General features: G+C 42.5%; 1 protein-coding gene across 3 annotated transcripts; it reads left to right on the forward strand.

Moving 5' to 3' along the window:
- Window positions 1-23,112: 23,112 nt before the first annotated feature.
- PPP1R14C (protein phosphatase 1 regulatory inhibitor subunit 14C) lies at window positions 23,113-97,030 on the forward strand. 3 transcript variants are annotated; one of them, XM_073335223.1, is made up of 4 exons: window positions 23,113-23,579; window positions 82,284-82,367; window positions 83,684-83,716; window positions 95,691-97,030. In XM_073335223.1, exons 1-4 carry the CDS (start codon window positions 23,310-23,312, stop codon window positions 95,763-95,765), a joined length of 462 nt encoding a protein of 153 aa, XP_073191324.1. In that variant the 5' UTR covers window positions 23,113-23,309; the 3' UTR covers window positions 95,766-97,030. The 3 variants fall into 3 exon arrangements, with proteins under 3 accessions (XP_073191324.1, XP_073191323.1, XP_073191325.1); XM_073335222.1 differs by lacking the exon at window positions 95,691-97,030 and adding an exon at window positions 91,667-91,771; XM_073335224.1 differs by lacking the exon at window positions 83,684-83,716.
- The last annotated feature ends 47,149 nt before the right edge of the window (window positions 97,031-144,179 follow it).

Raw genomic sequence — 144,179 nt, forward strand, 5'->3', positions numbered from 1 at the left:
AATATGTCAGTCAACTCACTGCATTTCAAACTGATAGAGAATTGATTAATTAAAAATGAAGCAGCCACACAAAAAACACTGAAGAGACACCACTGTGCTTAACTCTAATATTTTAGATGGTTAAACCTAACTAAATAAGAATAGACAAGGATAGGCCTTGATACTGCACTGGATGCAAAGACCTGCCCTTGTGGAGCATAATACTGGATTGGGACCATAGATACTGTGGCGTGTGTGCTATACAGATGACTACTATTAAATAAATATACAGAAAACAGTGTAGTACCCTTTAAAAAGAAATACCTGCCATTGTTTTAATATCTTGCTAATTGTCAGAGGTTCTGGTGTGCTTCATTCACAGCTGCCATTGTCCTAGATTTCCCAGCAGGAAGTCTAGATTGCTGACAATGCTTCTCTCTTCTTTCTCGATCAAAAAGATGAAGAAAGGAGCTATAAAGAGCTGTCACTTCTGCTCTCTTGATGTCCCACCAAATCGTGCCATACTGGAAGTAGGAGGCCTGGCAGGCAGTCCTTGAGACGGGCAGGCAGATCTTAGTCCATTTTTCTTTTTGCTCTTGGGCCATCTGTACTCCTTCCAGGCACATGCAGCAGCAGCAGCAGCATAGTTACTGTCCCTACTGTCATAAATGTAAAGGGAAGGGTAAACCCCTTTAAAATCCCTCCTGGCCAGAGGAAAAATCCTCTCACCTGTAAAGGGTTAAGAAGCTAAAGGTAACCTCGCTGGCACCTGACCAAAATGACCAACGAGGAGACAAGATACTTTCAAAAGCTGGGAGGAGGGAGAGAAACAAAGGGTCTGTGTCTGTCTGTGTGCTGCTTTGCCGGGGATAGAACAGGAATGGAGTCTTAGAACTTTTAGTAAGTAATCTAGCTAGGTATGTGTTAGATTATGATTTCTTTAAATGGCTGAGAAAAGAATTGTGCTGAATAGAATGACTATTTCTGTCTGTGTATCTTTTTTGTAACTTAAGGTTTTGCCTAGAGGGATTCTCTATGTTTTGAATCTAATTACCCTGTAAGGTACCTACCATCCTGATTTTACAGGGGTGATTCCTTTACTCCTATTTACTTCTATTTCTATTAAAAGTCTTCTTGTAAGAAAACTGAATCCTTTTTCATTGTTCTCAGATCCAAGGGTTTGGGTCTGTGGTCACCTACGTAAATTGGTGAGGATTTTTACCAAACCTTTCCCAGGAAGTGGGGTGCAAGGGTTGGGAGGATTTTGGGGGGAAAGACACGTCCAAACTAGGTTTCCCAGTAAACCCAGTTAGAGTTTGTTGGTGGCCGTGGTTATTCCAAGGACAAAGAATAAAATTAATTTGTACCTTGGGGAAGTTTTAACCTAAGCTGGTAAAAGTAAGCTTAGGAGGTTTTCATGCAGGTCCCCACATCTGTACCCTAGAGTTCAGCGTGGGGGAGGAACCTTGAAACCTACTGAGTTGCCATTGGCTAGCTGCCCACCAGCTGGGTGCTTGTGCCCCGGTGCAGTGTGTAAAAGCTGAATTTCAGCTTGAGCTGCCTGGAGCTTTAGTAACATACTCTGCTTGCAGCATAAGGAGCTGGAGATGAGAATAGCCTGTGCAAAGCCAGGGGCTTTCCTCGGTAGTCAGGCTATGACCCTTTTTTGCCACATACTCAATCACATTAGTGGATAAAGGCTGTGTGGCAGCTACATGGTGGGAGCTAACAGAGTATTTGGGATAGTGGAGAAAAATGTAATGGCTATTCAAGGCTTCACTAGATAGTCAACTCAAACCTGTATTTCTGAATATTCACTGATTTCCTTCTGCTCCCTGCCCCCCCCCCCTCCTTAAGTACGATTGGATTCATAGTCAGTGGAGTTGAAATATTGATGCACGTTCAAGATTTCAGCTTCCTGAAATCCAGCTGATTTCAGCACCCAGCAACTATAAGAGAAGATATTACACATAATTCATTATAAAAAAGGAAAAGCCCCATTTCAGCAAAACACTTAACCACTCGCTTAAGGGCTTTTCTGAACTGGGGCGTGAAGTCTGCGGCTCAATCCTTGTAATTATTGGGGACTCTCCGCACGGCTTGCTCATTGCTCCACCTGCTGGATGCTTGAGCACCTCTGTGCACATGACTACTTCCAAATATCTCACCACTAGAACAAGGGGAATCATTTATAACAAGTTTTAGAGTTTCAGAGGAGCAGCCGCGTGAGTCTGTATCCGCAAAAAGAACAGGAGGACGTGTGGCCCCTTAGAGACTAACCCATTTATTTGAGCATGAGCTTTCGGGAGCGACAGCTCACTTCATCGGATGCATACCGTGGAAAGTGTAGAAGATCTTTTACACTTTTTTTCTGTTTGCAAACAGATCACACCTTTTTCAAATGTATTAGTTCTTTAAAATTATTTTGTAGTTTCTTCAAACTATTTTTTTTTTTGCTTAGATGAATATCTTTGGAAGAATTTCTTGTGAATATTTGATAGTCAAGCTTTGAAATTCACATTGTGTTGGTTTGTTATATAAGATGCATGGTTTTGTTTAATTTCCCTGATGGGTTGACTTATATAACAAACCAACACAGTATGCATCTAGAATAGATTATTGCAATCAAATATACAATGTGAAATTCACTGTCAGTGAATATTTGAGCATCTAAGCTTAAAGGGACAGCCTCTTTTGTGTGCTGGCCCCCTGCACCATCTCCTATGCAGGGTTGGTGGAGCAGGCAGGCAGGTGGAAGTGGGGCATGGTGGGCGAACAGTCAGAAGGAGCTGTGCAGTGTTTATCCCAGATGGCACATGGCTCCTTGGAGACCACTGACAGCTGGCATAGATCTGCTCCAACCTATGCAATGGTGTAGATATGAGCTGAGGAATGGCTCCCTGATGTGTTCTCCATTCTACTGTGCTGAACACAAACATGGCACAGCAGAGACTAGGGGCTGAAATGTGTGTTTTGAGAGTGTTTGTGCTCGTAAAGCCTGACCACTCAAATATCTGCAGAAAGAAATCACGACGGGGTGTGAACACAGCCACTTTTGAATTATTTTTCAAATTTGGATAAGTATTCATGGATTTTTTCACCCTGGTTAGCTCAGCTTCCCCCATTCCTCCCCACCTCTGGTTATACTCACTACGAGCATAAATTCCTTCATGAGATTTTAACATTCTATAACACAAGATCAGAACGTGTTAGCAATCCCAAGGACAATGCTTGCGGCAGCATCTTCTTTTGTTGTGACACATTCCCTTACTTTATGACCAGAAAATAACTTCCCAGGGCTTGAAGCAAAGGAGGGGTGACAAACTCACACTTGAATCAACAATCTATCATTTTAGCTACAGAAATTGTCAACACCGAAATTGCCAGACCTATAGTCATAGAAAACATTCAGCGTAAAAGTCATACAGCCTAGTATAGTTACCTAATTAAAACCCTGCTGCTGAATAAAACAATGACATGTATCCTTCTCCAGAGCAGCTCACCAGGGCCGGATTAACTCTCCTGTGGGCGCGAGGCTATTAAATTTTGTGGGGCCCCTGTATACAAGTCTTTTTCCTGGGAGGGAGTTTGGTGCAGGAGGGGGATTCTGACTTGTGGTAGGGGGTTGGGGTGGAGTAGGGGGTGCGAGGTGTAGGCTGGGTCGGGAGGTGCTTACCACAGGTGGCTCCAGACCGGTGGCCCCATAGGGCTCAGGCAGGCTGCCTGCCTGCCTGTCATAGTCCCATGCTGCTCCCGGAAGCGGCTGACTGCTAGCACATCTCTGTGGTCCCTGGGGGAAAGGGGAACAGCGTGTCTCCGTGTGCTGCCCATGCCTGCAAGTGCCGCCCCCATAGCTCCCATTGGCCAATTTCCAGCCAATGGGAGCTGTGAGAATGGTGCTGGGGGTGGGGGCAGCACACGGAGCCGCCTTCCCCCCCTCCAGGGGCTGCAGAGACGTGCCAGCAGCCAGCTGCTTCCGGGAGCGGCGTGGAGTCACAGCATGCAGGCAGTCTGCCTGAGTGCACCTTTTAGGTGGCCCAGAGATCGCTCACTGCCTGTGATTTATTTTTGCTGGGGTCCCCTTGAGCTGGAGCCCTGGGCTGCAGGCCCTAAAGCTCCTGCCTTAATCCAGCCCTGTAGCTCACCACTACAAGAAAATCTCCTGGGAATAATGGGGAAAAACTTTGGAATCATTGCTTTTCCCATTCAGAAGATAAAATGAAAGAGGAACAATGCTGTTTATTTATTTATTTATTTATTGCAGTAGCACCAAATTTTCAGGCAGAGCTCACACCCCAGTTTGCTAAACCCTGTACAAACACACAGAAAGATATGGGCCTTGAGCACTGAGTAGCTCAAGAGATTCAGAGAAGGTGTGGGAAGGTAGGCTAAATCTCCTGGCATGGGCAGAATCGGTGTGACATAGAGACAGCATATGTCCATCTTTGCTTCCCCCGAGACTGTGTCTTCTGGGAAATGCAGCACAGAATCTAGCCCAGTACCTTTAACAATTTAGTTCAAAATTTAGTTCAAAATTATTTCAATATATATATCTTTAATTTGTACCTTCTTTTGTTAGCAATCCTTCAGGATTCTTCTTAAATTGCTCTAAATTTGGGGTGTAAGTTGCATAACATGCCACTTAACTAATTCCCTATTTAATACAATGTACATTTCTCTCTATATTTTAAGCAGCTCCTTAAGTACTAAGGGAAAAAAAAGATTGATCAGTTATAACATTAGATCTTTATAGCCTGTGTTTATCATTGTTCAGATTAAAACGTCAAAGCGTAATAATAAGAAAGTAATGTAGCATTTGCAATTTAAGACCCAGATACTGCAAGCTGTCCCTCATGGACACAGGCCCATTGAAGTCTTCCATGAAAAGCAGTTTGTAGGATTGGGACCAAGGAAAGCAAGCATAAAAGAAAGCACAAATCTCGTGGGCCATATTGTATTGTACTGCTGCTCCTTAGTTACGGTAGGGTATTTTTAAATGATTTTTTAAAATATTTTAAAAATATTTTCAAAGTGATGTCAAGGGCAGCTAGAGCGTAAGAGTAGGGGCCATTTTTTTAGCATTTGTGAAATAAAAGGAAGTAATAGTTAAATAGGAAGGCCAGAGAACTACAACAAAACAATCAGGAATAAGAAGGATACTTTCAGAAATCATCTCAAAACCACTGACCATGCAGCAGTCAAGAAATGGCTTCAACAACATCACATAACAGAGGTTCTAACCTTGATGCAGTATAACCATTATGAACAAGGTTAAAAGTAGGTATGGCAGAATTTAATTTTTTAAATAATTTTGATGGATAATATCAATATTCATTTTAAAGAATTTTTTATTTTTATCTATTTACATTTTCACAGTTGTGCAAAATTATGGGTTAAACATTTTTTCCCATTTGTAAATTTTCATAGTGGCAAGAAATTATTGGAGGGAGTGATGGGGTGGACTAGGTCTGGAGGCCTCCTGCTGGAGGCCTTGTGGCCCTGCCTCACCCCACCCCAGAAAAGAGCAGAGAAGAAGATCTCCAGGTAGCCTAGAGTGGCTGCAGGGGAGCAGCCAATCAGAAGGGCTGCTGGAGTGACCAATCAGGGGCCAGAAGGGCCATATAAAAGGAAGCAGCAGAGCCAGAGCAGTCAGTTGCTGCCTGGAGTTCAAAGAGGGAGACCTGGGTGCCTGGAAGAGCAGCAGAACTGCAGACAACTCACTGCAGGCAGGACTGAGCCCAGAACCTAGCCAGATCAGGTGAGGGTACCAAGATGGGGCCCTGCTGATCTGGTTGAAGACTGAGCCCTGGTGAGGGCTGCTGAAAGGACACCAACTGAGTGTACTGAGAAGGGCCCCAGTTGGGCTGTTAAAGAAGGCAGTGCCTCTGGGGAGAAAGCCTTGATGTTACAGCCCCATAGGAGAGCCATGAGCAAGAACTAGAGACTGTATACGCCGAAGGGGGGGGGACAGTGTATATGACTCATCTGGAAGGCTGAGTCATGGAAGACCTGCCAAAAGAACTATCAGCTAGGGGGGCGCTTTTGAGAGGTGGGTGTCACCCCATTGTAAAAACAGAGAGAAAAGCAGGCTCCCACCCAACCAGAAAGGGGGTGCTTGTAAGAGGTGGGTGCCGCCCTGTTCAAAACTGAGTGATTGCAGGCATGTATCAGCCAGAGACGGGGTACTTGTGAGAGGTGGGTGCTGATGGTGTTACAGGGGGTCAGATGATTATTTAATGACAATAGACATTGAGATTCAAAAAGTTAAAGCTTTATAACCATCAAAACACAAATTGCCAACAGCAGATGCCAAAATATACAGAGTAAATAGCCTTAAATCAAACTCAAGTCTTAAGCAGCATTTTTTAGTTTTCCTACCTGTACATTTCAGTTATCAATGGAAATATTTTTTCATCACTTTGTGTATACAGTGAAAGATGTTTACCAATAAAATTCTAATCCTTCCAAGCTTAGTTAAAAGTGTGACTGAGCAATCATTTAATAAACATTTGTGTATTTTTAAAAGCACATTAATCCAATAATAAAACACCCTTTCCCACCCCCCACTTCAATGTGATGTATTTTTTTGTTTCTAAATTAAGTCAAGACAAGATGGATCACCTCAGAGCAGGTCATCATCACAACAGTGCATCATAGACCTAAACTGGGAGGTGTTAAGATGCCAGAGCAGATGCATCACTGTCAAAGGCAATGGAAATTCCCATAGAGAGGTGGAAGGAGAAAAAACACAGCAAAGACAGAGCCCCTACTTCTAGTCAATCACGCTGTGGTGGTGAAATTGCTAGGCATTCAGAGCATGCGACAGCAGGGAGAAAGAGATGTGTCATTGTTAATAGAGACACTAATGGAAAAACATTTAGACTGACATTGCAGATAATGCAGAGGACTCTGCTATCAGGAATGATGTTTAATAATGAAGGTACTGGTAAGAAAACTGGAAACAAACAGCTTAGAGGGAGTATTAGGAGACAGGCTTATTTAAGACCTCCTGTTATTTTTTATTTTCTTCAACATAAAAAAAAGTGAAGTCATGTCACGTTAATCTATGAACCTAGAAAACTCAAAGTCCATGACAGATTTACAAGGGTTAGAAAAGGATCTGTTGAATAAATACACTGCTAAATAATCAGCTGATTACTGCTAAATGACTACTTAGTGGTGTAATTGATGATGCCGTTAATATCCTGTCTGATATAATAGGTATTTTACAAACAGTCTGATGCACTGAAACAGATGGAGCAAAATGTGGCACAATACTAATTCAGAACTAATATCTCCATTTCTGATGAGTCACTGCTGAGGATGCTTTGCTTATTTTATTTTAAAATGAAGCTTCCAAATGTAATCCACCTAGATGTTTTTGCTGATTTCCTCTGCAGTGATCCAGGAATGTGCTTCTCTTAGCAGACATGTCAGGCTAGAGGTGAAGCCATCAGCCAGGCATGTCTTATTGATTTTTAAAGCATTATTTTCACTTCTAAAACACTGTGGGCCCAATTCCAGCAAGCCTAATGGACACCCCCCCCCACCTCCCGCTCCTTAGAAAAATTGCACCCAGCCGTGAGAGTCGGGAAGAGGAGTTGAATGCACCTATTCTGACTGCTCTTAAAATCTGGAGAGAGGCTGCATTGTAGTTTTTCCAAGAATGAAGCTACACTGAATTTTTCCTAGAGTGTGACAAGATGGACTAGCTGTTGAGGGGACATGGTCTTTGTATTTATGTGTGTATGCTTCAGTGCATAGCTTTGCAAGGCAGATTATTCCAGGTATAATCTACATGAGCGAAACTATACATAGCCTACTGATAGTCAAATTCAAAGCAGTCTACAAAGGGATTTCACAAAACTGGGTGACTGGGCAACAAAATGGCAGATAAAATTCAATGTTGATAAATACAAATTGTATTGGAAAACATAATCCCAGCTATACATATAAAATGATGGGGTCTAAATTAGCTGTTACCACTCAAGAGAGAGATCTTGGAGTCATTGTGGATAGTTCTCTGAAAACATTCACTCAATGTGCAGTGGCAGTCAAAAAAGCGGACAGAATGTTGGGAATCATTAAGAAAGGGATAGATAATAAGGCAGAAAATATCGTATTGCCTCTATTTAAATCCATGATATGCCCACATCTTGAGTATTGTGTGCAGATGTGATCACCCTACACAAAAAAGATATATTGGAATTGGTAAAGGTTCAGAAAAGGGCAACACAAATGATTAGGGGTATGAAACAGCTTCCATATGAGAAAAGATTAATAAAATTGGGACTTTTCAGCTTGGAAAAGAGATGACTAAGGGGGAATATGATTGAGGTCTTTAAAATCATGACTGGTGAGGAGAAAGTAAATAAGGAAGTGTTATTTACTCCTCCTAATAACACACGAAAAAGGAGTCACCTAATGAAATGAATAGGCAGCAGGTTTAAAAGAAACAAAAGGAAGTACTTGTTCACACAACACGCAATCAACCTGTGGAACTCAGAGGATGTTGTGAAAGCATATACCTTATAACAGGGTTCAAAAAAGAATTAGATCACTTCATGAAGGATAGGTCCATCAATGGCTATTTGCAGGAATGGTGTCCCTAGCCCATTCCCAGCTTCTGGCAAACAGAGGCAACAGGGGATGAATCATTTGATGATTACCTGCTCTGTTCATTCCCTCTGGTGCACCTGGCTTTGGCCACTGTCGGAAGACAGGATATTAGGCTAGATGGACCTTTGGTCGGAGACAGTATGGAGGTTTTTATGTGATGCTGGTGACAGTGTAAGAGTACATAATTCTGCTACTTTTGTTGCAGAAATGTAACATGTGCCTGATTGGAAAAGCCATTTCACATAGTCCCAGAATCTGGTTCATTCTTTTCCACAGATTCTATCTCTGTATTTTATTTCATCGTCACCTTAAGTTTTTTAGAAAACTGCATTAGAACTAGCCTACTCATCAAAAAGCAAGTCATTTAACAGGTGTGCCTCCTCAAATGCAATTTCCTCTCATTTTTCTTAGATTCATTAATTTATTCCTCCTGTTCTAAACATAACCTATGGCAGATTGCAATCTTTTTCCATTTACAGCATACCAGGAATATTTTACATGCAATATTTTAAAGGTGCATTGATAATGTTCTATACCACAATTTATTAGACATCTAAATCTGTTTTTTTTTTCTATTTAGACTGGACCTTTGGCATTTATGTCCAATCTAATGAATTTTTGAGCATCATTCTGGAGGAGTCTGGGCTGGTGGAATAGCTGTCACTACAAATGCCTAGATGGACAGACAGATGATTAGATTAATATTAGACAGTTCCTGAATTTACAAACTAGTGTATTCACATTTAATTCTAAAATGTTGTAAACATGCTCTGAGGCCATGCCATTTCATATTGCATAGCACCTGCATATTGAAGGAATTAATTTTTTCCCCCATAACTCACCTTATTATGTAGTGGTGCATGAATGAATATACAGGTGCAATCTACAGGACAGAAGGAAACTGAGCTACGTTACAAAATTCATGCATAGATTGCTGATGTTGCTCTATCTAAAACTAATATATTGATTAGGCCTCGTGAATAGGAAACTGCTCTAACTGATTCCTGTGATATGGCTCCAATAGTTGCTTGAAAGAGAGATCATAACCATGATGTTGTTTTTACCACTACAGGCAACATATAAGGGCTTCTATTACTATGATTTTCTGAATCCCACTTGAGGACACAATTCTATGAAGTGCTGATCATCCAAACTCCCAAGGGTGCTTAGAACCATCTAGGCCCCAAAAGAGAGAATACCTTTAAAGTCTCCAAGAGTTATAAAAAAAATGGGACTAGCTTCTATGCAGTTTTTGAACTGGATGACATTTTTTTCTCCTCTCCTTACATTTTAAAATGTAAACATAAGATAACATTTGTAGGTAAAGGATCTCACATCGTGCTCAAACTATGTAATATAAAGCTTGATAAATGGAAGCAAATTCCCATGTACAGTGATCTCACAGAATAACTAATTCATGTATTTAAGAAAACTCAGTTTAAATGTGAACATATCATTCTGTACACTGCATTATTTTGGAAAACTGACTTAATATTTCAATGGCAAGGGATAAAACTCTAAGCCAGACTTTTCACCGAAGATTATTACAAGACAATTGAATTTTTATGCATTCCAGAATGATCTTTTATGTAACAACACGGTCTATACAACTGTGTATTCTACTTGTCGTCTTAACGCATACTATACACTTTTTGGGACAGGAAGTGTCTCTTATTATAGGTTTGTAGAGAGAGAATAGTAAGCCCCATTCCTGGCATCTTTATGCTATTGCAGTACAAATAAACACATAATATCATTTTATACCTGAACATACATCTATTTTTATGAGTTTTCATTTATGTGGAGCAAGTATACTGTGAGGAGAAGTAGTTTGGCCACGCATGCAACCTTATGAGGTCACACCAGAGCTGGCTGATTGTTATGCATATAAATAGATTATTCAGTTAAGTCATATATACATAAATAGGGTTTATGTAATCTCCTTATTTAAGGATATGCTGCTAAATAGTACAATTGATAAAAGTAGATTGTTTGCTTGTTTCATTTTGTTGAATTCCTTTCTTTAATTCTTGAATACTGTATGTTCTCCATTGACTGGAACTGGTTTGGAACAGCAACTTGAAATGTGGCAGAGGGATTTGTCTAAGATTAGAACAGTGCCTTTCAGAATTCCTGTAAAAATCCACCCAGATTTGTCTAAATTATGATCCTCTGAACAATCACCCTTTGCATATGAGCTGTAGAACTTGTTCTACTCTTGCTCCTTAATTTTCTGAATGCTCCATCTGCACTGCAAATGCTCCCAATCTTTGTTGAATTGTTTGTACCAGCCATTCATCTAGTTTGCTTGCTTGCAGTTCTCCCCATCAAAATAACTTTCAGCAGGAAGGACCCGGCACTATGTTGGGACCCAGGCGATCATGAGTTCTAGTGTAATAGCTTTCACTGCTTTGACATTAATCATTCTGTGCTCTTCACAACCCTAGTTATCTAGACAAGACCCCCATAGTAGGTAGACAAGTATCACTCCCACATTTTAAAGGTAAGGTAAATGAGGATCTGTGAGATAGAATAAGATTACTTTTCATATCTAGGAATAGAACCCAGGTCCCATCTACTCAGCCATACTACCTTTCAAAATGATTTCACCAAGTTACATGCTTGACTATGCTCTGTAAACTGGGGATAATTCTGCATGCCTATCTTCACAAAGTACTTTGATGCATTCAGAGGAATGACCATTCTGTAAATGCAAAGGATAATTAACAAATAGAACACCCAAGAATCCTAATTCTCAGCTATCTGCCCCACTTGACAACACTTCTTACTTAGGGTATGTCTACACTACGAAATCAGGTCGAATTTATAGAAGTCGGTTTTTTAGAAATCGGTTTTATATATTCCAGTGTGTGTCCCCCCACAGAAAATGCTCTAAGTGCATTAAGTGCAGCAACTCGGCGGAGTGCTTCCACAGTACCGAGGCTAGTGTCGACTTCCAGAGTGTTGCACTGTGGGTGGCTATCCCACAGTTCCCGCAGTCTCCGCTGCCCATTGGAATTCTGGGTTGAGATCCCAATGCCTGATGGGGCTAAAACATTGTCGCGGGTGGTTCTGGGTACATGTCGTCAGGCCCCCCTTCCCTCCCTCCCTCCGTGAAAGCAAGGGCAGACAATCGTTTCGTGCCTTTTTTCCTGAGTTACCTGTGCAGATGCCATACCACGGCAAGCATGGAGCCTGCTCAGGTAACCGTCACAGTATGTTTCCTGGGTGCTGGCAGACACGGTACTGCATTGCTACACAGTAGCAGCAACCCATTGCCTTCTGGCAGCAGACGGTGCAAAATGACTGGTAGCCGTCATCGTCATGTCTGAGGTGCTCCTGGCCGCGTTGGCCGGGAGCGCCTGGACAGACATGGGCGCAGGGACTAAGTTTGGAGTGATTTGACCAGGTCATTCTCTTTAGTCCTGCAGTCAGTCCTATTGAACTGTCTTATGGTGAGCAGGCAGGCAATACGGATTGCTAGCAGTCGTACTGTACCATCTTCTGTCAGGCAGGCAAGAGATGGGGATGGCTAGCAGTCGTATTGCACTGTCTTCTGCTGAGCAGCCACGAGATGTGGATGGCTTGCAGTCCTTCTGCACCGTCTGCTGCCAGCCAAAGATGTAAAAGATAGATGGAGTGGATCAAAACAAGAAATAGACCAGATTTGTTTTGTACTCATTTGCTTCCCCCACTCCCTTGCCTAGGGGACTCATTCCTCTAGGTCACACTGCAGTCACTCACAGAGAAGGTGCAGCGAGGTAAATCTAGCCATGTATCAATCAGAGGCCAGACTAACCTCATTGTTCCAATAAGAACAATAACTTAGGTGCACCATTTCTTATTGGAACCCTCCGTGAAGTCCTGCCTGAAATACTCCTTGATGTAAAGCCACCCCCTTTGTTGATTTTAGCTCCCTGAAGCCAACCCTATAAGCCATGTCATCAGTCGCCCCTCCCTCCGTCAGAGCAACGGCAGACAATCGTTCCGCGCCTTTTTTCTGTGCGGACGCCATACCAAGGCAAGCATGGAGGCCGCTCAGCTCACTTTGGCAATTAGGAGCACATTAAACACCACTATCCAGCAGTATATGCAGCACCAGAACCTGGCAAAGCGATACCGGGCGAGGAGGCGACGTCAGCGCAGTCACGTGTGTGATCAGGACATGGACACAGATTTCTCTGAAAGCATGGGCCCTGCCAATGCATGCATCATGGTGCTAATGGGGCAGGTTCATGCTGTGGAACGCCGATTCCGGGCTCGGGAAACAAGCACAGACCGGTGGGACCGCATAGTGTTGCAGGTCTGGGATGATTCCCAGTGGCTGCGAAACTTTCGCATGCGTAGGGGCACTTTCATGGAACTTTGTGACTTGCTTTCCCCTGCCCTGAAGCGCATGAATATCAAGATGAGAGCAACCCTCACAGTTGAGAAGCGAGTGGCGATAGCCCTGTGGAAGCTTGCAACGGCAGACAGCTACCGGTCAGTTGGGAATCAATTTGGAGTGGGCAAATCTACTGTTGGAGCTGCTGTGATGCAAGTAGCCCACGCAATCAAAGATCTGCTGATATCAAGGGTAGTGACCCTGGGAAATGTGCAGGTCATAGTGGATGGCTTTGCTGCAATGGGATTCCCTAACTGTGGTGGGGCCATAGATGGAACCCATATCCCTATCTTGGCACCGGAGCACCAAGCTGGCGAGTACATAAACTGCAAGGGGTACTTTTCAATAGTGCTGCAAGCTCTGGTGGATCACAAGGGACGTTTCACCAACATCAACGTGGGATGGCCGGGAAAGGTACATGACACTCGCATCTTCAGGAACTCTGGTCTGTTTCAAAAGCTGCAGGAAGGGACTTTATTCCCAGACCAGAAAATAACTGTTGGGGACGTTGAAATGCCTATATGTATCCTTGGGGACCCAGCCTACCCCTTAATGCCATGGCTCATGAAGCCGTACACAGGCAGCCTGGACAGTAGTCAGGAGCTGTTCAACTACAGGCTGAGCAAGTGCAGAATGTGCATTTGGACGTTTAAAGGCGCGCTGGCGCAGTTTACTGACTCGCTTAGACCTCAGCGAAATCAATATTCCCACTGTTATTACTGCTCGCTGTGTGCTCCACAATATCTGTGAGAGTAAGGGGGAGATGTTTATGGCAGGGTGGGAGGTTGAGGCAAATCGCCTGGCTGCTGGTTACATGCAGCCAGACACCAGGGCGGTTAGAAGAGCACAGGAGGGCGCGATGCGCATCAGAGAAGCTTTGAAAACCAGTTTCATGACTGGCCAGGCTACGGTGTGAAAGTTCTCTTTTTTTTCTCCTTCATGAAACCCCCTGCCCCTTGGTTCACTCTACTTCCCTGCAAGCTAACCACCCTCCCCTCTTCCCTTTAATCATTGCTTGCAGAGGCAATAAAGACATTGTTGCTTCACATTCATGCATTCTTTATTCATTTATTACACAAATAGGGGGATGACTACCAAGGTAGCCCAGGAGGGGTGGTGGAGGAGGGAAGGAAAATGCCACACGACACTTTAAAAGTTGACAACTTTAAAATTTATTGAATGCCAGCCTTCTTTTTTTTGGGCAATCCTCTGTGGCGGAGTGGCTGGTTGGCCGGTGGCCCCCCCACCGCGTTCTTGGGCGTCTGGGTGTGGAGGCTATGGAACTTGGGGAGGAGGGCGGTTGGTTACATAGGGGCTGTAGTGGCAGTCTGTGCTCCAGCTGCCTTTGCTGCAGCTCAACCATACACTGGAGCATACTGGTTTGGTCCTCCAGCAGCCTCAGCATTGAATCTTGCCTCCTCTCATCACGCTGCCGCCACATTTGAGCTTCAGCCCTGTCTTCAGCCCGCCACTTACTCTCTTCAGCCCTCCACCTCTCCTCCCGATCATTTTGTGCTTTCCTGCACTCTGACATTATTTGCCTCCACACATTCATCTGTGCTCTGTCAGTGTGGGAGGACAGCATGAACTCAGAGAACATTTCATCACGAGTGCGTTTTTTTTCTTTTTAATCTTCACTAGCCTCTGGGAAGGAGAAGATCCTGTGATCATTGAAACACATGCAGCTGGTGGAGGAAAAAAAAAGGGACAGCGGTATTTAAAAAGACACATTTTATAAAACAGTGGCTACACTATTTCAGGGTAAACCTTGCTGTTAACATTACATACATAGCACATGTGCTTTCGTTACAAGGTTGCATTTTGCCTCCCCCTACCGCGTGGCTACCCCCTCAACCCTTCCCCCTCCCCGTGGCTAACAGCGGGGAACATTTCTGTTCAGCCACAGGTAAGCAGCCCAGCAGGAACGGGCTCCTCTGAGTGTCCCCTGAAGAAAAGCACCCTATTTTAACCAGGTGACCATGAATGATATCTCACTCTCCTGAGGATAACACAGAGAGATAAAGAACGGATGTTGTTTGAACGCCAGCAAACATACACTGCAATGCTTTGTTGTACAATGATTCCCGAGTATGTGTTACTGGCCTGGAGTGGTAAAGTGTCCTACCATGGAGGACGCAATAAGGCTGCCCTCCCCAGAAACCTTTTGCAAAGGCTTTGGGAGTACATCCAGGAGAGCCGCGAATGCCAGGGCAAAGTAATCCTTTCACATGCTTGCTTTTAAACCATGTATAGTATTTTAAAAGGTACACTCACCGGAGGTCCCTTCTCCGCCTGCCGGGTCCAGGAAGCAGCCTTGGGTGGGTTCGGGGGGTACTGGCTCCAGGTCCAGGGTGAGAAACTGTTCCTGGCTGTCGGGAAAACCGGTTTCTCCGCTTGCTTGCTGTGAGCTACCTACAACCTCATCATCATCATCATCTTCGTCCCCAAAACCTGCTTCCGTGTTGCCTCCATCTCCATTGAAGGAGTCAAACAACACGGCTGGGGTAGTTGTGGCTGAACCCCCTAAAATGGCATGCAGCTCATCATAGAAGCGGCATGTTTGGGGCTCTGACCCGGAGTGGCCGTTCGCCTCTCTGGTTTTCTGGTAGGCTTGCCTCAGCTCCTTAAGTTTCATGCAGCACTGCTTCGGGTCCCTGTTATGGCCTCTGGCCTTCATGCCCTGGGAGATTTTGACAAAGGTTTTGGCATTTCGAAAACTGGAACGGAGTTCTGATAGCACGGATTCCTCTCCCCATACAGCGATCAGATCCCGTACCTCCCGTTCAGTCCATGCTGGAGCTCTTTTGCGATTCTGGGACTCCATCATGGTCACCTCTGCTGATGAGCTCTGCATGGTCACCTGCAGCATGCCACGCTGGCCAAACAGGAAATTAGATTAAAAAGTTCGTGGTTCTTTTCCTGTCTACCTGGCCAGTGCAACTGAGTTGAGAGTGCTGTCCAGAGCGGTCACAATGGAGCACTCTGGGATAGCTCCCAGTGGCCAATACCGTTGAATTGTGTTCACAGTACCCCAAATTCGACCCGGCAAGGCCGATTTAAGCGCTAATCCACTTGTCAGGGGTGGAGTAAGGAAATCGATTTTAAGAGCCCTTTAAGTCGAAATAAAGGGCTTCATCATGTGGACGGGTGCAGGTTTACATTGATTTAACGCTGCTAAATTCGACCTAGTCCTAGAGAAAAGAACAGACTCCAGGTCTCTTGAGTCTCAGAATGCCACTGCTCTTTAGCAACCACTTGTTTAACCCACTGACCAAGTGTAAGTGTGTTGCATCCCTCCCTGCAGTCTGGATAACAGCTTACTAGTGTTACCAATTATTGCTTTAACTCAAGTGGTACAAGTTAGAGCTGTAGGTTCTAGGGTCAAACCCTACTGATGACTCATTAGGACAACTTTGATTTTGGCATATTTTAACTTTTTTTTGTTAGTTTGTTCTTTGGGATGGAATAATAAAAACATTTTCCATATGTCAAAATTAATGCTTCACCTTCCACACTGCATCAAAAGGTTCACACTTCTATTTAAACATAACTGGGCTCAGGGTCACAACAGAAATCAATCAATGTGATTTTTTCAGTCTATCACTGCAGGTTTTCTTTTTTCAAACCTTTTACATTATTGATCCCCTAGCTTTCCACCAAGCCCCTTCATAAAAAGGAAGCACATCCACATCTTTATTAGTGAAAAGCAACAGGCTGTATGGTAACGTGTACAAATAATCATATACATACCCAGAACCGTCAGCTATAAGGTTCACTTGTGCCCACTGCAGAGGCAATATGGCCCTGCCCTGTGCCAGAGGAGATCTGGGAGGAATTTTGGCCACAGAATTCCTGCTGCTACAACTTTTCAGCTGGCAGCAAACTCTCTCCCCTCCATCATGTGGGGTCAGCTCTTTGGCTGGTGCACAGTGAGAAACAGAACCATGACCCCACCTGTTCCTTGCCATGTTTGGGGTGGCTTGCACCCCTTAGTGTCCAAATAAGCATCAGTTCCTGTACTTTGGGGAGCACTGGAATTGCTAGCGTAAGCATACCCAGGCTCTGTGGAAGTCTCTCTGTGTGTATTTATTTGCACCCCCTTCCCCTTTCACACTGATAAAGCATCTGGGCACAGCCTGGCTTGTATTGTTTGTAAATGTCTAGCATTCTTCTACTGAGGTGCAATAGCCTCTCACATTTCAATAAGGAGTCTCTTAAAATAAATGTACTACATAAAACTGATAGGCTAATACTATTAATATAGCACTGTTAGTTTATTAGTAGTGGTACGACTACCATACAACTCCATTAAGCTGACATTAGAGATAAAAGATACTGAAAATTCAGGGTGCCACATCCTGCTAATCTCACATCGGCTCTCTCTCCTGACTTTGGCGTGGTCCAGATAGTGGTATGCAACATTGCTTGAAGGGAAGGTGGAGAAAGCCCTGTGTTAAATCTGTACAAAGGTTCCTGTCTAGCTGAATTACTGTAGTACTCCATGAGGGTGCAGCAGTGATGCAGAATGGGATATTGTAGAGAGAGCTGGGTAAGAGAGGAAAAGGGCAGAGGACTGAACAGAGGAGACAGGATAAAAAAGGGGAAATGATAGGAGTATTGAGGCATGAAAAGTAGGAGGTAAATAGAGGAACCAGACAACATGAACTAGGGGGAAGACTATAGTAAAGGTAGAGACACTGGTCTGGATCCTCAGGTGCATGGTTAGGGACTTTGCTCAGCACACTTGAGGAGAAGCATTGCAGAAGCACTGGTTTCCTCCTTTGATCCATGGGGCTGGATTGGCCTCTGGCCCAACTTAAAGCAACTAGAAGGCTGCATCTTTTTTTCAACATATTTCTGGGGCAAGCTCCAGCAAACTTTACTTCATCTCTACTCACTCCCACTTACTTTTCGGATTTACAACCTGCAGAAAATTCAGCCATTTCCATCAGTATGTCTCCATTCAATTTCTCATTTTTCAGCTTAATCTGAATCACCTGGTATGAAACTGGCAGATCTTATTGGGGGGGGAAATTGGCTCTAACTCTTCAGGCTGCCTTTTTTTATTGACGTTTCCTCCTAGAAGGTCAATTTACATGCATCATTGATTCTAGACAGGGTTCAGAGCCTGACCACCTGCTGCCAGAAAGAGCATAGTATTCTGAGGGTATCACATACTGGCTATCCTTTGGTGCTATTGGATCAATAACCATTTTTAGATTAAACATATTTTTGTGGGTGTAACATAACCGCTGGAATATATTGTCTATGAAGCCTTGCTTTATAGTGCCTGAATTTATTCTTCTAGCCAGGTTTGAAATCTGGACTGGTAGTGGGGAGATGTGGAAGATTTCTTCCTTCCCACATACAGGTTTCTGTCTTTATCAATTAAATTTATCAGTGGTTTTGGAAAGCCTCTTTAAGGAAATCTGTGTAGCTTCTTTCTCTAAAAAGTGGTTGTTATTCATATCTGACTCCATAAACTCTGTGTATGCAGTAGCATTGATCATTTCCAGGATATTAACAGTTGTTCTAAAAGTTTTTCCTCAAGTTTGACTTTCAAGCAACTTGATCTTTTTCTCAACTGAAGCAAAATTGTAATCAAAATTCTTGGCAGTAGTTTTTGTCTTGGTTTCCTGAGAATACATTTTCTTTAAATACAGAATGAAAAACCAACTGTGCATGTTTCAGAGTAACAGCCGTGTTAGTCTGTCTTCGCAAAAATAAAAGGAGTACTTGTGGCACCTTAGAGACTAACCAATTTATTTGAGCATGAGCTTTCGTGAGCTACAGCTCACTTCATCGGATGCATACCGTGGAAACTGCAGAAGACATTATATACACACAGAGACCATGAAACAATACCTCCTCCCACCCCACTGTCCTGCTGGTAATAGCTTATCTAAAGTGATCATCAAGTTGGGCCATTTCCAGCACAAATCCAGGTTTTCTCACCCTCTGCCCCCCCCCCCACAAACTCACTCTCCTGCTGGTAATAGCCCATCCAAAGTGACCACTCTCTTCACAATGTGTGTGATAATCAAACTGCCTTCTGAGCATGCTGCTCTCAGCTCTACCAGTTCCCCTTCCACCAATCACTGTACATTATCTTAAAAATGAAATATTTTTTATTGTCTTTGAAGGATGGCCCTGAGGAAATGAGTTCTCATCTTCCACTTTTAGAGTGTTTTTGAAGTGTTTATTTTGAACAGCAGGTAGTCTCTTCTTTGGTGCCTGTGCTGATTATGATGTCTGTTAGTACAATTTCTAAAAGGTATTTAAATTACATTTTTTTGGAGTATCACACTTAGACTAGATAAGAACACAAACCTCTTGCACACCTGATATTTGCTACAGTGGGGAACAAAAATCTAAGGCTGATTGTTTTGAGCCTTAGGCCCCATGTGTGGGGACATATGTGGAATGTCTTAGTGCTCTATTGGCTTTGGAAAGTTTCCTACTATGGAATTTGACATGGGTCTTTGTGCTCAATGCCCCTAAGGGAGAGGGGGACTAAAAGACAGAGGGTCAGATCCTCAGCGTAGCTCACAGTAGAGGCTCTGGCCCAGAATACTTTCCCCTCTCCCTGAGTAGCCTAGATTTTTCTCAGAAAACTACTGAACTGTATCAAATTCTAGTAATTGAGGTCAGAATCTGTCTAGAAGGATTTGATAAAGACTTGAAAATCTCTCTGCTCTCAGGAGAGAAATTTGAAAGCATACAGTTGAGAAACTCTGGACCAGACTTTTCAGATGACATACAAAGCTTAAAACCCAAATTACAAGCATCTCAAAACACAAACATTCAAAAGGCAGCCACTCCCCTCCTTAAACCCTCATCGTTTTCTTTTCTGGTTTTCATAACTGTAAGAAGCAGTTGCTGACAGTGACCCTTTCTTACTCTCCAGGCCTATATTTCCAAAAGCTAAAAATCATTCTAGAGCTGGAGCCTGATAGATTGGTGTCTACATTTGTCGGGATAGAAGTAGTGAAGCACACCAAATGGGAGGGAGGGAATGGTGGCAGTCTTTCAAACTCCTCTCATAAACACAGAACCTGGATGTTTTTGCTAAAATGATCAGTAGCAAAATAGTTAATCAGGTTAATATTGAAAATGTGTCATTGTCATAAATATAAAGGGAAGGGTAACCACTTTTAAATCCCTCCTGGCCAGAGGCAAAACCCTTTCACCTGTAAAGGGTTAAGAAGCTAAGATAACCTCACTGGCACCTGACCAAAATGACCAATGAGGAGACAAGATACTTTCAAAGCTGCGGGGGGGAAACAAAGGGTCTGTCTGTCTGTCTGTATGTATGATGCTTTTGCTGGGAACAGATCAGGAATGCAGCTTAGAACTCCTGTAAAAAGTTAGTAAGTAATCTAGCTAGAAATGCGTTAGATGTCTTTTGTTTAATGGATGGTAAAATAACTGTGCTGAATGGAATGTATATTCCTGTTTTTTTGTCTTTTTGTAACTTAAGGTTTTGCCTAGAGGGATTCTCTATGTTTTGAATCTGATTACCCTGTAAGGTATTTACCATCCTGATTTTACAGAGGTGATTCTTTTACCTTTTCTTTAATTAAAACTCTTCTTTTAAGAACCTGATTGTTTTTTCATTGTTCTTAAGATCCAAGGGTTGGGTCTGTGTTCACCTGTACAAATTGGTGAGGATTTTTATCAAGCCGTCCCTAGGAAAGGGGGTATAGGGTTTGGGTGGGAAGACGTCTCCAAGTGGGCTCTTTCCCTGTTCTTTGTTTAACATGCTTGGTGGTGGTAGCATAGGGTTCAAGGACAAAGCAAAGTTTGTACCTTGAGGAAGTTTTTAACCAAAGCTGGTCAGAATACGCTTAGGGGGTCTTTCATGCAGGTCCCCACATCTGTACCCTAGAGTTCAGAGTGGGGAAGGAACCTTGACAGTCCTACTGATGGTGATACCCCTTCCTACTCTGCCCACAAGCCAAGTTCCAACTGTGATTTCATTAATGTCAATATGAGTTGCAGATGCTCAGCACCTCTAAAAATCTTAAGGTGCCTAAAATATGGATTTAGTTGCTTTGCTTTTATGCAACTAGATTTGGAAATTTTGATTTCTTTTTTAAAATGAAAGTTTAAGCCTTGTCTACACTGGGATTATGCATATGACTGATATAAATCATGTCTACACTAGAGCAACAAGCCTGGTACAGTTACACTTGTGGCTGAAAATCTAGGGTTGATAATAAACTGACGGAGCCACCAGACCATTGCTAGTACAGTGTACCACCATGTACATTACTGGCTTTATCTAGATGCTGGACTATGGATAAACAAACTCTTTTTTTACTACATCTTTGCTAACTGTGACTTGGAGGTCCCCATTGAAGTTTTTGAATTATGCTAGCTGGTTACTGGTGGTCATAACCAGGTTTCTGTGTATGGGAAATGAAATCTGTGGCTGTCAAACCTGGTTTTTATAATACAGCAAAAGAACCTCCTGCAGTGGATGTTGCAAGGGGACCTTCCTAGTTATAAACTAATATAATAAATCAAAACACTAATCCCAAGAGGTTTCAGAGTAGCAGCCATGTTAGTCTGTATTCGCAAAAAGAAAAGGAGTACTGGTGGCACCTTAGAGACTAACAAATTTATTTGAGCATAAGCTTTCGTGAGCTACAGCTCACTTCATCAGATGCATCCCAAAAGGTTTGCAGTGTTGTTGTCCTAAACAGCATCTTTCAGATAAAATGTTTTAATTTGCTAATTATCAGAAACATTGGTGTAAGTTTGAAATATTTGCTGTGTATTTGATTTCACTACAATGGAAATATTCAGCCTCCCTACAAAGAAGATGATTATGAATAACATTTTCATGCTCCAGTATCTGGACATGTCACATTAATAAATGCAGTTTGTGTTTCACAGCAGAAATACCTTTAAAAAAAGTATAGAGGGAAAAATACTGTCTTGTGTAAAGATGGTTGATTGCTGACTTCATACTTTACTAGATGAAAATGAAAAGCTAAATGAAAAATTCAGAGGAGCACAATCTGTCTGGAAAAGATTTGGATTTCAATGGTATGATTATCTAGATTGCAAAAGTGCTGCATGCAGTCACTTGTAAATTTATGTTGCAGATTTGTGATATGATGCATGTATGCATGAACCAGAGTAAAAAATATTTGTTTTACTGCCAAGTCTGCAAACATTTGTGAGCAATCCAGGTATACTGACCACCCAAGATAATTGTCTTGAAAATGTGTGTGTGTGTGTGAGGAAGGAGGAGAGAGAGAGAGAAATATCTATGCTTTTGCTATACAGCATAATTACTTGAAAAGGACTGTGTGTTTGTGTGAGAGAGATACCAGGCAACTGCTGGAAAAGGCCTGTATATGTGTGATATTTATGCTTTTGTCTCTGAAAAGGTGCCTGTGTGTGAGAGAGAACAAGGGAGAGAGCACTTGCCAGGCCTGTTTTATTATCGCAGGTAATTTTATTTTACAGAGGATGTAGAAACCTTCAGAGCTGCATGGTGAGTGTGCCGTTATAACCGCCAGCACAGATGGACACTGGTAACCATACATCCCAGCAGTAACCATACTGGCCACCTCCTCGGGCTGGAAATCGCCCAACCTGGCTTTCTCTGAGCTAGGGCTGTCAGCTCGTCCAGGGGCATAGTTTGAAGAAGAAAATCACCCCCATTAAAGAAAAAATAGCCACAAGCCCAAGCCCGGCAGTCCCCCCTGAGGCTATACTCTCCTTGGTTTAGCCAAGTAGGACCCAAAGAGCGCACGAGGGGCGAGAGCTGGCAACATCCTGGAGGAGAAAACTGCCCTGGGGCCAGCTGGCGAGCCCCACGCACTCCCCGGGAGCCTTCCCCTTCTTTCCCGCGGGGCTGCTCCAGGGGCAGCGACTGGCCCAGGGGCGCACAGCGTGCGGCCCTTGGGGGCCAAGGCAAAGCCAGGGGCCCGCAGGGAGCCGTTGTTGGGCAGAGCAGGAGGGGCGCGGCGAGGTTTGGGAGAGCGGCCTGGCCCAGCGCCAGACGAGCAGGGCGGGGGAGCTCCCGAGGCGTGGGGCGGGCTCGGCGCCGCGCTCCTTGGCTGTACCTTTAAGGCGCTGTCCCCGCCTTCTCCCCCCGGGTCGGGGGCCCTAAGCACAGCCCTCCGCCCCTCCCCCCGCCGGGGTGTGCGCGCCCGGGCAGCCGTCACGCCGCAGGTGCGGAGCGGAGCTGCAGGAGCAGAGGCGGCGGCGGCTGCACCGGCCGGGAGGGAGCCAGCCAGCCAGCCAGCCCCTTGCCGCGGCCAGAGCCCGAGCCGGGCCAGCGATCTCCCTAGGGGCGGCAGCGCGGAGCATGTCTGTGGCGACAGGGGGCAGCGAGCCGGCTGCCGCCGCTGGGGCAGGCGGCGGGAGCCGGGTTTTCTTCCAGAGCCCCCGCGGCGGCGGCGGCGGCTCCTCCCGGGAGGACTCGGTCTCCGCCGCGGCGGTGCAGGTTCAGCAGCAGCAGCAGCGGCGCCACCAGCAAGGCAAAGTGACGGTGAAGTACGATCGGAAGGAGCTTCGGAAACGGCTGGTGCTGGAGGAGTGGATCGTGGAGCAGCTGGGGCAGCTGTACGGCTGCGAGGTACCGCACCTGCCCGGGGGCCACGGGGGCGCGGCTGGGGAAGGCGCGAGGCTGCCCGCGTGCAGTGCCCGGGGAGAGCCCCCGGCGTGTGGGCCATCGCCCGCCGCACCCCGCTGGCCGCGGGAGGCCGGCACTCGCCGAGGGGTGTGAACGGAGCGGGGCTCCCCCTCTCTGGGCTGTGTGTGTGTGAGATCTGCCTGTGCTGCCCGTGCCTCCGCCCCCCAGAACTCTACCTGGAGACACGGGGGGGTTAAACTTTTTGCGCCTGGCTATGGTTTGATTAATTGGAAACGTTGTTTGTTTGTTTTTTAAACCCACCTCTAAATGACATTCCCAACTCTGCTGTCCCCGCCCCCCTTTCCTCCCTCTCATTTTTTATGTTCGTAAAGCTGAAGCAAGATGCATGTCTCTCTGTTAAGCCGTTTAATTAATTTCGTCGCAAGGCTGCAAGGGAATAGTCCCTGCAGAGGCGCCCAGGGCTTTTTTGCAACTGCGGGGGTTGTAGGATGCCTGTGTGAGTGTTTAAAACACATGTTTAGTGGACATGTGTAGAGCAAAGGGGCTGAAGTCTGGTTAGTATTGATTTTGAGCAGCCCTGATTTCTGTGAAGGTGATCATTTCTTTTTTTCTGTTCCCTTTCGCCGGCCATCCCCCAGAGAGGGGTGGGGAAAAACAAGCCTTCTGTTCAACTGCTATTGATAATCATATACCTGGCATGCAGTAAGCTGGCCTTGATCCTCCTGCCGCTAAACCTGTCTCTTGCTGCATAAAGGGGTTATAAGTACAAATTGACTTAAGGGGTTTAAAAACGACGTAATTGTGGGCTGGCTTCAGTTACTTAGGCTACCTCCTGTCTTAGGGTTGTGTGCAGTGTTGCTGGAGACATGTTGGTTCCTAGGGTATTAGAGAGACAAGGTGGGTGAGGTTGGTGAGAGAGGCATGCTTTAGACCAGGGATAGGCAAACTATGGCCCACAGGCCACATTATCGGGCCCTGGGCTCCCACTGGGGAGCGGGGTCTGGGGCTTGCCTCGCTCCAGGTGGGGAGCAGGCTTGAAGGCCACTCCAAGCATGCGTTCTGCAGCTCCCAGAAGCAGCGGCATGTACTTCCCCCCCAGCCTATGTTTAGAGGCAGCCAGACGGCTCTGTGCACTGCTCGAGCTGCAAGGGCAGCACCTGTGGACGGGGCAGCGCACAGAGCCATCTGGCTGTGCCTCTGCATAGGAGCCAGAGAGGGAACATGCCACTGCTTCCAGGAGCCGCTTAAGGTAAGCACCACCTGGAGACTGCCTCCCTTCCATTCTCCAACCCCCTGCCCCAGCCTTGATCCCCCTCCCACCCTCTGAACTCTTCAGTCCTAGCCCAGAGCTGCTCCCCAGCCCGGAACCCCCTCCTACACCCTGAACTCCTCTTTTCTGGGCCTACCCCAGATCCTGCACTCCCAGCCAGAGCCCTCACCCCAATTTTGTGAGCATTCATGGCCTGCCATACAATTTCCATACCCAGATGTGGCCATTGGGCCAAAAAGTTTGCCCACCCCTGCTTTAGAGCTTTTATAGAGCTCTTGAAGAAAAGTTTTTGTCTTGGTGGATTCAATAAAGGTATTACCTCACCCACCTTGTCTTGTCTTACATGTGTGTCTGAATGGAATACTGTCATCCTATGAAGTAACATTATATAGAGCAGCAAGTTTGTTATGTTTACAGTTTACATAGTATGCTGCTGAATGACTATAATATAACGGATGCTTAGCTGTATGTTAAAACATGTTTTTAAAATTTAGGATGGTATCCAAACCCATTCCTTCTTTTAACCAAGTAATTGCATGAGGGAAAGCTAGCAGAAACATAAGAAAGCTTCTCTCTGACAAGCATAACTTGAGTGACTTTTTGTGGGGGCAGTGTTCTTTAAAGAGGATATTTTCTCTTTAGGCTACAGTATGAATATGTTAGGTCTCTTGTATGTATGGGCCTATTAAATGAGACTCTGGTCTAGTCTGTTTTGTATTCGGCAGCCTTCTAGTAGAAAGAATAGCAATGGTTGGATATTGACTGCTGCCTTTAGCATTGTTCACTTTACTGGAGACTAATTGGTTGTAGCTTGGGAACAAAAGGGAAGCATTCCAGAGGCTCATCATGTTAGTGAATAACATATTACACGCATTCTTCAGAATAAATGGAGAAACAAGTGCTTGATTCCTACTACATTAAACATAGATTAAGTGCTTATTTAATAACGTTCTTTACCTTACATATTTCCTCACTTTTCTGTATTCACAGAAATAAAGTGAATATATTAAATTGGGGAATATATAGAGGCTGTGCTAATATGGTAAAATATATAGTGTACATATACTGTAGGATACAACAGTCTTGTCAGAACATTATAGCAGCAATTCTGAAGATTGCATTTATGTGCTGATGTTATGCTCAGTTCTGGACAATATTTTAAAAATAAGCCCTTGCCCCAGAGAACTTGCCACTAAATAAAACTAGTAAATATGTGTGATGATAAAGGCAGTAGGATGAGAGAGTTCAGCATACTGATCTTGCATTATTACCTTGAAGCAGTTGATAACAAAAGCTTGTGGCACAGCAAAACTGGTAATAGGTCCTGTGTTAGGAACAAAACACTTCCTTTTGCAATGGGAGGGTTTCTGTTGAAGACTATGCAGGACAACATATACTGTGAGTGATTCCTTAGTTAAAATGTCTTTTGGTAAAGCATAGGTAAAATAAAAATCCTCCAAAAAACCAAAACCAAACCCCGCCTCAAAAAGCAACCCCCCACATCCTCCGGGTTATAGTTCAGCATTTACAAGGTCTCAAAGTTAGACACTTCTCAGCTGAAGTTCCATCGTTGCCCTTCCTTTCCTGTATACCATGTCAACTTCTGCCTAGGGATCACGTCAGAACAAAAGCTGAAGAAGAGGTGAAATCCTGGGTCGACTGAAGCCAATATTAATTTTGCCAATGGCTTCAGTGGAGACAGGGTTTCACCCCAGGGTCAGGAGTGCCTGTCAAGAAAGAAGGAAAAGCCTGAAGTGCTGATGTCTAAATTAGATGTGAGGTTTGAATAACCAGGATGTGGGCATCTGACACACATGTATCTTCAAAATCAGCACAGCTATATTTTAAAACTAGTTTCTTACTATAGCTGTCTTAGATTGCTCCCCTCATTAAGAAATGTGTGTAACAAGTTCAAAGGTGTTAACTAATCTGACACATGGACTTGCATCATCAACTGAGGGAAGGGGATAGGTGGGAATTTAGTGAAAACCAAACAAACCATTGTAACTTTAACTTCTCAGACAGATTTCAGAGTAGCATCCCTGTTAGTCTGTATCCTCTAAGGTGCCACAAGTACTCCTGTTTTTTTGCAACTAACCAATTTATTTGAGCATAAGCTTTTGTGAGCTACAGCTCACTTCATCGGGTGCATGCAGTGGAAAATACAGTGGGGAGATTTTATATACACAGAGAACATGAAACAATGGGTGTTACCATACAGACGGTAATGAGTGATCAGGTAAGGTGAGCTATTATCAGCAGGAGAGCAGGGGCGGGGGGATGACATGACACACACCTTTTGTAGTGATGATCAAGGTGGGCCATTTCCAGCAGTTGACAAGAACGTGTGAGGAACAGTGGCGGGGGGAGGGGAATAAACATGGGGAAATAGATTTACTTTGTGTAATGACACATCCACTCCCAGTCTTTATTCAAGCCTAATGTAATGATGTCCAGTTTGCAAATTAATTGTGGAAAAGCAGCATCACTTGCCCCATAACCTCAGCCGTGCAGAACACAATGACATCCACAGCCTCAGAAACAACTCTGACATAGTCAAAAAGGCTGACAAAGGAGGTGCTGTCGTCCTCATGAATAAGTCAGAATATGAACAAGAGGCTGCTAGGCAGCTCTCCAACACTACATTCTACAAGCCATTACCCTCTGATCCCACTGATGGTTACCAAAAGAAACTACACCATCTGCTCAACAAACTCCCTGAAAAAGCACAAGAACAAATCCGCACAGATACACCCCTAGAACCTTGAGCAGGGGTATTCTATCTGCTACACAAGATCGATACACCTGGAAATCCTGGACACCCCATCATCTTAGGCATTGACACCCTAACAGCAGGATTGTCTGGCTATGTAGACTTCCCCCTCAGGCCCTACGCTACCAGCACTCCCAGCTATCTTCGAGACACCACTGACTTCCTGAGGAAACTACAATCCATCTGTGATCTTCCTGAAAACACCATCCTAGCCATTATGGATGTAGAAGACCTCTACACCAACATTCCACACAAAGATGGGCTACAAGTCGTCAGGAACAGTGTCCCTGATAATGTCACGGCAAACCTGGTGGCTGAACTTTGTGACTTTGTCCTCACCCATAACTATTTCACATTTGGGGACAATGTATACCTTCAAATCAGCGGCACTGCTATGGGTACCCGCATGGCCCCACAGTATGCCAACATTTTTATGGCTGACTTAGAACAACGCTTCCTCAGCTCTCATCCTCTAATGCCCCTACTCTTCTTGCGCTATATTGATGACATCTTCATCATCTGGACCCATGGAAAAGATTCCCTTGAGGAATTCTACCATCGCACCATCAACCTCCGCCTGGACCAGTCCACACGAGATCCACTTCCTGGACACTACGATGCTAATAAGCTATGGTCACATAAACACCACCCTATACCAGAAACCTACTGACCGCTATACTTACCTACATGCCTCCAGCTTTCATCCAGACCACACCACATGATCCATTCTCTACAGCCAAGCTCTACGATACAACCGCATTTGCTCCAATCGCTCAGACAGAGACAAACATCTACAAGATCTCTTTCAAGCGTTCTTACAACTACAGTACCCACCTGCTGAAGTGAAGAAACAGATTGACAGCCAGAAGAGTACCCAGAAGTCACCTACTACAGGACAGGCCCAACAAAGAAAATAACAGAACACCACTAGCCGTCACCTTCAGCCCCCAACTAAAACCTCTCCAATGCATCATCAAGGATCTACAACCTATCCTGAAGGATGACCCATCGTTCTCACAGATCTTGGGAGACAGGCCAGTCCTTGCTTACAGACAGCCCCCCAACCTGAAGCAAATACTCACCAGCAACCACACAACAGAACCACTAATCCAGGAACCTATCCTTGCAACAAAGCTCCTTGCCAACTGTGTCCACATATCTATTCAGGGGACACCATCATAGGGCCTAATCACATCAGCCACGCTATCAGAGGCTCGTTCACCTGCACATCTGCCAATAGGATATATGCCATCATGTGCCAGCAATGCCCCTCTGCCATGTACATTGGCCAAACCGGACAGTCTTGACGTAAAAGAATAAATGGACACAAATCAGACGTCAAGAATTATAACATTCAGAAACCAGTCGGAGAACACTTCATTCCCTCTGGTCACTCGATTACAGACCTAAAAGTGGCAATTCTTCAACAAAAAAACTTCAAAAACAGACTCTAATGAGACACTGCTGAATTGGAATTAATTTGCAAACTGGACACCATTACATTAGGCTTGAATAAAGACTGGGAGTAGATGTTTCATTACACAAAGTAAAACTATTTCCCCATGTTTATCCCCCCCCACCCCGAACTGTTCCTTTAAACGTTCTTGTTAACTGCTGGAAATGGCTCACCTTGATTATCACTACAAAAGGCTTTTTTTTTCCCCCCTCTCCTGCTGGTAATAGCTCACCTTATCATAGAATTATAGAATATCAGGGTTGGAAGGGATCTCAGGAGGTCATCTAGTCCAACCCCCTGCTCAAAGCAGGACCAATCCCCAATTAAATCATCCCAGCCAGGGCTTTGTCAAGCCTGACCTTAAAAACTTCTAAGGAAGGAGATTCTACCACCTCCCTAGGTAACGCATTCCAGTGTTTCACCATCCTCCTAGTGAAAAAGTTTTTCCTAATATCCAACCTAAACCTCCCCCACTGCAACTTGAGACCATTACTCCTTGTCCTGTCCTCTTCTACCACTGAGAATAGTCTAGAACCATCCTCTCTGGAACCACCTCTCAGGTAGTTGAAAGCAGCTATCAAATCCCCCCTCATTCTTCTCTTCTGCAGACTAAACAATCCCAGTTTCCTCAGCCTCTCCTCATAAGTCATGTGTTCCAGACCCCTAATCATTTCTGTTGCCCTTCGCTGGACTCTCTCCAGTTTATTCACATCCTTCTTGTAGTGTGGGGCCCAAAACTGGACACAGTACTCCAGATGAGGCCTCACCAATGTCGAATAGAGGGGAACGATCACGTCCCTCGATCTGCTCGCTATGCCCCTACTTATACATCCCAAAATGCCATTGGCCCTCTTGGCAACAAGGGCACACTGCTGACTCATATCCAGCTTCTCGTCCACTGTCACCCCTAGGTCCTTTTCCGCAGAACTGCTGCCTAGCCATTCGGTCCCTAGTCTGTAGCAGTGCATTGGGTTCTTCCGTCCTAAGTGCAGGACCCTGCACTTATCCTTATTGAACCTCATCAGACTTCTTTTGGCCCAATCCTCCAATTTGTCTATGTCCCTCTGTATCCTATCCCTGCCCTCCAGCGTATCTACCAGTCCTCCTAGTTTAGTATCATCAGCAAATTTGCTGAGAGTGCAATCCACACCATCCTCCAGATCATTTATGAAGATATTGAACAAAACCGGCCCCAGGACCGACCCCTGGGGCACTCCACTTGACACCGGCTGCCAACTAGACATGGAACCATTGATCGCTACTTGTTGAGCCCGACAATCTAGCCAACGTTCAACCCACCTTATAGTGCATTCATCCAGCCCATACTTCTTTAACTTTCTGACAAGTATACTGTGGGAGATGGTGTCAAAAGCTTTGCTAAAGTCAAGAAACAATACATCCACTGCTTTCCCTTCATCCACAGAACCAGTAATCTCATCATAGAAGGTGATTAGATTAGTCAGGCATGACCTTCCCTTGGTGAATCCATGCTGACTGTTCCTGATCACCTTACCTGATCATTTTTGTTACAGTGTATATGGTAACACCCACTGTTTCATGTTCTCTGTGTATATAAAATCTCCCCACTGTATGTTCCACTGCATGCATCCAATGAAGTGAGCTGTAGCTCACAAAAGCTTATGCTCAAATAAATTTGTTCGTCTCTAAGATGCCACAAGTACTCCTTTTCTTTTTCCTCAGACAGATTATCTTCCCAGCCCCAGATGGTGGAAAAAAGCGTTCACCTTTGGTCTGAGAGGAGCAGGGGATCTCTTATAGAAAACTTTAACAGTTAAATGGAAAGATAAATGTATAACTACTTTGCTCTTGAAGTTTCTTGTTCTTTAGCAAACTCTCATGACTGGCTCATTTCAGATCTGTTGAATTTAGTTAAGTTTTTGAAGAAAACGGTGTTAAACTTAGATTAGAAATACTAATTTAGGTTAATGTCTTGTTTCCCCCAGCTCTTGCTAGACATGTTACCTTATGGTTAGGGCCCTACCAAAATTCAAGGTCCATTTTGGTCAATTTCACGATCATAGGATTTTTAAAAATGTAAATTTCATGATTTCAGCTATTTAAATATGAAATTTCATGGTGCTGTACTTGTAGGGATCCTGACCCAAAAAGGAGTTTGGGAGGGGGAGTGTCGCAGTGGGGGACCAGATTTCACGGTCCGTGACTTGTTTTTCATAGCTGTGAATTTGGTAGGGCTCTACTTATGGTACTGTGTAGTGTCATGGTATGTCTACACAGCAAGTAGACACTAATGGCTGGCCCATGCCAGCTGACTCAGGCTTGCGGGGGTTGGGCTGCAGGGCTGTTTGATTGCTGTGTAGACTTCTGGGCTCTGGCTGGAGCCCGTGCTCTAAGACCCTCCCACCTTGCAGGGTCCTAGAGCCTGGGCTCCAGCAATGAAACAGCCCTGCAAGCCTGAGCTGGCTGGCACGGGCCAGCTGCAGATGTGAAGACATACCTTCAGAGTTGATGGCAGTAGTCAAAGGGCTAAACAATTACTAGGCTGTCACCATTCAAAATAATATTCAATATCTATAGTCTGGTGGCAAGTGTGATGAATAATGTAAGATTTTTTGCTTAAATTATTTTTAGGTTTGGCTGTAGCTCCTGTATTGAAACTTAATCACACTATTGCTAACTGTGAGTGAAAGCTGGTTGGGAGGAATTGGTCAGCTTAGCTTCTATGAAAGATCTAGCACAATTTCATAATATGGTGATGCTCGGATTCTGAAATAATTTTAATCCTCCAGAATGTCTCACTAGCTGTGGAATGGATAATTCTGGAATAGCAAGTCCATGGTTATGTTTCCTCTCTAGTCTGTTGAGGGACTCAGCATTTCCATTTTTCACTGATGGTGGAAATGAGTAATTACCATCCATTCTTGGGAAAAGCAGAAGTAGGGAGGTGAGGGGTACTTTGTAGCTTAGTGCAGAGAATGTGTGCAAAATAAATCTTGGACTCTAATATTGTGACTGGGTAAATTTGCTGTCCGCCCACTGATCTCCATTTAAATAGCTTCTTTCTAATGAATTACAGTAAGACTCATTGGTAAACAAATACTTCAAAAACCAGAAGTGTCCCTTTATTTGAAGCCTGAAATGTGGTCCTGTGTCTTGCTGTCAGTGCTTGAGAGAACACAGGGTATAGGAGGAGTTGAGAACAGGATTTTTAAAAGAAGTTTGTGACTTTGAAAACCTCTCAATTTTTTTATTAAACTGAAACCTTAAGTTAAACTGGATAATGAAAAGCTTTCTTTAGAACATCAATTTTTCTTCAGAGACGTCTTGCCACGATTACAACATACAAAACTTGAGTTGCCTTTAGGAAGACGAATCATATGTAAACAATCATTTAGAGTTGTTTATGTTGGGGATGAGGGATGGCTTGTAAAGGGCTGGCTATTTTGAAAGCAAACTTTGCAGGGCCAAAGAATTTAGAGTAGGATTGAGGTTGAAGAATTTCAAGTAAAGGTGCTCTGAAACAAGGTCCAGTGGAATCCAAGGTGATCCAACCCACTCACCAATTTAGTTGTGCCGGGTTCTCAGGATGACTGGCCTTAAAAACTCAAATATGAACCCAGCTCAAACTCCTGTTCACGTGACCTCTGGCACTTACGTGAATTACTCTAGATCAGGGGTTCTTATTATTTGTCATAATGAGCCTCCCTAAGCTTAAAAAACCTCTCAAAACAATTGCACCTCATCATAGTTTACTAAGACAACGCAAAGAATGAAAACATAAGAACGGCCATACTTGGTCAGACCAAAGGTCCATCTAGCCTAGTATCCTGTCTTCGGACAGTGGCCAATGCCAGGTTCCCCAGAGGGAATGAACAGAACAGGTAATCAAGTGATCCATCCCGTCACCCATTCCCAGCTTCTGGCAAACAGGGGCTAGGGACACCATCCCTGTGCATCCTGGCTAATAGCCATTGATGAACCTATCCTCCATGAATTTATCTAGTTCTTTTTTGAACCCTGTTGTAGTCCTATGCTTTGCAAGAATAAGAGTATTCCTAAAATATAATCCTATGCTTTGCAAGAGTAGAAGGGCTTTGATCAATGTAGTTATAATAAGCGTATAAGTGTCAAAGGTACTAATTTTAGTTCATAAAGCACCTTTCATGTTCTCTCACAGATCTGCTCAAAAAGAGTACAAATCACAGCAGCTAAAATAAAACTGCACAAACATTTTAGGAAATCATAATGTCAAACCTCTTTGTGCCAAGTGGCTGAGGGCACACAGTTTTACAGGTATCTCCTGAGTCGAGCATATGCAGCATAATGCACTAAAAAGGGGCATGTAAGGTCTCTACTGAGAGCCAGTAGCCCACTGGTGGTCATAATCATTGCAAAATGTATCTATGGAATATATTTAAGAAGGTAAAAATCTGTACTAGCAATTAGGTTCCTTGAAATTAAAGCAGGTCACCTGGAGGTGACATGCCTCGGACAGGTTCTGGTCAGGCAGGAGGTAGTAGACGCTTATCTCTCTGATTGGTTTTTGTGTATTGTGTGTCTCCCAATGTAAGTCTACCTGCATTGGGGGCTGCCAGCTCATCAAGATTGTCAAATCGACAAGTTATCACAAAATCTACAGGAAAGAACACACAGCAGGAGAGTGTCCAGTTTATGAATAAAAATCAAGACTGTTTTGATACATCTGGGGTTGCAAAGAGAGTGAGAGCATTCTACATTGCGGAGACAAGCTGACAGTATGGCTTGTCTCATGAAAAAGGGATCGCAGCCTTCCAGGCGAGAAAATGCTGGTGAACAATATTTACATTAGATATGATAATCTTATTAAATCTAGACTCTGGAATGCATGTTATAAAATTAAACCATATGTAACCATTTGTTTCCAATATTTCTATTTGCTATTGCCTGAATCGTTATACTGTTTTAAACAAACTTTTACTTTTTTTTTTTTTTTTTACTATAAACATACCCAAGTGCCGTATGTTAAATGGAATGGTGCTCTGAGGTGGAACTGGCAAGTTGGCTGTACTGCCTCTTTGGAAGCAGTGAATGCTGCGAGTGTCCAGTGAATCGGGGGGGCTGGACACAACGGGGATGCATGGAGGGCTCAGGTGCTGGAGTGTTCCTGTTGCTAACCTGCAGCTGCATGGGGGTGACAGAATCTGTGGGCAGGGAGTCAAGAGTTTAGTACTCAAGGTTGCCATCACTTTGCGCTCCACATAGGTCTGGCATAGCAAGAAGTCTGTGGGGGTGCTGATCTAGTAGCTGGAGTGGCCTCTGCCATGAGTGCCATCATTGTCCTTGGGGCTGGTGGAGCTGGGGGTGAAGTAGAGCTGTCACTGGCTGAGACCAGCTGGTTACTTGTTGGCTGTATGGACACTATGTAGGAGGCAGCGTGTCACCATGGGCAGGGACTGCATGGGGCCCTGCCTCCCCCTGGGACCCAACCCAACCAGCTACAGAGACCCCACATCTGCAGTGACTCTTCCCCGGCATGAGTGGCCAAGCTCCAGAAACAGGGAGGAAAGTGACACCAAGAGCCTTTACAGAACTTACTTTGGGGTTGGAGTGATGCTCTAGGAGCACTAAATCCCTGGCCAAAAGACAGGAAACTAGTGCCCATCCTGGCGCACACTCCTTCCTCCTTAGGGAGAAGGGCACCCCATTGTTTGAATGCCTCTGCTCTAAATTATCCAGAACTACATACATATTTACTAATGAATCAGTAAAGTGAAAATGTAGTGCTTAAGTCATATTAGCTTTTAGTAGCACAAGATTTAGTGGCCCTCACTGGACTAATACTGTATAAATTCATTCTGGTCAGTTTCTTCAACCTCTGCAATGTCTGTCTTTCTTTTTTTTTTTTTAAAAAAGCTTTAAATCTTTTTGTAGGAGTATCTTTCTCCACAAGTCTGGCACCTTTAAAACCCCTGACCAAATTTGTAGGTGATGAATAAGGTTTTGTAACTGACGCTGCCTTAGAATCACCTGCAAATGAATAAAAGAATCAAAATTGGTGTAACTTATACCATCTGGCAGGTGGCCATGTAAGTTACACCAGTGAGGATTTCCATATGCATAGTTTGCCTTTGCCTTATGTTCACCACCAGATTTAAAATTTTACACATAGTCTCTGGGACAATTTCAGAGATGATCAGGTCAGTTCTATAAGTAATTTTCTGTGCTGTGGTATTTTCTCCCAGCAGGTATATCTGTAATAAGTAGGGCCCTACCAAATTCACGGCCATGAAATCACAGACTGTTAAATCAGGTCTTTTGTGTGCTTTTACCTTTTTGTGTGCTTTTATCTGTGCTATACAGATTTCACAGGGGAGACCAGGGTTTCTCACACTGGGGATCCTGATCCAAAAGGGAGTTGCAGGGTGGTCACAAGGTTATTTTAGGGGGGTCGCACTATTGCCATCCTTCCTTCTGCACTGCCTTCAGAGCTAGGCGGCCAGACAATGGAGGCTGTTGGCCAGGTGCCCAGCTCTGAAGGCAGTGCTCTGCTGGCATCAGCATAGACGTAAGGGTGCAATACTATACCATGCCACCATTACTTTTGTGCTGCTGCCTTCAGTGCTTGGTGGCTGGAGAGTGGCAGGCAGCAGGGCAGAAGTAAGGGTGGCAATACTATACCATGCCATCCTTCTGTGTTGCTACTGGTGGCAGCTCTGCCTGCAGATCTGGGCTCCCAGTCAGCAGCCACTGCTCTTCAGCTGCCCAGCTCTGAAGGCAGTGCTGCCGCCAACAGCAGCAGAGAAGTAAGGGTAGCAGTACCGTAACCCCCCTTACAATAACGTTGTGACCATGCCACAACCCCTTTTTGGGTCAGGATCCCTTCAATTACAACACCGTGAGATTTCAGATTTAAATAGCTGAAATCATGACACTTACAATTTTTGAAATCTTACGACCATGAAATGGACTGTGAATTTTGGTAGAGTTTAGAACAACACAGAATTTATTTTATGCCTGTTCATGTTTTGTTCTAAACCTTGATTTGGGGGGCAAGGTTCAACAGGTAGTAAGATATAGATAGGATATAGATAAGATACCTTGTCTTGCCTGGCATGCATTTGACCAAAAAATGGAAGTTGTATTATTCGGATTTATCATATCTAAGTTGCATTGTTTTTTATTTATTTATTAATTAAAACAACCTTATGATCTCAGAGGAGCAAGAGTAGGTATAATATGATGCAGGTGACTTGCTTATATTGTGGGAACTGGAAGAAAGGGTGGTTTGGTTGTCCAGGAGACTGTGTCCTATCCCAGCAGACTATGACCAATCTCAGTAATAAGTGTCTCTTCCTGGCTGGACTACAGCAATCAGCCCTTGAGGAAACTCTCGCTAGCACAAAATGCAGTAACATGTCTCTTCAGCACTATGCACTAACATAAATACACTACGTCTGTCCCTACAGAACATAGCCAAAGTGAAGATCTTAATCTTTATCTTCAAAGTGCTTAATGGCTTGGGCCTCGGATACCTAAAATAATCTAAAACTCCAGGATGAAGGAGTTTCCATGTGTCCAGCTTGGCTTCCTGGGGATAAAGGAGCTGTGCTGTCTGCCACAAGGGTGAAGCTTGTCATTGTAGATGTAGATTTCTTGGGAGGCCCATGCAGAGGTGGGGAACAGACTACCAAATGGTCAAAGAACTGCTTTAAGTCTTACCACTTTCCATTCCAAGTGTAATGTGCCCTTTTCCATATTGCCTTCTATAGTAAACACAAAGCACATCAGACGTAAAACAGTTATGGGAACCTCCAACAAAACCTCTTGTAACACTCCCTCTAGACATAATGAGGGAGGGTGGGGGAACCACATGTGACAGATGCTAATTGAGTTGCCTAATGGGTTTCTGGAAGGCGCTCAAACTATGGTGATAGGGCGGTAAGGAAATCTGAGCAGAATAAAGAATTTGGTCTTAACCATACTAATCATCATCAACCCTTTCCAAGAACAGTACCGAAATGGAGCAAGTTAAAACTACCACAATACTACTACTAAAGATACAGTTACTAATTTACAATCTCCTCTGAATAGGGCAGGTTTTAGAGATGAGCCCTGTTGATCTATTGTACTGCTAAATATTTCTTTAATGTCGTCATTCACGGCATTTCTAGTCCCTATCTCATTAACAAAACACTAGTCAAGGCTAATGTGTATTAACAGGTACCCAGAGATAATATGGTATGTGCTGCACCATTGAACATGGCACACTGCATCAATTTCTATATGCTTTCACCGGCTCGTGAGCCAAAGCTTCTTGTACATCTCCGATTACCTCCGCTATTACAAGGTGCCTGCCTGGGATTTTGAGGCTGCGTTTCTGTCCACCTCTGGTCTTCTGTCTGCTTCAGCCCCTATCATCACCTGCCACTATGTCTGTGCTATGCATACCTTAACCGTCTGAGGTGGTTGCTATGGTTACCAGCAATCTGCTTGTTCTGCATCTGCAGGAACAGTAAATGGAAGTGTTTGCAACATCTAGGTAAAACGTTTGTTTGTTTATTGTATTTGGCACATCCCATCCTCGTTGAAGTCACTTGTGCTCTTTTTGTTGACATTGCAAATTAGCTATATGGATTTGATGGGCTGATGTGGTATGGTGTACTCTTTATCCTGTTTTTAGAGCAATGGTTGAAATATTCTTTATTTTTCTTGCAGAGTTTCTTATTTCAAAGAGGATTGGACCCCTGTTGGGTAAAATATTGCTAGGATATAAAAATTTTAGTGCCAGTTGTGTGTCTTTTTGAAGAGATTCCCTTTAATTTGGGTGGCACCCCACTCTCCCCAGGCTAATTGGTGTCTGTATTCATTCTTGAATAGAATGGATGTGGCCAGAAAATGAGACGCATTAGCAATAATTTGTGGAGTGAGGGAGAATAAATTATTTACTCAGATATGAGTAAGTAGCTAGGTGCTCTGAATTTTTTTTCCTCAAGGAATTTAGTATAGTAACCCAGTGCTTGAACAACTATCCATTCAACTTTTTTTTTTTAACATCTCTCAGAAAAACTTAACTCAGCACTAGAAATGAAGTCATCTAAGATGACCTCCTTTAGAAAACCGATCAGGAATGGCCTAGAGTTCATAGTATACTGCCCCCACTTACTACTGAACAGATCTGTGTTAGTGAATTGAGTGCTGCGATTAGGGCACTTTACAAAGGTTAAATACTCAGGTTAATAACACTCTAAGATATGTGAAGCAATTACTAAATTCCCATGAAGTTAAAGGCACGTACCATGCTTGGCCTAAAAGGGCCTAAGTATCTAAAAGGAACAAACACTTTCCTTAGAGAGGTGCTGAGCTCACTCACCTACCTTTTGGGGGGGTCTTAGAAACGTACAGGAATGGTTTCTCAGTCTCTTTTTGTTTATGTAAATGTGCTAACTAAACTTCTGAAAATCTGGAAACAAGGTTTTTTAATTCTGGCTTTGAACACAACATTCAGCTATCTCCTCTTTTCTTTGTGTGTGTAACTTTAGAGATGTTGCCCCCTCAAGGAACACAGGAAAAGGTTGTATTTTAAATCATGTAAATATTGTATAATTCTGCTGCCCTTTCAGCATCCTGATCATTACCATGACTTTAAAATGTAAGAAGTGCCCTTGACTTCTGCTTCTGAGACTTTAAAGTGGACTTTCGTTGTCTTTATTTAATCATCTTCCCATGCAGATGAAATCCCTATTTACTGATGGTCCACAGAAGAACTAGTTAAACTAGAGAGCTAATTTACTTCATCTTTTTTTCCCCTTTTTTCTCTCTCACTCTAGAGTATACAGGTCTTGCTCTTTGTGGTGGGGTGTGGCTGCCTTTTGACAAAGCAAGGAAAAGATGAGTCACTTATTTAAGTATATAATTGTACTTATAAAACAACATCTGTAAGTAGTCATAGTTATAAGCTTTTTTTTTTTTTTTTTTTTTTGGTCTGCCTTTAGGTAGATAGCTTGAAATGTAAAGCTATTTCTGTTATAAGACAGTCAACCAAATTTTGTGCTGACTTGCATTGCATTTAACAGGGTGCAAGTCAGGGCAGAATCTGCTCCAGTCCTCTCATCTTGCCATATAAGCAGATGTAAATTCTGCAACTGAAACAAATATTTGAAACAAAAATAACCCTCTTTAAATGAAGAAAATGTTTATTGCATGACAGACTCCAGTTTTGAGGCACAAGTGAAGTGTCTTTAAATAGACTCGGTATCTGGGTAAGAAGACATTCTAATAGAAGTAAAATCTCACTTTCCAAATAGTGAATTGTTTCAGGTTTGCCCTGTGAATAATCTGATTCTGTACTCATTTATTGTTTGCAGATACAGGTGAATTTCCTGTTTGTAGTCTAGTAGTGCTCACTGTGTATTTGGTGCTTCTTGAAAAGATGCTGTCCCTGGACCCTGACCAGAAAACAAATCTCCAAACAATCTCACTGTACACTAGGGATAATCTCTTCATTTCCTACGCTCTCAAAGAATTGCTTTGCATAACTGAATAGCAGACTTCTCTTGAGTCTCCAAAGATGACAAAGCAGCAGAAGTATCAATCTATTCTTCTTGCAGACTTCCATCTTACTTACCTACCATGAGAGAGTACTTCTCTCTCATCTTCCCCTTCTTCTATCTCACTTGCCACCCACCCACTGAGCTCGAGAAACTTCAGCTTGACGCTACAAATTGAGTAGATTAAACCATTACTATCCATCTGTCAGTTCAACTGCTAGTTGCATGGCCTAAAATGTTGGCAGTCTCACAACCCCAGTGTGACACAGAGTGGAATTACACAAGTGATTTTTCTACAGGTTATCAGCACTAGAGAAAGGGAGTGAAATTTAAAATCCTGTATCTGCTGCATGTACTGGCTGTCACTTTATAAGCAATTAATTCAAAGGTTAAATAAACTTAACTATTAAAGATAATAGTGTTCTTGGAACAAAGGAGCATGAGTCTGAGGACATATTGGGGTACAAATCTTCATTAAGGTGATTGTAGATCATAAATTGACTTAAATTCTGGTAACTGATAAAATCCTTTGTTTAAAAATCCATCATGCTATTCTAGGAAGCTGTTCAATACAGTATCCAAACTATTTCCAGGGAATAGACAAAATGCCTTCTGTGTCTATGACCTGTGTCTGTTTTGTCTGTATGGTAGTTACCAGTAGTGGAGATAGTGTACTTAAACCTTGATGGAAGTCAGTGTTTTGTGTGTGGACTTCAGTTATTACATAATTGATAGCTTTGTTAATCCAGTGAAACACCCTTCTGGCTCCAGTACAAAACTGGCACACTAAATGTTTGCTATGATGTCCCTCTAATGTTTTCTTATCTCTTACTCTTATTCAGAAGGCTCTAATTTATAGGTGATTTTATTAGTCTATTATAGTGCAGTTTTTGTTCTGAAAATAAAAGGCATCTTGCATTTCTGAGTACATTGCTAATGTGAGGATTGTAAATTTAAATTTTGTATGTGGCGGACTCCATAAATACAGAATTACAGCACAGTCAGTGCTGCATCGTGAAAATCCTCTTATCTGACTGTCTCAACAGTATTACGTTCTAGTAACTGTAAGCTTTTTGCATTTGATTTAAATGTTAATAGGGTAATTGTAATAGCATATAATATTCAGTCTCATGTTCCTTTCCTGTTGCACTGTAAGTTTCTATGTAGACTCTAAATGCCCGACTAAATTGTTTTTTGGTATTGGGGGTCTTCCCTAATGCACTTTCCTCACACACTTTACAATGGCACAAATATGAGACCTGAGGTCATCAAGGGATGTAGCTGTCTACACCTTTTATATGGGAGTGGAGTCCCACTGCAGTAAAAAAGAATTCGTTCCATCATAAAGGTCTACCTTGCACACGTACCTCTTTCTGTGGTTGGGGCCTTGATGGCCTCACTATGAACATCATAGGTTTGTTCTGTGGCTGGGATTACATGATGATCTTGAAAATGATGCACAAGTATCTTAAAAAAACTTAGTGATAAGTGAGGTACGGTAGTAGATTACTCTCTTTTCATAGAACTGGGTTGAGTTCTCTTAAGTAACTATAGACTCTGGTCTTGATTGGGACTCCATGGGAAACTTACCCACCAATATAGCTGTGAACCACTTCGCAACACTTGAAAATAGAAAGAATGATGGCAAATCAAGGTCCTAACTTAATATTTAAAGACTTGGCTGAGAAATTAACAGGGGAAGGCAGACCATTTAAAGACTCAGATTTAGCACTGTGCTCCTTCACATTCTTTCCAGCATCTCTGTGAATTAGAGCCTACTGACTGTAGGCTGAAGTTCTCAGCCCCAACACTACATCTGGTTGATTGTTCTGTAATCCAGTCCTCCAGGCTCTGGATGTCTGCTTGGTCTCACTTCCACAGCACAAATGGTCATTTAATCCTGTTATCTAAAATCATTATTTCATTTAAATCTCTGTGTTCCTCTGGAGGTGCAGTCTCTACAGATTCTACAGCATGTGACCAGAGTTGGGAATTGTTTTACATAGCATGGATGATCCTGGTTTCCCCAGATACTGCCAGGAGAGCACGGTATGGGTTGTAGGATGCCCTTGTAACAATTCTTGGGATCATTCTACTAGTATAATGATGCGGATTACTTCATCCTGTCATAGAAGGCTTGTGATGGTTCAGAACTTTATTATGCTTTCCAAGTATTAGTGTGTAAGTGTGAATTAAAGAGTACAACATGCATAAACATTAATATTGAAATGTTTCTGCTTTGTGTGAAGGATGAGAACGGGAAAACCACGTATCTGCACTGAAGTGGCTTTATCTAACAGAAGTAACAATTGAGAATAGGGTTAGCATGTTGTATTATTTTACCAGAAGATGAGATATTTGCTTAGATCAGGGATGGCCAACCTGAGCCTGAGAAGGAGCAGAATTTACCAGTGTACATTGCCAAAGAGCCACAGTAATACGTCAGCAGCCCACATCAGCTCCCCCGCTCCCAGTGCCTCGTGCCTCCCCCTCCTTCCCCACGCCTCCCGATCAGCTGTTGCATGGTGTGCAGGAGGCTTGGGGGGGGGGGTGGAGGGGAGGAGCGAGGGTATTGCAGACTCAGGATGGGGGGACGGGAAGGGGTGGAGTGGGGGCAGAGCCAGAGGTTGAGCAGTGAGCACCCCCCGGCACATTGGAAAGTTGATGCCTGTAGCTCCAGCCCCGGAGTCGGTGCCTATACAAGGAGCCGCATATTAACCTCTAAAGAGCCGCATGTGGTTGCGGAGCCACAGGTTGGCCACCGCTGGCTTAGAAGATACTACTTGAATTTGACAAATGGTTCCTGAGACTACCAGTGTTGTGGGGCTGGTTAAGAAATTCTGCATTTTTCCTCCTTATTTTCCTCGATCTGCTGTAGCTCAATGCCTCTACTGCTCATTTAGCAATTTCATGCTCTGATCCTTTCAGGCAACAATAGAAATACACCAAGTAGACTACAATTCCTTCACTTGTGTTTGTTACTGACCTCTTTAAAAACAGTGAAGTTGTTTGGACATTTGAGTAATTAAAACTATAGAATATCAAGCACTGCTAATGTTGTAATACAGTAGATTGAAGCTGAAACCTTGCTGTAACTGGATGGCAGCTCGCTCCTCATACTTACCCAATGATCTAGAGTTCTATTACTGTGAAAATACTACAATTTTCTCTAGATAGTTAATAATAGGTTTTGAAAGTTAAGCAAATTGTTAAATGCAGGGTTTGGTGCACCTATCTTTTTTTTTTATTTATCTGAAACAGATTATTTTTAAAGACTCTTTGATAAGATGATTGTGGAATTTTTGCTAATCTTTTTAATATATGCCAGAGATGACAGTATGAGACATGCTGGATTTATTTCTCTGGTAACCGTGATGATGGCTCATAATCAGATGGCAAATTCTGGGCCTGATCATTCAAGTTGTGGAGAACCCTCTTTGCTCAATCCTGCAGAGCTGAATGTGCTCAGCACCTCACAGTAGGAACTATTCAGGGGCGGCTCTACCAATTTTGCCGCCCCAAGCAGGCACCGCTGAATTGCCGCTGCCCCCAGAAGAGCGGCGGAGCTGCCGCCGAATTGCCACCGTGGGACACAGAATGCTGCCCCAGGCACCTGCTTCGAAAGCTGGTGCCTGGAGCTGGCCCTGGAACTATTGATTTGGATGTTTGAACTCTGAGCTTCTTGAGGAGATAGAACCGTTATAAGCCTCTGCCACCATTGCTCTTTTGCAGGAAAGACTCTTGCAGGACTAATATTTTACTCACCACGCCCAAGTTAAAGTTTGCTTATTTTGAGAAGGTTGACTTGCTCTGTAATGTTGTAGTGCAAATACTCTTAATATTTGTTCTGCAGATGTGATCTTTCTCCATTAGACAGTTAATTTAAAGACAGGAAATTGGTGTATTCAGATATCCACGTAATATTGCAAATGCTGCTAACTCAGATTAGCCTACTGTTTGGGCTAGGCCACCATTTTGTCACTGTTTAGCTAATATTTCATGTTTTGAGGAAGGCAAAAACGGACTTACCTTAAGTATACAGTATTGCATGAGAGTAGGAAGAATGTGTTCCTGAAACACTGTAGGAAATTGGCTTACATCTTGAAGCTTGAGACTTGGTCAATTTATCACTTGTTTTGCAGAGCTACAATGTTGTTAGACATAAATGAATCCAACCACAGTATTTGCATCCACAACTGCCTTCAGGTTGACTACATACTGTGCAATTGAGAGCTTCATTTTATTGGTTCTAAACTTAATGTTGTCTTGGTTTCACCTGTGAAGGGACAGGGTGTAAAGGGAGGATGGATCAGTTTTTACTATGCCCTTATTTTCAACTACCTCAATCAAATCCTTTCTGACTTCCTTTTTCCCCTTGTCAAGCTAAATCCTAGTTTTGGAATATCTTATAATAGGAAATATAATATACATAAGAAATAAAAGCAACCTGATACACCAATAGATGCTTGTTTGCCTGCTTGCTTCCCGCTGGAAGAGCACTTTGCTTATAATTGTTTTAATATCAGATCTCTAGATGTGCTGGAATTCAATTTTTTCCCCCTCTTGCCTGCTCATTAAAGAATCTGAGGGACTAAAGGATCAAGGGCCTGAATCAAGATTACTGAAGGTCAGATTTGGAAATCAATGGGAGTTAAGCACCTAAATACCTCTTAAAAATCTGACCCAACCATCAACCAGTGGAATCAGGATTTGAAAAGGCATGCCCACTGACACTAGATATTAGTAATATTGCAGGTATATGGGTGGAGGCATAGAGTGGAGAGGGGATTAATAGGGGGTTATTGTGTCTTCCTTCAAAAGAGAAACAATATTTAGGACCAGTTCCTGGAAGCACTCCATAGTGAGGAGTAATTCCTCTGAAGTTCAGTGTCTGGGGCTCAAGGCTCCTAGCTCTGCTGTGCTGAGTGCATTATATCAGTAGCACCTAATGGCTGCTGTGATTTCCCATGCTGACTGAACATCTTAGGGCTACTAAGGAAAATGTATGTGATAATCTTGTGGTTAGTATTCTCATGTTAAATGTGGAATATGCTTGCGTCTTGACGTTAGCTACAGAAGCATCTGCCAGTTACTTCGCAGGCAGAATACTTAATAAACAGCTGGCATCTAACTGTACATTCTGATTTTCAGAACCTAATTTATTCTGAGGGTTTCTGGAGCCAAACCATGTTCTGGCTCATGTGAGCCCTGATCGACATCCTGAATCTCATTTCTTCCTTTCCCTTGTTATACTTCAACAGTTATGCTAAAAAATCTTGAACCACAGAGGCTTTTAAGTGGAACTCTGTGAAATCTTATTTCTTTATTGACTTCATATTTAATAAACCCACAAAAGACATACAAGGAAATCCTGCACAAGCTTCAAAAACAAAAATGAGGTTTTTAATTCTGAACAAATCCAAGAAATACTTAATCTAATTTATGGTGCACCCAAGTTCTCCGCTTTCAGCATGTTGCAGATTCATTGCATTGATGAATAACCGAATTATAGATGTTTCTGGGAGAAGAGTTGGAGGCTTGCCTGCTGTGGGTGTGATGAGGCGTGCTTGGTAGCTGGGAAAGTCTGAGAGATGACTTGATCTTCTGGCATACAGGAAGTGGTTGAGGCTGTTGGTGGCAGAGAGGGAATGCAGCATCTCTTCCTCATGAGTGGGATCAGAAGTTACCTGGAGGGCAAATGAGGAGCGGAAAGTACTAGTTCTGTTTTTTGTTCATCTCTTCCCTCCTTCCCCTTGCAGTAAGCCACACCATTGCCCTCACATGCCAGTATTTATCACTGCATCCAACAGTGATAACTTAACATCAGAGGGAGGAGAATTGTGGGTACAAAAACAATTCAATTCTATAACTTTGGGGTGTCCTAAATTTGGCTCTGTGCTGAATATTATAGAAATACTAAGGTTTCATTTGGCAGAAAAGATAAGCTTTTGCCTGATAGACAAGCTTTTGTCTTGGGTTTGCACTCTGTTGCAACCTGCTGCTATTGTGTTAACATTGCCTTGGAGAAAACTTTGTGCAATCAAATAGCAACAGTAAAAGTAGAAATTTACCCTCTCCATCTCGGTCATCTCAATGAGGTGAGAATTTCCAATTCTACTGGTCCATTTAAATGCCAATATTACACACACATCTTTTCTGTCTTTTAAAAACCAAAAGTCCCCTGTGTGATTAAACAAAAATACATTAATACAAATATATAAACAAAAAATACACTAACAGACTATTTTTTGTTCTTCTACAGTTAAGAACAATCAAACTGTGTAAAGACAAGGTTCTAAAAACAGTGTTAACTCTGCTCTTTTGTACACAGAGTAGTTTTTGTTCCTGTTGCCTGGCTAAATGTGTGTTTTGTTTTGTTCTAAAGCACGGTCAGTGCAAAGTTTTCAAAATGGTTGCGAATGTTAATTAACTAAACCTGAACGTTCTTGTGAGCTACCAATGTATTACCTCAGTTTTAGAGATGGAGAGACTAAGGGCAGGTCTATACCTAAAAAAGCTGCATTGGTGCAGCCCTTTAGGGCTTGTCTACGCTGGCAATTTACAGTGCTGCAACCTTCTCGCTCAGGAGTATGGAAAAAACACCCCCCTGAGTGCAGCAAGCTTTGGAGCTGTAAAGCACCAGTGTAGACAGTGCACCAGTGCTGGAAGCCGTGCCCGTCGTGGAGGTGGTGTGGTGTGGTTTTTCGCTTTTTTTTCCTAAGAGCACTGGGAGAGCTCTCTCCCAGCGCCCTGCCACAACCACACATGCCATGTTAACGTGCTGCTCAGCAGCGCTTTAGCATTGCCAGTGTAGACTAGCCCTTAGTGAAGACGTGACCATGCCAACTGGAGAGCTTCTCGGTTCAGTCTAGTTAATCAGGTGGAAGTTAAGTTGTCAGGGGAAGCTCTGCTGTCAACATAGCACTGTCTGCACCAGGGGCTAGGTCAGTACAGCTGTGTTGTTCAGGGGGGTGGATTTTTCACACCCCTGAGCGATATAGTTATACCCATGTAAGGGTATGTCTGCACTACAAAATCAGGTCGAATTTATAGAAGTCGGTGTTTTAGAAATCTGTTTTATATATTCGAGTGTGTGTGTCCCCACAGAAAATTCTCTAAGTGCATTAAGTGCATTAACTCGGCGGAGTGCTTCCACAGTACCGAGGCAAGCGTCGACTTCCGGAGCGTTGCACAGTGGGTAGCTATCCCACAGTTCCCGCAGTCTCCGCTGCCCATTGGAATTCTGGGTTGAGATCCCAATGCTTGATGGGGCTAAAACATTGTCGCGGTGGTTCTGGGTACATATCGTCAGGCCCCCCTTCCCTCCCTCCCTCCGTGAAAGCAAGGGCAGACAATCGTTTTGCGCCTTTTTTCCTGAGTTACCTGTGCAGACGCCATACCACGGCAAGCATGGAGCCCGCTCAGGTAACCGTCACCCTATGTCTCCTGGGTGCTGGCAGACGTGGTACTGCATTGCTACACAGTAGCAGCAACCCATTGCCTTCTGGCAGCAGATGGTACAGTATGACTGGTAGCCGTCCTCGTCATGTCCGAGGTGTTCCTGGCCACATCGGCCAGGAGCGCCTGGACAGACGTGGGCGCAGGGACTAAATTTGGAGTGACTCGACCAGGTCATTCTCTTTAGTCCTGCAGTCAGTCCTATTGAACCATCTTATGGTGAGCAGGCAGGCGATACGGGTTGCTAGCAGTCCTATTGCATCATCTTCTGCCCGGCAGCCATGAGATGTGGATGGCATGCAGTCCTTCTGCACCGTCTGCTGCCAGCCAAAGATGTAAAAGATAGATGGAGTAGATCAAAACAAGAAACAGACCAGATTTGTTGTGGAATCATTTGCTTCCCCCCCCCCGCCCATCTAGGGGACTCATTCCTCTAGGTCACACTGCAGTCACTCACAGAGAAGGTGCAGAAAGGTAAATCTAGCCATGTATCAATCAGAGGCCAGGCTAACCTCATTGTTCCAAAAAGAACAATAACTTAGGTGCACCATTTCTTATTGGAACTCTCCGTGAAGTCCTGCCTGAAATACTCCTTGATGTAAAGCCACCCCCTTTGTTGATTTTAGCTCCCTGAAGCCAACCCTGTAAGCCATGTCATCAGTCGCCCCTCCCTCCGTCAGAGCAACGGCAGACAATCGTTCCGCGCCTTTTTTCTGTGCGGACGCCATACCAAGGCAAGCATGGAGGCCGCTGAGCTCACTTTGGCAATTAGGAGCACATTAAACACCACTATCCAGCAGTATATGCAGCACCAGAACCTGGCAAAGCGATACCGGGCGAGGAGGCGACGTCAGCGTGGTCACGTGTGTGATCAGGACATGGACACAGATTTCTCTGAAAGCATGGGCCCTGCCAATGCATGCATCATGGTGCTAATGGGGCAGGTTCATGCTGTGGAACGCCAATTCTGGGCTCAGGAAACAAGCACAGACTGGTGGGACCGCATAGTGTTGCAGGGCTGGGACAATTCCCAGTGGCTGCGAAACTTTCACATGTGTAAGGGCACTTCCATGGAACTTTGTGACTTGCTTTCCCCTGCCCTGAAGCACATGAATACCAAGATGAGAGCAACCCTCACAGTTGAGAAGCGAGTGGCGATAGCCCTGTGGAAGCTTGCAATGCCAGACAGCTACCAGTCAGTTGGGAATCAATTTGGAGTGGTCAAATCTACTGTTGGAGCTGCTGTGATGCAAGTAGCCCACGCAATCAAAGATCTGATGATATCAAGGGTAGTGACCCTGGGAAATGTGCAGGTCATAGTGGGTGGCTTTGCTGCAATGGGATTCCCTAACTGTGGTGGGGCCATAGATGGAACCCATATCCCTATCTTGGCACCGGAGCACCAAGCCGGCGAGTATATAAACCGCAAGGGGTACTTTTCAATAGTGCTGCAAGCTCTGGTGGATCACAAGGGATGTTTCACCAACATCAACGTGGGATGGCCGGGAAAGGTACATGACACTCGCATCTTCAGGAACTCTGGTCTGTTTCAAAAGCTGCAGGAAGGGACTTTATTCCCAGACCAGAAAATAACTGTTGGGGACGTTGAAATGCCTATATGTATCCTTGGGGACCCAGCCTACCCCTTAATGTCATGGCTCATGAAGCCATAGACAGTAGTCAGGAGCTGTTCAACTACAGGCTGAGCAAGTGCAGAATGGTGGTAGAATGTGCACTTGGACGTTTAAAAGCGTGCTGGCGCAGTTCACTGACTCGCTTAGACCTCAGCGAAACCAATATTCCCACTGTTATTACTGCTTGCTGTGTGCTCCACAATATCTGTGAGAGTAAGGGGGAGATGTTTATGGCAGGATGGGAGGTTGAGGCAAATCGCCTGGCTGCTGGTTACGCGCAGCCAGACACCAGGGCAGTTAGAAGAGCACAGGAGGGCGCAGTGCGCATCAGAGAAGCTTTGAAAACCAGTTTCATGACTGGCCAGGCTACGGTGTGAAAGTTCTTTGTTTCTCCTTGATGAAACCCCCCGCCCCTTGGTTCACTCTACTTCCCTGCAAACTAACCACCGTCCCCTCCTCCCTTTAATCATTGCTTGCAGATGCAATAAAGACATTGTTGCTTCACATTCATGCATTCTTTATTCATTTATTACACAAATAGGTGGATGACTACCGAGGTAACCGAGGAGGGAAGGAAAATGCCCCACAGCACTTTAAAAGTTGACAACTTTAAAATTTATTGAATGCCAGCCTTCTTTTTTTTGGGCAATCCTCTGTGGCGGAGTGCCTGGTTGGCCGGTGGCCCCCCCACCGCGTTCTTGGGCTTCTGGGTGTGGAGGCTATGGAACTTGGGGAGGAGGGCGGTTGGTTACACAGGGGCTGTAGTGGCAGTCTGTGCTCCAGCTGCCTTTGCTGCAGCTCAGCCATACGCTAGAGCATACTGGTTTGGTCCTCCAGCAGCCTCAGCATTGAATCCTGCCTCCTCTCATCACACTGCCGCCACATTTGAGCTTCAGCCCTGTCTTCAGTCCGCCACCTCCCCTCCCGGTCATTTTGTGCTTTCCTGCACTCTGACGTTATTTGCCTCCACTCATGCGTCTGTGCTCTCAGTGTGGGAGGACAGCATGAGCTCAGAGAACATTTCATCACGAGTGCGTTTTTTTTCTTTCTAATCTTCACTAGCCTCTGGGAAGGAGAAGATCCTGTGATCATTGAAACACATGCAGCTGGTGGAGGAAAAAAAAAGGGACAGCGGTATTTAAAAAGACACATTTTATAAAACAGTGGCCACACTCTTTCAGGGTAAACCTTGCTGTTAACATTACATACATAGCACATGTGCTTTCGTTACAAGGTCGCATTTTGCCTCCCCCTACCGCGTGGCTACCCCCTCAACCCTCCCCCCTCCCCATGGCTAACAGCGGGGAACATTTCTGTTCAGCCACAGGTAAGCAGCCCAGCAGGAACGGGCTCCTCTGAGTGTCCCCTGAAGAAAAGCACCCTATTTCAACCAGGTGACCATGAATGATATCTCACTCTCCTGAGGATAACACAGAGAGATAAAGAACGGATGTTGTTTGAACGCCAGCAAACATACACTGCAATGCTTTGTTGTACAATGATTCCCGAGTATGTGTTACTGGCCTGGAGTGGTAAAGTGTCCTACCATGGAGGACGCAATAAGGCTGCCCTCCCCAGAAACCTTTTGCAAAGGCTTTGGGAGTACATCCAGGAGAGCCGCGAATACCAGGGCAAAGTAATCCTTTCACATGCTTGCTTTTAAACCATGTATGGTATTTTAAAAGGTACACTCACCGGAGGTCCCTTCTCCACCTGCCGGGTCCAGGAAGCAGCCTTGGGTGGGTTCGGGGGGTACTGGCTCCAGGTCCAGGGTGAGAAACTGTTCCTGGCTGTCGAGAAAACCGGTTTCTCCACTTGCTTGCTGTGAGCTATCTACAACCTCATCATCATAGAATCATAGAATATCAGGGTTGGAAGGGACCCCAGAAGGTCATCTAGTCCAACCCCCTGCTCAAAGCAGGACCAATTCCCAGTTAAATCATCCCAGCCAGGGCTTTGTCAAGCCTGACCTTAAAAACCTCTAAGGAAGGAGATTCTACCACCTCCCTAGGTAACGCATTCCAGTGTTTCACCACCCTCTTAGTGAAAAAGTTTTTCCTAATATCCAATCTAAACCTCCCCCACTAAACTCATCATCCCCCTCATCCTCATCCTCCATCCCCAAAAGCTGCTTCTGTGTTGCCTCCATCTCCATTGAAGGAGTCAAACAACACAGCTGGGGTAGTGGTGGCTGAACCCCCTAAAATGGCATGCAGCTCATCATAGAAGCAGCATGTTTGGGGCTCTGACCCGGAGCGGCTGTTCGCCTCTCTGGTTTTCTGGTAGGCTTGCCTCAGCTCCTTAAGTTTCACGCGGCACTGCTTCGGGTCCCTGTTATGGCCTCTGTCCTTCATGCCCTGGGAGATTTTCACAAAGGTTTTGGCATTTCGAAAACTGGAACGGAGTTCTGATAGCACGGATTCCTCTCCGCATACAGCGATCAGATCCCGTACCTCCCGTTCAGTCCATTCTGGAGCTCTTTTGCGATTTCTGGGACTCCATCATGGTCACCTGCTGATGAGCTCTGCATGGTCACCTGCAGCTTGCCACGCTGGCCAAACAGGAAATGAGATTAAAAAGTTCGTGGTTCTTTTCCTGTCTACCTGGCCAGTGCATCTGAGTTGAGAGTGCTATCCAGAGCGGTCTCAATGGAGCACTCTGGGATAGCTCCCGGCAGCCAATACCGTCGAATTGTGTCCACAGTACCCCAAATTCGACCCGGCAAGGCCGATTTAAGCGCTAATCCACTTGTCAGGGGTGGAGTAAGGAAATCGATTTTAAGAGCCCTTTAAGTCGAAATAAAGGGCTTCATCATGTGGACGGGTGCAGGTTTACATCGATTTAATGCTGCTAAATTTGACCTAAAGTCCTAGTGTAGACCAGGGCTAAGTTTGTAGTGTAGAGCTCGTCTTAGTCAAGTGACTTGCCCAAAATCATTCAGGTATTTCATGGTAGGTCCTGGTTACCAGATTCCTACTCACATTGTTCTGATTTAATTGCCACTCCACCCTTCCTCGCTATTATTTGTAAAGCATACTTCCTGAAACAAGGTGTCTCGTGTCTCCACTCTTTTATAGGGTGGATTACATATCAAGAGTGTCCTGTAGTTATCCTTCCCCTCCCTTTAAAACTATATAATAATCCTACGGGAACTACAGCAAGTACGTATATGAAAAAGAAACCTTGGGTATAGAGTGTCTCTTACCTTCTCTTAATGCAATTTCGTAGCGAGAAACAAGGAAGACGGTCAGCATTATGTAACCAGCTAGCTCTTCATAGGTCACTAGCAGTCCACAGCCCACAGTGTTTGAACTTCGGCAGTACACATCTTGTAATTTTGTAGAGAAGAGTTCCTGTTGTTGGAATCTTAAATCTAGCAAATCCTGATTTTAATATTCTAATGGGCGTTTGAATTTTTAAATATGTAGTAATTTAGTTGTTGGGACCGATATTCTAATATCTGAGATCGATATCAGTATGTTAGGCTCGAAGAAGCTTCCCCAGACGAGTGTATTCTGGAAAATCATTTAAACTCTATAATTAGCTGTTCAGAGGAAGTGCTCCCGCAAGCCTCCTGTATCAGTCTTGCTTTGTAAGAATGTTCGAGGTGCATATTGCTCTCTGTACAAGCTAGGGGGTTATGTCTTCACTGCAGAGTGAACTCCAGTGATGTGCATTTAGATGTAAGCACCCCCTGTTTGACTTGATCATGTGTGAGCAGCCATGCTGCAAAGCCATCCCTGAATTATTGTGACCGCACAATGGTGCTGCTGTTACCTGTGAAGTTCTGGACTTCTGGGGGCATAGCTCATGGTGCTTCATGCTGCAGTAAGCTGAGCTGCTCTGATTCTTGTGGGAGAACTTGTTCTTCTTTCTGGGCACTTGTGGGAAGGCAGTGGAGAGCTATAACCACTTGAATAGTTTAACCTGTGTCCTCACTGCAATGTAGGTGTGTTACCAGCTGGGCTGTAAAGAGCACTCCGGCTTTAGCCTGTACCCCAGGATGGGCCAGCTAGCCCAGGTATAAAGCATCACCACCCTCAGCTGAGAGCATTTTGTGAGTGGATGAGAGCTGGGTTGGGGCAACACCTGAGAAAGAGCCAGAGTTACTCTTTTAGTGAAAAGAAGCCTGAAGGTGTTGGCATTTCCTCTTCAAATTTTCCTTTGGTGCCCATTATTAAAGAACAGTCATGCAAGAAAACTGATTATAGCGTGTAAAGTAGAGCAAAATTTCATGACATTGATCTGATGTGAAACTTCGGCTCAATAAGTGAGACTGTACATACTCATCGCACCTGAGTCAGGTTCCCAGACTGACTACATGTCTAACACTTACCAGCTATCAAGCTGTAGGTATGCAGCTCTTTTTCTGTGCAATATCTTGTAACTCTAGCTTTAATTTGCCTTCCTTAAGCATTTTCTTGTGTAATTCAACCCTCCGAAGTATTTGGTTGTATCACCGTACCTCCATGATCTGGGCACTCTTCTGACTATAACTAAAAAGCATTTCAGGATGCACACCTCCAAATCTGTATTTGCTATTAAATGTAGCCTGTGACCTTTCCAAAACTGAACAGGTGGTTGACATGATAAATGTATGAGGAACAGCATGTAAGGACATGGTAAGGCAGTTTAATTGCCTCCATGGTGGTTCTTGAATATAAGGCTATCAAAATAAGTTTCTGTAACTTCCAGAATAAAACAAGTTATTTATCTTTGTTGAAATCTCAAGTGAATCTAATGCCTGGGTTTTTCTAATGAAATCAATGATCATTAATCTTAGTGTTTTGAAGCTAACTTCACAAGTTTGGGTAGAATGCTTATTTTTGTCTTCAATGTCACTCATCTAGAAAGTCTTTCATGTCCTAACTTATCTTTTGTCAAACAATGGCACCAAAAGCATTAGGCCAGGATCCTCAAACTCCTTTAAAGGGCAGAGCACCCTCTAACAGAGCGTGTCCTGTGGACCATCTCACTTCCCATTTGCAATTGCGTCAGATCCTTCTGGCAGCTACCTAATATTCCTTTAGAGATGGGTGTTATAATGCATTTTTAGCTCTCCTTTAATGTGACTTTAGCTGGTGGGAGCGAGGAGATGGTATCCTCTTGCCACATATTACTCCACAGATCAGTTACAGAGCCTCTTTGCATTAGACCATTCACCAAGATATAGATTCAAATTATTGTTTATTTCCAGTTGAGATAAATCTCCGCAGGCGTATGTTGTGCTGCACAGAGATGACCAAAAATAGGGTTACTATCAAAAGCTGCTTACAGTCTAAGGGTTCAAGCCTGCAAAAAACTTATTACTAAGTGCAGTGTTTCCTTGGGTGAGTGGTCTCATTGAATCCAGTAGGGCTAATTAAGGTAAGTAAACACCATCTGCACACACTTGTCAAGCAATGAGGGTCTAAGTGCAGTTTTACATAGTTCACATGGAGATGCCGCCAGACAAGAGGTTTACACAGATAAAGCTAATGGATGGCTTGTCACACAGGGTCATGTTCATCTTTTAATGGAACATGTTGGCGCAGGTTACTGCTGGAGAGACTTGAAAAATCTATTTGCCTATGGTGAGCAGGCCGCTTTTCCTGGTGCGTGCACCAACCTCCCCAGAATAGCTTTCTCTTTCTAATAGAAGAGAAGTGAAGTGTCTGACAAAAATGACAATTTAAACAATAAACATTCTAAACCAATATCGTGCTGTCTCCAAGTCTGCAAATGGCTCCAGGGCCTGGGTGGTGCTGCCCAGAACTCTTGCAAGCTTCAGAAGAATGAAGGTTGATCATCTGGTCACTTCTCATCCTGGTGCTGCATAGGGGAAAGTGAGTTGCAGGATTTGGCACTGGAGAGAAGGACCCCAAAATGGAGGCCGGGGTTGGATGATGTAATGGAGATGCCTCTGCAGGTCAGACAGAAGGCTGAGGGAGGGTGGAGCAGCTTAAATCCATGTGTATGCTCCCTTGGTGCAGCCAGGAGGTGCAGATTAATAGATTTTCCTCTACCTGTCTCACTAGCACACTTGGGAAAGGCTCTGGGGGAGGTTTCAAGTTTAGATTCCTGCTAGCTAGAGGCTGATGTGAAATGTGGCGCTCCCAAGCAGTATCCAGAAGTAGCAGCTTGACAGCAACCTCAACACCTTCCATTTTCCTAGCAGATGTGAGTAAAGGCTGAGAGGTTTGCCTTCTCATGAGGGTATTGCCCCTGGATAGTAGCACTGCCTTCTGTATTATTGTCCTTGGGCTAGTAGGTTTCGTTCTCGAACTCTTGAGTACTGTACCTGGTAAAATGTTCAAGCCCAAGGGCAGTATAGATGTGGAGGGAGGAGGCTTTTTTCTTATCCTATTGGAAAGTGTAGTGCAGTATAAATATATAGTGATTATGGAGGGAACTGAGAGGAGAGACACAATGTAGAGGATGAAGCAGAGGACTAAAAGAATAGATGTATGGACAGAGAAAAGGAAGAAACTGATAACAATGCAGAAAAAAGGCCCTGTGGCCTTATAGGAAAGAAGAATAAAAATTGGAGGAGGTGTAAGAAGACTTAAGACCGAGAGAGATGAACTAGGTTACATTTTTTAAAAAGCATATAGAATGGTGATTGTATGCAATAAACATTTGTACTTTTAAACTGCAGAAGGTGAGGCTCTGAGATTGTGTCGGTACAGGTATTGGAAGCCTAGTCCCCAGGCTCGTGTACGCTGAATATATATATTTTAAATCCAGGTAGAAGATAGTGTGGGATTTGAACGTGGAGCGGGAGGTTGAGACTGTATATTTTGTAAGTGCATTGTCATTAAACTGCTAGAATAATTCCTCAGCGTTTCACGTCAATAGTTTATCCAATGGTATGGTCATGCAGCATCTGTAACGAATGCAGTTTCATCTAATCCTTGAGACTTCATGTCACTTGTCTGGTGAAGTTTAAACTTCATTTTCTCTAGTGAGTTCAGTGACTAAGATGGTTATCATCAAATGAAACTGATGACAGACAATTGAGTAGTAAACCAGCGAAAGGAACAGATTATGCCACCTTGTGATGACCTGCATGACACTTCAAGTGCTGTCGGCAAACAAAGCATAGAAGCTCTACTGAGTGAGCTAGAAAGAATGCTTTTGTACTGTGGAATCTGGCTCACTTTTGGAGGCTGCTACATGCAGAGCCCTCCCCTGTATGTTAAGGGCATGGAAGGAGTTTGTCTAGCATGGTGGATACAGGATAAACAGTGAAAGAGAAACTTAGGATCATAGAAAAATAGGGCTGGAAGAGGGCTTGAGAGGTCTACTCCATCCCCCTGTGCTGAGGCTGGGCTGGACCAAGCTTACCTAGACCATGTCCAGAGGTTGATTAAAGTCTCCTGGGGCCCTGGGCTGGAACAAGGGAGGAGGGGGCAGCGCTGTAATCGTGGCCCCACCTCAGTCCTTCCGCCAGCAGTCCTGACCCCGTCTGCCCACAGTCCCGCCCCACTCAGCCCCATTCCATCCATGGCCCCACTTGCTCCTTTCCACCCCCTCATTCCTGCTGCAGCCCCAAGACTGGAGAATCTCTGTGATCCCGCTGTGGGAACTCCTTCAGCACCAGGGCCATGGCAGGGTGACATTTTTCTGGGGACCCCAGCCCCCACCACTGACTATGTCTGACAGGTGTTTGTTTAGCCCATTCTTAAACTGCCACTTCTCACTTTGCTCTTATAGTTTGGCATCTCTCTCTGATTTATTGTTGATAAAATACTAATGTTTCTTTAGTGTTTGAACATGTCAAAACTATTCACTGTAACTTTTCATTTGAAACTGGGTAGTCTATTAATATTACTCTGGGTCTGAAGGGATTTTAAAACCCATCTGCCACTTTGATTATGCTGACTCTCTTCTTCCCATAGAAGTTTTCCATTGGTAAAAAGAAGGTATTCTAAAAATGTGATCCCTCACAGATATTAAGTAATGGCACTCCAGCATAATTAAAATGACTAGAAAATGAAGTATGGTAAGGGCATTAGAGAAATCTGGGAGGGACCAGTGGGAAAGGAGCAACTGTACACAATTTAGTGTAACATTTTCATGGTGTCACAACTGAATCATTTTTAGGGGGAAAAAGCAGTTGTTGGATCTTCTCTAGCACTGGGTCATGATGATAGAAGGAAGCTCCATAATTGTGAAGACCTCCTAGGCTGGTATTAGGCAGTGCTTAAAGCCTGAGCAAGAAAGGATTTAATGTTTGTTGGCAGGAAACCTTTTCCAGACTCAGGCCAGCAGATGAGTTTGCCAAACCATTTCAAATGGAAGGCCTGGAGGCTTTTGCTTTATCTGGTGCCAGTTTGGATTGCCATCAAAACAGGACAGACATGTTTTGGGGAACTAAATAACCTTGGTTGCCTCAATCCAGGATAAAGAGCTAAAACACAGGAGGAAAGAATATCTTAGCATGAATGTCAGAGAACTTTATCAGAATTAACGGCTACATTTTCCTAAAAGTAGGAAACTTTTAAAAACTTCTACTTTGCATCAGATTTCAGTTTCATAAGCCTCTCTCGACACCTCCCAAATGCAGAACTCATGTTGGATATCTTGAACTCAGACCTACAAAGAGAGGAACTAGTTAGTTTTCTTTCTATTGTAATATAAGGGCCTAAATTGCAACTTTGTCCTGTAAATGGACACAAGGGATCCAAACCCAAGCACAGTATGTAACACTTTCCTGGGTGGATCATACCCCCATTTCTGTTAGAGATCTCAGATGGGGCTGCCTTTTTTACATTTTGGCTACTCTTGCATAGCTTGCCATGTCAATAAAATCTCACTGAACTGAACTGAAATCCTACTAGTATTTCCTTCTTGGCTTAGCAGTACAATGTCCACTTTTAAAATACTTAACAACAACAACAACAACAAAAAAAAACCCCAACAAAACACAAAGGTTAGTAATAAATCAGAAACCTCAATATAAAATTGCTTTTCAGACTAGATTTGTAATTCTCTGGTTCTAAGGTTTTGTTTTATATAGAGTGAGTGTTTGATGCCCCCTGTTGGTCATGGTTCCAGGTTGTTAGAGACATTAATGTGATTAAATGTGTTAAATTGCTTTAATTATATTGCTGTTAAAATGTGTTAAAATCTAAGCAACAGGAATAAGACAGGAAAGACTCAGCTTTCTCCTCTCCTTTATCTCTCGGGGGTCCCAGCTTAGCCCTTGTCCCTCTCCAACTGTGTGTGTGTGTATGCGCGCACTGACGCATGTTTTCTTTACTATTCCCTCTCCGCTATGGATCATCAGCAGGGATTGAACCCACAAATTTGAGATCCCCAGCACAGACCTCTTCCACTTCTGTCAGAATCCCTGGATTCTCTTCCCGGCTCTGTGAGCACATTTATATGATGTAGTGCCTAGAGGCAGCATAGCCAAATGTAAGGACACCCTGTTTAGGTCACTTGTTGGCACTGAGTCTGGGGCTTGTGGATATAAAATTATGAGCCTCTAATTCTGGGGAAGTTGCAGACTCAGAAACCTCAATATGTGGTCTCACCACTGAAAGTGACACAGACCCCCAGGGCAAACACTGCATAATATAGCTGCTTTCGCACATCATTAGGCTTGCTCCATCTGAAAGCAGGGTGGCAAAATGGCTGAGATTTTGATATATTAGAGACCTGAGTCCTAACTCTTGCTCACATGACCTTCTGTAAGCTCTCAGTTGTTTTTCCTACAAAATGGTGAATAATACTGACTTCCCCTAAGGGAGGTATGAAGCATTTTCCATGGATACAGATGCTTTTATTTGCTGGGGGAGGGGAACGGCCTAGCTATCATTATAGAAATTGCCAAGTCTCTTGTCCTAGCATTGTAAAAATACCAGTCTCCTCTGTCTCTTGATGTGTGGTTTTAAAATGGCTCTGTGGAGCTGTAAGGTTGCACATAGGTCATGTTTTTTACAATCACAATTGGTACTAGGGTTGTCATAACAGTGCTGTGTTCCAAAATGGCATAGGAAAGGGAAGTTGAGTGTAATGGTAGCATACTTTTTTCTCCGTGAAAACACTGAAGTAGAAACTTGTGTCACCTGTAGGCCTGTAAAGAGAAACCTGCTGTCATTGAGATTGGCAAGGGAGAGGAAGGTGTTTGTCAAAATGCTGAAACAGATCAGGGGAGTGAGGAGTACAGAAGATGTACCACAGCTCAGAAAGCATCTCGAAATGGAGCCCTAACCTTATGTAGAATGCTTCTAAGTTAGTGGGTTGCTTAGAAGAGGATGTATTGGCTGGAGCAGATGGATCTTGGCACAACAAAACTAGGTGTAGCAGTGTTTTGAGTTGGAATTTTGCATTCACATGAAGAGACTTGTGCACTTTCAACCAGGCTCAAATTTCACTGTTTTAAAACAGTCGATTCCTGCCTTAACTCACATTGTGACGTGAGGATCAAAGTACTATATGGAGTGAGGTACAGTGTAGGGTTTCTGGGTTTAACCGTTACTTTTTTTGTGTCTGATGGAAAACAAAATATTTTCAAACTTGTTCTTAAACTTTTTTGTAGCTAAGATTTTTGCCCTGTCCAGCCCTCCTCTTTGTAATAACAAAACTGTCTGACTTTAATCCTAGTTCCAAATGACTTTCATCCAAATACTATGGTTCATTGTGTTTCTGATACAAAATGGTTGACTTCAGAAGTCAGCTATTTCTTGGCTTGCTGCAGATTACTGTGCTCCATTCTCACATGCTTGTGACTTCAAATGAGTTTGAGCCTATGCTGGGATAGATACTGAAGTTGCTCAGTGAAATTCAGGATTAGAGCTTCAAAAAAGCAGCCCCTTTAATATTTTTTATGCTATCATTTCTGGAATGGTAGTTGGTATTGAGCTTGGTAAGATTTCTAAGCTAACAAATATCAGAACTCGTGGAGTTATTTGACGATTTAATAGAGCTTATTGTCCATCTGCTCTGTCTAGTTTGCCACATGGCAGAGTATAATTAAGCCAGAATACTGACTGAACAGTGTGTTAGCAAAACAACTTGCTCCTGTACATTATAGTGTATTAAGTTTGTTGATACTCATAAAATGTTTAACTGGTCTGAGTTCCATCCAGTCCCTCCAACTCAGGTGCTCAAACTACGGTGATGAGTGCAGTATAGGTGGATAGAAAAGGGTTGTCTGAATGCTAACTGGAGTCCCTGTTCTTTTTCCTTGTACTTCTGTTAGTTGTTTTCTCAACAGATGGGCAGCAGAGCCAATTACAGTTGCTTCTCTTGACATCCCCTGCTGCTACTGCAAGAGTTTGAAATGCAATGCTGTATGCAGATTAGACACTTCAGTCCCTCTTTATTTTGTACACTCATACTGGGCCAAAGCTCCAAATAGCTGGCTCTGCCCTTCTCAAACATTCTTTATTTCCATGTGTTCTAAATGAATTTTCTTTCAGTCTCTGATTGTGGAACCGTAAGTCAGTGTCTGTCTGTCTCTCCCCCCCCCCCGAACCCCCCATATTTTTATTTAAAAAAAGAAAAAAGTCCCTATATCATCCATAACTGTTAATTCCCCCTGAACTGTCCAGAATTGTCACTGGAAACGTCAACATACACTTTCCTTTGGCCAATGATAAGTTTCCAGCAGTATAACTAAGGATTTTTAGTTGCAACCCTCGACTCTTCTATCAGTCCCTTGACAAGTCAAAACTAGGGGAAAAACATGTGGTGGTCTTTTACATATTTTTAATTCAGTGCCCTTTTAAAAATGTTAGCACTTCTTATAGACCGTTTTCAGGATGTTTAAAGACCTGGTAGCTTGTCATGGTCAGCCCGAAGGGGGTTGGGAGGAAAAAGGTGACAGCAATAAGATTCATGTGGCTGCTTCATTCTTAAGGGATATAAAATTTGACTTGGGTTCATAAGCCCCTGAAGTATTTTGAGAGGAGGGTTGGTTGAGTCACGGTGTGTGGACTCAGGAAGGAGGTTCCAGACATATTTGGTCATGTGAAGGAACTTATGAAAACAGATGTAAGAGAAGGGACTGCACATCTGAGCAATATTTGACATTTTGCCCCAGGTTCCCTTGATTAATATACCTCTCTCTCCTGTGGGTTGGCTGGAAACAAAGTTGGATTGTCTTTACTTTCTCTCCTAAGGTTCTGTCTTGATCAAGTTGGGAGCTGAGTATTTAATCAGTCCTCACATCTTATTCCTTATGGGGGTGGTGGTTTCTCTTCCCCTGCCCCTTGTGGGGAAAGTTGGAGAGCCAGAGGCAACTGTAGGAGAAGGAAAATAATAATCAGGCACATGACTGCAGCAAAACGATAAATTCAGCCATAGAACACTGAAGTCCATGACTATCTGTGTGGGGAAGGGAAAATGTCCAGTTTTGAAGCTGTGGAGTCCACAAGGACTTGATTGAGATGAGCAGGGCTAATCATATCTTAAAATTAACTGTTCCAGGCTCTCTGCAGACTCGGGCAGGTGACATCTGTTTGGCTCACATTTTCAAGGTTATCTTCCGAACCATCAAGCTAGAAACATCATTCTGATTCTTTTAGAGCAGGAAAGCTGAGAATCTGAAGCATAATTCTGTGGCAATGAGCAAGTTCCTCAGCCACAGAATTAGACTTGCAACCTGGCCTGGGCCTGATTACAAGAGTCAGGTTGGGTTGGATCTGATTTGTGTCCATTTATTCTTTTACGTAGAGACTGTCCAGTTTAACCAGTGTACATGGCAGAGGGGCATTGCTGGCACATGATGGCATATATCACGTTGGTAGATGTGCAGGTGAACGAGCCTCTGATAGTGTGGCTGATGTGATTAGGCCCTATGATGGTGTCCCCTGAATAGATATGTGGACACAACGTGATATATGCCATCATGTGCCAGCAATGCCCCTCTGCCATGTACATTGGTCAAACTGGACAGTCTCTATGTAAAAGAATAAATGGACACAAATCAGATGTCAAGAATTATAACATTCATAAACCAGTCAGAGAACACTTCCATCTCTCTGGTCACTCGATTACAGACTTAAAGGTCGCAATATTACAACAAAGAGACTTCAAAAACAGACTCCAACGAGAGACTGCTGAATTGGAATTAATTTGCAAACTGGATACAATTAACTTAGGCTTGAATAGAGACTGGGAGTGGATGTAAACTATTTCCCCATGTTTATTCCCCCCCCTCACTCCTCAGATGTTCCTGTTAACTGCTGGAAATAGCCCACCTTGATTATCACTACAAAAGGTTTCCACCCCTCCCCCTCCCCCGCTCTCCTGCTGATAATAGCTCATCTTAAGTGATCACTCTCCTTACAGTGTGTAAGGTAACATCCATTTTTTCATGTTCTGTGTGTATATAAATCTCCTCACTGTATTTTCCACTGAATGCATCCGATGAAGTGAGCTGTAGCTCACAAAAGCTTATGCTCAAATAAATTGGTTAGTCTCTAAGGTGCCACTAGTACTCCTTTTCTTTTTGCGAATACAGACTTAACACGGCTGCTACTCTGAAACCTTTCATGGGATTGTGTGCTGAACTTGCCCCCACCCCGTAGTGCAAGGACACAAGATTGAGAGCTGCCCTGCCGGTGGAGAAGTGAGTGGCTGTTGCAATCTGGAAGCTGGCAACTCCAGCCAGCTACAGATCGGTTGCTAACCAGTTTGGAGTGGGGAAGTCGACCGCTGGAATTGTGTTGATGCAAGTTTGCAGGACCATTAATCTCATTCTGCTCAGAAGTACGGTGACTCCGGGTAACGTGCATGACATTGTGGCTGGTTTTGCACAAGTTTCCCTAACTGCGGAGGGGCGATAGAAGGGACGCATATTCCTATTCTGGCACCAGACCACCTAGCCTCTGAGTATGTTAACCGAAAGGGGTATTTCTCTATGGTTTTTCCAGGTGCTTGTGGATCACCGTGGGCGTTTCATTGACATTAACGCAGGCTGGCCTGGAAAGGTGCATGACGCATGCATCTTTCGGAATGCTGGCCTGTTCAGGAAGCTGCAAGCCGGGACTTTTTTCCCAGACCAGAGGATCACCATAGGGGAGGTCAAAATGCCCATTGTGATCCTTGGAGACCCTGCTTACTCTTTAATGCCATGGCTCATGAAACCCTGCACAGGGAGCCTGGACAGCAGCCAGGAATGGTTCAACTACAGGCTGAGCCAGTGCCAAATGGCTGTGGAGTGTGCTTTTGGCTATTTGAAGGGCCGCTGGCGGTCTCTTTATGGGAAGCTGGACTTGGCCAAAGCCAGCATCCCTGCGGTTATATCTGTGTACTCTTCCCTCCATAATATTTGTGAAGGGAAGGGTGAAAGCTTCACTCAGACATGGGCCTTGGAGGTTCAACACCTGGAGGCTGAAATGGCACAGCCAGAGAGCAGGGCTATTAGAGGGGCCCAGTGCAGGGCTATAAGGATTAGGGATGCCGTGAGGGAGCAATTTGAGGCTGAAAGCCACCAGTAATGTCTGTTGCTCTGTACAGGAGTTAAGTGCAGTGGCTGTTTTTGGTACACTGAATTGTAGTGCTTGTTGCTTTCCCAGGCTAAGGTATATTTTGCTTTATGCATGAATAAAGTATGTTGTTTTCAAAGTGGAAAAACTCTGTTTATTGAAAAGAAAATTCATTTATTGAAATAAAAACGCAATACCACAATGGCAAGGGGGTGAGGACCGGTTCACTCAGACTTGAGTATGTCCTGATTTCATACTCTGGAATCCTGTCTGGAGTGTTGTGCAATGAATGCTGCACTTCAGGATGGCTATAAGGCATGTTGAGGGGGGTTGAGTGCAGTGGATAAGGGTCATAGTTTTCGTGGGTGGATGGTGAAGCTAGGGGTGTAGGCAGCAGCTGGGGGTGCTAAGAAGCCAGCTGTTGGGGAAAGTGGGTTGGAGGGGACATGGGGGTACAAGGGAAAGAGTTTTGGGACAAGGGCGCTAGTGCTCTGCCTGCATGGTAATGAGCACCTGGATAGAGTCCGCTTGGCACTTCATTATGCTAATCAGCCGATCTGTGCTTTGCTGCCAGAGCACCACGTTTTGCTGCGGGCAAACCTCCTTTTTCTGGCAGATCCTCCTTTCATGCTCCCTCCACTTCTGTGCCTTTCGATTCTCTTCCACAGACTGACCCGTCACTTCCTGCAGCATGTCGTCTTTGCTTTTATGGGGCCTCTTCCTGAGTGCTCTGTCTGTTGGCCGGTGATAACACTGGCAGCTGAGATCTCAAGGTTGCACCTATACAGGCAAAATGCAACACTTAACAGAGGAAGCATTGTACACACCAGACAGAGCAATGATTCCCCTAGACTTAAGGAGGGCAATCACAGTCCATACAAAAACCATACTTTGCCTGTCCCAAAGCAAGCGCGTACAACCCATGGGAGCCCCAGAAGTGGTGAGTAAGCACAAGGTCCAGGAGGACTGATTGTTTCATGGATGTACTGTCCTCTGGGTTTCTGTGCCTTGGGGAGAGCCACAGCTGCAGGGAAAACCTACACTGAACACTGTCACAACATTCTCCACAGGAGATCGTCCTGGAAGATATGCTGAGGGTGACCGGGGAATCAAGGGAGGGTCTTCTACTACAATGCGGCTTCCACCCTGGCCCATACGCAGCTTGCCTGTGTGCAGCAATGGTCCCCTTGTGGCACAGTGGTGCAAACACGTTAGCCTGACTGGGACAAGAACCACACTGGCTCTCCCAATAAACCTGTGCAGGTGCATTGCCCATGTTCTGTCAGACTTTTGAAGAGATCACCGATGCCGATTACCGTGATAGACTACATCAATGCGCTATTTCGCATCTAGGCATGCATGCATCCGAAACCCTCCTCACCCAAAGAGCCCTCAACGAAGAACTTTCTTCCCGAAAAAAAAGCCGCTTACCGGGAACCCCAAGCACCGGACGCTGTGACTAGCTGCCTTCCTCCTGGCTGCATGCATCTAGGGCATCCGGGGTGTCTTCCTCCGCTGGAGCACCCTCTCATGCGTTTTCCTCCTCCTCCGAACCCAGCACAGCAAGGCGGGAGAAGTGTCCATGGTGGTCATTGGAGTGAAGGTGGGGTTGCCCCCAAGTATCGCGTCCAGCTCTTTGTAGAAATGGCAGGTAAGAGCGGCCGTTTGCCTCGCAGGCTTTGCGGTAGGCATTCTGCAGCTCCTTCACCTTAACCCTGCACTGCACGCCGTCCCGGTCTTGGCCCCTGTCCATCATGTCCCTTGATATCTGCCTGAAGGTATTGTAATTCCTGCAGCTGGAATGCAGCTGGGACTGCACAGCTTCCTCCCCGCAAACACTGATGAGGCTCAGCACCTCACCATTTCTCCATACTGGGGCTCGCCTGGCACGTGGAGGCATGATCACCTGGAAAGATTCGCTTATAGCACTCCACGCCTGGCTGAACAAACAGGAAGGGGATTTTAAAAATTCCCAGGGAATTTAAAGGGCGGATCTGATGGTTAGTAACCTGAGAACAGGGCAGCAGAGTTCAAAAGTGATGACCGGAGTGGCTAGAACAGGCATTGTGGGACACTTCCAGAGGCCAATCAGAGCGCATTAGGTGTCCACACTGGCGCCGCTGTGCTCCAGCGAGAGCGCAACAAACGTTATTCCTCTCAGGGAGGTGGAGTACCAGGAGCACTCCAGCTGCGGAGTCAGAGCGCTCTGTGCCTTGCCAGGGTGGTCGGGTAGTAAGGTAGAGCGCTCTTGGTGGCTTTATTGCGCTGTAGCCAAGGCCACAGCTGCAGGGATGTTAATATCAAAAACTAAGTGGAAGGAGCTTCTTGGTCCTGCCAATGAGAACGATGATGGTTGAAAGCACACAGTCGTGATTTCCACTTTGCCGGCAGGATTTCAGAATGCTGGAGTGAACACAGATCCCTTGCTAGGATCTGAATTGGCTCTTCAGTATTCTTATGATGTGCCTCTGGTGGTCAGCTTATTGTGCAGAACTGTGTAAAGTTAGTTCTTGTGGCTGATTAACTGAAGAGGGCACAGTTTTCCACCAATTTTGAGAGAGTGGGCAATAATTATTCTTCTTCTAAATCTCATATTTTAGTGTTTTAAAGTCCCAGCTCCTGGGGTCATAGAATCATAGAAATGTAGGGCTGAAAGGGGACCTTGATAGGTCCTCTAGTCTGGTGGTTCTCAACCGGGGGCACATGTACCCCTGGGGGTACACAGAGGTTTTTCAGGGGGTACATCAACTCATCTAGATATTTTGCTTAGTTTTACAACTGGCTCCAGAAAAACACTAGTGAAGTCCAAACTAAAATGTCATACAATGACTTGTTTATAGTGCTTTATATACTATACACTGAAATATAAGTACAATATTTATATTCCAGTTGATTTTACTTTATAATTCTATGGTAACCATGAGAAAGTAAGCGATTTTTCAGTAATAGTGTGCTGTGACACTTCTTTGTATTTTTTTTTCTGATTTTGTAAGGAAGTAGTTTTTAATCAGTGATGTGAAACTTGGGGTGCACAAGGCAAATCAGACTCCTGAAAAGGGTACAGGAATCGGGAAAGGCTGAGAGCCACTGATCTAGTCCATTCCCCTGCACCGAGGCAGGACTAAGTAATAATCCAGACTGTTGCTGACCGGTGTTTGCCTAACCTGTTCTTAAAACCTGCAATGATGGAGATTCCACAACCTCCCTAGGTAATTTGTTCCAGTGCTTAACTACCTGACAGTCAAAAAAACTTTTCCTGGTATCTAACAAAAATCTCCCTTTGGAGAATCTAAGTTTTTTTAAATAGAAAACCAAATTTTATGTTTAAATAGTCTTAGAATCTAGTTAATTTTCAGGGTTGATGTCTTCCAGTTTTTACAATCTTGAGTTAGGCTTTTTAAAAGAAAACAACCACCCCAGCTCTACCTTATGATATTAGTGGGATCTGAATCAAGACTTTTGAGCACTTAAGGCTAGCAGTATTTCAACATCCTTATGAAGAAGCTTGAGCTGTGTTATGAAAATGGGCCAGATCAGGAAACTGATGTTTAGGCTCCATGGACTGTGACCACTTAGGGTGTGTTTTGTTTTTATTCTGTGGAACATGAAGTGGCACGGTGCTTCAAATGAAAACACAGCAATCTGTGTGCCTTATTAGTATAGTTCCATATTCCATACACATAGTAAAATATACTATGTATGAACTGAATGTCAGACCAAGAAGAGGGAACAGTCCATATTTTGTATTGCCCAAATTGAGAAACTTTAGTTGCACTGAAGATTTGCTTCTGCATCTGTTACAAGGCATCCTCTGAAATCTGCCCCATCTTTCTTTCCATAAATAACTTCTCTTCACCTTGTCAATTTCTTTATACTTACACAAGCATTCGTATAGTTCTAACTTGCATTTCCCCTCTCCCTTCCAACTGGCTTTTGACAGTTTAAGACAACTGCACTCACTTCTGTTGCCCTCCCCCCACCACTCAGCTCCCATTGCAAAGTGCTGTACTTGTAAGAATACAACTGACTGGTGTAAGAATTAAGTATCTGACTTATATTTAGCATTTGGATAACCTATAACCTAGATAATTTTGTCCAGGGGAAATTGGGAGTGTACTTTCTATAAGGTTTCTGGTCTATAGTCTTGTAACTGAATAAAAAAGGCAAAGATGCAATGGCATCTAAAAAGACAGCAGCTGTTCCTCTGTGCCATGTCTATGTAGATTAACCTTATTTTCCCTGTGGGGATGTGTTCAGTGAAGCGGGGGGGGGGATGGAAATCTTTGTTCCGTAGCCCTTACATATTGAAATCTGTTCCTCATTCTCCTTCATAAAGAATTGCCACAAAGGGGCTTTCAAAATAATTGCCTTAAGGCATATTATTCCCATCACTACCCATACACCTCCCCCACTCAACTAAAAGACCAAAGCCCTTCAAAAGAAAAGTATTGCTTTCTGACACATCAGTGGAGCACCAGATCTTTGAGGAGGGCTATTAGAGGGTACTTGCAACATTTTTCTGTAAAGCCGTCGTGTACAGTGTTCGTTGCCAAATGGAATCTGACTTCCAGAACTGAACTTGTAACAGCATCATTGCTGCTCCTAACTTACCTCCTTTTTTATCACAGAAACCCTACAAGGATATGACATGGTGTCAGTGCTAATTCATAACAAGGAAAAATGGTCTACAAATATCTGAATAAGAACGTGGGTTTGCTCATTAGGGTTGCCAATTTTGGTTGGATGTATTCCTGGAGGTTTCATCACATTACATAATTTTTAATTAAAGATTAGTCTCTAACAGGGTGGATTTGATTTAGTCAGGGATTTCTTAACATGAAAGTGCATTCTTGTTGGTGGTTATAAGCTTAGTACATGTTCTTAACTCAGATGTCGGTTTCATTTTTAGATGGTACACACTATACGTTTTGAAAGTGATTTATTTTGAAAACTTTTCAGATTAGTTTTATAGCTATATCAGAAAATGAATGCTTGTTTGGTTGGTTATTTCATTAACCAAAGGTAATTGAAGCAGATATTTATGAAGTCATTGGGAGGTAAACTATCTCCAGTTCGATAGGTTAATCATTAATATTTGGAGGATTTTCTTGCCATGCTGTATTAGGAGGAGAACATCTAGACAGACATTTAAATTGTTTTATTTAACTAAAACAACGTTATGTATTCTGGATTTTTTTCTTCAACAGCAAACATAATAATATTTTAACAAAACAAGCATATGAATGTTTGAATTTAGTTAAACATTCAACTTTTTGAAACTTTGCACTTTTAGAGAGAGGTAAGGGATTGACTCTGTGTACAGAAATTTGCAGAGGGACAATAGGGTTGAGGTCTCTTATTTCTTACCTCTATATATTGAAAACATTTTTGCTGTTGACAAGCATGTTACCTCTGGAGAGACAAATCCACAGTTTGAGAACTGCAAAACTAAGCATCTCTGATGGTATCTTCTAGACTGAGCATTCCATCCCATTGGTAATCCTTTCAGTAAGTGTGGGTAGAGTATGGAAATACATCATTAATTTCCCTTAAATCTAATTCCTCCACTTCATATAATCTGAGCTACGGTTGCCAACCCTCCAGGATTATCCTGGAGTCTCCAGGAACTTGAGACCAGGAGGAATAAAAATCAATGATTTTTTTAAAAAAAAAATTTAAAAAAAAGTTAATTTCAATTGGATTTTTTTGTAACATGCTTTGAGGAAAACACACCTATCTTAATTAAAACTATTTTTAGATACATTATAGTTCAAAGATCTCATCATGGAATGGGGATAAATTTTATAGTATGAGACAATATATTCATTTAATGTTTAAGAAAAGTTTTGTAAATGAGTTCCAATAGTTCATGGATTAGGGACCCAATTTTATGGGGTTCCAGGGGTTTCTGTATAGATTTAGGTTAATCTTTCCATCTACCCAATGGGATGGAGTGCTCAGTCTAGAAGATACTATCAGAGATGCTTAGTTTTGCAGTTCTCAAACTGTATTTGTCTCTCCAGAGGTAACATGCTTGTCAGCAGCAAAAAAATGTTTTTATATATATATATATATATATATATATATATATATATATATATATATATATATATGAGAGAGAGAGAGAGAGGTAAGAAATAAGAGACCTCAACCCTATTGTCCCTCTGCCTAGTGTTACAAGAAATTTCTATAACTGAAATTCCTCTTTTTTTTAAAAAAACAGCTGCATGTCTTAATTTGCTTATACTACTTTGTGATAGTACTTACAAAGTTCTGAAAAAGATCTTTTTCAGAACTGGAAGAGTGAAATTGCCTATTCCCAATCACATCTGTTTAACAACTTCAGTTGAAATTGTGTCAATGGAATCCAGGTCCTGTGACAGCCATTTTAAAACTTAATTTCTTTACAAGAAAACATTTTTGTAGGTGTAGAGTTAAGGGATCTAACCACTTCTTTTTCATATAATCTTTCATCACGCAATATTGTCCCACCAGACCTGTGCTGTCATCTCTTAAATCAATAGGGCATATGTTAAATGCATTAAGTCAAACAATTTACAAAAGTCCAAGTTATATCTACAGAGTTACCTGTATCAACCAAATTTCTTCAAAGAATGACATTTGGCTTGATAAGACCTATTTTCCATAAAATCATGCTGATAGGCAACTGAATGCATCCGATGAAGTGAGCTGTAGCTCATGAAAGCTTATGCTCAAATAAATTTGTTAGTCTCTTTGGTGTCACAAGTACTCCTTTTTTTTGCGAATACAGACTAACACGGCTGCTACTCTAAAACCAACCGTTATATTGCTACCCTTAATTCAGTTGACTTCTGTATTAGCTTTTCCATTACCTTTCCAACGTAAGAATGGCCATACTGGGTCAGACTAAAGGTCCATCTAGCTCAGTATCCTGTCTTCCCATAGTGGCTAATGCCAGGTGCCCCAGAAGGAATGAACAGAACAAGTAATCATCAAGTGATCCATTCCCCGATGTCCATTCCCAGCTTCTGGCAAACAGAGGCTAAGGGCCACCATCCCTGCCCAACCTGGCTAATAACCATTGATGGACCTATCCTCCATGAACTCCATTGGTGAGGCCTCATCTGGAGTACTGTGTCCAGTTTTGGGCCCCACACTTCAAGAAGGATGTGGATAAATTGGAGAGAGTCCAGCGAAGGGCAACAAAAATGATTAGGGGACTGGAACACATAAGTTATGAGGATAGGCTGAGGGAGCTGGGATTGTTTAGCCTGCAGAAGAGAAGAATGAGGGGGGATTTGATAGCTGCTTTCAACTACCTGAAAGGGGGTTCCAAAGAGGATGGCTCTAGACTGTTCTCAATGGTAGCAGATGACAGAACGAGGAGTAATGGTCTCAAGTTGCAGTGGGGGAGGTTTAGATTGGATATTAGGAAAAACTTTTTCACTAAGAGGGTGGTGAAACACTGGAATGCGTTACCTAGGGAGGTGGTAGAATCTCCTTCCTTAGAGGTTTTTAAGGTCAGGCTTGACAAAGCCCTGGCTGGGATGATTTAACTGGGAATTGGTCCTGCTTTGAGCAGGGGGTTGGACTAGATGACCTTCTGGGGTCCCTTCGAACACTGATATTCTATGATTCTGTTCTTTTTTGAACCCTGTTATAGGCTTGGCCTTCACAACATCCTCTGGCAAAGAGTTCCACGGGTGGACTGTGTGTTGTTTGAAGAAATACTTCCTTTTGTTTTTAAAACTCCCAGTTTTTATTCATTCCTGGGATTGATGTCATTCTAATGGGGCATATAGTTACCTGGGTAAGACCATTTGCCCTTTCTGAATATTGGCACATTAGGATCTCCCTAGCCAGCTTGTTAAGAACTTTTGGATGCAAGTTATCTGGTTCTGCTGATTTTAAAATGTTTATGCCTAGTATTATTTGTTTAATATTCTTCCCCAGTTACTAATGGACTGGAAAGTAATTTATCCTTATATGAAAGAAACATCATCCTATGTCTTTCCAAATACAGAATAGAAGTGTTCAGTGAACACTTCTGCTTTTTCTGCATCATTAACGGTTTTGCTAACTCCATCTAATAATGTGCTTATACCATTGTTAGGATATTTTTTGTTTCTAAGTAATTTACAAGCTGCTTTATTGTCCTTAGACCTACCAGCCATGGGTTGTTACATGATTTCTTTAGTCTCCCTTATCAATTTTCTACACTTCATAACTTCTAATTTATATCAAATGCTATCTATTTCCTCTTTTTTTTGTTTAATATTACTTTTTTTCTACTTCTGATTAGTATCTTCAATTTGCTGCCAAACTAGGATGGCTTTTAGCCAAAATTATCCTCTCTTTACTGTGGAGTTATGGCTTTTTGAGCATCTAATCAAGTCTTCTGAAAGAACTCCCAGGTCTCATTCATTTTTCTGTTTTAAACTTTTCCTTCCAGTCAGTTTTGCTCATTATTTTCCTTATCTTTGGAAAATGAGCCCTCTTGAAACACTAATTATATACATTATTGGTAGGAACAGTTTTTTCTTTTTGCCCACATTGAATGTAATCAAGTCATGATCACTGGTCCCTAGGCAACCACCAACTTCCAAATCCGTGATCAATTCATCTTTTTATCTGCCTTAATGAGATCTATAATAGTTCTCATATTCGGCGAAATATCTCATTAGACAATTCTTATTTTTAGAAACTCTTAAGTCTTACTACTGGCTGCATGAGACCCTCCAACATGTCTCCCAAAGTGAAGTCCCCATAACACCACCATTTTTTCTTCTTTAAGAATTGGGGTTATAATGGGAAATTGCCTTAACCATGGAATAACTATTACTCTTTGTAATCAAACTTCTGAAGTATGTTAAACTAAATTTCCTTGGCTGTTGTCTACAAAGAATTCATGTGACTTAATATGTAAAGCTTGACATGGGAATAGAATCTAGATGTGTAATATGGCAGTTCAAAGTCTCTGCCAAATCTTGATGTTTGGGGGGAGGGATGGTGAGGAAGGTCTTCAACTAGGGTCCTTGATTTCAAAAGGGAAAACTTTTTTTTAAAAATTAAGGGAATTAGTTAGGGAAGGGGACTGGACTGAAGAACTCAAAGATCTGAATGTGGATGGGGTTTGGAATTACTTTAAGGATAAATTGCAGAAACTATCTGAAACCTGCATCCAAAGTAAGAAGAAGAGAAAATGTGTAGGAAGGGGTTGCAGACTGAACTGGATGAACAAGCATCTCAAACAGGTTATTAAGGGAAAGCACAAAACATACAGGGAATAGAAGGGTGGGATGGATCAGCAAGGAAAGCTACCTCTTGAAGGTTAGAATATTGAAGGAAAAATGGAGAACAGCTAAAAGCCAAGCAGAGTTGGACCTCACAAAGGAAATTAAAACCAATAACGAAAGGTTCTTTAGCCATATAAATAAAAAGAAAACAAGGAAAGAAGAGGATGGAGTGGAGATTGAAGGCTATACTTAGATTATCTAATTCCTGAATAAATACTTTGCCTAAATTTTTAATAAGGGTAAGGAGGAGCTTGGGGACGGTGGCATGGTAACTAATGGGAACAAGGATATGGAAGTAGAAATTACCGCATCTGAGGTGGAAGCCAAACTCAAGTAGCTTAATGGGAGCAAATTAGGGGGCCTGGTTAATCTCAATCCAACAATATTAAAGAAACTGGCACATGAAATTGGCAGCCCAATAGCAAGAATTTTTAATGACTCTGTAAACTTGGGGGTTGTACTGCATGACCAGAGAATTGCAAATATAGTATCTATATTTAAGAAAGGGGGGAAAATAAGTGATGTGGGAAACTACAGCCTGTTAGTTTGACCTCAGTTGTGTGCAAGATTTTAGAACAAATTCTGAAAGAGAATAGTTAAGGACAGAGAGGTAAACCGCAATTGGAATAATATACAACATGGTTTTATAAAAGGTAAATTGTGCCAGACCATCTTGATTTCTTTCTTGGAGAAGATAACTGATTTTCTAGACAAAGAAAATGCAGAAGATCTAATCTACCTGGATTTCAGTAAAGCATTTGATACAATTCCATATGGGAAATTATTCGCTAAATTGGAGAAGATGGGGATTAATATGAGAATTGAAAGCACAAGGAGCTAGTTAAAGGGGGGGAAACTACAATGGGTCATACTCAAAGATGAACTGTCAGGCTTGAGGAAGGGGTGCAAGAGGTTTTCCTAAAGAATCAGTCTTGACCAATCTTTATTAACATTTTCACTAATGACATGGCACAAAAAGTGGGAGTGCATTAATAAAATGTGCAGATTATACAAAAGTGAGACAGAAGAGGACCAGAATATCCTAAAGAAGAGGTAGACAACCTTGAAACCTGGAGTAGAAGAAATGAGATGAAATTTAATCGAGCAAAGTGCAAGCCAAGCATGTAGGGAGTAACAACAAGACTTTTTACTATCAGCTGAGGACATATCCGTTGGAAGCAAGAGAGGAGAAAGACCTGGGTGTATTGGTTGGTCAAAGGATGACTGAGCTGCCAATGGGATGTGTCTCTGAAAAAAGGCTAAAGCTATCCTAAGATGCATCAGGCAAGGTATTGTACAGATAAGGAAGTGTTACCACCATTATATAAGCTACTGGTGAGACCTCATCTGGAATACTGTATGCATTTCTGATCTCCCATGTTTAAAAAAGATAAATTCAAACTAGATCAGGTGCAGAGAAGGGTTACTAAGATGATCAGAGGAATAGAGAACCTACCTTATGAGGCAAGATTTTAGCCTAAAAATGAAGGCTGAGGGGAGATACAATTGTTCTCTCTAAATACATCAGTGGGATAAACACCAGGGAGGAAGAGGAGTTATTTAAGTTACGGGTCAATGTTGGCACAAGAACAAATGGATATAAACTGGCCCTCAATAAGTTGTGTCTTGAAATTAGATGAAAATTTCTAACCATCAAGGGAGTAAAGTTCTGGAACAGCCTTCCACAGGGAATAGCGGGAGCAACAAGCCAACCTTGTTTTAAAACTGAGCTTGATACGTTTACAGAGGGGATGATATGATGAAATTGCCTACAACGGTATATTACCCCTTCATGACTGCTGTTAGCAAATATCTCCAACAGCTGCAGATGGAACACTAGAAGGGGAGGGCTTGGTGTTACTACAGATAATTTTCCCCTGGGTGTGTGCCCATGTGCTCAGGGTCTAACTGATTTGTCATATTTGGGGTTGGGAAAGAATTATGCCCCAGGTCAGATTGGCAGAGACCCTGTTTTTTTGTTGGTGGTGTGTGTTTGTGTTTTGCCTTCCTCTGCAGTATGGGCCACTGAACTGCTTTCTAGCAAACAGTTGTGTAACCACTGGAAAAGTGTCACACACAACCCTCCCTGCTACCCCCAGTCACTGGCTTACATGAAGGATGATAGCCTTCTTTTGCTACCTGTTACTCCTTTAGCTTGATCAAGAGAGGTCTGATAATGAGGTCCTGGGTTTAAACCCTGCTAACAAACCATGTAGGAAGAAAATAAGATTTAGTAAAGATTGCATCATATGCATATGCCCATACAGACTGAATAAAGTTTGCATGGCTACCTTATTTCTTACATTTCTTAACTTACAAAGCCATACACTCAAAAACCTTAACATAGTGAGTGTGAGAGAGACCCTCTCAAGTTGTGTGGTGTTATCATACTTATTCTCTGCCACTGTACTAGGCGCTGTACAAACAGAACAAAAAGTCAGTCCTTGCCCCAAAGAGCTTACTATCTAAGTTAGCATTTATTGGAAGATAGGATTTCTCAGAACACTGCCAGTGGGCTACTAAACCTTTTACTTGTTGGTCATCAGTCTGACTCTAGCTCAGCCTAGTAAGGACTGATGTTTTTTTCCCCCCTCCTCTAGTGGCTATATGGCTCCTATATGAGAAGGTTGGATCCTAACCCATTACCTCAGTCCCTCCTACGCTCTGTCAGGAGCACACTATAGTTTAGTCTCCTGTGGGCTGTAAAACTTTTTGGTTTCTTTTCTGTTGTTGGGTTTAGTATGCAGGTGCTGGGTGGTGGTGGTGGTGGCCTGTGACATACAGAAGGCCAGACTAAATGATCTGGTAGTCCCATCTAGACTTAAACTCCATGATTCTATGGTAACCTGGCCTACAAACTTGTACAAGCCTATGCTTAGCCCAGACTTGGAACTTGCATTAAATCTGAGGCAGAAGCAGGAAACAGGTTGCTCAGTATGGGAGAAGAGAGCATTGAGGATAGGGCAGATTTCTTCAGGGAAATCTTGTTTTCAATTTTAAAATCCGTTGTTGCTTTTAAATCAAAAAAGCTAACTTAAAACTTATCAGAATGCATATATGGCTTTTTGGTACATCTCCCAGATCCTGGATTACTTGAAAAATTGTACCTGACAATGTGTGATGTGCTGACCACTGCTGCTAATCTATAATGGCAGGTACAAAATGTGTGTGGTTTAAAAACAAAACTAACTTTGACCCTGCTTTGCATGTGCACTCAAAATAGTTGTGGCCTGTGTAGCTATATAAATCAGTGTTTATACACAGGTCTGTAGTGGCAATTTAGATGAATGTCTACGTGTTAATGAAATAACAGTTTGCAGTCCGTATTGTGGCAAAATACCTTGTTCATCTCAGTAGGCTCAGTCCTTTTTAGCCTTGGAGACTCAGGTTTGGGGCAAGGCGAATCCTGAAAGGTGGCACAGGGTCCTGCTACTCCTCTTCTCAGTCACTCCCTTGTGCTTGTTTTCCTTCCCTTCTGGGGAGGGAGTGCAGCCTCCCTACTGGGAAGGTCTGGTGTCTTGCTGCAAACAGCCTACTGGCAATTTCCCTGCTCCTCGCCCTCCCTCTCCTACCACCCAGAGGAGGGTTTAAAAAGGCCCCAAGTAGTTGGAGTCAGCTGAACCTAATTGGTTCCATAGCAACCCCTTTTCCAGCTGAACCTTATTGTCCTGTATTCTCTCTCCTCAGTGGATAGGGAGGGGCCTTTTAATCCCCTGGGACTAATTACTACCCCCCTTTTGTAGGTGTTTGTCCTGGGGCTTACCACAGTATACACAAGTATTAAGAATATTGAACAAATTCTGAATTTCATCTTAATTCCAAAACAAGGATTCTTTGGGTATTAACAGTAGTCAAAATACACTGAATACATAAAATATTGTAAAGGTGCAGGACCTGTTGATCAGATTTCTGGATTTTAACATGGGTGATTTGGAAATTAATGTAGGCCAGGCTAGTTAGGCACCTTAAGTAACTACTAATGAATGGTCTAGGGAGCTAGCGAACAGGAGCGGTTAACAGGAGTTTTGCGAGGGACTTCTCCAGGTGAAGGAGGAGTGATTACATGACTCTTGGTGTGTGTGTGTGTTTGTGGTGTGCTTGCTGCTTGACTGAAATATACTGTGTGGTGTATTTGTTTGGGGGCCCGTATACTGACCGTGTGTGTGCTGAGCCTAACGGCTTGCTAGGCAAGGCTGAGAGCTTCTTAACGAGGCTTTGATCCCTATGCCCTCTAGCACCTATCACCCTTAACCAGGGGAGACTACAATGGGTCATACTCAGGAAGACCAGGGCTTTAAAAAGCCCACTCCTAAGCTACCAGAGGAGTGGCTAACGGGAGTTTTGCGAGGGAGTTTAGAGGGTGTGTGTGTGTGTGGGGGGGCTAGATACACTTAACGTTCTTTAAACTTAAACCAAAAACACCCCTGATAAAAACAAAACAGCAACGAAGGAACGAGCTTCAGGAATAAAAATATAATGCAGGCAGAATTCCAGCAACAGAGTGGGGGCTATCCAATTTATTGCACCCAATGCAGCATGTATGATTACCTGCCGTATGGGCAGGTGGCATCTGTGTGCATTCGGTGCAAGGAGCTCCTGGCCCTCAGAGATGGTGTACAGGCTTTGGAGACCAGAGTGGCTGAGCTGAAGGAGCTAAGGAAGACAGAGAGGTACATAGATGAGACTTTCCAGGATACTGTAGAAAGGCCCCACCCCCGGTCTGACAGCCTCTGTGCTGTTGAGGAGGATGAAAGTCTCAGGGAAGGAGAACATCCAACTGGAGCAGAGGGAAATGATCCCATAGTTGGGACCCTCCTTCCAGATGATGATGTGATATCCTCTCGCACTGAGGATGCTCCTCCAGGGGAGAGAACTCCAGTTATTAGTAAGAGACAGGTAATTGTTATGGTAGATTCAATCATTAGAAACCTAGATAGCTGGGTTTGTGATGTCTGGAGAACCACATGGTGACTTGCCTGCATGGTGCAAAGCTTGCGGCTCTCTCGAGACAGCTAGATAGACTTATATGTAGTGCTGGGGAGGAGCCGGTGGTCGTGGTACATGTAGGTACCAATGACATAGATAAGGATAGGGGAGAGAGGATAGACGAGAGGTCCTGGAGGCCAAATTTAGGCTGCTAGGTAAGAGATTGAAGTCCAGGACCTACATGTTAGCATTCTCTGAAATGCTTCCAGTTCCATGTGCAGGGCCAGTTAGACAGGCAGAATTGCAGGGTCTCAATGCGTGGATGAGACGATGGTGTAGGGAGGAAGGGTTTAGATCTATTAGGAAATGGGAAAACTTTTGGGAAAGGGGGAGCCTATACAGGAAGGATGGGCTCCACCTTAACCAAAATGGAACCAAATTGCTGGCACTTAAAATTAAAAAGGTCGTAGAGCAGTTTTTAAACTAAGGGCTGGGGAAAAGCTGACAGGTGCAGAAGAGCACATTGTTCGGATAGAGACAACCCTTAGGGGAGGATCTATTAATGGTGATTCTCTCCTAGTAAGGAGGAGAGGATGGAAGAATATAAAATACAGGTAGGATCTGATGAGAAACAGTCAAATGAAAAAAAAATCCCATTCAATTACATCATGTAATGGCAGACAGCTCAAAAGTGACAAGTTTTTGAAGTGCTTATATACCAATGCTAGAAGTCTAAATAATAAGATGGGTGAACTAGAGTGCCTTGTATTAAATGAGGATATTGATATAATAGGCATCACAGAAACGTGGTGGAATGAGGATAACCAATGGGATACAGTAATACCAGGGTACAAAATATATCGGAAGGACAGAACAGGTCGTGCTGGTAGGGGAGTGGAACTATATGTAAAAGAGAGTGTAGAATCAAATGAAATAAAAATCTTAAATGAACCAAATTGTACCATAGACTCTCTATGGATAGTAATTCCATGCTTTAATAATAAGAATATAGCAGTAGGGTATATTACCGACCACCTGACCAGGATGGTGATAGTGACTGTGAAATGCTCAAGGAGACTAGAGAGGCTATTAAAATAAACTCCATAATAATGGGGAATTTCAACTATCCCCATGTTGACTGAGTACACGTCACCTCAGGACTGGATGCAGAGATAAATTTTTTTGACACCTTAAATGACTGCTTCTTGGAGCAGCTAGTCCTGGAATCCACAAGAGGAGAAGCAGTTCTTGATTTAGTTCTAAGTGGAGCACAGGACCTGCTCCAAGAGGTGAATATAGCTGGACCCCTTGGTAGTACTGACCACAGTATAATTTAATTTAACATCCCTGTGGCAGGGAAAACACCACAGCAGCTCAACACTGTAGCATTTTATTTCAGAAAGGGGAACTACACAAAAATGAGGAGGTGAGTTAAACAGAACTTAAAAGATACAGCACCAAAAGTGAAATCCCTGCAAGCTGCATGAAAAGTTTTCAAAGACACCATAATAGAGGCTCAACTTAAATGTATACTCCAAATTAAAAAACATAGTAAGAGAACCAAAAAAGAGCCACCGTCGCTAAACAACAAAGTGAAATAAGCAGTGAGAAGCAAAAAGGCATCCTTTTAAAAAGTGGAAGTTAAATCCTAGTGAAGAAAATAGAAAGGAGCATAAACTCTGGCAAATGACATGTAAAAATATAATTAGAAAGACCAAAAAAGAATTTGAAGAACAGCTAGCCAAAGACTCAAAGTAATAGCAAAATTATTTTTTTAAAGTAAATCAGAAGCAGGAAGTCTGCTAAACAACCAGTGGGGCCACTGGACAGTCGAGATGCTAAAGGAGCACTCAAGGACGATAGGGTCATTGCAGAGAAACTAAATTAATTCTTTGCATCGGTGTTCACGGCTGAAGATGAGGGAGATTCCTAAACCTGAGCCATTCTTTTTAGGTGACAAATCTGAGGAACTGTCCCAGATTGAGGTGTCTTTAGAAGAGGTTTTGGAACAAGTTGACAAACTAAACAGTAATAAGTCACCAGGACCAGATGGTATTCACCCAAGAGTTCTGAAGGAACTCAAATGTGAAATTGCAGAACTACTAACTGTAGTCTGTAACCTATCATTTAAATCAGCTTCTGTATCAAATGACTGGAGAATAGCTAATGTGATGCCAATTTTTAAAAAGGGCCCCCGAGGTGATCCCAGCAATTACAGGTTGGTAAGCCTGACTTCAATACCAGGCAAACTGGTTGAAACTATAGTAAAGAACAAAATTGGCAGACGCACAGATGAACATAATTTGTTGGGGAAGAGTCAACATGGTTTTGTAAAGGGAAATCATGCCTCACCAATCTACTAGAATTATCTGAGGAGTCAACAAGCACGTGGACAAGGGGATCCAGTGGATAAACTGTCATGGGATAAAAGGGAAAGTCCTCTCATGGATTGGTAACTGGTTAAGAAATAGGAAACAAAAGGTAGGAATTAATGGTCAGTTTTCAGAATGGAGGGAGGTAAATAGTGATGTCCCCGAGGGGTATGTACTGAGACCAGTCCTATTCAACATATTCATAAATGATCTGGAAAAAGGGGTAAACAGTGAGGTGGCAACATTTGCAGTTGATACAAAACTGCTCAGCATAGTTAAGTCCCAGGCAAACTGCAAAGAGCTACAAAAGGATCTCTCAAAACCGGGTGACTGGGCAACAAAATGGCAGATAAAATTCAATGTTGATAAATGCAAAGTAATGCTGCACATTGCAAAACATAATCTCAACATAAATTAGCTGTTACCACTCGAGAAAGAGATCTTGGTGTCATAGTGGATAGTTCTCTGAAAACATCCACTCAATGTGCAGCGGCAGTCAAAAATGCAAACAGAATGTTGGGAATCATCAAGAAATGGATAGATAATAAGACAGAAAATATCATATTGCCTCTGTATAAATCCATGGTACACCCACATCTTGAATACTGCGTGCAGATGTGGTTGCCCCATCTTAAAAAAGATATATTGGAATTCAGAAAAGGGCAACAAAAATGATTAGGGGTATGGAACGGCTTCTGTATGAGGAGAGATTAATAAGACTGGGACTCTCCAGCTTGGAAAAGAGACTACTAAGAAGGAATATGATTGAGGTCTATAAAATCATGATTGGTGTGATGAAAGTAAATAAGGAAGTGTTATTTACTCCTTCTCATAACACAAAAACTAGAGGTCACTAAATGAAATTAATAGCCAGCAGGTTTAAAACAAAAAAATATTTCTTCACACAATGCACAGTCAACCTGTGGAACTCTTTGTCAGAGGATGTTGTGAAGGCCAAGACTATAACAGGATTTTAAAAAAAAAACCTAGATAAATTAATGGAAGATAGGTCCATCAATGGCTATTAGCCATGATAGACACGGATGGTGTCCTTAGCCTCTGTTGGCCAGAAGCTGGGAATGAGCGACAGGGAATGGATCACTTGATGATTACCTGTTCTGTTCATTCCCTCTGGGGCATCTGGCATTGGCCACTGTTGGAAAAAAGGATATTGGGCTAAATGGACCTTTGGTCTGACCCAGTATGGCCGCTTTTCTTTCTTATGTCTAACTTTAGAATTCTGACTTCATACTGAATGATGGTTTTTTAGTCCACACAATTCTTTTAAAGTATTATTTTTTTCACCCTTCTTATACTTAATTTGTACCCAGTTTTGGGGAAGAGGTTGGTGGTTTTGTGTGTGTGCGTGCATGCAGTATTTTAGGGGAAAAAAGTAACTTCCAGTTGAAAATATTTTTTATTTACTCAATGAATGTCCACGCCTAACTGTTGCTTGACGTGTCTACTGCTGCATTTGCTAACCATGCAAGTGACTTGCATTCCATATCAATATTGATATTATCTAACCGTCTGCAGTTCTACACTAGCATGTTTCTGTGCCATTTCTACTTTTTTCAAAAGAAAAAACAATCCATCCACATCCCTCAAGAAATAACAAAATGCAAACTTAGCTTAAAGGAGAAGCTTAAGTCTGTCTTAGTTGGTGTTTTGTTTGCAGGTGGAATCTGTGATCTGGCTAGTTATTTTGATGGTATGAATAAAATGAATCTTGACTGCTAACATTGAGATACTTGTAAGTACAGAGGAACAACTCTGACATTGTATTTGGTCAGACAGTTAAAACGCTCAACAGATTTTTTTTTTATTATTATTATTTTTACATAATTTAAATGCAGTAAGCAGGGATATCTAAATTTTAGCAAAAATGCTTTCTATGGGAGAGACTGAAGAAGCATGTAGTACTTCAGAATCTATATATTGCTGATCATGTTTCCTAAACCTAGTGGGCAGAAAGATCCAATTTCTGAATGGCTTTGTCTCGCATGTAACATCTGTCTGATTTCAGTGGTGACGCAAAAGCTGTGGGATATCAATTGAATATAATAATCTTATGGGGAAAGACTTTGTGTATGAAATTTCTCATTTCTTCATTGTGGGCACTGGAAATCTGAACTTTCCTGCTGGGAACTAGGGTGTCACTTTGTGCTAACAGTGAATGAGCATGCCTTTCCATAACTGAAACAAGGTAGGAACAGCCGAAAGGCCAATCCAGAGTATAATTTTCAAAGCAATTCTTTTGCTTCTCTATCCCTTTCCCTGCACCGAACACTTCATCTGCTCCAATCCAAGGAGGGCTATATGCAGCTATTCTTGAACTAGTTAACACTGTTCCTGAAATTGTCAGAAGACTTACGAGAAATCTCCCTTCCTGTACTACCAAGGCCTAAGCATGCTGTTTGTGACCTCTCTTGGCCTAGGAATGAAGAACCAACCTGGTGTGTCTAATTGATTTCTTTCTCCTCTGACCCCCAGCAGATGGTAATGTACGTGCTATTGCTAGACTGCCAGCTCAGCTTTTGAGTTGGACAACTTAATGCACTCAACCTGATAATTTTTTTTTCCTTTTGCAGGAAGAAGAGATGCCAGATGTAGAAATTGACATTGATGACCTTCTTGATGCAACTAATGAAGAGGAGAGAGCTATCAAATTACAGGTGAAATATTTTTCCTTAAGTAAACTTGAGCATATAGCTGACTTAAGATATAGTCACCCTGATATGTTAATTCTGAATGACTCTGCTTCTGGTGGTAGCCTTAGAATGAGTATTTCCTAAATTTGAGAAAAGGGAATTTAATGTAACCTGTCTAGGACTACTGTCTGAATGTAAACAGATTCCCTAGCATTATGAGGAAACTCCTTGAATGAGGATGACAATAGTAAAAATACAATGTCCAGTACACTAGTGAGAGGGATAATTATTCTGAGAAGTAGTAGATCACCTTAACTTTTCTCCAAGTGTCATTAGTATTGTAAAATATGAAGAGGAAAAACCCACGTTAACTTTAAGAACCTCAGAAACCAGTGGGTCTTCTGGTCATGATAGTGTTGGCATTATTCCCTATTAATGCATGTGTACGGATCCCTGTGGTCTTCATTACTAATCTTTTCCTAGCAATGGAAAAAATAACTACAGCTTCTGTTGAAACACATGCAATTTTTTGAGTGTAAAAGCATAACCCATTGGTAGCCATTCAGGGCTCTATCTAAAAATGTGGGGTGAAAATCAAGATAGTCAACAACAAGAATTAACAAAACAGGGAAATCCAAAGTATGTCATCTGAATTAGGCAATTACAGTAGACTTCTTGGTCTAATTCCATAATCTTGTTTGAGGTAAATGTTAATGAAATGGAGTGGGAGAGGAAAGAGTGGGGAGAAAGGAAGAATAATTGTGTGTCTGGAAAGACACTTGAAGCCAGTGCGGGACTTGCCATAAAATGGGTAATAGGTAAGATATATGAGGGGAAATGAAACAAGATCTAGTAAACATGTGAACTGGGATGAAGGTCTGTAAAGAACCCAATTAGTGATGCCCTAGTGAAAAGCTCCCAGTAAAAAGTTACTTGAATCTTGGGGTGTGTTGGGGGTAGTATTTGTATGTATGAAATCTTAGCTTTTCCTCCTCTCTATCTCCTTGGAGATTTACAAATCGGGATTTTTAATGTAGAATTCCTTTTTAAGGAAGCTGCTACTACTTCCCCTCTGAGCCCAGTGGCGTAGTCCCTTTCTGCTATAGATACTTTGCTGCACCTATGCTGCTACGCTCTGGGAGGAGTTATTGAATGTAAAGATTGCACATCTCTCCTCTGTAAGCTACATGAAAGCTCATTGATCTAGCTTGATTATATATGGGAAAAACACTATGAAAGTACGATAGTCTCAGATTATAGATGTGTTTTTACTTTTCAAAACTTAATACAGAAACTGTATTCAAAACTTAATACAGACTTCTTTCATGTTTTACTTCTAGGAAGTTCTTGTAGATTGCTACAAACCAACAGAGGTAAAATACCCCTTTTCTTGAATACCATTTTTCCCTGTTAAAAACAGTGTAGTCGTACTATATCTATATCTTTAGGTAAAAATATGGGAATGCTGATTAGGAGTTGAGGGGTTATGAACATTTCAGGCCTGACAGTCTCCCCTGGAATGCTGGAGTTCTGCTATTTGACTGGAGCAGGATTGGGCTCTTTGGAAGAAAGTTGATTATTCCTAGATAAGTGTTAGGGTTTTGATTTGTGATGCAGGTAAAATGTGCAAACTATAAACATAGTGTTACTTGTCCTTCTCTCATGTTTTGGTTGCCTTCAATAACACCTAAATCAAGATGTGAAGCTCAGATGTGAAGACGTGAACAAATGGAATCACTTCATCTGAAATGATAAAAATCAAACTGACCAAATGACTATATTTGCATAACATTGTTTCAACCTATTAAATGTATTGTATGGTCTCCTAAGCAAGACCATTATACTCTTGTCTTTTTAGCTTATCTTTGGGGAGAGACTTATAATCTTACTTTATAGACATTTGTTTGAGCGGCATGTGTCCAGCCACCTTTATAAATGGATACAAATACAATACAGTGGAATGATTAAGCCAACAGACTTCTGTTAAGTGGATATTCGGATGGAAGTTTAGTATTTCTATAGAAAATACTTGTAAGCACCTATACCACTTTTAATATATTACAATTGCACATGTTTACTAGGAAGAGTGAGCCTGGTGATCTAACAGATATTTTGAATAGTTGAACTACTAAAATGCATGATCGAAGCTTTTAAGTTAAATCAATACTTTCTGAACAAATGCCAAATAGTGGCATCTAAGATACTGCAGTTGTGGGTGGGGAGTGCACGGTAGCTTGGTTTCCATTATTTGGTAACTGCTGTAGTCAAGCTGTGCTTGACAGGGGTGTGTGCCATTATTAAACAAGGCTTTGGGTAACATAGTTCTGCTTCAAGGGAGATCAGGCTGAAATGGCTATAATCTGAGCTGCTTTCTTTACAGAATACTGAAGCAATCTGTCAGGCAAAACCTCTGTTATGGCTGACAGGACAATTCTTTGTCTATTTCTGCCTTAAATTCTTACTGAACCGTATACTGGAGAAGTCTGTTGATGACCCATTGCTGCAGCCATGGCCAATGAAGTCTCTTGTTTGGGATGATGGAAATGTAGCTCAGAAAGACTTGGATACTAATGCTTGTATAGCTTATCCTTCAGTGCGATGGAAATGGTAGATGTGGTACGCTGCTGGGATTCCTACAGAGATACCAGGCTAAAAGGCCAAGTCTTTCTGATGTGTCTTACAGTAGTTGTGCTATGTTTGAGATGACCCAGTCAACGTATTCCAGCAAAGGCCATTGAACTTCAATTGTTTTTCATGCTATTGGTCAGGAACCTGACATTGCTGATGTCTCTCGGACTTTGAGGTGAAGAGATGCAGAACAGGATGCTAATAGCTCAAATGGGCTTATCGAGAGTGGCTCTGAATATCTCTTGTTTTAATCTTGCAAGATTACCCCATTCTCCCAACTAGATAAATGTATGAGGATGGCTTTTTTTGGGAGGGAAAGGTAGGGCAAGAGAGCAAACTAATAATTACAAAATTAGTTTAAGCTAAAATTATTTTGCTTAAAAATCTGTTTATTATACCAAAATTCTGTCTAGTTTGTATTCGTCTCAAGAAAAATGTTATTTCTATATTCTGAATATACACCTGACACTTGAGAATGAGGCGGTGTTCAGTGTTTAACATAATTTTAGAAAATATCTGTATGCGTGAGGGAATGCACTTACAGTAATAAAGACAGGGTTAATTGGTATGGCAGCTTAAATGGAATAGTACGAAGATCTGTGTGTGCCCTAATCTTAAACTGAAAGTAAAGAGCCAAAGTTTGAAGGCACCACCATAGGGGATTAGATTTTAGTATTCTAATTTCTTGGTCCTTGACTCCTGTGCCAGTGAAATGGAGGCAATGCTCTTACCTTGAAGAGTCTCCCCTCACTCCCTTGGTGACCCTTTGAGCTGGCATGGGAGCAGAATTGACAGACTGCAGTGAGCAGGGTCTCTTCTTCCTCTGCCAGTGGGGTAATTTGTCCAGTTTGGGGTTGAAAGGGGAAAAGAGAAAATCCTGGGACATGGAAGAAAAAAAAACTATTTACACATGTATAAACAAATACACAACACACACACTCTATCTATATAAAAAAATCTGGCTGTTTATCACATTAGCATGTGAACTATTTCTATAAGAGCAAGAGTGTGTGTGTGTAGAGAGAAGTGTAGTGTCTGGCATTTCTCCTTCTAAGGAGCTGTAATTCAAATATGGTAAGTTCTATTTCTGGCAAGGACTTAACATTTAAACATCTACCACCTGAAAAATGCTTGTGATCCTGAGTTCTAACCAGAAAAAATTAACGTAGTATGAAATCTGCAATTTTACAGCACATGAAAGGAAAGCTAATAAAGTCAAAGTTCACTAATTTGAAGTTCACACAATCACAGAATATCAGGGTTGGAAGGGATCTTAGGAGATCTAGTTCAACCCCCTGCTCAAAGCAGGACCAATCCCCAATTTTTGCCCCAGATCCCTAAATGGCCCCCCCAAGGATTGAACTCACCACCCTGGGTTTAGCAGGCCAATGCTCAAACCACTGAGCTATTCCTCCCCCCTACATTTATATGTTTGACAAGGTGTCACTTTTGCAGATTGACAGGTTTCAGAGTAACAGCCGTGTTAGTCTGTATTCGCAAAAAGAAAAGGAGGACTTGTGGCACCTTAGAGACTAACCAATTTATTTGAGCATAAGCTTTCGTGAGCTACAGCTCACCTCAAGTCAGTTCTGTTTAGTTTCCACAACTCTCTTCGGAGGTGGAATGTTAAGGAAAGTTTCAGGAGTTATATCTGTGCATTAATACTCAATGGCTTTTCCAATCCGAAGAAACAGAATTATTTAGGTCACTCAGCAGGTGGCAGGTTTTAAGGTTTTCTCTCTCTTAGATTATCTAAAGTAATAATAGGCACTAATTTATAAGTGTTTATCTTCCTTCAAAGTAAAATACAACTAGACTCTTGAGCATGATCAAAAAGAAAAGGAGGACTTGTGGCACCTTAGAGACTAACAAATTTATTTGAGCATAAGCTTTCGTGAGCTACAGCTCACTTCATTGGATGCTGTAGCTCACGAAAGCTTATGCTCAAATAAATTCGTTAGTCTCTAAGGTGCCACAAGTCCTCCTTTTCTTTTTGCAAATACAGACTAACACGGCTGCTACTCTGAAACCTGAGCATGATCAGTTATTCTAAAAGCTCAGGTTGTGTAAGACAGCAATTGCTGCTACTTTCACCTGAACTAAACATGTTTAAAGCTGGCATTTTTTGCAGTAAATTATCATTTTCATAACTTTATAAACTTAATATTTCAAATAAAGAAATATCAGTCATTCAATATCCTCAAATTATTTTGATGAAGGTATTATGGATTATAGTTTGGCTTGTATATAAAATAAGACCCACTGACTAAAAGCCATTTAAATATATTCAGTGTAACATCTTAATCAAGAACAACATGTAATGTGACTGATATGTCCCCTAATCTCAGAAGCAAGTTTGGTCATGTGTGCCAGGAACTAAAAATGTCTTCTGGACACATGATGCCAACTTCACTGTATTTCTAAAATCAATGGCTAAGAGGCACACTTCGCAAGATATTGTTAGATCTTAAAGTATAAATAATAAAGGCCTGCTTTCTTAATGTGATTAGGTCACACCTGCTGAAGAGAAACTGAGATACCTCTAGAAAACCCAGGCTAGGGAAATAAGTTTAAAGAAAAGCCTCCAAGTCTGGCATGCCCAAGTTTGAAAAATTCAGTCTGCAAGACTTTGAATTGTATTGCTGAATTCTTTACACCACTTAAGAGTGGATATTCCTCTTCCATTTTTTCCTTTCCATTATACACTATTCAAAAATGGGAGTTCCTTCTGTGACAGAAGACCCAGTCTTGGGGTGAATGAATATTTTGGAAGAGTACTGTAGCTCCTTTTTTAGATGGGTGGAGAAACTTAAAGAGCATTTTAAGTCTCATCTGCAAAATAACTGTCACGAAGAGGTGAGGAATGTATGTTGGGTCCATATTTTTCTTTATCCATGAGGGTCACTTAATAATAAATTTTCATGTTCCAGTTGATTTTAATATTCATATATTCTGCAAGAACTTGAGCTTCCCTACTCAAAACAGCTAGCCATTCTCAGAATAGAATACCATCCCTATACTCTAGCCTGTGGAAGAAGCATGGCCTTTCTGCACTGTCCTGGGAGTGAGAAGATCAAGACAGACCTGGGGCAAGTCAATATTTCTGTTCCTCAATTCCCTGTCCGTCAAATGCGAGGATGCTTACCCTGAATCACAGGCGGTGTTTGTGGTCATAAATTTATGTTTGTAGCACTCATGTTGCAGTGATGAGCACCACAGAAAAGCCTCTGGGTATTGTCATCTGTCAGGGAGGACACTAGAACTTACTCTTTTGCTGATCTATTGAAAATTTAATATTAAAGAACTGTTGTGGTCCTGAAAAGAATGAGCTTTTATCAAGGCATCCATTTTGAAGAAGTTGAGGACTCTATCTGTATTAACTTTTGAGAATCTCTCACTGGTGCAGCTCCACCACTGGTAGCAATAGTGAGAATGCTAGTGTAAGATAGGTTCAGAGCAAGTCTAAGAAACCTCTGGCTAGTCTACATTAGTGCTCGCGCTGGTGTGGCTGCCACAGTGACCAGCACAATGTTAGGAGATTTCCTGTTGTAAACAAGGCCAATGAGGTTGGTAATTCTGATAATTCATGTCTAGGCTGTCTCTGACTCTGTGTGTGTGTGTGTGTATACGTACGCATACCAGAGATAGAAAACTTCAGTTTCTCTTGAAAGTTGTTTTTGACAAAATGCTAGAAAACTTGTTTTGTTTATTTTACTCTTCCTTTTACCCTTTATTTTCCACTGAGAAAAGGGAGAAAAGGAAGAGAAGTAGGGGAAACCAAAAGCACTGAGTGGAAATGTCAAAAAAAAAAGCTTTTCACTGGAAATTTTGAGAATTATTGGCATTTTTCAACCAGTCAAACAGTGTCTCATGGCAAAGGTGCGATTGGCCCTTCACTGCAGCTCTTGGGCAGGAAATTATGTGCTTAACAACATCATGTATCCATGAATGGAGTCAGCAAAAGAAAGTACGGGACTCTATTAGTTAAGTGACTTAATCAGTGCCCCCTAGCTACTTGAACAGTTGGAGCGTTTGAGAGGTTTTCAGTCCTGCATTGGGAAGAATGCGTTTGAACTGGCATTTCCCTACAGATCTATTTTTCCAAGTTTAATTTCTAACTAGAGGAAATGATAGTTTCTTGACAAAGCTTTTGGACTATGGTTTGGGCCAAATGTTTGGGCATGCCTCACACAATGCACATATTGTGCAGTTTACTCTGCAGATGTGGCTGGCAAGTTCTATTTCTTTTAATACCACAAATATAAACAAAGGACCAGAACTGTGTTTCCATTCTAGTGATGCTGGTGCACTGTGTGGGGGAGAAGAAACAGCAAAAACAGCAGTGCCTGTGAATAGTCCAGCAGGTGTGGGAATACTCAGGATATATGATCTCTTCACCAGATACCTTCCATAAGCCACTGGCTAAATGCCACAATAGAGATGGGAAAGGTCAGTCCCAATGAAGTGGCACTATCCCCAGGACAACTTGGGGGAAGGGATTATGTTTCAGTGAGCAGCTTAGTGCGCAAGAGGACTGCTATCTGCTCACACCAATATAGATTGGAGAGAGAAAGTAGACCCATGACTCCACCTCCTTCCTTCCCCTTTTGAGGCACCTGTCACCACCCTGCCCAACCAAGGGCCCATAGAGGGAACAAACCCTGCATTCTTTTTAGCACACTGCAGGCAACTCAGGCTTTGTATATTTTTCTCCCCCACACACACCTGTGTAAAGACCTGTCCATCTGTTCCTTATTGAGACCAGGTGGGTGAGGTAATATCTTTTATTGGACTGATTTCTTGAATGTTCTGGGACCAACACAGTGATAGCTCACTGTTCCTGTATTGCTCCAGCTGATCAGTGTCCCTCTGAAGAGATGTCCTCTGCCTATGGCCAGTGTTGCTCAGTAACCCTATCAGGAGTTTTATTTGGCTGTGGAGAGCGAAGGCTGTGGAGGGAAAGGTTACTTTGTGCAAATGAATACTGTCCCTTCTTTGGCTTGTCTTGTAAACCAGACTTGAAATGCTTCTGTATAGGATTCCAAGTATTTCTAGGCTAAGAGGAGCTCTTATCACAAGTATCCTGTACATGTGGAGAAACATCTGTTGGGATGGTGTCCAATTAGACTCTGGAACTAATTGGAATAACTTAAACAGGAAACCTGGAATTCATTGCTGGTCATTAAAACAGTGAATCACACCTCCAAAGAGGAGCGGTGAAATGATTTCCCCTCTTGCTGAATTAGCATTTCATCTGTCCCCCCACCCACTCAGCTCTATCTGAACTGCATGCCTTTGATTAGGAAAAATGTTAGAGGGGGGAGACTGGGAAAATGCCTGAAGGTCTGAATATAAATGAATTCAAATGAAATATAGATTTAGTCTCTCTCTCTCTCTCTCATGAAAATTTGCTCTTTTGAATTAGAAAGGCATGTCTTCCAGAAACAATGGCTTCCCATGGTTCATTAACAGGGATCTCCACATTTGTAACAAATTGTGTTTAGAGGTGACCTGCAAAAGAAATTAAACTGGGTTTGTGCCTTTTTTCCCCCCCTGCTTTGAAATTAAAGGCCTTACTTAGTGTGGTTCTTTGTTTTTTCTTCTTTAAAAATAAGAGGGTGCCAAATTTTGCTGCAGGGACTTCTTGGAGATAGCAAGGAGCAAACTATCTTAGCCCTTTGAATCTTTAACAGAACTGTTGTTCCTAAGTGTTTCTCAAGCATATGAGTTAAATAGATGTTAACAAAACCTGGAAAGGGAAGTGTTTTTGATTTTTAAAAAATTCAGGTTTTTTTTAACATAATCAGCTTTCATTTGCATGGTGACTGTCAATCCTGTCAATTCTCAATCATCATCAATCAAGCATTCCAAGAAAAACAAGGTAGAGAAAACCAGAATTTCTAATGTAAAAGTAAACTGTTTCTGAGGGTGTGTGTGGGGAACAAATAGCCCCCCCCCCCCCCGCCATTAAGCTGCCTCCTAATACACCCGTAAAGAATAAAAGGTGCAAAAACCAATTTCAATCCTTTCTGTGTAGCATGTAAAGAAAGCAAAGGGCCGTTGCTGTGCCAGAAGTATTGAGTTAGCTAATTTGATGATTATAAAATGAATGCACAATAAACCATTATGAAGCATCTTCCCATCTCCCAGTCAGCCAAGGAAAACAAATCTGCAGCCTTGTGAGATCCTTCTTGCTTTCTCTTTGCATGCTTACTCAGCTGTTCTTTGCTTTGAATGTGAGCAGAAAGGCATAGTTGTGTATTAGCATCTGAGTTTTATGCAGGCATCAGGGGCAGAATGATGCCCAGTGCAAAGCAAAAATGTTCTAGAAACACTCTGATTACGAACTTGCTTCACTGCATACCTGTGGCATATATTAACTACCGCATGGTGTGAAGTATCTGCAACCTACAAATGTGTTGATAGTTTATAGTTTAGAATTCCTTATCACAAGTAAAATTGCTCCTGAGGGGGAAATCCTTTCTAATAATTTCATTTATTTCCTTAAATGAATGGTAATTTGTGTGGTTTGTCTCCTTTCCTGATCAACACCCTTCACTCTATATAAGGTGTAGGAGGGTTGTGGTTCTACTTCAAAGGAGGAGGGGGAAACCCTCTTTGAATTTCTAAAACCGTGTTTCTTCTACTGATTGCTCATAATCTCCTATGGGTCTGTTTGCTTTCATTTTACACAGAGATTTCATCTGAAAGTAAGCTGGTCATTGTTAGGGGGCTTATTCCTTCACCCATTTACTTCCCTGGTCCTTCTCGCATGAACAGAGAGCAACAATACCCGAAGTCCAAAGGTGCAAACAATTCGATGTTTATTGGGGTGAACTTCCAGCAAGCATGATTCCAGTTTCCTTCCTTAGTATCCTCCTTCCCAGCTCTGACACCACAGAGCCTTACACCTGTGTCCCTGTTCCCATTCCTACCCTTAGCCAAACATGATTCCAACTTCCTTACTCCCATTCCCTGTTCCCATTTCCCTCTTTAGCAAAACATTATTCCAATTTTCTTACCCCCATTCCCTGTTCCCATCTCCCTCACCCACATGCCCACGCCCACCCCCTCCCACCCACACCAACTTCCTCATTGACTACAGATTATATAGTAAAACTTGAGTTCTGCTTAGCTATACCTTAACCAATCATTTTCCTGAAATTTAACTAACCAATCCTAACATATTGTAACATGATTATGTAACCAATTATATCCCACCACCTTAATTAATTTACACCCAGCAAAATTAATTATACAGCAGACAGGAACAATCACAGAACCAGACAGAGATTATACAGACAAACAACAGCAAAGTGGGAACTATAATGACAAGACAATACAGAAGTGAGGATTTCACATCCCAGCTATTGATAAGTGAGTTCCTGCCAGACAGGATGCCATCAAACCAAGCTTCCCTCCACATTTTCTAGGCACCTCCCCCTCTCTGGAGGTGACAGGAATACAATCCTGTCCTGATAGTGCCCAACAGCACCTTCTTTCATTGTGACTAGTTTGGAATGTGAGGATGTGACCGTTCGCTTCCCAGCTTATGGCTGCCTCTGCTGCTTAGCCAAAGGCCTTAGCCTAAGAACAGGGCCTCAGACTGTGACAGTAAGAGAAGGCCCTTACACCAGCAGACAGTGATTTTGATTCTCTCTTTTATACAAGTGATAAGAATACACCTAAATTCTTAGAGTATAGGCCTTTACAGACAGGCCTGAATATCTATATCCTAACAGTCATAGTTAAATTTGATATCACAGGGGGAAAACTATTGAACAGCTCCTCTAGAAGGAGGGGTGAGAGAGGAGCTCAGTGGAATTCCATGGCCACATTTCAAATAGGAAAACTTGAGCAATCCAATATCAGAAGTGCAGCTATACGGGTCCCTATATTCACATTTTAGGTACACAGGTTGCTGATCAACTCTTTTGTGTCCTGTTGACATTAAAGAGTCAGCCAAGTTCTGAACTGGATGCTTTGCAGCTGCCTATTACGGGGGGGAAAGGAGGTGAAGTACTGCAACCTTTTATGGGAGCAGATAGGGAGGTTCCAGGCATTTAGAAAGGGAATGGGAGGCTGATCAAATAGGGCAGAAAGGAAGGATAAAACTTTTAGGAGGAGAAGAAATATCTTAATCGAGTGTTTGAGATATTGATGCATACTTTTTTCATTTGGGACAGCTGAGGGAGAAATCTATTTCAGGTTTTAAAAAATCTGTTTCCCCAATCAAATCTCTTCTAAATGGGCAGAGAAGAAGCTTGCTTTCCTTCTACTGTATTGCAGTAGTGTGTTGAGACTCACGCAGTCCATCCAGAAACACACCGACCCCTCTCTTGAGTTAAATATATATCTAACCATAAATGTTACTCATAGTGACATCTCCCATAAATACTGTAGCCCTGGTAGCAAACAAACTTAAGCATTTGTTTTATCAGGGTTTCAACATGTTCATTTGAGCCTATCAGTGTGGCGTGTAGGTGCTGACTTTGTTCACTGGCATTTCTAACCCTCCCCCCAGGGAATGAAACTTGGAAGTGCAACTTTTGTTACAGGCTAAGCAAAGGGCTTCATTTTTATTTAATATCACTATAGCGACATTAATGAAGATATCTTTTAAATCTAGGTCTATTGATTACTTTCATTTCCAGTTTGGAATTATCTTGTCAGCTATTTCCTGGCTTGCTACCCATAACTATATTATATTTCGGTATTTAAGAACTTAACGCCAAGCTGACACTCACATGTGCTAGTACTTACGTCTACAAATCACCATATGTTTTTACAGTTCTACGTATGGCACTACTGGTAAACTCAATTATCCAAAAGTCTCAAATGACATCAAAAATCTTCAGATTAGTTGGAATTCCAACTAAACAAATTTTGGGATCTAATCAAAATTTTGATTCAGGGGATAAACTAATTTTGTATAAATTGTTTGGACAATCCTTATCCTACCTGTATTAAGAGGTAATATTGTACCAGAATTCATTAACTGTAAACTAAAAGCTATGATCATATACAAATAACAGTAGATAAATAATAACAAAACAATTTTAAATTGTGGTCTGTTTCTGCAAACCCTGACTCATAACTAGTGTTTAAACGTGAAAGAAAACCCCTTCGAAGTCCATCAGACTACTAGCTTGATTAAGGACCAACTATGTGCATAAGTTTATTATAATTTTAAACAGCACTGTCCCTTTTAAAGTTTAAAAACCATCCTTAACCACTCATATTGTATCTAGATGTTAGTGGCTGGTTTTGCCTGATGTAAGCCTTGCCTACACTAGGTAAACTTACATATATTATCACGTGTGGTGACCCAGCTTCCGCAGAAATTGTGAAAGCACCATTGGGATACCTCATGTGGGCAAGAATCTCTCAGCCAGACCCACTATTATTGTGTCAATTAATTAAATTTCCTTTAATTTAAAAAGGTGGTAAAATGGGGTTTGGCTCTGGGACCGATGTAGCACTAGGGGGAACCCTAGTGTGACTACTTGTTTGGCAAAAGTGGGGCTAACAGTGATGGGGAAAGGGAACATTTTTGGCAAGCTTTTCCATTGTAGATGTGGCGTAAATGTCAGTAATTTCTCAGTAGTAACCACTGTAGTCAGAGTTTTCATAATAACTTCATATTTTTCAAGATTGTAGCTTTCTGAAACTCTCCTTCTGGGGCTGAGATTTCCTGAGCTTGATCTCTGCCTGAAGGTGACATGTTTTGAGGGCAGGTTACCAAAATTGCCTGTTGTGTTTGAGGAAAGTGCAGGTGAAAACACCTCGTTGCACTTAGATTTTAACTCTGATCTCATAGAGAGCTACATTTAAAAAAAAGAAAGACTAAGGGCATGTCTACACTTACCAGTAGATTGGCAGCGAGTGTTGATTTTAGCGGGTCTGGTGAAGACATGCTAAATCAATGGGAGAGCACTCTCTCATCGATTTGTGTACTCCACCTCCCCAAGAAGCATAAGGTGTAGCCACCGCGGTAAGTGGATCTAACTACGCCGACTTCAGTTACGTTATTCATGTAACTGAAGTCGCGTAAGTTAGATTGATTTACCACCGTAAGTTTGAAACAGACCAGCCGTAAGTTTGAAACATAACATTTGACGTGAGCTGCTTCTTCTAGCTTTTGAAGAAAGTTGCCCAGTGGACAACTGTCAAATAGACTTGTGTGATAAAAGGGTGGAAGATGGATAGCAACTGAGTTATATTTGCACATGGAGGGAATAATGAGTTTCTTTCCTTTCCACTTCATGAGGGAAGTGTGCATGTAGCCTTTACTTTAAGATTCCAAAAAGAAAAGGAGGACTTGTGGCACCTTAGAGACTACCCCATTTATTTGAGCATGAGCTTTCGTGAGCTACAGCTCACTTCATCGGATGCATACCGTGGAAACTGACAGTTTGCATCCGATGAAGTGAGCTGTAGCTCACGAAAGCTCATGCTCAAATAAATTGGTTAGTCTCTAAGGTGCCACAAGTCCTCCTTTTCTTTTTGCGAAGACAGACTAACACAGCTGTTACTCTGAAACCTTTAAGATTCCAAGAGCTCATATAAATTCCACCTTACCAGTAAAAGCTTATCTCCAGGATAAGCTTGCATAGTTTGCTTTAGTGTTCCTCCTTTTAAAAAAAAATACAAACCAAAACTATGATGTCTTGATGATGCAAAATATTGTTTTTCTAATCTTTTTTTTTTTTCCCCTAGGAATTTATCAGAGAACTGCTAACTCGGATAAGAGGGATGAGAAAGCTAAGCCCCCCTCAAAAGAAGAGTATATAACTACTCAAATAGTAGCACTCTTATAAGAAACCTAGCAAGGGAAATGGGACTTTGACTACAAGATGTTTATTAAAATAGAGTTGTCTTTCTGAGCAACTTTTTTTTTATTTGGTTCAGTTTTGACATTTACTCAAGGGAGTCCTATTTCATGTGCTTTCAAGGGTTTTTTTTAATTGTCAGTTTTTTTATCAAGGATATCAACATTTTTGGAGCTGCTCAACTATCCTACTAAAGGATTTTTGAACCAGTGAAGAACCCAGGCATTAGTGACCATGTCATAGCAATGAAGGGCAGCAATCCCACATGGTGAATCAGAAGAGTATGTAAACTTGCAGAGCTAGAAGAATTGCCTTTTTATTTTCCCCTAGCAACTAGTTAGATAACGTTTTAAGTTGGCTGTACATTTAACTCATGGATGTCAAGTTTCTTGTGCTTGTATGTACATAAGTTGTAAAGTGGGGGTGTGAATACTGTTTCACTTGGCTGGAAGGGAAGTTGTTACAGTAAACTATTTAAATGGTTGCTGAAGCAAACATGTTACTAGAGGGCAACAATTTAGGTTACCAAAATGAGTACTGCCATTTTCTAAATCCATTTTAAAACACCGAGGTGAAGAACTTCAGTATATCTTCTCATACAGAAAGCAACATATGAGAAATGGGGGAGTTTCTTAAGGGCTTAATTTGTAGACTTCTAATTGTTTTATTGACTTTGATGCTTTGCCAGATCATTTTCTCTTCACCTCATGGTGTGTTAGAGTTGTATTAACCTACTGTATAAGAGCCTGATGTGATACCTAGAGAAATGTCAATCGCCATCTAAAAAATGTTTCACAGTGTGGGGGAAAGAAGTGCTACCAAAACAAACCAAAAGCACTGTTTTGCATTGCAGGTTTTAATGCAGATCCCCCTTTCAATAAAGAATAGTGTAGCATTTATTTAGAGCTCTGTCCCCAGAACTAGGGGGGGCTTGTTAGTTATGGGTCCTCCTTTCTTGTGAAAGCAAGAATGGAATACTTTCAGTGGATCCCTGACACTTCTTAATTAGGGACATTTTCCAGATGTTCCATAAGCTACCATATGCCAGTAGATGAATTTAGTCAGGCATTTTATATCAAAGGTGCTCTTAACATATTTTATTTTTAAAAATAAGAAATACATGTTTGTGAATTTTATGTATGCTGGCAAGCTTTTTTAAATGTATTTAATTTTGTAATGTTTATCAATGATTTTATTTACCAGATATTTACTCAAATAAATGGAACTTGTGACTCTTGTTACATCTACACTTCCCAAAGCTACTAGTGCATATATTCAATGATAGTTATAGGGATGTATACACAGAAGGAGTGAGTTGGTCAATACATGTCAGTCCACCTTAGGCTGGCCTAATACCCTGGGCTTGGGGGTAATACCACCTAGCCTCAAATGTTTGAGTATTAGATTTCAGTAGTCTCTGCGGACTGAAATCAAATTCTGGGTTTGGTACAAAGTTAACGTTGTCCTTTCTAGTCATTAGAGAATGCATTATGTGAGATGATTATGGAGCTTTCACATGCCTTCCTCTAGAAAACATACTGCCATGTACACACTTAGACCTTTTCATAATCTCCAAAGTAATAATTCAGTGAAGTATTGACAATGAGAGACATTCCAGTTCGAGAGACTTATCACTGGCATGGAGACTTGTGGTTATATTTATTTTGTTACTGGAACAATATCTGCTTACATGAATATTATTCCCCTACTATCTCCCAACTTTGGATACCTGTTTCTCCTCATGCGTATAATGGAGATGGGCCTAGAAAAACTCCCTAGTTCTAAACACCACAGAACTTTGCTTTCTCTGAATAATGCAGCTGGTTTATGGGTAGCAACATCCTAGATCTGAACACTCAGAGTTGTGGTATTTGGAATCTGTGTCTGAATTTTGTGACTTGGGCCCATAAAGATTTTTTTTTTTTTAAGTATGGCAAACTTTCTAGTCCTGGGGTAATGAAGTATAGTACAACTAAAACACCACCAAATCACAAATATATTGATAATTACACTGCTTCTTCACAAACAATTGTCACTATATTAAATTTTGCCTAAAAATTATGCATAATGTTGCTAAATGTTAATTAGCCAGAAAGGTATAATATGCTGTCTTTGTCATTAATTGCTTCCTTTGTGATCTTCTGATTTGCACACAGCAGATATTGCTGGAAATAATGGTACCATCCTTTCAGGAACTGTTTGGAACAGATAGATCATGCCCTTAGAGCCGATTTCTAAAATCAAGGATAACATCTGCAATTTTGTTTTTGCCCAGTGTGTAACTATTGAAGGGCCAGTGCTGGGAAGGGCTTCCACTCCCCCAGCTGTAATGCAGTAAATGCTTCACTCTTAAAAAGTGTTTTGGTAGGCAGAAATGAACTCTAAATAGCCTTTCTTTCCAGCTGGTATAATGTGCCTGGGGACCTGCGAGGTCTGATTCTCCTCTTTGACTTTTAATGGAGCTACTCTTGGCTCACTGGTGTGAGAAGAGAAATCAACTTGTTGATTTAAGATCTCATGGTGCTTATTTCTTTATACTGTGTGGGTGTTTCCTAGTACTCTACAGTACTTGAGTGTGGTTTCAATAGCACCCAATGTTAGTGAAATTAAAAAGATCTTGCAAGCCATCTTCAGTGCCTAACTGGGCAACTTGAATAAAAAGGGCCAAGTTTGGCTGCAATACAAATTTCCTTTGGCTTTAAAAACTGCTTGTGAATTATACTGAATTGGCTCCAGAATGAATGCACTTTGAGGCAGAGTTTTGTTTTGCCTTTTTAGTGTACAAGCAGAGTTGCCAACAAGAACATAGGTTTTCAGGGTACACTTTTTGCATAATTCCACATTAGCGTTCGCATATTTTAAAGAAGTAGCTGGCACCAAAGCAGTGTGGAATCTTCATTATCCACTTTTCCCAATGGCCTAAACTTAGCTGGCGCATACAAGGATTTTGTTTCCAGCCCACCTGACTTTTAATCACACCAGCTATGTGACTCTGGAGGCAACAAGAGCAGGTCAGTAAATTCCTATGCTAGAGAAGAAAAGCAGATAACTTGGTTGTCCCAAATACTCATCTATTAAAAACTCTTCTAGTCGTGGGGTAAGCTTCCTTTTGCCCGCAGAAGTAAATTGTAAAGTTGGCAATCCTGAAAAGAGGGCATTTGCAGGGTGGGGGTGGAAAGTCCCCTTCCAAGGGGATTAAAAATGACAGCCAGGGTGGGAGGAAGATCTAGCTAAGAGTCTGCTTATGCGCTTAATGTTGAGACCTTGAAGGTAGAGGGTGGCACGAAGTAATAAGCGGGTGGGAGAGGCACATGCTCCTTCCACAGGTGAGTAACAACTCAAAACACTAGCAAGTACTGACAACCCTATTGCCAACTATGGCTCTGATCTTGCAACTAGCTCAGTGGGTAGGTCCCTATGTCTGCATACTGCCAGTTGAAGAATGGGGGCCTACCTTATTTGGAAAGTTTAGTGGTGGCAAACTTTGGATCATGAGTGTGTGATAGGTACCACAAGGGTACTGTCCTAATAAACACAATTATTAATTAACATCTGGTTGCCACTTCTGGATATGACTTGAAAATGCGGCCTCCGGAGGTACAGCCTGTACATTGTAATGGAGATTTAAGTCCTCTGCATTAGTCTGAAGGATTTAATGTCTTGGTTGACTACAGTAGTTACACCAGAGATTAATTTGGCCCTTAACCCTTAATTGAAGTTGTCCCTCAAGGACTTTCACACCTTGTGCAAGTAATAAATGATCTTCAATGAGTTGCATCCTTCTGTTCTAATTTTAATTTCAAGCCTATCAACGCATTAGGTAACCAAATCAGTTTTAGAATCTATTGCCTCAAGCTTTGTCATGCTGCATTCTTCCATAGCTTGAATTAATAATATGTTTTCCCCACTCCCAGAGGCCTTTCCTGATTTTTTTTTTTTGAAGAACCTGCTTATAATGCTGTGAGTTTTCTTGCCAACTCAAACTTGAAAAATGTGTAATTCTCTCTCCCCTGTGCATATCCCTTAAACTTGAGTCTCTTTCTTAATACGTATAACTATATGCAATATCATAAATTAAAAACTTGCTGAATTATTCCTTTTCTGGGAGAAAAAACAATTGTTGGAAAGTTCCTTGACCTGGTCCCATTGAACTTGGCACCTCCTTTATCCAGATTTTCCTTAATTTTCCTGGTCTTCCTGGCCTTCTCAAACATCCCCCTGGGGGAAGGAGTCCAGTGCTGGTTAATATTTGCTGATTGTACATGATACTAGACTGGGGGAGGGGGGGGAGAGGGGCAGGAATGCAGTTTAAAGTGTAGCTAGTTTATAAGATTCATGTCTTTACACTTACAAAAGTGCTGCCTTCCCATTTCCATTCCAACGGGCGCAGTGAACTTTTTGCAATGATAGATAAAACCCTAGAGTGTCCATTCTATCTCAAGAGTCATCTTTTTTTCCCTTTTGTTCTTAGATGTACCTTGAACATGAACTGCCAGTTATTGTATTGTATTATGTCTTCTTGTATTAATCTGGGCACTGGGCTTAGTACTTAATCACTCCAGGGCTGGGTGCTCTACCCTTGACACAAGGACAAACTGATTTTAAAAAAATATCTGGCTAGCCTCTTCAAAAACAATCTCTTGGGGACCCCAACCATTTTGCTTCTGCAGGAAATAAGCTGGGTTAAGTGAAAAGACTGACAAATAACTGCTTAACTTTTCACCTCCTTGTTGCTCTTCCAACTCCAAGGGATTGCAAGTTTTAAGATGGGTTTTTAGCTGACCTTGTGAGCTGGTCTCTAGTTTGTTTGTTGTGGCTGTAACTGGCACATGACCTAACCCAAAAGAGTGCTTCGTTCTCCTGTTGGAATTCCATTTCTAAAGGTGTGGAAGGCAATAAACCTGTTTTTTAAATGCAGATTTGGAGACCCTTCTTGGCTTTAAAAAAAGTTTATTGCTTTTACCACTTTTGTGTAACAGGAATTCAAACAGGAGAAAGAAATGTATTGCATGTTAAATCACAAGTCCTTTGCGGTGATAGCATAAGACCCAGGGAAGGCCACAGGAGGTGAGATGAATAGGACCCAGTCCAAAACATGAACTGACTACAAATGAGCTTGATTTCATGAGATTACTAGCCCAATTTCTAGAACATATTAATTTCTCGATCAACTTGGATAAGAACCTGAGTTTTTGGATACTTTACCTATACTTATAATCTGAAGTGTCATTAACTGGAAATCTAGCAGCTGTTGTCAGTGATGTACAGTAGGACTAGAGATGGGCCCAAACCAAAAGCCAGGATTGGAACAACTGTACGCTCAGGGTGTTCCAAGCATTGCCACCCTAAATGCTCATAAAACCATGAGATAAGTGCTGCACCTCCCTCCCCACCATTCCCACTGACCCTTCCAAAAAAATGAGACTTAAAATACAGCGTGGGTTTTTTAATCTGGGTTGTGAGTGGGTTACATTTTCCAGTTTTTCCCTGCAAAGATAAGGGCTTGAGACTCTCAGCTTTCATTTAAAAGTACATTTCATGTAATCATGTGCCTTCAGTTACTGGGGTTTTAAGAAAAACCCCAAATGATCTATGATAAAATCATGAGTCGGCCACAGTGCAACTGGCCTTTTTTTTTTTTAAAGTCCAAACTGAAGCCCTGCTCATGCAACTGGATCTGCACAAGCAGACTCTTGGGTTGGCATGTAGCCCAGTGAGCCTAACGATTCTCTGTGGAGGTACCTGTCTGTATGTAGCTGTCAGGAAGGGACATCCCACTTTGTTTTTAGATGTGCCAAAACTCAGGATGTTAATCTGAATTTTTCAATTTAAGTCAGTTTCTATGTTTATATTCATCCACTTTAAAAAATAAAATAAAATAATCCAGAGACTGGCCATTTTGTTAAATGATAGATGTACTTTCACTAAATTGGGACTAGAGAATAAAATTCTAACTGATAACTTTTGTGTTTTGCTTGATTATATGGGGATAATGGCTTCTGCTCACTGGAATAATATTGTACTTGGTTGCATGGTGTGGGCAGTTGTTCTCAATACATTTACTAATTATCCTCTTCAAGAAGAAACAAGCTGGTTAGAAAATGACTTCAGGCTGAAAATGTGTTTCAGTGGCATCTAGCTAACACCCAAAACCAATTAAATTTCACTTCCCAAATTGTGCCTTTGTGGGAAACACAACAAACGTTAGGCTTGGTCTGCCCTTTAAAGCATAGGCCAACATAGCTATGGTGCTCAGGGTGTGAAAAATCCACACCCCTCAATGCTGTAGCTATGTCAACCTAACCCCCAGAGTCGATACAGGTAGGTTGACAGAAGAATACTTCCATCGACCTAGCTACTGTCACTTTTGGAGGTGGAGTTCCTATGGCAGTGGAACAGCTCTTTTTGTCATTGCAATCTTTGTCCTCATCCTTGGGACCAATCTTATTTAACTTCTTCATTAATAATCTTGGCACAAAAAGTGGGAATGTGCTAATAAAATTTGACAGGTTTCAGAGCATAAGCATGAAAGCTTATGCTCTAATAAATTTGTTAGTCTCTAAGGTGCCACAAGTCCTCCTTTTCTTTTTGCTAATCAAATTTGCAGAAGAGACAAAGTTGGGAGGTACTGCCAATATGGAGGAGGTTTGGAATAACATATAAGAAGATTTGGATGACCTTGGAAACTGGAGTAATAGAAATGGTATGAAATAGTTCAAAGTGCAAGGTCATGCACTTAGGATCTAACAGGAGCTTTTGCCATAAGCTGGGGATTTGAGGTTGAAGTGACAGAAGAGGAGAAAGAGCTGGGAGTATTGGTTGATCACAGGATGACTGAGTCAATAATAAAAGGAGTACTTGTGGCACCTTAGAGACTAACAAATTTTATTTGAGCATAAGCTTTCGTGAGCTACAGCTCACTTCATTGGATGCATGCAGTGGAAAATACAGTAGGGGGATTTTCTATACACAGAGAGCATGAAACAATGGGTGTTACCATACGCACTGTAACGAGAGTTATCAGGCAAGGTGAGCTATTACCAGCAGGAGAGGGAAAAAAAAACTTTTTGTAGTGATAATCAAGGTGGGCCATTTCCAGCAGTTAACAAGAACGTGTGAGGAACAGTAGGGGGGAAAAATAAACATGGGGAAATAGTTTTACTTTGTGTAATGACACATCCACTCCCATCCACTCCCAGTCTTTATTCAAGCCTAATGTAATGGTGTCCAGTTTACAAATTAATTCCAATTCAGCAGTGTCTCGGAGTCTGTTTTTGAAGTTTTTTTGTTGTAATATTGCCTCTTTTAGGTCTGTAATCGTGTGACCAGAGAGATTGAAGTGTTCTCCAACTGGTTTTTGAATGTTACAATTCTTGACATCTGATTTGCGTCCATTTATTCTTTTACATTGAGACTGTCTGGTTTGGCCAATGTACATGGCAGAGGGGCATTGCTGGCACACGATGGCATATATCACATTGGTAGATGTGCAGGTGAACGAGCCTCTGATAGGTGGCTGATGTGATTAGTAATGAGTCAATAATATGATGCAGCTATGGAGAAAGGCTAATGCAGTCCTAGGGTTCACCAGGTGAGGTGTTTCCAGTAGAGATAGGGAAGTGTTATTACTATTGTACAAGGCACTGCTGACATCTCATCTGGAATACTGTGTACAGTTCTGGTCTCCCCTATTTAAGAAAGATAAATTCAAATTGGAACAGATGCAGAGAAGGGCTACTTGAATGAACAGAGGAACATCATGGAGAACATATTTTGTGAGAGGAGAATTAAGGAACTTGGCTTGTTTAACACAACAAAGGCTGAGGGCAGATATGATTGCTCTCTGGAAGCAGGACCGGCCATAGACCAAATGGCACCCCAAGCGAGGAGCATCTTCAGTGCCCCCCCACTTCCATTTGTTAAACTTTTGAATGCATTTGTAGCCCATTTCATGACTTTGCAAAATTTGCATGCATGATTTATTCCTGTTATATAAGATAAATTTGCAAGTTAGGATCTGTATTTATTCATGCCAATATAAGCAAATAAAAAATTAATTTCCTCTAAGCTTATAAAAACTTTTTTTAATTTTAAGAATAACTGAAATGTATGAACATCAAGAAATTGAACTGTGCACCAACATTAGGTGGACCAGTATTAAATAGTGTTACTGTAGATGACAGCCTTAGAATGTTAACCCTTGTCTTTTAGTTCAAAAGCTTAACCCCCAGTCCTTTAGCTTTTCTCACCTTGTGAAGTGAAGCACAGCGTCAGAGAGATCCAAAGACTGGCAAGTGAAGAGTGCTTCCTATGTGGCAAAATGTGACTGATGTCCAAATCGACGTAGAGGTCTTTATTATTCACATCCAAACATTCCCCAGGTGTCAGCATCTGGTGAAGGTCCATATGTACAATTGTTCAAGAGTGTTTTCCTGTCTGTGGCAGCTTCCTAAGGTCATACAAAACCCTTCAGGCTTTTTGTGGTGCTTCATTTTCCCAAGTCTTTCTTCAATGGACACTCGGGCAGTGTCAACAAGCGAGCAAAAAACCTTCTTCTTGAATTTTTCTTTTGGGCTACCCATCACCTAATCTCTGCCCATGTAACCAAACTGTCTCTTCTTCCGATGAATGAACGTTTCCTTGAAGACAGGCTCAACTCAACTTTCCACCTTTCTTTGGCAGCAGCGATGGCATCTTCAAATCCGTTTTCTCTTTAGGCCACAACAAAATCAAGGCAGCTTCTTATCAAAGTAGTAGTGGTCATGATGTCCATCGACTGAGTTTGTAATGCCTTGCTTACAAGGTTTACTTGGAACAGGATATCATGCCAAACCACAATTGAGACCAGAAATTTGAAGTCAGTGATCTGGTTTGCCAGGCTTTGTACCTTGTGTTGGATTCCAGCCTTGGCTGTACTTGACTGCACTAGTTCCATCAAGGCATCATAAACCTTAGTCACTTGGAACCTCACTGGCCCTACGCTGTCAATGCAGCTCTCCCAGCGAGCATCACTTAGTGGCTTCACAGTCAGATTTGTAACATTGTCTGTGAGGATCTTCCACCTGATAGTTGATGCTGAAAACAGGATGTATATCCTTTGCAGTACTCCGAAGAGAGATACTGAATCTAAAGAAGATGACGCTGCATCTGGCACAACCAGGTTGAGGGAATGGCAGCCACAAGGCATGAAGAAAGCTCTTGGATTCAGTGCAAGGACCCTTGCCTGGGTGCCACTGTTTCTTCCCTTCATGTTCGTGCTGTTGTAGCCTTGGAGGCTAGTGAAAAATGAATCCACATCAGGAATACCTGAACCATTTTACTTCAAACATTCTATTTTCCCTTTTGTCACAAACAACAAAAAACTGCACCCCAAGCTCAGAGCCCCCCAAGCTGGCACCCCAGGTGGTCGCCTGCCCCTAAACCTGGCAACAGACAAATAAACATCAGGGGGAGAGGAGTTATTTATGTTAAGGGCCAATGCTGGCACAAGAACAAATGGATATAAACTAGTAATCAATAAATTTAGGCTTAAAATTAGATGAAGGCTCTAACCATCAGAGGAGTGAAGTTCTGGAACAGGCTTCTAAAGGAAATGGGGGGTGGGGTGGGGTGGGGGGGAACCATCCTAACTTGTCTCCATACTGAACTTGATAAGTTTATGGAGGGGATGGTATGATGAGTGCCTAAAATGACACATGGCCCATTCACTACTGCTATTAGCACGTATCTCTGATGGCCAGAGATGGAACACTAGAAGGGGAGGGCTCTGAGTTACTACAGAGAATTCTTTCCTGGGTGTTTGGCTGATGGGTGTCTCTGGCATGCTCAGGGTCTATCTGAGTGTCATATTTGAGTTTGGGAAGGTCACATGGGCAGAGATACTTGAGGGGGGAGTAGGGTTGCTTTCCTCTGCACCTTGGGATATGAGTAACTTGCTCATATGAACTAGAGTAAATGGTGGAGTCTTTGTAACTTAGTCTTTTAAATCAAGATTTGAGGACTTCAGTAGCTCAGCCAGATGTTATGGGCAAATTACAGGAGTGTGTGAGGCTTTGTGGCCTGTGATGTGCAGGAGGTCAGACTAGATGATCAGGATGGTCCCTTCTGGCCTAAAAGTCTGAGTCTATAAGTCTACATTACAGGATTACAGTGGCATAGCTACTGCGTTGTGCAGCTAAGCTGCTGGAGTGTAGGCATGGCCTTAGCCTGTATGGAATTTGAAGTTAAAGACACACAGGGTTCCACAAACATGCCATGGCATTCAGGAGAGGAGTCCCCTACTCCAGAGTCTGAGTTCTGAAGTGACCACCTCACATGATTTTATATCCAACTGCAGCCAGCCTTCTGGAATGTTCTCCTTCCCATGCACCTATCTCTCTCTTGGCAATGGAGTTATGTCAAATTACTTACGGTTTTAATTTAAGGTCCTTATGTAGCACCAATTACCATAGCATCTGAGGTCTTCACAATCATTAACCTATTTATCCTCAGAACCCCTTTGAAGTAGGGGAAAGTACTATTATCCCTATTGTACAGATACTCTCCATGTCTCCGTTCCCCAAGTGACTTAACTATGTTCATGCAGGAAGTCTGTGCAGAACAGTGTCTTGACCCCACGTCTCCTGAGTCCCAGGTTAGCACTCTAACCATTGGACCGTGCTCTAAATTCTTCCCAGGCAGTAGAAAGAAGGGAGGAGCTCCTGCCCAGTCTTGTGCATGCCATTCACAGGAGTTCTTCGGCTGAGATCCAAAGACCTCATTCTCTCAAACTGAGACTACTAAGAATTTGGTCTTCTCTTCTTTCCTGAGCTAGGCTTAAATTCAACCCAGCGTAAGGGTCTTCTCCTTGTACTCCAAGGGTGATGAGGTTACCCGTTATGCAGGGAGTAACGGGTGATTTAAGGTGATGAGCACCATTTAATTTTCCCTCAAAATTGCTAAAAACTTCTTGTCTAGAAAAACAAGAAATGGTAGGGGCCAAATCTTAATGATTGTCATTCAATGCCAATTCAGAGATGTGACCTCCACTATTTCAGTCACTTAGGGTTCTTCTCACCTTCCCTAAGAAGACCCAATGATTAAAGACAAAATAAACACAACTATTAACTGAGACTTATTAAAGAGAGAGATAGAAAACTAAATAAAACAGAACACAAACAATAAACAATGTTACTTCAGCTAGAATCTGTTTTGTACATCTCTTTAGTGGAGAGCTTTCAGGAGACAGTACACCTTAAGAGCGGTTCTGCCTCTGTTGGAGAGATTCTTTCCCAGGTAAACTAAAACCAAAGTGTATCATCCCCAAATCCACAGTGAATCCTGTCTTAGTGTATCATATATTACCAGAACACTGCATAGATGGACAAAGGAATTGTGTTTGGTTTATTGTAGATAACATACAGTTTATAAATGGACAGACGTAAGTGATCTTAACTAAGTCCTATGAAACCAGAGAGAATATTTTACTGAGTTACCTAAAAGAAGCGAGTCACACTGAGACGGGCAAATTAATAAATCTGAGGACTCTAATATCCAAATTAAATGGCACCATTTGTCTCTAAAGTATTGCTCTCTTTGCATTTATCAATACAATTTTATTTGCCATTGTGTTGCCCATTCACCTCACTTGTTTAAATCTCTCTGAAGTACCTCACTAGTCCTGACTAACCTAGATACTTTTGTGTCATCTGCAAATTTTGCTACCTCAGTACTCACTCCCTATCCCACCCCTCTTTTTTTCCAGATCATTAAAGTATATATGAAACAACACAGGACCTACTATGGAACCTTGTGGGGCCTTGCTGTATAACTTTTGCCATGATGAAATTTGACCATTTAATACTACTCTTTGCTCTCTGTCTTTGCCAGTTTTTGATCCATTGACAATACTTTGCCTCTCATCCATAACTACTTAGCTTCAGTTGCCTCTTGTGAGGGACTTTCTCCAGGGCCTTTTGAAAGTCTAAAGTCTATTTCAAAAGCAGGAAAGGGAAGCCAAAATGGGAAGCTACAAACTTTCCTTGCTAGAGTCAATCAGTAACCTACAATAAGATTGGAGTCTGTAACTTTTTGCCATGGCCCTGTATCGGAGGCTGTATTGAACGGCGCCTCTTCAATAGCAGCGTATAGAAGCATTTCGCCTTCTCTTAAAGCTTGCAGGTTGCTAGGAGGCAGATGTACATGATTATGCCCCTTAAAGGAGTGCTGAGCATATACTCAGCTGGGCAGCTGAGCAGCTCTGTTTGTAGACTTCTTCCCAGCTCCTTTGGGGGGCTAGAGCTTCAGAGGAGAAAAACTTGGAAGAACACAGGAATACCAGTTGTTGCCTGCTCCTGCTTCTTGTCCCAATTCAGTTGTGGCCAGACATCTCCCATTCAGGTCCAAAGCTCATTTAGGCACTGAGAAATCACAGAAATATTTTTGGAGAACGTGATAGAATGGTGTGTCATTGGCATACTGGTGACAGGGCAACCCATTGGTGCCAACGGTCTGCATGCTACAATTTGCATGGTCAGCAGATATGTAGCCGTGGAGTAATATTTTTCTAACCCGAAAGGATTCAGTGATTATTCCCACGCAGAAGGATCAGAGGACCTGCATATGGCCGTGTGGTAAAGGTCACAGTCCTTACACTCTTTGTCCCCCAGTTATCATTATAAGATTCATGGTGTACAAGAAATCAATGTGTGCTTTCCCCTTATCCTCCCTAGAAGGAAAACAGAGGCTACCCAGGAGAGAGCTGCTACCTTAGACTCTGCTGTTACCATCGTTCCGGAAAAGGACAGTATTTCTGCTTCAATCATACCCAGGAGAGTCTCCTTCTAGTAAATGCCACCACCTATTACTTCAGATAGAAAATGCATTTGAATGGCATTTCTCAAAGACCTTTCTTTATATCTACATGGCATTGCATCATGTAAAGTCAAGCTAAGTTCTGTTACACTAATGTAAATCTAGAGTAACTTAACTGAAACCAGATTTACACTTGTATAGTAGGAAGCAGAATTTTGCACCCTGTTCATTACTGTTAAATTGTCAAACCTGCTGAAATAGATTATATTGCAACGTAATACATGCTGAATGCATAATTGATTATATATTGTATTAGAATCCAACTTTTGACCCATATTGTGTTTTTATTTTATGTCCTATATAGACTTTAGTGGGGAAAAAAAGAAAATGAAACTGATCCAGACAATAATTAAATTGTTCCCGTCTAAAGTCCCATAGGATTTAAATAGGAATAATCTCTTAAAGCACACAATACATTTGTTAAATACTAGAGATTAGCAAACACTTTTTTGATTAATACAAGAGTTGTAAGCAAATCCAAAATTCTTCTAAAGTTAAAACATGTAATGCTTTTTGTTCTTAGGCTTCTCCCACCAGCATGCCCAGGTGACAGTCAACACTGGAATTGCAAAACTAAGAAGAAACCCCGTTTCCTATTATATATGTGACTTCAACACAGACAAGTGGCCTATTTTATGTGTAGTCTCCTGCCTTTAGGAAAACAAATGAACAAACTATCCTGTGTCTAATACTAGGTATGGCAGCTACAGTAGAAGGTAATTTCTTGTGTGCAGTGTCTGTCTCTCTGTCAGTCAATCTCCATCTTGATTCCCAGTATTCTCCCTTTGGACCAAAAATAGTCAGTCCCATCAATTTCCTAAATGCAGCACTTCCGGTATCTAAATGGTACATCAGCACCATTCATTCCTTGTCCTCCCCTCCCATATTTCTAGTTTAGCAAAAGGCATGGAATAGTTCATTTTAGCAGCTGACATATCAAAAGTGGCCAGGAAGAGACAGGCAAAAGTTGGCAGTGACTTGGAAAAATGAAGCAAAACCTCAGGGAGTCTCTTGGCTGATTAGCTGCTTTCTAACATCTTCCCCTACCAAATTGTCTTCAGCTGCTGAGCTGGAACATTCCTCCTGGGAACAAAGCACTTTTTCCAAGGTAAACTCAGTAGTAGCAGCAGCATGATTATATATGTGCTTAAATGCTGGGGATTAATCCTTTTTGCTGTTTTAAAGGCATGTCCCTAAACAGAAGTAAAGAAATCCCAGTAGCTACACCCTTCCCCCACACCTGAATTGGTCACTAGCAGAAGACCTCAATTAACTATTGGAAACATCCATTAAAATATATTTATCGGTGTGTGCCAAAAAGTAATTGATGCAAACTTTACAGGTCATCTGTGAAGATGTATGCCAGATGTAACAACTGGAAATCCTGCTGGTGAGCAATTGATGTTGTTTTATTATGTTTCCAATATTAATTGCTTAAATAGGCTGTAAAGTATTTATCATTAATAAAAAAAACCCAACCCTCTCCACAGTAAAAGGCCCCGTTTTCTAAGGTGGTTTAACACAAAAATAAGGGGGTTACATTCTTTTAAAAAATATGTTAAGAAGAATTTTTCTGTCGGTAAATATTCGTTTCTGTAGTTTAGCTGGTGTGGTTTAGAGATCTTTGAGCCAAAGTTATGATTCCCACTGACAGCATATCCCTCTTTCCCCAGGCCACAAAGCATACTCCCAAATTGTGCTGTAAACTTGTTAAGGCCATGATTTTGGGTGCCTCAATTTCTAGCACACCTCTAAAGGGGCCTGATTTTCAAAGGGTGACTGCTCAGCACTTTCTGAAAAACAGGTCCCTTTAAGGTGTCTCAAGTTGGGTCCTAAGAAACTGACGTTTCCCCAAACTTGCTGGTCCCTTTTTCAGAAAATCTTATTTGTAGAACTGAAGGCTGTTCTCTCATTAGGCACTAATATGGCTGCTTAATACCATAGACATAGCAGAATACATAGGTAAATATGCAACTCACTTACATATGGCTAGATAAACTGCCATTTTCTGAAAGCACAATGGTGCCCTTTGCTGAATTGTATAGAGGACAATCCTTTCCTCCCTTATTTAAATAATAAATGGAATAAAAAGAAACCCCTAAACAAACACCTCCATGTTAAATAAGTCTGTATACAATACAGAAGCTAAGTATGAAGTGTTCCTATTAGGGCTTATTTAACTAAGACTACTCCTTTCCTCTGTCTTTTTATGCAGAAACTACTAATTCTGCTATTTTAACATGAGAAGAGGCATTTCAGTGAATTCTCCCTCAATTCAAGGACTCATCCTCTGCTACAGAGTGTGGTCTTAGTAAATAGCCTGTGGAAAGAACAAGATCACATGGTGCAGACTGGGGAAGGGAATTAATCAATGAAATGAGCAAAGACATCTACTGGTAACTACCTGAGAATAAAAGAAAAGGGTTTGGGTATAGAATGCTTTCTCTGCCAGTGAAGGTGGCTTTAAATTCCTCAAGCCAAATGCCACATACACTTTCAAAAAGATACTGACTTTCCCACAATACTGATCCGATCTTGCAGTTATGTTGGCTGAAGGAAGGTCAGTTTGAAACAATATTCACTGACAAATGGAATGGATTAGGTATTGTGTATTATCTCTGCTGGGAGAAGTAGTTATTTGAAGAGATGGCTTGGATGCAATAAAAACCTCACACCCTGACCTTTCATCCAGAGTTTCAAAATGAACTTATTTTAGGGTTGGCAAAAGTTCATTTAATTTATTTGCTCATTAGTTTTCACTTTTCTACCCCATTTGCAGCTAGCCTGGATGTGAAGTGACAAAATAGTGTAAGAGAGGTTGTTACTGGTACAGCTATGGAGGGAGGTGAGATCTCTTGAGCACCTGATTTTGGGAGGTAGACAGCCTGGTTTGCAGCCCTAAAAGCTTCAGATGATTTGAATAAGCTTGGAATACCAACAGTGGAGTTTACTTGGAGGTGTGGGTGGCTTTGCCTAGTTTGTTTTGAGTCTTCCATATATTTTTCATCTACTGCACTGGCTTCTCAATTTCTTATTTTTATCACGTTTAGTTTTAGATGATATTTGGCAGCCTGAAACAAAGTACAATACTCAGTTTAAAAAAAAAACTGAACTGAATACATAGCTGCAAGCTTTGTACCAGTTTTTTTTTTAAAAACTCTACAATATTCCATTTAATAGTTTCATTCAGTGGAAGGTATTTCCTCAGAAGTATTTATAGAAAGACTGTCTTAATGATATTAAGTGCAGAACAGAAACCAAATTTCCAGCATGTATAAACTACCAATGCAGGTTATTTTTTAGCAGTGTAGGAAGTGCTGTACTTGTAAGGATAGTGCTAACTACAGTAGACGCTTTACATTTTACACCCCAGCAACAGAACCCTATCAGGTTACTGAGCTGAAACAGAATGACAAGTCACAGTGCTAATCCCCATGTTACTATTGCAAGGGATGGCATGGATTTGGTGTGGTGGTGGTGTTCCAGTAGTGACTGCCAATGGCAACGTATTTCAGGCAATGTTAATGTTTCCGTTCAGCAACCTTTTTTTTCTCTCTCCAGGTGAGTTATAATGTGGTCAATAAAAACATGAAATATCTCCTGCATTGGTGTTGACTCTCTGGTTTTTCATGGTTTGATGGGTTGGCTTACTCTGAGTGAAACGTTTCAGGCTTTCCTATATTGCTTGCTTTTCTTTCAGTGGGAGTTACATAATTCTACTCCTAGAATGTCTCATGCTCTTTTTCTAAAAATCTTATCCATTAGTAAAAACTGAGTTTCAGCCTGATAGTTAGATATCTTCCTAGCCAATTTATACATGGAAATGATGGGTCAATTAGTTGTAGACACAAAGGCTGAGGTGGGGTTTTGTTTTTTTTTTTGCAAGTTTTGGCTCTAGTTTTCTTTAGATGCTTGCACTGAAAAGATACCTTGTTACTCTTTTGATATATAATAAAGCTGCTGCATCACTAATTAAAAGTAAAGCTGTTTGGGAAATGATTACTCCCCCACCCTCCTTCTGTGAAAATTTTCAACAAAAATAAGAAATGTTTCATCTTCAAAGTTTCCTGAGGTGGAGAAAAAACTTTTGACAATTTTCAGTGAAAACTAACTTTTTCATGGAAACTTCCATTTAATTCAGAAAGCGTTGTTCATTTTTGGGTGGTGGTGGGGAAACAGGTCAATGAAAAATGTTGACTAAGGGCTTGTCTACATTACTCGCTGGATCGATGGGTAGCGATCAATCCAGCTGGGGTCGATTTATCGTATCTAGTCTAGACGTGATAAATCGACAACCGAGCTCTCTCCTGCTGATGCCGGTACTCCATCAGAGTGAGAGGCGCAGGCGGAGTCGATGGAGGAGCGTCAGCAGTCAATTTACCACAGTGAAGACACTGTGGTAAGTAGATCTAAGTACGTTGACTTCAGCTACGTAGACCAGGTCTAACTCTAGTGAACAATGACTTGGCTCCTCACCACCTCCCACTAATCCAGTATACAGTGCATCTTCTGGAGGCATGCAGTATTTCAGATATCATTCAGGCAACAGGATTGTGAGAAATCATTTATTGTGGGGTAGTAACACTACCAGTTCATTGTCACGTCACTGGGGGTGATAAGTAGACCTGTAAACTTCCAAGTTAAAAACAAAAATGGTAAAAGGAAGGTGTGTATCTACTTGGCCTTCAGTTCCACATGTGCAGCTCCTAACTGACCTCAGTAGAATCAGTATGCACATATCCAAGGGCAGAATGAGTCGGGAAGGTATGTGTGTTATGTAAAGTGGGTGGACCCTAGTCACGTATTGTTTTTTCATTAGTCTCAGCAGTAATAGTGTACTGGTACACTAATAAGTACATATAGCTGTTTTTGTTACAAATATACAATATAAAGTATATCCCAATATGCTACTGTAAATTTTGCTTTTATTCGATGGTACTGTAAATATTTAAAGTGCTTCATAATGAAGGACTGATCATACTGTTAAACCATGTCTCATAAAGCAATTCTAAATATTGACCATTTAATAACACAATGAAGTGAAAAACTAAATGTTATCCCCAATCTTTAGTAGTTTAAAATAAGACACTAAAGTACAAAAGCAAATTCACATTGGGATAGACCAGTGTGCGTAGACTAATAGCAGATCATGCGGTTGATCTGGATGGTAGGACTGGTTTGACTAATCCGTTTAATAAAAGGTGCTATTATAATGAAGGTTCTGTGCATGCGGCTGTTCTAGGGGTTTAGAATGGATGTTTTTAGTTAGCTGCCACATAATCTGCCTTTTTATTCTCTCTGGAAATGTGGTTCTCATCTTGTCTTCTGTGTTGGTCCCTGCTTGTGCACCTGAATAGAATTCTCCCTTTCTGTTTGTTTGTCTCTGCCTTCCGTTGAGTAGGCCGAGAGTTGTCTGAGAGGGATGCTGCAGACTGGTGGCACCTACGTGACCCTCAAGGCACAAAACTAGAACATACCCCTGGCAGCCTTTCTGGACCCTTACCCCAAAATACACCTGTCTATCTTAGGTACTCACAAGCCTCTGCTACCATTGTATCTGACCAACTCAGATCCCTTCATACATTTATCCTCACAACATGACTGTGAGGTAGGGAAGTATTGTCCACATTTTATAGATGAGCAACCAAGGCACAGAGCAATTGTGATTTGCCTAAGGTCATTAAGGTTTTTTTGTAGTAGATCAGGGAATTGAACCTGAGTCTTCCATAGCCGTGGCTACTGCTCTAACCATCACACCATCTTTGCCTGCCCGACCTCTTCCCATAAACTCATCCTGAATGTCTCATCCCTTTCCTCTCACTCCTCTCCCTATACCCACTATTTGCTCACAGCAGCCAGAATGAGAGAGGCAGAGTTCCCACTCTGCTTTTCAGCAGCCAGGAGAAAATGAAATGACATGTTGACCCTAAATTCTGCAGCAAAGCCGCCTGAGTTTTGCAGCAGGCAACACACTAATATTTGGATCCCCAGACCCAGATGGAAATCAAGTGACATCTCAAGCCTGGTTGTAGGAGCAGCTCTGTTTAGAGTACTTGTGGCACCTTAGAGACTAACAAATTTATTTGAGCATCAGCTTTCGTGAGCTACAGCTCACTTCATCGGATGCATACGATATAGCTCACAAAAGCTGATGCTCAAATAAATTTGTTAGCCTCTAAGGTGCCACAAGTCCTCCTTTTCTTTTTGCGAATACAGACTAACACGGCTGCTACTCTGAAACCTGTTTAGAGTGTCTCCTGTCCTGCCACTGAAACAGAAGCAGCAGTGAATCCTTGTGGAGGACCCTCGGAGAAGGTGGGAGTGGCTTGCTGTCTGTGCTTGTGGTGGATGCACGTGATTGATTATATGTATGGGAAGGGGCAGCTAAATGCCTGCCTAAGACAGGCTGATGGCTTTGGCTGAGGGATAAGTGAATTGTTGACCAATATATGCTGGCTAGCATATATATTTATAATTATCCATACCATATAAATATTAGCATGTATCCGGAAGACTCTGTGTAGCTCAAAAGCTTCTCTCTCACAAACAGAAGTTGCTCCAGTGAAAAATATTAGCTTGTCTCTGTAATATCCTGGGACCAACATGGCTACAACAACACTGCACACACAACTATTATAGCAGTTATGTAGCTTAAATTGGCCTATACCTTTACTATAATCCTGTTTGCGTATAGTAAGTATCCCATAATACTTTACATTAGTTGAAGTAAGCTTTTGCTTAACTAAATGGGAAAGCTGTGAGGATCAGGACATATGAGTATTCGACCATTGTAACAGGAAAGGCATTATTGTCACAGGCCTGCACGGGAATGTCCTATAGGAAGAGGATAAGACCTATGATTGTCCTACCATAATACATACCCAGGAGGTGCCTTCATGCACTTTTTGGTACCTGGAACCCATGTGTTCAGAACAAAGGAATAAGGGGTACACCATGGTACCATTACAAACAAGGTAGAAAGTTGAATGGTTTAAATCTAGTTTCAGGTGCTGTACACAGTACCTTTTACTGGTAAAAAGATGGCTTTGGAGTTTACTGCGGGGAGCACACCTTCTGTGTAAGATGAATGTAACAATGTTGCACAAGATGACTTCCTAGGGACTGGTACCATATTGAACCTTTTCCCTGTTCTGTATTCTTATTGGCTTAATAATACTGACTGACATTGGTTATTTGGTCTCTTAAATACATTTATATAGTCAATTGCTTTACTACACTTCGGTTCGTTATAAAAATGTATCAACAGAATTAAGGAGTGGAATGGGGAAAAAAAGAAATGCTGGATGTGATTTCTGGGAAATAAGGTGTAAGTCCATAGAATTCAAACTGCGTTGAGCTAATGTAAAATGCACGTAAATGAGCACAGAGTCAGGCCTTGAATGTTGTGTGAGGGAGAGAACGGATGAATGAGTGAGACATAGGGAAGCAAAGTGGGCAGGAGTTGTGAATGAGGGATAGACAAGGAACAGTTAGAGATCAAAGGGAGAATGCACAAGTACACTTTAAAAAAAATCCAGGGGAAGAATAGCTAATAAGGAATGGCTGCCAGCTGGGGAGATTAAACAATAAATGAAAATTAATTGAAAGCCTCTAGGCCTGCAGAAACAGGGGAGAGCAGCACAGAAAAGAGACAAGGATCAGTGCGCACACACATGCAGGTGTATGTAGATTTATTTGTAAGCATGTGTATGTATAATTTGTGCAGTTTATAAGTAATGCAAATACAAAATACACCATTTTCTCTTGAGGGAGACTCAAAAGTATTGCCCAGTGTGGCCCTGACAGAGCATTCTGGGCACTGGCCATCATGTATGACCATGAATAATTACAGATGAGGCTGGTAGCATCACTTAAGATTCCCTGATGCTTCCTATTATTAGACCCTGTTTTCAGTTGCTTATACCTTTTTGTCAAACTTTAATTGGGCTGAAATTTTCCATGCTGCATGTCTACCTCAGCCTGAAGTGTTGTGGAAATTTTCAGCAAAATTTTTTTATCCAATTTCAAGAACAAGGTTAGGAAAAAATATTTTTTTGTCCCTGTTACAAAATTTGGACTGCCTTTTCTTTGAGAAGCTCTTGCACCCCTATGCAGGGTCTTGAAATTTAGTAGGAGTGTGTCTGACCTTTTTGGAGGGGATGTGCCTTTTGCTACCCCCATGCAAATTCAGCCAAATATGGCCAAGTTATAAGCCTTTGAAAAATCACAGGATAAGTTCAATAGAGACTTACTAGAACTTTTCAGCTAAATTCCCTGAAGATTCTATCCACACTGAGCCCTGGTCTACACTTGGGGGCATCGATCTAAGTTATGCAACTTCAGCTACGTGAATAACGTAGCTGAAGTTGATGTACTTAGATCGACTTAGCGTGGTGTCTCCACCATGGTGAATCGACTGCATCTAGACTAGACACAATAAATTGATCGCCGCTGGTTTGATCACTGCCTGCCGATCCAGCGGGTAGTGAAGACATGCCCTGAGCATGCTCCAGCCCAGGGATTATCAGGTCTTTCCTTGCAGTTGCAGCTCTGGATCGTAGTGGGTAAGGCCAGGCACTGGAAATGAGAGCAGGGGATCTGTCTCTCCTGTTCTCTCAGTGACTCTCTTGCTGGCCAAGGATGGGTGGATGAGGAATATACCTGATTCAGATGCAGCAGGTACAAGAGTCAGACCTTGGAGGTGGGGGCATGGGGCGTACACTAGGATCGGGAGTCTAGGAATGGAGTATGGCATTGGAGAATAGACAGAGACTGGGATTGGCTGGATGAGGAAGTGTGAAATAGGTGTTAACTACTTATGCTAAATAATCTGTTCTGTATTGTATTTAGCTGTGACCCTCCTGAGGGCAAGTCTACACTATAAAATTAAGTCAATGTAAGTTATGGTGACATACAACCACCACAGTAATTTAATTGCTTTTGCATGTCCGCACTATGCTCCTTGTGTTGATGGTGCACATCCTCACCAGGACCACTTGCACTGATTTAACTGTCAGTATGGGGCATTATGGGACTGCTTCTGAAAGGCATCAACAGTCAATATAAGTAATGCAGTGTCTACACTGACATTGTGTTGACTTAGCTACATCAACCTGACCCCTATGCCTCTCATGGAGGTGGAGTTATTGAGTCGGTGTAGTGGGTGAGTTACAGTGGTGGGGGCTACGTTTTAGTGTAGACGCTTAAAGAGTTAGGTCAATATAGCAGATATATGTTGACCTAACCCTGTAGGTAGACCAGACCTGAGTAAGTTTCCCAAACCTGAAGAAGAGCTCTGTGTAAGTTCTAAAGCTTGCCTCTCTCACCAACAGAAGTTGGTCTAATAAAAGATATTGTCTCACCCACATGTCTTTCTGATATCCTGGGATTGATCCAGCTATAACACTGCATACATCTATCAAGGAAAGGCTAGTTCAAACAGTTAAGTCTTACACTGTGCTCTTGGAGTCAATAGGCTTTGGATTAAGCCCTAAGAAAGGCAAGGCAAGAGTCCATCCTGATACACTGCAGTAGAAAGTTCAATAGTTCTTCAAGAATTCCTTGTCTCCAGCTCTAATCTGTTTCATCCTAGAAACCATTAGCTTCACTGTTTGCAGGAAGGTCAATGCAGAGGAAGAGCTGACCTTCAGCTGGTTACGTTGTAGCCCATTGTCAGCTTTAAAGAGGACTGGGACCTTGAATTACATCCTGTACTGAATGAGTAGCCAGTACAATGTGCAGAGTAATGGAAGGACGTGTTCGTGTCCTGCTTAGGAGAATAGCTGCTGCTATTTGGACCACTTTAGCTTCTGCAGTCAGCTCCAGGTACAGCGCATGGCAGTAATTCAGCTTCAAAGTAAAGAAGATATAGCTTACTAATGGCTAGGTTCTCATTTATGAAGAAGTGGACAGTTCTGAATTGTGCAAGGTCTTCAAAGTGCTTTCTCTTACCACAGCATCATCTCCTACCTGGGTTATGCTTTCACCAGGTATTATTCACTCAGGTCCTCCAGATACTGGGGTAACAAGGTGTTGGCATTATCTGCTTGGGATGAGAGAGGTAAGGGCAGCTCCATATTGTCGGCAGCATATTGTTGACACTTGAGCCTTAAGTATGATATGGTACCCCCTACCGTTTTAACCTTATAGTTGGATGGGAGTGGGGAAGGACTCTGCAGTGTAAGGACCTTGGTGAGGCTGAGCAGTTGCCTCTCTTGGGCATGCAAGACCTGGCCCCTGAATAGCCATTAGGCAGAACTGACTTCCAGTCATTATTGACAGGTTTCAGAGTAACAGCCGTGTTAGTCTGTCTTTGCAAAAAGAAAAGGAGTATTTGTGGCACCTTAGAGACTAACCAATTTATTTGAGCATGAGAAGTGAGCTGTAGCTCACGAAAGCTCATGCTCAAATAAATTGGTTAGTCTCTAAGTCATTATTGAGTTAGACTGGATTCAAACTGATTATCTTAAGGTAAAATCTCTCTATCTTATTACATCTATCCTATGGCCATCTATGTTCTAAAAGTGAATGAACATCCCAAAGCAAGTTTTTTTGCTTCTCATCAGGTGTTTTATTAACATTTAGTAGTGGCAGGTTAATGATCAGAGTGTACAAGGACAGGACTGCCTTAAGGGATGCAGTAGGCATGACAGGCAGGAAGCCACAGTCAATAATATGTGTAGAAACTAAATCAGTAGAAATAATATTTGATTTAAAGTTCTTTTTTTTTGGCTGAGATTTAACCTGAACATTGAGTAGGGTGAACTTGCTGTCTGGTCTACCCTCACTATGGCTAACACCCAGCATTCAAAAAAACATGAGTTACGCTCCAAAAAATGAGTAGTTTTTAAAATACTATGTTTGGGGTTCTTGTTATGTCTTCCAGTATTAGAATACTTAGTGGTCATGTTCTGAAGTGTTTCTCCACACCCAGGAGGGCAAGAATTTTTTTTAATATGAAAGCCAAGATGCTGAGGTTGAGAGAGCTAGCAATTTTGCCTCCTTCTGGGGAATGATCACACTGTAACCCCCATGTCCATCAGGCCCATGTAGAGAATTCCTCCAACGAAGCAGCATATGGGGAAACGCATTCCACTACTTGCTCAGTCAAGGGATGATGTCTAAAGCCTGTCTTCATTCTTTGATATGACTCAAACAAAAATTCACTCACTGACATCAATATTTGCCAGCTCTCTGCCATTTGCTATCAGACTGAAAAATTAATATGCTACACTTGGACTAAATTATACAGTACTCTAATTCCTGAAGAAAATGTTGATAAGAGTCCTTTTGAAAAAGGCTTTTAAATACTCATTGCAAATGACTAAAGGAATTCCAATTAGACCTCACATGTCATTTTCATTTCTCTTGCTATTGAAGTCTAATTCTGAAAATGCTTCCATATAAACTGCTTTCATACATTGTCTGCTCCTCTTATTTGTCCACACAACCATAATCTTGGTGGGTGATGTGACAGCTATTTCCATGGTGAGATCATTACAAATTCTAATATCATCTTCCATTTACACAGTACTTTCATCCTTATTACAGCTGTCTGAAGTTCTATTTCACAGATTTCTGTATACAAACTTTCACCATTCTGCAGGATTTTACAACACCTTATTCTTACCGTTTTCATAGTTTCCACAAGATAGATAAATTTGCATAATAAAAACCCTTGCAAAAAAACATTTTTGCATTTTGTACAGAAAATCCCATTTGGCTTGAAAATAGGGTTCCTTTATATTTTTAATTGGAAATGAGGCTGTTTTCCCCCCTCCTGCTTAAAAAAGGCCCCTTCCTGCGTAGAAAAATTTAATGTACCATCATGATATGGTGTGCTTAAAATGGGCCCATTTTCAAATGTGTAATGGAAGACTCTTGAATTTCAGCCAGTCTGCCTTGCATTTCTTTATACCTGCATCATTCACCATTATGCTGAAAGGATCAAAAAGTGATTTTTTTTTTTTGTTCTTTCTACAAACTTTTACATGCAGTAATTGCTTCACCTGAAGTTGAAGTACAACCGCTTCTTGGGAGAAACGTGACAACTGTTTAACGGCATGCAATAACGCTACACAACAGTTTATGGAAGGAAGTAATGAACAATGCAATGCCCAAGTGAAACAACAGGCTGGATTTATATGGGTGGAATGTTAATGGCTCAAACTGGAATTTTCCCAAGACATTAAGGTTAACGGTCTTCTGCACTTAGGAAAACTAGGAGAGGCAGGATCTTCTGCCTCTCACCCAAATATCTCTTTGGGGCATCACTTCAGTACTGATGCAGAGAGAAAAGAGGCACATTTTGAATCACCAGCCACTGCCATTTTCTGCAGTATCTAGGCTTTCTTTGTCCCTGCTATTGTGAAGCACTTTTGCAAAGGAAAGGCTTCCATTGACTTCTGTATGCTTTGAATGACTTCCTGTGCTTTAAAGCAGACCTTAAGTTATATCCTCTGGGTCTTACTTAATACAGCCCTGTTCTGCTTTCTCAAGTGGCTTTGACTATACAATGTATAAATTAATTGACTGATTCATGCTATTGCCTCCAATCAAGACAATAGACTATTTGTTAATGCTCAACTCGACAAAATTGTTTCTGTGCAATCCAGGACCCACATTATGCCAGATTCTGATTTAATTGCACTGAAGCGAGTAGAATTACACTGGTGTAAAAATGGCCTGAGATTAGATTCAGGCCCTCTGAATAGGAATATAGACTACCCAACTCATTATTAGAATATGACTTGTAGGCAATAAGAATATATGACTTTTGTATTGGTAAAATGTCTGGCCAACCTTTGCCCCACAGACTGACTGGTGCCCAGATCACCTTGCTGGAGGCTGTTATGGAGTCATGAAATCTGAACCTTTGTAGCACTCAGTTACCTGCAAGTTAGAATTGCTGAATTGCAGATCTAAATGTACTACATGATGATCCATCATTTGAATGAAAGCTTTCATATTGAGTGCCCACTGCTTTATGTGTCGAGCAATATATCCAGTAATGCTGCTGTTTCAAATAGAGTATGTCCTCCTTTGCAAAGACTCACACATAGGAGATCAACAAGTGGCCCATATCATAAAATATTGTCATGTAAAAGGAATATTCTATGAAATTCTTTAAAAAAAAAAAAAAAAGTGAAATCTCAGCAGAATGTCTTTTCAACAGCTCTCTGCTTTTCCTACAGTCAGGCAGTAAGGTCAAAGAAAAGTGCATACAATAGTTGAAAGGGAAATCACTTACACATTATAAGAGATTCTGCCACAATGTGCTGTGGCAACATATGATGTCCTTGGTAATTCAGGAGAGAGGTTTTGTATAGAAAAACAATAAGGTGTTTTCAAATTCCAGTTGCAATTGGAAGGAACAGGCAGACATTGCAGGTGCATGACAAAGCAAGGAGGATTAGATTACATATTCTGCAGCAAGATTTAACAAACCTCTTAGTATCTGAATAAAAGCTAAATGGCTCTTTTGACCAGGGACCGCTTAATGCCAACTGGCAGTGAGCGGAGGGGTGCATCAGGGTTGCAGGGATCCCTTGGGTCTGGTGTGTACATTTTAGTTCATCAAAGAGTGTTATGTAAGGTTTCTACTGAAAGCCTGTGTCACACTGGTGGTCATAATCTTTGCAAAATGTATGTGCAGATAATATGTAAGGAAATGTGTGTATATATTGGACATTATGTTCTTAAGGCCTTGTAGTAAAAGGCAGCTCATCCAGAAGTAGTGTGCCTTGAGACAGACCCCTCCAGACAGGAAGTAAGAGAGACTTATCTCCACAGCTGACCACTATGTATGATGTCTTACAATGGATGTCTATTTGCATACTTAGTCAAATTCTAATGAGACTGCGGGGACTTCAGAAGGAAAATTAACAGGAAGAGGTAAACAGCAGGGGTCAGGGTCGGGGGAGGGGAGGATAACCCTGTTTTAGAGGTGATGGACAAAATACCATCAGTATATATGTCGGAGTAGAAAGATGCCCTGCCATCCTTCCTCAGGGATCAAGGGTAGACAAGTTACCAGTGGGCTTGATCTCCCAAAAGGAAGGTCTGAGCCATCCTGGTTGAAAACATTGTGTGAAGGACTTTGGGGTAACCAAGACCTTATTAGACAAGAGGGCATCTTGTTCCTTGAGTTCAGGCTCTAGCAGGTGCTTTTATGACTGTGTTTTCTATTTGCTGTCATATGAATCTCTGGTCTTTGTTCAATCCACTTGCTTTCTCTATAACCAAATCTAAGTGCTGTGTTTTAAGTGGTACTGTGTTCTGAGGTGTAACTGGTAAGCTGTGGTGGACTGTTCCTTTGGGAACAGCGGGTCTGATCATTCTGTGAGGGCGCAATGGAAAAGAGGCTGGATGCCACAGGGGATGCTGGGAAGACTTGAGTGCTTATGACTAGCTTGAATGAGGGATAGCACAGCCCGCGTGGGCTAAGAGGGAGTGCTTGTGTTGCCTGTGACTGGGAGAGCCAGGGAGCTGACCCCTGCCTGGCAGCAGGGACAACCTCCTTCATGCTAAGGGCAGGTGGTAAAAAGGTGCCTCACAACCCTGGGTGTCTCTGGGAAACATCACATCTCTGAAGCCCAAACGTTATTGTGGAATGCCCTTGGTCAGTGTACGTTGTGAATTAAGATTTTGCAAGACACTTCATTATAAGGTTAGGCGGATAACCTCACTTGCAGAGCCCACAGGATGCATCAGCTCTCAGTTTTTCAGTGTTACTGCCCTGCTCCGAAGGGCTGGTTGCTGCTTCATCTGGAGCCCGTCCCTGGAGCTGTTAGTTAGCTTGAGTAACCAGCCAGTGAACAAGAGGAGACCCTCAAATCCCGAGTCTGAGGCTGCTTTTTCCTTCCTGTTTTCGTTAGTAGTAGTAATACAATGGAAGAAAACTTGAATTAAAAACAATGTAGATCATTAAGGCAAATATAAACATGCTGATGAGTGAGTCTCTGATCACTTTGTGTCATTAGATTTAATATTTTCTGTGGAAAATAAGAGCTATCGGATGCTATTGCTAAGCATAACTTAAGAATGTAGGAACTGCCCTACTAAAACAGGTCAATAGAAAACCTAATCTCAAGTCTATTCTCTAACCGTGGCTTATTCCAGAGGAAGACTACACATGCATAATACATCCATGTGTGTGTAATTGTGCTGTGTCCATATGTGAAATATCATGTACCTAGCCGGTGCTCCATATTTGGCCATTGAAAGACTGAGGCCCCATCAGGCAAGCATTTAAGCCTGTGCTTAACTTGAAGCACATGATTAGTCTTGTTAAGATCAATAGGACTATTCATATGTTTAAAGATTGGAATATGTTCTTAAGTTCTTTTCTGATTCAGGGCCTGAAAGCCCTTCTTAGTGTAATAGTCAGATTCTTACCATATTATTAAAATGTTGAATGCGGTATGCAAGGTGAGGATGTGCTGTGGATTGGTAATACACAATACCATAACATTTCTTCTAGTCTCCATTTTCTCATTAATACAGACTAATATTTATTCTCATGTTTAATAGCCGCTGTGCAATAAGCAATCACCCTGCCACTCTTTCCCTTGAGAGACTGCATCAAATTTCTGAGCCCTTCACTGTATCAGGGCAAATACTAGTGCTTGATATTAAAAAGCAGGAACAAATGTTACAACACAAGTTAATCACATTGAAAATTTCAAATGACAATGCTTTCTGAATTGTCTCCTGATGTCTGAAACTGCCTCTTTGCCTCTGTTAGTTATGTTCTCTATTCTGCTTGATCTTTTCTTTGAATAGTATCATTGATTTTTTTTTTTACTTTTCCTGATTAAAAAAATGTGAGGAATCATTTTATTTGCTTTACAGTAGCACAACAGAACCCAGTCAGGATCAGAGACTCACTGTAATACGGGATGAAACAAACACTGAGGAAAGGGAACTCCCCGGCATTGAAGAGTTCAAAATGTGAACTCTGACCTGGGCTTCTGACAATTCCAGTTCAGTTTGTTTTCTGGGCAGCCCTGGGAATTTTTAGAATTTTCTTGCTGACACTCCATTATCCAAAAAACACCTCCACTTCCTGCACTCACACTGTCTCTCCCTCTCCAAAAAGCAGAAAGAATACTGTTTTCACTGGTATTTTGTAACTAAGCTGAAAAGAGCTAAGCAATTATCTGAAGAGATCTTACTGTAAGTTAAAGTATACACCAAACTACTGACAATTCATCATGTTTAGGATTGAGCCTTTGTCATAGGGAATCCCTTCTTGTCTGAGGCAGAGTAGGGTGAGAGAGAGACCACTGTCTGATCTCTGGAGTGCCCCAGTTATTGTTCTCCCTTTCCGATCAGTCACTCTGTCCCTGGCCCTTCCATCAGCGGCAAACAGAACAGCCAATGCAATACTCCTCACCCTTCTGCAAATATTGTGGTGGTGCTTCCCAGGAGGATTTTCTCATCATGAGATAGCGCACATTACAGATGCTCTGTCCCATTGTCAGTCTGAAGTGGAAGGGGCACCTCTTGGAGTGCAAGGGAAGTTTGATCTCCAACCCCATTTGATCTACTGTGACTGCCAAAGAGGATACCAGTTGTGATCCAGACATCCATTCACAAGGAACTGCTTTGAGATCACCAACTAACTTTTACCTTGGCTCCTGACAGCCATAACCTGGTAATTTTCCAGCCATCCCAACCTGGATTGGGTTTGAATCTGTGATTTAGAGGTGAAAGGCTCCATATCTAAGGAGTAATCCCATGAATCATTCGATCACCCAGTAAACCCTTATTGGTATGGACATTGCAGACTAGGTTCATGATTTGGCTTCCTTAGTTTATATTTTATATGGAATGTTTAATCAAACTTTTGTCTTTGTCCACGATCTTCCCTGCCAGGAGTGCTTTTAAAAAAAGGTGCATTTGGGCGAATGTATGCTAGAAAAGGGTTTTACTCTCTATTTGATCAGTTCACGGCACCACAATGTAGCAGCAGTCAGTAGACCAAAAGGCTCAACAGAATCCAGAAGGGGCTTTACATCAAGAAAGGACTCTGATGAGGATGTATTGTTGCATCTGTTCAGTCTTCATGCTGCGGTGATAGTATGTACTGTGTGCTGCTCTGCATCAGAGAGTTCAAACTGGCACTGCCCGATGCTGTACTCTAAGGCAGAGAAGATAGCATTGATGCCATCCTTCTGGCCAACTCTGAGGAAAGTTTTCAAGAACAAGGAAGGACTCCCTACTTAAACTATGGTTACACTCTAGAAATATAAAAGACAAAGATGACTATGCTTGGTGGGAAGATGGCATGAAGGGTGGGGGAGGATGGTCTGTAGCCTTCCTTAGAAATACATTAGATTTGTATTATAAAGGAAAATGAAAAAAACAATCATGAAGAAGCTGATCAAATGAAGTTCTCTCATCTCTAGTGTCTGACTCTACAATGTGCAGTTCTAGAGATGCTGTCAACAGCCAGAATTGTATGCAATATTGTAGCCATGGTGATCCGATATTAGAGACAAGGTGGGTGAGGTAATATCTTTTACTGGACCAGCTTCTGTTGGTGAGAGAGACAAGCTTTTGAGTGTAAGCATTTGACATGCTTTCTTAGGGTATGTCTACACTGGCAAGTTTCTCTGCCACCCGTTATACTACTTTTATTAAAACGCTGGAATTAAACTGCTGTTGCGTGTCCACACGGTGCTCCTTGCGATGCTGCAGTGCATCCATAGTAGCAGCTTTTGCAACGGCAAAGACAGCAGTGCATTGTGGTCGCTATCCCACTGTGCAACTGGCCGCAGGGTGCTTTGGAGAGGGTTTGCAGTGCCTCATGGGGCAGACACAGCGTCACATGATGCAGGTTTCCCAGTCCCATTGTTCCATGGGCATCCTGCTACATTGCCAGCTGCTTTTCAACTTGTGTGTGTGGAGGGGGGAGAGAGAGTGAGTGAGTTTTGGGGGACAGTGTGCCACCATGCTGGCTTGTAAGTTCAGACAGCGGCAGGAAGCAATCAATCCTGGCAGAGGGGGAAACCCTGACATCAGCCCCTGCCTCCTTCCCTGGGCTCTCTGCACAGCAATCTCACACACTCACTCACAAAACCTGCCTAAAGGGGAGGGGTGCATGTTTCCAGGGCAGCCGAGTTCAAAACTTGAGGCATTATGGGACAGCTCCAGAGGCCAATTACAGGGCAGAAAGCAATCTAGTATCTACACTGGCAACAGAGCACTGGAGGAGCCTTTGCGCAAATAGCCTTACGACTGTCGTTGAGGTGGGTGTGGTGTGGTTTTTTTTTTTTTGTTTGTGTTTGTGTTTTTTTTTTTTTTTGCAGCGCTGCAACTGAGGAGTTTCTGTGCACAAAGGGGCTTGGCAGTGTGTACACGTCTGCAGTTTGAGCGCAAAAAGCTGCTTTACTGCACAGAAACTTGCCAGTGTAGACAAGCTCTTCGAGAGAGCTTAAAGGGCAGCTATTCCTGATCATCCTGAGGCTGAAATTCATAGAATATCAGGGTTGGAAGGGACCTCAGGAAGTCATCTAGTCCAACCCCCTGCTCAAAGCAGGACCTATCCCCCCTTTTTAAAAAAAATGTATTTTATTTACCCCAGATCCCTAAATGGCCCCCTCAAGGATTGACCTTACAACCCTGGGTTTAGCAGGCCAATGCTCAAACCATTGAGCTATCCCTCCTCCTGAATAGGTCACAGCTGGGGTTGAAAAGCCAGTGCTCAGGAAAACAAAAACAATTTTCCTATGCTACTCAGCTTCTTTGTGATTGGTGGTTTACTTCCTTACTTAAAAATAGAAATTGCTCTCTAAATAGCATCATTTAAATGTATGGCAATCTCCTTCCACACAGCTCTATTTCTCAATGAACTTTTCTTTTAATTATGGCATTTTAAATTACCCATACAAGAGGCAAATCCAGGATTTTTCCCTCTAACATTCATTATTTAATGCAACTTAAATTGACTTCAGAAACCTATCTGTGAACATCTTTGGCATTTGAAACCTCCTGTTCTAGTTTTTTAAGAAGGGAAGAAAAAAACCTGGGTCATTCATGCATAACAATTAGAAAGTGCTCATTCACTGATTTCTACCAAGCAAATGTTCCTGTTCTTTGATCACCCATTACAATATTTCTGTGCATGAATTCATTATATTCTCCCCCAGTCCCCAAGATTATAATGTTATTCAGGTGGTGCTGTAGCAGAGAAATAGACCTTTTCTTTCAGTGTGTGCATTGAACTAGAAGGCAGTGCTTTACAGCATATATTAAAGGAAGCAACAAGTCAAAGGACTGTGTGGATTGCATTCATAAAACCACAGGGCTGGCACTTTGTGACACTTTCTTGTGAACAACCCATTTGAATTCCAGGCAGAATCTCTCACACTGCAGATTGTCCTGATTACAGGAGCTTTGCTTTAACTAAATCTAGTCAGCTGCAGGGCTTGTTTTTATTTATATTACAGCCCAAATTGCAAAGTTCAAATCTGAATCTTATAGGGTCAGGTGCTGGGCAGATGCTGGCTTTTTGTTTCGTCCCTTTATAGAGATGGGAACCAGCTGTGAAGTTTGGATCCAAGGTGGAGAATTTTGGGTTAGGTTAGTTTATAGTTTGGTGGTGTTAAAAGATAAAAGCAAATATTTATGGCACAGGAGGAGGAGTAGTGCATATTTCAGAGCTCTTCTAACTGTGGTGAGGAGAGAGTCCTGAGGTTTTTACTGGGGGCAAGGTGCCATGAAAGAATGGGGATGTTTTTCTTTGAATTGCCTGGTGTATCTGTGCATTCAGAAGTGCATTCAGAGAGTGCCTTTTGTGCACGCAAAGCTTTGCAGCAGGCTCACACCTGTGGGGGAGAGGGAAAGATATAGAAATTGTGCTACAAATGCTTGATTCTGTCCCTCACCCCACATACCTTATTAGTAAGGCTACCATTATGTCATGGAATCCATGACTTTATTGGCCTCTGTGACATTTTCTGCCTCAGGGCTGAAGTTCCCAGCCAGCCCCGCCCCTGCAGCTCCAAGCCCCCACCCTGGTGGGGGGACCCTGCAGCTGCCCAGCTGCGGCAGGGGGCTGATGGAGCCCAGCAGCTTCCGTGAGTTTCTGTTTATTGCCCATGACTTTTACTAAAATTACTCCTGACAAAAACTTAAGGTTACTAATTAGGAATCATCCGCTAAGCCTATTGCATGGCTCTTCTGTCCCATGCACTGACGTTGTGCTGTAGACAGCGTGCATGCCTCCCGTCCTCTCTGAAGCTGTCTTGGTTCCCTCGGACCAGCTCTAGACCTATTAATACTTTGAGAACGGCTGCAAAAGAGCTTCTCCCTATTTGTGGCCTTTATATGAGAGTACAGGAGGAATTGGTGAATGATCCTATTTAAGTTCTTGTATCTCGCTCATCACTGTATTAAGCTACATCCTGTGCTGTACATTGCAATGGAGGCATCTGCTGGTGAAGTGCCATTTTTTCTAGGCTCCTGTAAAGATTGATTTGTACTGAGCTATTTGGGATCAAAGAAACGTGAGCTACACATAGGGAGTAATGGACACTTTGGTGCCCTTCAAATAAAGGGGAGTTATTCCATTTTCCATCTATATCAGAAATGGAATGGATCCTGCTAAGAGCAAAATCATCCCGTTCATCAGGCTGATGGCTGTACAGTAGTTGCCTGACAGCCTATTGCATTATTAAAGAGTTTAAATGGCAGCAATAGATTAGTAGAACAGGCAGGCTAATTAAGATTGCTGGCTATTTTGGACTGAAATGTTTAAGTGTGATAACCCTTTCTGAGTCTTGCATTTCAAATGATCTTTAAATATGTGCTACAAGACCTGATTCAGTCTGTAACAGAGCCCTGCTCAGATGGAATATTTATATGGTCAGACTCCCTTTTTTCACTCTGGCAGGTGGATTAAAGCCAGATGATCTCTGCAGTTACTGTAGAGCATTATGCAAAGCTGCCTGATTAATTGATCCGAGGTGCTCTAAAGTAGTTAGTTTCAGTTTTGTTAACTGTTTTGTTACCCTATACATTTTCACATCATATGATGTTTAAGTCTAAATTTCAAACAAAGTATATAAGACTTGATGAGTGCCTGAAAAATGACATGTACCCAACTATGATTATTTCTATGAATACATCCATTCATAAATGAGTGTGTGATAGACAGACTGTTTGTGTAGATGCATTGCCACACCTTTGCAGTTAATAGTTGCCAATGTGCTGCTGTATCTCTGTCAGGTCCTTTGATTCCCTCTATACTTCCTCTTTCACTACTACTCTCATAGCCCTGTTACAGACATCTTTCTGGTAGAGGAGAGTTGGTCAGGAAGCTCAAGGAAGCTCATCAACACCACAATTTCTCATAAGGGCTAGTGGAAATATAACAGATAAGAGCATAAAGAAGTTATTTTACAAGGTTTATCTGATGCCCATGGACATGTTTGTGTACATCTCCAGGCTTAGAGAGTTAATGACCATTAGAAGAAAAATGTATGGAATCACCTCTGAAACGTATACATACAAAGCAGCATTTAGAGTAGTTGCTTCCAGGGAAGCTCCATCTAGCTCCAGCTTTGTCTAGCAGATATTATCCTAAGAGAGAAAGATGGAGTCTGGAATATATGCCTTCTGTCTAGAGAATATTTTTGGCATGTTTTCTAGTATGCCAGTCCTTTTCTATGCAGCGGCACAAAACAACCCTTTAAAGTTCTAGGACAGAAAAATGTAAGCTTAAAATACGTGGTGGGGTGGGGAGCCATGAAGTTTTGTGAGATTAGATGTTACATTTGGAGAATGTAGACTGTATTGTCCCTGCAGCTGGGGTTTTTTTTAAAAAAAAACTTAGTGTGGGATCAAATAAGCCAGTAAGGCACTCAGAAAACAGGGAGATAGGTAGGGCATAAGACCCTCAATAGAATAGGATACCATACATTGCGGGGGGAAAGGTATTAGAAAGTATTCTCAGCAAATCTCTAGAAAATACTGTATGAAGTAACCTTGAGCTGACTGGGGGATGGATAAAGCAATGAAGCTTTTCCATCACTAATTTTTCTGATTATAAATTACATTACTCATGAATGGTGCTGAGTGAGTTATGCAGGGCTTCCCAAATAAGTGATTATAAAAACTGTATAGCATCTCCTATCCATCATCCCTTTTGTTTGCCATTTATTTTATGTTACTTCACACTGTTACTTTATGAGTCTCCATCTTGCTTCCCCCCCTTTGAACTACATTAGTAACTATGGGAACAGTATCAAGTAAATGGGAAAGAGTTTGGTGACCTCCGCAAGTGCAATATAAAGTCACTTTACAAAAAATGGTTTGAAACCAATACTTTGTGGGGACCATAGTTAACATGTGAAGTCAGAGATCACATTGGATATAAAATAGTGTGCAGATACACAGTGATTTTCTGGCCTTCAGTGCATTGATGTTGTTGATCAACAATTCAATATGACTTTAGTGACTGAAGAACTTCCCCTTCAGAAGTATAAATATGAAACAAATGGGACAAATTCAACCCTACTGTGAAATGGGTACAACGCCTGCACAGGCTGGAGGAGAAGCTTAAAAAAGGGAGCAGAGTAGCTCAGTGGCAAGTAGAAGGTAGAGGTGAGCTGGGAAAGAGCACAGGGGAGCTCTTGCTTCTTGAGGCCTGGCAGTAGTGACCCCACCTACAATGAAGGAACCTGTGACTCTCTGGAGGTGTAGACTGAATGTGTTTTAGTTATTTACTTTACCCTGTGGAAGACGGAGGACTGGTAGGAAGTGATTCGGGGGACAGCTGCCTAGCACCTCAGGGATTTAGCTACCTACTAACATTTAATCATTCTTGTAGCTTATGGTTTCAGCACTGACCTCTTATAAGAGCCCCCTTCTGGCTGATGTGTCTGCAATCAGTCAGTTTTGAACAGGGCAGCACCCACCTCTCATGGGTGCCCCCTTTCTGGTCAGTTGTGAGCCTGCTTTTCTTTCTGTTCTTACAATGGGGTGGCACCCACCTCTCACAAGTAGCTCCCCCAGTCACTGACTGTTGGGGGGGGTCCTTCAGCAATTCAGCCCTTCAGACCAGCACTTGTCTTGGGCAAAACTTTTGTCTTTTGGAGGGGTGTTTAACACCTCTGAAAGACAAAATTTGTCTTTCAGTTGCCAGTGTAGACATAGCTTAAGTCTATGTCTGGCTAGGTTCTGGGCTCAGTCCCCCAAGTATAGCCTACCCACACTGACCTGTCCACGGTCCTGCTGCTCTTCCAGCCAGCCAGGTACTGGGTCCTCAGCAGCCTTCCCTGGGCTCAGTCCTGCTTGCAGTGAGCTGTCCATAGGCCTGCTGCTCTTTCAGCCAGCTAGGCACCTGGTTCTCCCTCTTCAGGCTCCAGGCAGCAACTGACTGTTCTGCCTCAGCTGCCTGGAACTAGGACTAAGTGGACTTGCAGGCTCTAGAGTTTTACATAACTCAAACAAAAATCTACTTTTGTAAGGTGCACTTTTATGATAAAGAGATTACACTATAGTACTTAATTGAGATTAATTGAAAAATACTTTTACAGTGCAAATATTTAATATAAATTTAGAACTGACCACTTTAATCTGTGGTGTAATTGAAATCAATATATTTGAAAATGTAGAAAAGCCATCCAAAATAGAATTAAAATTTATTGTTTAGAAGAGTGATTAAAACTGAGATCAATCATGATTAATATAATTCTTTGACAGCCCTAATTTCTGGGTTAAACCATATATTCCCCCCTTCCCTGCCCCCTGAGGTGCTATAATTGTCAAAGTTTGGACATACTGCTGCCATTTGTAAGGGAACAATGAAGTGCAGTAAATGTGGAGGAAAAATCACTCACATGGGAACTGTGTGGAAGGAGCAGACCCTAAATGGAGCATGTGGGGGTAGGAGAAACCACAGTGCAGCATATAAAGAGTATGTAGTAGCAGAACAAGCTAGAGAAATGGAATAATTTAAAATTATTCCAAAAGTATCATATGCAGAGGCTACCAAAAGGTTCCTACTACAGAAAAAGAAAAAAAGTACTTAAGAAAAAAAGTGTAGAAGGGCTGCAGAACACATCTCAGAAGTTCCTAGCTGGAATTTTTGAAAAGTTGATGGGTCCTATGTGATCAGGGTTAAATGTGATTAATATTTATCTAGGAGACTTCTATAAAAATGTAATAGAAGGAATTACAGCAGCACCTGATCTAGCCATCTACAAAACATCACATTAGAAATCTGGTTCCCTGGTGGAAGGAGGATTGCAAATTAGCAATCAAGGCATACAAGCAAGCAACACATACAATGAATAGTAAAGACTTGAGATGTAAGGTAGTGCACAAAGGATCATCAAAAAGACAGCAAAAGAAGTTGGAGAAATGTGTGGGAAGTGAACAAAGGTTCAGAAATATATAAGCAAATTCCAAGAGTGAATGGAATCTGAAGTAAAAGTAAAGGTCTTATTGTAAAGAAGACAACTGAGGTTGCCAGTTCAGGAAAGCTAGACGTTTTAGCAAAAGAATGCCAGAAGGTCAGTAGTATGAATCAAAGCAGTGAGTTTCATGAGAAAAACAGTTTATTGTGGAAAGCTGTCAACTATTAAATTGCTGGGAGAGCATATATTGATGATGCATTAAATAAAAAAAATTAGTATACAAGAACTTATTGCTGCAATTAGAAAAAGGAAAATACAGCTCCAGGTAAATATAAATAATGAAATGATTCAACTGTCAAAAGAGTCTAAAGATTCTTGTGGTTATATAATGATACAGGGGGAAAAGGACTGCAGCCAATAGAATGGAAATAAAGCTTAGGTGATACTAATTAGAAAACCAGGCAAAGTACATACAAGACCTGATGCTTCTAGGCCTATTGCCCTCACAGCATATGTAGGGAAAATCATGTGAAAAAATGAATGTAATGCTAGTGGAATACTTGAAGAAACATTATAACTGGGGCACAAAGTGGTTTCAGAAAAGGAAGATACACAGTGAGACTAGAAATGGAGGGTTTTTTTTAAAAAAGCATGAAGAACTTTATCAGTCTGAAAAGGCATATAACATGCTACGGGGGAATCCTCTTATTTAAACTAGAGAAAATTGGAATAAAAGAATTTTTTGGTGGCTTTCAAGTGACAGAACTATACAAGTCAAAGTGGGAACAGCTTTCTCAAAACCCTACACTCTTACAAATAGAACTCCACAAGGGGAGTATTATCAGCCCTACTTTGTTTTCCATTATGATAAATGGCCTTCCAGAAATTGTGCAGATGGGAACAGGTATTTCCTTTTTCCCAGATGACTGGGCCATATGGACTAAGTATAAAGATGAAAAGTAGCTGTGGAAAAGACAGATGAGGCACTCCAGAGAATTTTCAAGTGGGGAAGTGATTGGGGATTTAAATTTTCACTTTCAAAAATTAAGGGAATGCTTTTAACCCAGAAGATAATGAGGGAAGACTGGGCTTATTTCTTTAAGGTGAAAAAATTCAGATTGTTCAAAAGTTTGTTGTTCCTAGGTGTAGTGTTTGATATTAAATTTGAAAAGGTCACATAGAACACAAGTGTAAAGGTAGGAAGAACTTACTTAAAAGCATAGCTGGAAACAAATGGCATGCAGATAAGGAGGTACTGATGATTATGAATAGTGCATTTATAAGACCAGTGTTAGACTACAGATACCAAGCTTTTGGTTCAGCCTCAAAAAAGAGATTTGGAACTTCTCCAGGCCCACCCTCTGCAATTGGCATGTGGCACAATGATAACAGCACCAGTGTGTGCTGCAAATAACCACTGGAGAAGCACCTGTAAATCTAAGGATGAAACTATTCGATCTAACTATTTGGGCAAAGGTAAAAGGGAATCCTGAAAATGGATGTACAAATCAGATGTCTGAGGGCTGTTGAGAGCTTAGTAGACACATTATATTTCAGACATCTTCATACTATTAGGTCAAAAATGGGTAAAGGGGATATAAGAAAAACAAAATTTTTAGTCTTGGGCAATCAGACTGCAGCTAGACTGTCATTCCTGCATTGGTGGATTTGGAACTGTAAGGGAAACCCTTAAGACATTGTTATTGTAGTGGGGTGGCTGCCCCACTCCATGAGAAACAGGGCTAGAACAGGCCAGAGAGGTTGTGCAGACCAGCAGCCAATCAGGGCCAGGCTGGGTCCTATATTAAGGCTGCCTAGCAGAGGAGAGGGTAGTCTCTTCCTGAAAAGCAAGGGAGGAGGACTGGCTCCTGAGGTAAGGAGATAGCACCTTGGACAGAGCAGTGCTGGGCAGGCTCCAGCCTAGCAGAGGAAAGCTGTAGCCCTGTTACCTGCCAGGCTGCAGCCCCTGCTGAAAAGGGTTGAGAAGGTGTATGGGGCCAAAGGGGAAGTGGCCCAGGGAAGATAGGTGGACAAGAGGGGAACAAAGGAGGGCAGAGAGGTTGCTGTTAGATGGTCCCTGGGTTGGGACCCAGAGTAGCAGGTGGGCCTGCTTTCCCCCCTTACTTCCTCTGTGACCAGGTGCAGTGTAACATGGCAGAGACAGACTGCAACTAGCCCCTCACTTCAGGGGCAAGACTTTGGGGTTGTTGTTGGCCACTGAGGCAGGTGCTAGCTGAAGGACTGTCATGCCCCCTCACCCCAGAAGGGAGTGAGAATGGAGTTGTGGGCACTGCTGGAGGGCAGTGTCCTGAAGAGGACGCCACCAAGCAGAGAGCAATGTGGGTCCCAAACCAGCAGAGCAGACAATGGGCGAGACACCACACACAGCAGGTGCTCCACAGCTGACAAGAGCCAATTCCTGGAGCAACCAGAAGGAGGTGCCAGCGGTGGTGAGTCTTGACCCCATTACAGTTATGTTTAAACACATTCTGACCAATAAAATTTCAGAATTTATGGAAAATGGAGCCAGCTTTGCAAAGTCTATACAGACAGATCAAAAGTTAACACTGGGTAGAATGGGAACAGCCTTCTGTGTTCCTAGTCTTGAATCCAGAAATCTAAAAGGCTGTTGACTTTGATGGCTAACTAATCGGGATAACGTTGGCACTAACCTGGGTAAGAGATGTGTGACCAGCTGCAGCTGTAATTTTATCTGATAATTTGTCAGGTATTATGACTCAGAATAGGGATTTCAGAAAGCAGAAGTGAAAGGGACAAGTGAAAATGTTCTTAACTACAGGAATAACGCAATCAGATACCTGTGTAACAATAGCATGGATTCTGTAAAGGGATTATTGGGAATGTAAAAGGGAAACAGAATGGGGGCAGGGGGAGGAGCCCTGCTGTGTTTAAGAATTTAAGGAAAAACCCCAAAAAATGAAAGTGGCAGTCAGAGCCTCATGGGATGAGGTTACTGTGCTAAAAACCCAAACAAAAACAAAGAAGGAAGACTGAGGAGAGGCAAGTGAGGAAAAGGCCTGGGAAGGTCCAGAGAGCAGGGTTGGCTACAGTGGAGGAAGCCCTGAGTTAGGGCTTCCAAGCAGCAAGGAGATCACTAAGTGAAGCTGCCGAAGTCTCCACAGAGGGGAAGAAATGGGAAGCAGTAGGGGAATCCTGATAGGAAAGTAGCATAGGAGGAATTCTGCAGGGCCTAGGGGGAAGGGTCAAGCAGCTAAGAACTGCAGTATAGCCCAATAGGGGCAGAATAATTATTTGACTTGGCCCTTCTTGTTATTCTGGAAGGGGTGCCAAACTTATGTGACTTGGCCAAAGAGCCAGGCCATGGAAGACCCAGACAGAGGTAGACAGCCTGCAGGAACTAAAAAACTGCATTATGCCAGGATCTAAGGGAGGGGCACTTTAATGGTGACTGCACCCTTATGGCAAGGGGTGAAAGGTACCCATGAGGAGGGAGAGGGATGAGAAACAGAAGAGACACAGAACAGGGGAGGAGCAAAGGAAGGGGAGGCAAAGAGGAAGAATTAGCAGCTGCCTTAGAGAAAAATGCAACTCAGTGAACAGCCTTTGTCCAGCCCCCAGCACTTTGCTGGTGAACCTAGTCCCTGCTGGCTTAAAGCTCAAGTGATTCATCTAATAAACATTCCGATCTTGGACCCATTAGTCTGGCAGCAAGGACCTTGGCAGAAGCGAGAGACAGCTGCACTTTGGGGCAGAGTAAGCAATGCTATAGGCACCAACTCCCATTGGAAAAAAAATAGTTGGTTATCAGCAGCCCCTGCTCCATCAGCTCTTCCCCCTCCCTCCCAGCACCTCCTGCCTGCTGCGATCAGCTGTTCAGCAGCATTCAGGAAGCACTGGGGCTTGGGGGAAGGGGCGTGGCAGAGGTTGACCACCCTCCAGCAACTCAAAGACCACCTATGTTATCAACCTCCATAGAAGGAGCAGAGCTATGATAACACTGGGCCAACTGGCAAGGCAATGACTTCCTTTAATTGTTTTCAGCATGACATTTTTAAAGAAGTTTTTAAAAACCCAACTCTGATATCTTCCACTGCAAGCATGTAGCACAGGCAGAGTCTGTAGAGAGAGACAGGAAAAGGCAGGTAGGAGCCAAAACAGCTCCGTACAGGGTGCTAGCATGTAGTCTGAGATGGCTGTTATAAAAGGGACATGAACTGTCATGGTTTGCAGGCAGCCTCCACTGGGTCACCACAAGTGACATTCACATCCTGAAAAAGAATAAAGACATTTTACAGGCCAGAACCTGCCTGCTGCAGCATTGCATTTTACTGCAGTGAGGCAGGGCTCAATCCACATTCCAGCCTTAATCCTGCACTTCCCCAGGCCAGCAGGGTTTGGTGACTAGTTTGGCTCTAGTAGAGAGAAATGGCTAATGTTTTGTGCCCTAATCAATGCAATCCCTCCTGGTAGATTAGGAGGGAGGGCAGCAATTGAAAAAGGGCCTGTTGTCCTCAGCTGAAGGAGCCTGCTGTGATTCAGGCTTACCCCAAGAAGGGCTGGAGATAGGCTTGCTAAAGGGCAGCTCTGGTCTGGGAAGCAGGAGCTATTTACAGAGAGGTGGTTTTCGAATTTGTGCATGGGAACTAAAGTGTGGGAAACGTGGGCATGTCTCGAAGCAGCCTGGTTCAGATTTTGGATCCCTCTTACGTAAGTCCTGGATGCCGATTCAAAGTTTAAGTGCAATAGGCCCTACTTGGGAGTAGTAGGGCAGAGGGGCAAACCTGCAGAGAAAGCAGTTGTGTGGGGTTAAGGAGACCTAGTAGAAGAAAGGAGATTCCCCATAGTGCTCATTAAAAATGAATGTTTTGTTTGGAGCTTTGTTCATGGTCTCCTGGACAGGCAAAATGTAGAGACTTAATCACATCACAACATAGTTTAAATTCTGTCTCAGCTTTCTCTTTGCTACCTTTGAACAGAGTTTATAAGGTAAATGAGGACCTTCACAATATGGAAATGGATGGGGGTTTTATCACAGCTTGTCTCTTGCACCCTAATTTTTGCTGGCTCTATTGTCTATACTATATTGTAACGAACATGCTGGCTCATTACTGGGCACCTTCCCCATTACTGGGCACCTTCCTAGCCTAAGCTAGAGGGAATATATCTAGGTAATTGAATACTGTGTTACCCAGTTAAGCATCTGGGTAGAAGAGGGCTTCCCTAATCCTGAGAGTACTGAAAAGGGAACTAATTTCCAAAGGTTGGAGGGAGAAATGAAGCTCAACTGAGAGCTAGAGCCTGTTTGCCTCCACGTCTGTTGTCTATTACCAGTGTTCTGGGATCCAGCTGCAGAGGGGAAGGCTGGATCACAGGCAGCCTGAGATCAGGGACTAAAGCTAGGAAGCACCCTGTTGCTGGTAGGGGGTCTACAGTAGTGGCAGTAGCCACATCTCTTGCTAGCAGGAGATGTGTTACAGCTGCACAAGCATCAGCAGAAGCTCAGTGTAAATAGGCCTCAGTGAGACCATAGACTAAGGAACCAAGCTCTGGCCAGTGGGGACTTGTGATGGGGTTGGGACTCACCACTGCAGCGCCTTCCATTGTTCAGTCTGGGAATGAGCTCAGTCCATGTGGAGCATCCTCCACTGATGGAGTCTCAACCATCTCTCACCCTCTGTTGGTGTCTGGACCCATGTTGCTCCTCGCTCAGTGGCATCCTTTTCAGGACACTGCCCTCTGGTCCACACTCACCCCCTTCCAGGGGAGGGGGTGTTATCAGCAGTTCTTCTCTTCACCCCAGCCACAATGGCCAACCACACCCCAAAGTCTGACCCCTTTTGGCAGGGGCCTAGTACAGTCCGTGATGGCCACTCCTAATGGCCAGGTGTTAGTGCAAGGGGGGGACCCAGGCCCACCCTCTACTCTGGGTCCTGACCCAGGGACCCTTTGGCAGCAGCCTTCCTGCCCTCCTTCTCTCCCTTTGTCTGTCTTTCTCCCTGGGCCATTTCCCCTTTGCACCAGCTAGGCCCTTTCCTCAGGGCCTGCAGCCTGGCAGGTACCAGGCTGGAGTTCCCTTCTGCTCCCTAGGCCTGCCCAGTACTGCACTGTCCCTGGTGCTAGTCTCCTCATGCAGGAGACAGACCTTCACCCTTTAAAGGCCTGGAAGAGACTGCCTGCCTCTCGTCTAGGCAGCCTTTATATAGGACCTGGGCCTGGCACTGATTGGCTGCCTCTTGCTTGCCTCTGATTGGCTCTCTAACAGGCCCTCCCTGATTGGCTGTTGCGGTGTGCAGCCGCTCTGGCCTGCTGTAACCCAATCTTGCCTGGGGGCGGGTTATTGCCCCACCACAGGGCTCAAGAACAACACTTGATTACCTCTGGGAGAGGGGTGGATTGAAGGGCCGCTAGGTCTGGGAGTCACACTGAGGGTTGTTGCCTTTAAGCCCTTCTACTGCACTGCCCTTGCATTAGGAACTGTTGGGTTGCTCATTATTGTAACCATTAAGTCATTGTGCCTAGGGTGTTAGCACTCATTATTTCTGGTAAAATAGCCCTGTGTTACTTCTTTGGAATCTGAGAGTGCTAATGGGGACCCAGAAAAGTTTAGTGCTTGGAGCACACGTAGCTCGCCCTTCAGCCCATGATGAACAGAGCACGCTACTAGACACCTGGAAGAATCTGGCGTAGCACATCCCCACCCTGCAGTGGTGTCAGTCACAAAATATTAAGATTAGACCTATTGCATCTTTTTCTGCTCCATAGTTATATATTGAATTCAACACCTTCAACATAATCCTGTCACTGATTGGGTTCCAGAAGCCTGAATGAAATTAAACATTTTTATTAAGCTCCCCCCCCCTTTCTTTTGATAATTTTGATTGCTTTCAGCTGAGGTTGTTGGCTCATGTTTATCAATGTTACTGAAAGTTTTCCCCCTCAATAACAAAGGCCAAACTCCAAAGTGAGACAGAACTAGAGTACAGCGAGGACCTATGGTAACAAAAGAGAATGAGAATGCTGCTGTGTTTAGACATTGTTATGGGTGTTATAAGTGTTGTGGGCCTTGCAGGCTGCAGTATGTATCTGGTGATCCTATGGATAACATGATCAGCTATTCAGTTCAATCAAAGTGATACAGTAGGGACAGACTTTCTCAAAATAAGAGAACAAAATAAGATTCGTCCCCATTAGTACATGGTGTGTGTGTAAACTGCATCCTCAGGGACTAGTGGGGGCCATTTTGGTTGAAGAGGATGCAGTGTTTTCAGAACCTCTTGTCCCAGGACTTGTACCCGGGTGAGTAACTTTAAACTGCAGCTGGGGCTTCAAATTTATTTACTTATTTAATATTATTTATAGGCTTCACACAGTAGTACATGGATGCCCCTCAGACATCATTAAAGTATTTGACCTCACTGCATCCTTGTGAGGTAGTACAATTATATTATCTCTAGTTTCAGATGGAGAATTTACACACTGAGAGGCTAAGTGACTTGCCCAAGGTTACACAGGATGTCATAGAAGATGTGGGTTCTATTCCCAGCTCTGCCATGTCCCTGGCCCAGTGCAGTTAAACAAAAGACTGTCTTTCTTCCATAAGTTCCCTGATGGAAGAGGCTGCTAAGGGGGATGCATAATAACTCAATTGTCTCCTTTTCCCCAGAGCAGAGTCAAGCACCCTCCCCAGCCAGCCTCACTCACTTTAGGCTTGGTTCAAACCCAATTAAAGTCTTTCTATTGATTCCAGTGGGCTTTAGATGTTCCCTTTGGGCATGGAAGCCAATTCAACATGGGGTGAATCTAGATCAAACTCTGTATTAAGGCTTCTACCAATACAAAAATTTCTGGGTTTTGTTAGAGAGCAGGTGACCAACGTAAATTCTTCTTATGTTACGCATGAAACTTGCATTGTATTCTACCTTGGAATATTTTCAGTCCTAGTTTAACACAGCAATTTCTCCCTTCTCTTCCAGAGGCAGTCATTTAAAAGCACTAAAATTTTGATGAAACATTTTACCTAGTGCTTACATGTGGGAAGAAGGGATTTTACGCATTGGAACTTTCCCAATGCAATGACAACCATAATGTGGTTTTGGGCCACTGTTTATTCTATGATGTCTGCCTTGCCAAAATACAACCATTTGAAGGAATGGATTCAAAGGAAGAACTTTCTCTTGTGTTTTTTAGTTATACCTACTGTAGTGAAACATTTGGCTGCTTGCTTTGGTAATTGATATAAAGCTCTACTAAGATTTTCTAACTTGCCATCTCTCATTCTTATAAAGTGAGAATTAATTCTGATCGAATACTTTGCTTCAGTGAGCTGCAAATAAGATGAATGGGGAATTATTGGCTAAGGAATGGCTCACACAATGTGTTTTAAACCTCTGTGTCCCTGGGCATTTGATCTATTAATGGGTTTTGTAATGCTGTTAGCCCCTGCTGTTCTAGTTACCTCACATTGCAGAGCACCTGCATCAGGAGGAGGCGGAGAAGATGACTAGTGGTGACCCAGTTTTTCTCTTGTGCACATACATGGTATGCCCTGGATATCCTCAAAGTCATTTTTTGAAAGCAGCATTCTTTAAGCATAGAGTGATTTCCGGGCTTGCCAGACATATGGTGTCTCATGAGGACAAAGTAAGTGCTTACCCCCTGAGGTACAGGTGGGAGAGTGAAGAATGCTCATGCCTCAGGAAAGCATTTGGATTTTATTTTGTTACAGATGTATTTATCTGTGCTGCTGATACTGCATTGCAGTCAGTGGCAATGGAGATGAAGATGTTAGTGACAGGAAGAATATATCCCCAATTTTGTTTGTTCCACTCTTGGAACAGCATCAGAATCTCTTTTGAGAGCAATCACACCTCAGCAGCGGTCCTCCCCAGTTTGAGGGACAGATTCAGATTTAATGTGGGGTCTAAAGTGCTTCAACTGGATCTCTCCTAGGTTGTGTCTGAGGCAGAACTAGTGGAGCACTGATTGCTGGGCCTCCCCTGGGCCTGCTTCAGAAAGACAGCAAGTAGAGGTAACAGGGTTTATTTGAGGAAAGGAGAGAAGAGGTTGAGGGGTAACCATCTCCGAATAACTTGTGGGTGCCCCCCCAAAAAGCCAAATGCTGGCACTGCATTTCATTACCGCCAGATGGTTATCTACAAAATGAACTAGAATACTTGCTTGAAGAAAAACTAGAGATATATTTAACTGGTGTAGAGCTAGCTGCAGTAAAGGGGCATTTCTCCAGGGATGCATGTGTGTGCTTCGCAGGCAGGGGGAAGTTGGGTGGGATTAACCTACTGCTTTATTGATTATAACAAGACAGTGTTTCAATATTGCTTTGAACGTGCCATTACAGCACATGAGACTGTACATTTTAGGGGATGCTGTAATGTAATGGGCATATAATAAGGGGCAGTGCATTGCTACTCTGTTTCAAGAGCATACCAAGAAAGGTGTGGCTCACTGGCAGAAAATGACTCATCTGTCTCTGCTGCCTCCCCGGTCATGTAGCTTGGTGGCAGGGGGATGCAAGTGGCAAGTGCACAATACCTGTTTACCCCCATGTGCACAGACTCCAATTCTGGGTAGCCTGTGCAGGGATGTAAAAGGGGTTTACATCCCTGTATAGCTGCACAGGACAAGAGACAATCTAGCTCTGAGTCATACTAACCTAATCCAAGCATATTTACATATTCAGACCTTTAAACATCATGGCACATCGGCAACTATGTTTTCATTTAAAAGCTGGTTGTTTCTGACCGAGCTTATTTTCACATTTGTTTTAACTTTTGAAACAGTGCTCAGATGCCCCAGAAATGAGCACGGCGCATAAATGCATAAGTAAATGAAGTAAGCTAAATTACACCATTGACACAATATCCTGTCTGAACTCTCTTAAGACTTCTCCATAAATAGCAATCCTCTCACCATTCCATTACATAGTCCCAGTCTCCTCCTGCCTCTAGGAGACATTGTAATATGTTTAGGTTGGGTCTAGAGAAGCACCCCACACAGGTGTGTCTGTGTTTTGAAGTGTGTGGTGTATTGAAAACTGTAAAAATTACAAGCTGTCCCTTTAAATCCTAAGCATTTCCCTGGTTGTGCTTGCTGGCTAGGGGGCTCCGTAGGGAAGCATGCGATCTGTGTCCCTTATCTGCAGAAAGCCAGCCAAGAATAAGGTTTGGTGAGTTGTGCCTCTCTGTTTCAGGGAGCAGCCTGCCTTTTCTCTGATTTTTTTGGGGTCTTGTATGTTATCATTCTGAATTCTAAGAAATAGTGTTATGTTGCAAACTTTTGGCAAGAGTACTTTGTTTCTATCCAACTTGTGTGTGTGTGCCACAAACATTACAAAGAGGAATGGTCCATTATGCTGAGCACTGCTATAGAAGAGATCCAGAGCAGGACAATGTAGTTACAGTGAGCATAGAAAACTGCCCACTTAATATTCCACGAAGAAAGGTTTCACCATCTTTGAACAGTGTTGTGACCTTTCTGAAGAGAAGCGGACTCCCCAGGCAATGCAAGGACAAAAGCCTTGGACACTGCGGTAGGTTAATTGTCTGCTAAGTTCACACATAGCAGATGCTTGACTATGCAGGTCAGGCCTGGCTTGCTGCATATAAACTACGGGGAGGACCAAAGCAGGAAAAGCCCAGTTCCAAAGGAAGGAGGCTCCCTTGCCACAATTATTTGAAAATGTTGAAATCTAGGTGAGAATGTTGTCCTTCCACACCCAGAGCTCCCACAGAGTATCAGGGGAGAAACAAAATAACACAGCTGAGAGTACTAGAATAGGAGAGTAGAACAGTGAGAGCAGCAACTCTCCTTGCAAAGCAGGCCCTGTGGGCATTTCAGCCTGTATTGGTTCCAGGTTAGAGACAAGGGGCCAAATTTAGCCTTGGAATAAGATGACACAACTCCACCGACTGCTCCTGCTGACTCCTGGAGCTGTCTTAGGGTATGTCTACACTACGAAATTAGGTTGAATTTATAGAAGTCGGTTTTTTTGAAATCGGTTTTATATATTCGAGTGTGTGTGTCCCCACAGAAAATGCTCTAAGTGCATTAAGTGCATTAACTCGGCGGAGCGCTTCCACAGTACCGAGGCAAGCATCGACTTCCGGAGCGTTGCACTGTGGGTAGCTATCCCACAGTTCCCGCAGTCTCCGCTGCGC

Source organism: Lepidochelys kempii, chromosome 3 (genome assembly GCF_965140265.1).
Source record: "Lepidochelys kempii isolate rLepKem1 chromosome 3, rLepKem1.hap2, whole genome shotgun sequence".
Classification (NCBI taxonomy): Eukaryota; Metazoa; Chordata; order Testudines; family Cheloniidae; genus Lepidochelys; species Lepidochelys kempii.

What these genes read in the sequence shown, in the direction of transcription:
- PPP1R14C (XM_073335222.1), top strand. Translation starts at nt 23,310, where the DNA reads ATGTCTGTGGCGACAGGGGGCAGCGAGCCGGCTGCCGCCGCTGGGGCA. An exon ending in GGCAGCTGTACGGCTGCGAG is followed by an intron (nt 23,580 to 82,283) that starts GTACCGCACCTG and finishes TTCCTTTTGCAG; the next exon opens with GAAGAAGAGATGCCAGATGT. An exon ending in ATTGCTACAAACCAACAGAG is followed by an intron (nt 83,717 to 91,666) that starts GTAAAATACCCC and finishes CATTTTACACAG; the next exon opens with AGATTTCATCTGAAAGTAAG.